This window comes from Leptodactylus fuscus, chromosome 1, assembly GCF_031893055.1.
Source record: "Leptodactylus fuscus isolate aLepFus1 chromosome 1, aLepFus1.hap2, whole genome shotgun sequence".
Lineage (NCBI taxonomy): Eukaryota > Metazoa > Chordata > Amphibia > Anura > Leptodactylidae > Leptodactylus > Leptodactylus fuscus.
In genome coordinates, this window is record NC_134265.1 from 1853719 (window position 1) to 1997897 (window position 144179).

General features: G+C 45.0%; 3 protein-coding genes across 3 annotated transcripts in view; 1 reads left to right on the top strand and 2 right to left on the bottom strand.

Moving 5' to 3' along the window:
* Nucleotides 1-44042: 44042 nt before the first annotated feature.
* LOC142191065 (uncharacterized) lies at nt 44043-76896 on the bottom strand. The gene is made up of 8 exons (XM_075262332.1): nt 76827-76896; nt 71477-71608; nt 55686-55775; nt 50777-50943; nt 50242-50401; nt 48063-48208; nt 45671-45744; nt 44043-44256 (listed from the first exon to the last, which is right to left on the bottom strand). The coding sequence occupies exons 1-8, from the start codon at nt 76894-76896 to the stop codon at nt 44043-44045; spliced, it is 1053 nt and encodes a 350-aa protein (XP_075118433.1).
* A 6609-nt stretch (nt 76897-83505) lies between these two features.
* Nucleotides 83506-104335, bottom strand: LOC142191420 (uncharacterized). The gene is made up of 7 exons (XM_075262348.1): nt 104257-104335; nt 96164-96286; nt 93471-93560; nt 91346-91645; nt 89725-89870; nt 87955-88052; nt 83506-84590 (listed from the first exon to the last, which is right to left on the bottom strand). Exons 1-7 carry the CDS (start codon nt 104327-104329, stop codon nt 84404-84406), a joined length of 1017 nt encoding a protein of 338 aa, XP_075118449.1. The 5' UTR covers nt 104330-104335; the 3' UTR covers nt 83506-84403.
* Nucleotides 104336-140363: 36028 nt separating this feature from the next.
* Nucleotides 140364-144179, top strand: part of LOC142191227 (tyrosinase-like) — a 23411-nt gene continuing 19595 nt past the window's right edge. The window contains exons 1-2 of the mRNA XM_075262338.1: nt 140364-141140; nt 141356-141566. Of these exons, the coding sequence (XP_075118439.1) occupies nt 140364-141140; nt 141356-141566 (988 nt within the window). The remainder of the gene's footprint in view (nt 141141-141355; nt 141567-144179) is intronic.

Consider the following 144179-nt stretch of genomic DNA (forward strand, 5'->3'; position numbering starts at 1 on the left):
TGTGGAGGCCATTGGAGTACAGTGAACTCATTGTCATGTTCAAGAAACCAGTCTGAGATGATTCCAGCTTTATGACATGGCATTGCATTATCCTGCTGAAAGTAGCCATCAGATGTTGGGGACATTGTGGTCATAAAGGGATGGACATGGTCAGCAACGATACTTAGGTAGGCTTTGGCGTTGCAACGATGCTCAATTGGTACCAAGGGGCCCAAAGAGTGCCAAGAAAATATTCCCCACACCATGACACCACCAGCCTGAACCGTTACCGATACAAGGCAGGATGGATCCATGCTTTCATGTTGTTGACGCCAAATTCTGACCCTACCATCCGAATGTCGCAGCAGAAATCGAGACTCATCAGACCAGGCAACGTTTTTCCAATCTTCAATTGTCCAATTTCGATGAGCTTGTGCAAATTGTAGCCTCAGTTTCCTGTTCTTAGCTGAAAGGAGTGGCACCCGGTGTGGTCTTCTGCTGCTGTAGCCCATCTGTAGCCTCAAAGTTGGACGTACTGTGCGGCGTTCAGAGATGCTCTTCTGGCTACCTTGGTTGTAACGGGTGGCTATTTGAGTCACTGTTGCCTTTCTATCAGCTGGAACCAGTCTGGCCATTCTCCTCTGACCTCTGGCATCAACAACGCATTTCCGCCCCCCACAGAACTGCCGCTCACTGGATGTTTTTTCTTTTTCGGACCATTCTCTGTAAACCCTAGAGATGGTTGTGCGTGAAAATCCCAGTAGATCAGCAGTTTCTGAAATACTCAGACCAGCCCTTCTGGCACCAACAACCATGCCACGTTCAAAGGCACTCAAATCACCTTTCTTCCCCCCCATACTGATGCTCGGTTTGAACTGCAGGAGATTGTCTTGACCATGTCTACATGCCGAAATGCACTGAGTTGCCGCCATGTGATTGGCTGATTAGAAATTAAGTGTTAACGAGTAGAGATGAGCGAACAGTGTTCTATCGAACACATGTTCGATCGGATATCAGGGTGTTCGCCATGTTCGAATCGAATCGAACACCACGTGGTAAAGTGCGCCAAAATTCGATTCCCCTCCCACCTTCCCATGCGCCTTTTTTGCACCAATAACAGCGCAGGGGAGGTGGGACAGGAACTACGACACTGGGGGCATTGAAAAAAATTGGAAAAAGTCATTGGCTGCCGAAATCAGGTGACCTCCATTTTAGACGAATAGTGGATTTCAAATCCGGGTCATATGAGAATGTGAACTTTGTGACTATGAGACAGGGATAGCTGTACAGGCAGGGATAGCTAGGGATAACCTTTATTTAGGGGGGAATGTTATTAAAAATAACTTTTTGGGGCTCTATCGGGTGTGTAATTGTGATTTTTGTGAGATAAACTTTTTCCCATAGGGATGCATTGGCCAGCGCTGATTGGCCGAATTCCGTACTCTGGCCAATCAGTGCTGGCCAATGCATTCTATTAGCTTGATGAAGCAGAGTGTGCACAAGGGTTCAAGCGCACCCTCGGCTCTGATGTAGCAGAGCCGAGGCTGCACAAGGGTTCAAGCGCACCCTCGGCTCTGATGTAGGAGAGCCGAGGGTGCACTTGAACCCTTGTGCACCCTCAGCTCTGCTACATCAGAGCCGAGGGTGCGCTTGAACCCTTGTGCACACTCTGCTTCATCAAGCTAATAGAATGCATTGGCCAGCGCTGATTGGCCAATGTATTCTATTAGCCTGATGAAGTAGAGCTGAATGTGTGTGCTAAGCACACACATTCAGCTCTACTTCATCGGGCTAATAGAATGCATTGGCCAGCGCTGATTGGCCAGAGTACGGAACTCGACCAATCAGCGCTGGCTCTGCTGGAGGAGGCGGAGTCTAAGATCGCTCCACACCAGTCTCCATTCAGGTCCGACCTTAGACTCCGCCTCCTCCAGCAGAGCCAGCGCTGATTGGCCGAATTCCGTACTCTGGCCAATCAGCACTGGCTAATGCATTGTATTGGCTTGATGAAGCAGTGCTGAATGTGTGTGCTTAGCACACACATTCAGCTCTACTTCATCGGGCTAATAGAATGCATTGGCCAATCAGCGCTGGCCAATGCATTCTATTAGCGTGAACTGAGTTTGCACAGGGGTTCTAGTGCACCCTCGGCTCTGCTACATCAGATTGCTACATCTGATGTAGCAGTGCCGAGTGTGCATCAGATGTGTAGTTGAGCAAAACTGACTCAGCACTGCTAAGTCTGCATTCGCATAGGAATGCATTGGCCAGCCTTCGGCCAATCAGCGCTGGCTCTGCCGGAGGAGGCGGAGTCTAAGGTCGGACCTGAATGGAGACTGGTGTGGAGCTATCTTAGACTCCGCCTCCTCCAGCAGAGCCAGCGCTGATTGGTCGAGTTCCGTACTCTGGCCAATCAGCACTGGCCAATGCATTTCTATGGGGAAAAGTTAGCTTGCGAAAATCGCAAACTGACAGGGATTTCCATGAAATAAAGTGACTTTTATGCCCCCAGACATGCTTCCGCTGCTGTCCCAGTGTCATTCCAGGGTGTTGGTATCATTTCCTGGGGTGTCATAGTGGACTTGGTGACCCTCCAGACACGAATTTGGGTTTCCCCCTTAACGAGTTTATGTTCCCCATAGACTATAATGGGGTTCGAAACCCATTCGAACACTCGAACAGTGAGCGGCTGTTCGAATCGAATTTCGAACCTCGAACATTTTAGTGTTCGCTCATCTCTATTAACGAGCAGTTGGACAGGTGTACCTAATAAAGTGGCCGGTGAGTGTATATAATACATAGTGTATGACACTGTCAGGGCTCCTAGGACTATATATATCTATAATACATAGTGTATGACACTGTCAGGGCTCCTAGGACTATATATATCTATAATACATAGTGTATGACACTGTCAGGACTCCTAGGACTATATATATCTATAATACATAGTGTATGGCACTGTCAGGGCTCCTAGGACTATATATATCTATAATACATAGTGTATGACACTGTCAGGTCTCCTAGGACTATATATATCTATAATACATAGTGTATGACACTGTCAGGACTCCTAGGACTATATATATCTATAATACATAGTGTATGACACTGTCAGGGCTCCTAGGACTATATATATCTATAATACATAGTGTATGACACTGTCAGGGCTCCTAGGACTATATATATCTATAATACATAGTGTATGACACTGTCAGGGCTCCTAGGACTATATATATCTATAATACATAGTGTATGGCACTGTCAGGGCTCCTAGGACTATATATATCTATAATACATAGTGTATGACACTGTCAGGGCTCCTAGGACTATATATATCTATAATACATAGTGTATGACACTGTCAGGTCTCCTAGGACTATATATATCTATAATACATAGTGTATGACACTGTCAGGGCTCCTAGGACTATATATATCTATAATACATAGTGTATGACACTGTCAGGTCTCCTAGGACTATATATATCTATAATACATAGTGTATGACACTGTCAGGGCTCCTAGGACTATATATATCTATAATACATAGTGTATGACACTGTCAGGGCTCCTAGGACTATATATATCTATAATACATAGTGTATGACACTGTGAGGGCTCCTAGGAGTATATAGTGAAACACATAAGGAGGAGTACAGGCAGAGTCTAGGGGGTAAGTATTTGATATCAGTCAGGGGTTGGGCTGAGTAGGTAGGGAGGCGCGGGATATCTAGAGAGACAAGGAGAGGGTAAATGGAAGGGAAAGAGTTATGTAGAAGGTGGGGAGTGAGGAATGAGGGGAGATTTAGGTGAGAGAGTTTAGTGAGGAAGTTTCAAAGTTGAGGCATATAAACTAATGCAGGATATACTCGATCTCCCAGACACACCCAGAAATCACTCAAAACATGAGTAAAGGTATACGGGTGAATTTATTAACCCATTATTAACACTAACAGACAGACACTAGCATTTGTTGCCAGAAAAACCCCTTTAAGAATCAGATTTTTGTCAGATTAGCGAGCTGTGTCCTAGTTTGTTGACTGGGTTAAAAAACACCTTATATAACAGGGTTTTTTAGATTAGTGCAGGCTGTAATATTGTGCAGCATCAACAACAACAAAAGAAGATGCTTGAGGCCGGGTTCACATCTGCGTTTGGTAATCCAGTGGATGAGACTCTATGGGAATCCCCCCAAACAAAGTACCAAACACATTGGCCAGCAGTGATATTATGAAAGCACAGAGACTCCAAAGACTATAACGGGGTCCATGTTCTTTCTGCGTGGTCTCTGCACAGAACATGCCAACAGAAAAGTACTTACTATGATATACTCTACTGTCCGCGTGACTTGTGCAGACGCTACGCGGAAAGCACATGGACGCCATTATAGTCTTTGGTATTCTTTTTGGGAGGTTTTTTGCTTTAGAAGAAAAATTTTTATTCAACGTTCAACACTTGGAAACAACAAGAAAATGCAGGCAGAGATGTAGCAGGGATGAGTGTGCACTGAACCCTGCTGCACACTCAGCTCTGCTGCATCTCAGCAGAACAATCTGAACAATCAAAACCAATGTGAAAGTAAACATACTCGTTCGTGCCCCTCCTCCGAATACTTCTTCCTCCTCCTCCTGGATGTTCCGCTGAGAAGAGCCTTCTAAAGTTTTATTAACCCAAGGGGGTTGACACTAGTCAGTCAGTCTATATAAAGATACAAGCTTATACAGTTACAGTAAGGTATGTTACAGTACAGTAAGATTAAAAAAAAGAATAAAAGATTAGAAACAGGGATATAATACCAGATTCCGTCTCTGGAATTCCACTCACAAAATCGGCTGTGCGGGGTGCGACGCTTGCTGTAGCTCCTACGACTGTGACATCTCCTCCAATCCTCCTGACATCTTGAAGACTCCCTGGGTCGCCCACTGCTGCGGCGGTACCTGCAGTCCTCCGATGAGGAAGACTCAGAAAAAGAAGAAAAATTAGTACGCCTGCCCGCAGAGCCAGTCCCCCTTCGTTTGCGCACCCCCGACGCAGACGCACCCCCATGCACCAGAGCTCAGACGCCAGACCCACTAGCAACAGGATGATCCCCAGCGGAGCACCCCCAGAACCGGGGACACAACGGACCCAGAAACCAAAGCCCCTTGACCCCCCCACCCCCAGGGCCAGCAAAAACAGCTGAAGCTCCCCCTACGCCCATTCCATCATGCCGACACTGGCAAGAACAAAAGACCCCGTACCTTAAGCCAGTGGTCCGGAGGAGCCATCCCTGGAAGTCGGAACCTCCACAGCCGAAACGAGGGGGAAAACAGGCAGGAGAAAGGATTCACCCTGCATGGAGAGAGCAGCATTAAACCTCGCTCCCCATGCTCAGAGCCGCCCTCCTCCTCAGCGGCCCGTACACTCACCTACCTTAACCGCATCCCCTGCTGCCAGCTTCCCAAGGCCATGCGTATCCCTCTGCTGTCTCCCTCCTCCAGCACCGCCGCGACTCAGCGGGCTGGGGCTAAGCTGCTATGGTGGGCGGGATACCCGCTTCCCACAGCCGTCGCCCCCGGGTGCCAAAAGCCCGACCGCCGCTCCACTGGGCTGCTGCTACAGGCTGAGCAGCCAGCCGGGGCCCTGGCTAGCCACACGTTCCCTCACCAGAATTTCCAAAGGGTCCGCCATAATGGGTACTGCCCCTCTCACCAGCGTTTTGGCAGAAGGTGAGCAGCCCGCCTACGTACCCTCTCTTTTATATGGACTTAACCAAAACGTCACCATATTTTGTAAATAAACTAAATCTCAGCCAATGAGCCCACAGCCTTTCCTTACAGTTCAGGGCTTTCAAGAAGGATAAGAGTCTAGAAATAGAGACGTCCACATGAACAATGACAAAAAGATGTGTAAGGGGAAGAAATGTACCGGTTGTGAAGGAGGGGGAAACAGTGGTAAGGAGCCTCTTGTGATGGATGGTCATGTGCATGCCGACTGTGATGGCTGTGATGATGATGACTAGGATGGTGACGGAGATGATGACGGTGATGGAGATGATGATGATGACTATGATGTGATGCTCATGATGATGATGACTATGATGGTGATGGAGATGATGGTGATGGTGATGGTGATTGTGATGGTGATGATGATGGTGATGATGATGATGATGACTATGATGGTGATGGAGATGATGATGATGATGACTATGATGGTGATGGTGATGATGATGGTGATGATGATGGTGGTGGTGATGATGACTAGGATGATGATGGTGATGATGATGATGATGACTATGATGGTGATGGAGATGATGACGGTGATGGAGATGATGATGATGACTATGATGTGATGCTCATGATGATGATGACTATGATGGTGATGGAGATGATGGTGATGGTGATGGTGATTGTGATGGTGATGATGATGGTGATGATGATGATGATGACTATGATGGTGACGGAGATGATGATGATGATGACTATGATGGTGATGGTGATGGTGATGATGATGGTGATGATGATGGTGGTGGTGATGATGACTAGGATGATGATGGTGATGATGATGATGATGACTATGATGGTGATGGAGATGATGATGATGACTATGATGGTGACGGAGATGATGATGATGATGACTATGATGGTGACGGATATGATGATGATGACTATGATGGTGACGGAGATGATGATGATGACTATGATGGTGACGAAGATGATGATGATGACTATGATGGTGACAGAGATGATGATGATGATGACTATGATGGTGACGGAGATGATGATCATGATGACTATGATGGTGACAGAGATGATGATGATGACTATGATGGTGACAGAGATGATGATGATGATGACTATGATGACCATCATCTCCTCCTCACTCTGCTCCGCTCAGTCGGCCTCATGGACACTGCGCAGCGAGGCCTCCGGTCTGTGTCGGTCACTACATTGGCTGCCTATTCATTATAGAATAAAATATAAAGTTCTCCCCCTCCCCCACAAGGCTCTCCATAATGCCGCACCTCCATACATTTCTTCCCTCATCTCTTTCTACCGCACAACCCGTGCTCTCCGCTCACTCAATGATCTAACACTTCCATCCTCTATTATCAGAACCTCCCCCGCTCGTATACAAGACTTCTCCCGAGCTGCACCACTTCTCTGGAATGCTCTACCCCGGACAATAAGATTAACCCCCAACTTCTACAGTTTCAAACGCAATCTAAAGATGCATCTTATCAGACAAGCCTATCACAATTCCTAATGCACAAAATTGTCTGACCCCTGTATAAGCAATGCCGCCCCTGCTACCTCTTGTGTCCCCCCCTCTACCTCATAGATTGTAAGCTCTTGTGTCACCCCCTCTACCTCATAGATTGTAAGCTCTTGTGAGCAGGGCCCTCAGTCCCATTGTGTGAAATGACGTTCTTTGTTAGGTATGTCTGTATCTGAACCCTATAAATTGTACAGCGCTGCGGAATATGTTGGCGCTATATAAATAAAATGTATTATGATTATTATTATTATTATTATTATTATTATTATTATTATTATGATGGTGACGGAGATGATGATGATGACTATGATGGTGACGGAGATGATGATGATGATGATGATGTGATTTTTTTTTATAATACAAAGGAAATAACCAAGAAGAAGATGATTCTAAAAGCAGAGATGAACGGAATAACAATGGCAGAAAGAAATGCAAAGGGAGTAAACGTACCAAATGTGAAGGAGGGGGAAACAGTGGTAATAAGCCGGGGTAAGTCCATGGTGTCCTGGTGACTTGGAGGATTTCTTGTGGTTTATACTCCCATTATATATAGGGATACTATGACTTACACCCCATTCCATATAGGGACAGCAGTGGTTACATCTCATCCCATATACGGGGATCCAGTGGTCACTCACATCTTCCTATACAATATATGGGATTCTTCTACAAGATCATCTGGTGGGAGTAGGTGGGGGATCATTACCAGTCTGCAGAAACACTTCAACACAGACCCCAGTTATCAAGATACAGGGAACCCCGAGATTCTGTAGCCTAAGGGTGCACCACCACGCGGAGCCAGCCCTAGATAGATAGTTACATGGCCTCCTGCTCTGTGCGGCTCGGTTGTTGCTGTTCCTTCCACTTTGGCTGAAGAAAACACTGGATTTCAAGAGATAAGAGCTGGAGAACAATACTCTAAGTTAGTGTTGGCTGAAGCTTGCAAGATTTGAGGGTGACTCCATTACTGGCCATCTATAGTTAGCTCAGAAACACATCTTGTGGCCACAGGTTAGTGGCTATTACATGTATAGACATGGTAGTCACTGACTCGGGTATTGGTGCAGGTGACTGACAGATGAGAAGGCCGAGACAGAAGAACATGTAAATGAAAGTACCACAAAAGTCACCAAAAAATATACTCAATAATAGTCTATATATGTATCTGTACAGAAAATATAATACAAGAACCCCAGAAAGTGTCTCAAGTACTCCAAGGAATCCTCCAAGTACCCCAACAAGTACCCCAACAAGTACCCCAATGGAAACTTCAACAAGACCTTCGACAGGAATCTCAGCTGGCAGTGATGTGTATGTATCTATGAATTATCTGTAATCTCTAGAACATTCCGTGGGGGGCGGAATACAACACCTGATACTACACAAATGGGGGCTCTTGGGGGTTGTACAATTGTCCAATGAGTGAACACCGCAACGAACCAACCTAGTCTTACACATTTTCCTCTATGTGTCCTGTGATGATATTTCAGATTGGCCGTACAGATCCACCGACAATTGTTAAAAGAATAACAAACATTCGGGTCGCAATGTTTTACTTTTTATGTGACTGGCGCAGGAAGAGTAGATAAGGTGCCCCGAATGTCAGGGATCCCAAAACACCCACGTCAGTCACACAAGCACATGTGACCCCAAAAGAGTGAAGTGAACCCAACATCCACCCCCATACCTACCCCCAGCCACCACTTACAGAAGATAAGACACCGCTATACCCAGACCACTCAGTACAGAGTACAGAGAAAGGAGAGTGCAGAGTACAGGGAACAGAGAGTGCAGAGTACAGAAAAAGGAGAGTACAGAGTACAGAGTGCAAGGAACAGAGTACAGAGTATAGAGTACAGAGTGCAGAGTGCAGAATGTGCAGAGAACAGAGTATAGAGTACAGGGAACAAAGAGTGCAAAGAACAGAGAGTACAGAGTATAGAGTACAGAGTGTAGAGAACAGAGTATAGAGTACAGAGTGCAGAGAACAGAGTACAGAGAACAGTACAGAATACAGGGAACAGAGAGTGCAGAGTACAGAGTGCAGAGTTAAGGGAACAGAGTATAGAGTACAGAGTGCAAAGAACAGAGAACAGAGTATCTAGTATAGAGTACAGAGTACAGGGGACAGAGAGGGCAGAGAACAGAGCACAGAGAGCAGTACGGAGTACAGGGAGCAGAGTGTGCAGAGAACAGAGTACAGGACCCCCCCCCCCCACACACACACACACACACACACTTTACTAGTTTTGGCAATGCCAAATATCTATTCGGACATGCCAATAAAGCTTGTTTGATTTGATTTGAGTGCAGAGTATAGAGTACAGCGCTTACATGAAAGAAGATGCAATAAAAACACAAGGATACAAACCAGTATACAGAATAAAAACACCAGAAGCCTGGCCGTGGAGCTTGGCAGGGAGATGGGCAGGCTACAATCTTGATTGCATCTTCAGATATCTCCTGCCCATGATCCGTATTTGACGGGATCTTAAACCAACCCCCTTTTGGGAGCCTGTAATTCTGCGGGCACAGAAGCCCTTCCTGTACATTACATACTGCTCAGGTGTGTTACACAGCAAAGGTCAGGACCAGCTGCGGGAATCGGAAGATGATCCAAATCTGAGGGATTAATGCCCCCCTTCACCCATCTGACCCTCCATGATAGAATTGCAGACTCAGGGATTGCCTTGGCAGCTATGTGCTAAGATGTTACCTGCCCTGTACCATGTGTGTTCTTCTCCCTCAGGGTCATCATCATCTTCATTCGGCTGTTTGTCTTCCTGGTCCTCCTGGTTCTTGTCACTGCTCTTATCCTGTGGAGACATTCTTACTGGTCCCACTGTAAGATTTCCCAAGTTCCCCTTGTATACAAATGACTAGTGACTGGATAACTTTTGTCTATAATATTTCAAGGGGTTTTCCAAGAAGGTTTCCGGGTGTACAAATAATAATAAAGCATATTCCTCTGTCCATAGCACTATTATCCTCCATTGTCTGTTCGAAGATACTACTGATGTGAGTGACATCACTGGTGGCTGCTGAGGACCCTGACTGGACTTATTGTTAGGCTGAGGACCCTGATTGGACTTATTGTTAGGCTGAGGACCCTGATTGGTCTTATTGTTAGGCTGAGGACCCTGATTGGACTTATTGTTAGGCTGAGGCCCCTGATTGGTCTTATTGTTAGGCTGAGGACCCTTATTGGACTTATTGTTAGGCTGAGGCCCCTGATTGGTCTTATTGTTAGGCTGAGGACCCTGATTGGTCTTATTGTTAGGCTGAGGACCCTTATTGGTCTTATTGTTAGGCTGAGGAACCTGATTGGTCTTATTGTTAGGCTGAGGACCGTTATTGGTCTTATTGTTAGGCTGAGGCCCCTGATTGGTCTTATTGTTAGGCTGAGGACCCTGATTGGTCTTATTGTTAGGCTGAGGCCCCTGATTGGTCTTTTTGTTTGGCTGAGGACCCTTATCGGTTTTATTGTTAGGCTGAGGACCCTTATTGGACTTATTGTTAGTCTGAGGACCCTTATCGGTTTTATTGTTAGGCTGAGGACCCTTATTGGACTTATTGTTAGGCTGAGGACCCTGATTGGTCTTATTGTTAGGCTGAGGACCCTTATTAGACTTATTGTTAGGCTGAGGACCCTTATCGGTTTTATTGTTAGGCTGAGGACCCTGATTGGTCTTATTGTTAGGCTGAGGACCCTTATTAGACTTATTGTTAGGCTGAGGACCCTTATCGGTTTTATTGTTAGGCTGAGGACCCTTATTGGACTTATTGTTAGGCTGAGGACCCTTATTGGACTTATTGTTAGGCTGAGGACCCTGATTGGTCTTATTGTTAGGCTGAGGACCCTTATTAGACTTATTGTTAGGCTGAGGACCCTTATCGGTCTTATTGTTTGGCTGAGGACCCTGATTGGTCTTATTGTTTGATAGGTGATTCCTCAGGCAAGCCCGACAGGAGTGGAGGGGTAGGGAGTAAGCGCGCACACCAAAGTATGATCTTGAACAGTTTATTTTTTTTTTTTGTTTCAATGATTTTTATTAACAAATTTTTCAACAGGAACAAAAAGAAGACAAAAACATAGACAATTATACATACATGTAGATGTCCGCACTTTTACATCGTCAGTACAATATGAATAGCAGGTACATGTACGTTAATTAAAGAACCAAAAAGAAACTAAAAAGAAAGAAGGTACAGGTCAAGCCTACCAGTACTACAACATAGTCCTACATATCAGGAAATATGTCACAAGAGCAATATGTTTTGAACAGATGATGTCTCAAGGTCATGCAAAAAATTTGGATTTAGACCATAATTCCCAAGTTTTCAAAAAGGAGTGATAAGAGTGATTTCCTATTGCAATCATCTTTTCATATTTGAACGTAATATTCACTATATCAATTAAAGCTGAGAGGGTTGGAATCAAGTTGGACTTCCATTTTTGAAATATCAAAATTTGTGCTATCGTCAAAATTTTACAAAAGAGACGTTTATATGGTTTAATAGTACTAGGCAATTGCAATAGTAATAACCCCAAAGACGGACTTGGGGTCAGTCTACAACAAAAAAGGTCAGAAAGTAGTGTGAATACCTCATGCCAATATGGAGCAACAAGTGGACATTGCCAAAGCATATGGAAAAAAGTCCCTACATCTCCACATGATCTCCAACATAACCCAGAAGTAGAAGGGTACATTTTTTGTAAAGTCGATGGGGAATAATACCAACGTAAACGTATTTTGATAGCAGTTTCAATATGTGAACTACACAATAGGGAAGAGTGTATCAATCGAAGAGATTGACACCAATCTTCCTCAGAAAAGGTTTTCTTAAGGTCCCGTTCCCAATATCTAAAAGGTGGTGATTTATAAAATTCCAAGACCTCTCCTAATAAATTATACAAAAAACGTAATCCCTTCATTTTTTTTGAGATATAAAGTATCACTCTGTTGCAATAAGGCACAGGTGGTACCGGATTCTTAGCTAAGAAATGGGAAATTTGTATATATTTATAGTAGTGATGTGAAGGTAGGCTAAATTTCTGTTGTAATATTGGGAATTGTAATAAATTGTGGCGTTCATCATACAGCTGAGAAAGGTAAACTATTCCCAGTTTTTCCCACGAAGATACCTCTAAATCGACAATCAACCATGCTAACGTTGATAAAGGAGTAGTAAATGGAGTCCAATGGGCATGAGAGGAGGCCTCCGCATGCATAAGAGACCAAGACCTGAGGGAGGCTGTCATAGTAGGAGAAAGTAATTTCTGTGGCAGAACATTCCAAAAAGTAAGCATAAGCAGATCTTTAAGTCTGCCAGGATAAATGTAAGCTTGTTCAATTTGAATCCAAGGAATAGTAATATCTGCATTCCACCATCCTGAACATTGGGCAGTCAACGTAGCTAAATAATAATTGCGAATATTAGGAACTCCCAATCCTCCAGCTAATTTGTGTTTAAATAAAAGACCTCTACATATTCGAGGCCTCCTCCCATTCCATATATAACAAGAGACCACTCTCTGAACAGATTCAAAATATGACTGCGGAATTGCTATCGGCAATGTGCGAAATAGATAAAGCAGCTTAGGAAGGAGAAGCATTTTAAAAGCGGCTACTCGCCCAATCCATGAAACATCAACCCGTGACATCTTATCGCAGCTGTCTTTCAATATCTTAAGCATAGGTATATAGTTACAATGAAATAATGAACTAACGGATGTTGTTATTTGAATACCTAAGTATTGAAGAGATTCCTGTCGCCAATCAAAACCATATTGTGTATGTAAAGCCCGTAATCGAACAGGAGAAACATTAAACGAAAGAGCTTGAGATTTAGAAAGATTCAATTTATAAAAGGACAACATCCCAAAATGGTCAATCAGCTGCATAAGGTGTGAAAGGGAATTTTGAGGATCTGTCAGAGTTAAAATAATATCATCTGCATAAAGAGAGATCAAATGAGGTCGTCCCTTCACTTCAATCCCCTTAATATTAGGGTCATCTCTTATAGCCTGAGCCAATGGTTCCATGGAGAGAACAAATATCAACGGTGATAGTGGACATCCTTGACGGGTTCCATTTGTTATATCAAAAGGGTCTGAAAGAGCGCCATTGGAAAAAATTTTTGCCGATGGGGCTGAATATAACGCTTCAATTGCTCTTAATATATTGCCAGAGAAGCCCATCTTACGCAACACCGAGAAGGCATAAGACCAACAAATACGGTCAAACGCCTTCTCGGCATCCAGAGCTAACATAACCATTTCCAATTTCTTCACTTCTGTGTAATGAACCAAATTTAAAATTCTACGGGTATTTTCATATGATTGCCTACCTTTCACAAAGCCAACTTGATCATGAGCAATCAAGTCAGGAAGATAAGTCGCTAGTCTAGTAGCTATCAATTTAGCATAGATTTTTAAATCTACATTTAGTAGAGATATAGGTCTAAAATTCTGAGGAACCGAAGGTTCCTTTCCCGGTTTGGGTAGAGTAACAATTAAAGCTTCTTGGTTCTCTCTAGGAAAATTAGCAGAAGTTATAGTATGAGACAAGAAGGCCCTCATAGGGGAATCCAAAATAGAGGAGAACGTTTTATAATATTCATTAGTAAGTCCATCCGGACCGGGTGATTTATGTGCAGGCAACGTCTTAAATATCATAGCCAACTCATCAGAAGTAATTGGGGCATTAAGGGACTCCAATTGTGCAGATGACAAGACAGGTAATTTAATGCTATCAAGAAATGTATCAATTGTATCCTGTGTTGGAGTGCAATGAGACGTTCCATTTGCCAAATTATATAACTCGTTATAAAAATCTTTAAAACGATTAGCAATCCCTTTAGGATCATATATTTTTTCAGAGTTATTCATAGAAAATAGAAAAGGGATCCTGGATTTATTGTGTTTAGCTTTAAGCCTAGAAGCTAACAATTTACCTGCTTTGTTAGATTGCGAATAATAAGTGGCTTTCATTTTACGTAGATTTTTCTCATATTGATATAGGAGACATTCCCTCAACTGTCTCCTAAGAGACAGTAATTCAGATGCTACTGTAGGTGATGGGGAGCGTTTATTAGTATCCTCACAATGTTTAATTTGTCGTATCAACCGGTCTATTTCTGCTAAACGAGTTTTCTTTTCAATATGTCCTAAACGTATTAAGGTACCTCGAATAAACGCCTTATGAGCATTCCAAATAATAGCAGGGTCAGATACAGAATGTACATTAATTTTAAAAAATTCTTCTAAATCCTGCACAATCAAGGCTTTAGTACGTGGATTTGATAATAAATAGTCGTTGCATCTCCAAACATAATCTCTGTATCCTCCATATTGTTCCGCTATAATGAGCGTAATAGCAGCATGGTCTGACCATGTAATCTGGGATATATCAGTCTTTTGTATCAAAGGAAGCGTGTTCTGATCAGTAAGAAATAGGTCTATACGAGAATAACTATTATGTACTGGGGAAAAGAAGGTGTAATCCCTCTCCGTAGTATGTAGTATACGCCACACATCATATAGGCCATGATGCCACAATGACTGAGTAAAGTCAGGGTGGCGAGTCCCTTTTTGGGAAGAAGTATCTACCATAGGGTCCGGAGCTAAATTAAAGTCTCCCATTAATAACACATTCCCTTGTTTCCTTTTCTCAATTTGTCTCATAAGTTTGTTAAAGAAAGCTCGTTGATGTTGGTTAGGAGCATAGACAGACACTAATGTATATGTAACATTGTTCAGTTGACATACTACAATAATAAATCGCCCCCTAGGGTCCGCATAGGTATTCAGGGATTGGAAAGCTACTGTGTCTCTAATACCCAACAATACACCTCTACTTTTTGAAGAATGATGAGCATGAAAAATATACGGAAATGCAGGGTTTTTAAGTCGCATAGCGTCTTTTTCGATTAAATGAGTTTCCTGGATTGCCATAATCTCGCATTGCTGGGTTCTGACTTCTCTCCATAAATAAGCTCTTTTTTGAGGAGAGTTTAACCCTCTGACATTCATAGAAAAAATCTTAAGACCCATCAGATAATAAAATACAAGCTATACCCAACTCCGCACATACTACCTTAAATGACAAGTATGACCGAGACATCATCCGCCATGCACTTTCATTATTATAAGCTGACCAGTACCTAAACAAGAAACGAAAACAGCAGAGAAAAAAAAAAAATAGACAAAATACAACCTCAGAACTGGTGAAAAAATACCAGATAATATAAAGCAGTGTTTTAACGCTAATTTCCAAAAATATGGCAAAATACAGCGGTCCAGCAGCTGTAGGACTCATCAGGGGGAAATAGTCCAACATAGGCCGCCAGTAGGAAGGACTCGCCATATTATGTTGAGAGTTAGCCCTTTATCCAATGGAATCCGCAGGTGGTTTCCTTTGTGACCTGCGCACAGCAGTCCATCCATCCGTGACTGGGTGAGCTCGAGATTTCTCAGGAGGAGTGATAATATCGATCTGCCAACGATTTAAAAGAGATTTCCCATCTTCTAAAGATTTAATCACATGAGTGATATTGTCCTTGACAATTACTAGACGAACCGGAAATCCCCATTTGTATAAAATGTTATGGTGGCGTAAAGTAGAAGAAATTGGAAGAAATTGACGTCTCAATTGTAAGGTAGAAGCAGAGAGATCTGAGTAAATAGATATATCTCCAAAAGGGTCAGGCAGAGATTTCAAATTACGAGTAGCTAAGAGAACTAGTTCTTTGGTGCGGTAAAAATGAATTCTGGCTAGTACATCTCTAGGGGTAGAGTCCGATATGTGCATTGGCCTAGGAATTCTATGCGCTCTGTCAATAGTAACATCCACAGGGTCTGGACCCAAAATAAGTGCACTCATTAATTTTTGCAAATAAGAAATCAATTCTGTAGGGGATACAGTCTCAGGAATGCCCCTGAATTTCAAGTTATTTCTGCGAGATCTGTCCTCTAAATCTGCCACTTTAGCCTTAAGGAAGGTTACCTCTTTCTCCAAACCATAGTGAGCGTCAATTAATTCGTTATGTGACGCCGCAAATTCAGCCATTTTAGATTCAACATGAGCAGTGCGTTGCTTCATTTCACCCATGTCTCGGTCTAATGGAGTAATCATTCGAGACATATCTGCCTTCAGAGATGTGTAAAATGCCGTAAGCATAGACTTCATAGAGGATTCAGTGAGTAGATTAGACGAAACCGGAAAGTCAGCCAATATCTCATCACGTATATCAACACCCGAAATGTCTTTTTCAAAACTAATAAATTGAGATTCAGTAATCTTTGGACGTTGTTTAAGAGGGCTAGTAGAGGGAGAAGTTGCTTGGCCTGCATTGCAGGAGGACAGGGAGCCGCCATCTTGTGGTGCCCTTTGCTTCCCATTACTATCCACATCAATATTGCAAAGCTGGTCTTCCGACCCGAACACCCCATGTATAGGAGCCGGTGACAGTGACGCATCTGCTACAGACAAGGTATTTTTTACAGAGCGTATCGCTTCTAACTGTTCCGGAGACCTACTTGCTGGTGAGGAGGCCTTAGAGCCTGAGCTGGAGTAAGACGCGGCGCCATCTTGACTCACCTCTCCGGTAGGTTTAAAATAAAAGTCCGTCAATTTGCGGGGTTTAGCTCCGGCAGTCTTCCGTTTCGGCATCCTGGTATACTAAGGGGGTATATCGGTCACTTTGAACGCTGATCCACCCGGGGAAAATTGCTGTGGAAGTCGCTATATTAGGCTAAGTCTGCAGAGCACAGAGCTCACACGTCCATTCCGCTCAGCCGCCAAGCTCCGCCCCCTTGAACAGTTTATTAAACACGACGCGTTTCGGGCACCTGCGTCATGTTTAATAAACTGTTCAAGATCATACTTTAGTGTGTGCGCTTACTCCCTCCCCCTCCACTCCTGTTGGGCTTGCCTGAGGAATCACCTATCATTGTATCACGCTGTTTCACAGCGTAAGGGAAAGAGCTGCTGCTTTAACACTTTTTATATGCTGATATGGAGTTGTGACTATTTCACAACACCAATAGGTAAGAGACTAATTATATATCATCACCAAGAGTGTTTATAATTACTACACTATATTGGCGCTCGGTGTCTCTCCCATTTTATCTTTTTATGGTCTTATTGTTTGGCTGATGTGAGACTGAATGATATATTTTTTATTTTACCCCCACGGCCTCTACATGGGTTGCTCCAATTACTTGACTATCCCTTTAAGGGTCTCCTAACTTTTCTCCCACTTTTTCCAGGTTGGAGGAAACTCAGAAGGGAAGATAGAGATGCATTGAAGGTGAGTTACCTACATAAGACAATGGGGACCTTCTTCATGTGCATCCCCAGGACCAACCATGTACAAGGGAGGTCTAAGCAATGTGACAGCTGAGGTAGACAATTCAGACCATTATATGGGGGAAGAAGAGGAGACCCTACCATTACTAGCCCTATAGAAACATCATGGTCTACTGTCGTGTAAGGGGTCAGACCTGTTGCGAACTTAAATAGGACGGGTAATATTTAGTGATTCCAAAATACCATGGTATTGGGGACCCTCCCCACTAAATCCTTAATATAACAGTCACTTCCTTATCTCTGTGGTCTTGTGACATATAATTACACAGTATTTGAAGATTGTGTATGGTCTGGGCCGGATTAAAGGAGGGTGGAACGGCCAACTGCTCGGGGCTTCTATCACCCAGTGGCTTCTTCCACCACCTCCCATACAATACTCCATGTGGCCAAATACGGAGGTACAATTTGTTCAAGAGGCCCCACTGCCCAGGCCCCTCGGGCCTCGGGAGTCTTCATTATCGAAGACCATCCAGCACCCATGATCTGGCCTTGTGTGTTACTATCTAGACCACTTAGAAATTAGATCTGTGTTACTGTTTTCCAAAAGTTCTTCATTGTTATTTTTGTGTTTACATTTGGAAGATGAAGTCTCAGAGTAATGTGGCCAAGGCCGAGGCCAGTCATCCACGAAGAAGTGAAAATCCAGCGCAGCTTCCTCAGTCTGGTGCGATCTACCAGAATATATCTGATGTCCATGTGGGGGTAAGATCTCAGTGACTTGGGAATATGAGAACATTGTAACGTGCTTGGTGATTGGTCATGTACTTGTCAATCTTTCCTTCATCAGTCAACCTTGCTAAAGAGGGTTGTGCCTAAACAAGACAAGAGATTGCACAGCTGTAACATGCCGCAGGTGTATACTCATGGTGTCACCTAAATGGATTGGCTTCAGACTACTCAAGAACGTATTTTTACAATGATTCTTTGGTATTCACCCTTTAACATCTTTACAGGAACCTACTCACCAAGTTAGCACTAGAGATGAGCAAACGTCTCAGGATTTGTTTAGTTTCAGACTCAGATAGTAAGGCAAGGTCCACTCCATACATTGGGCTAAACCATAGTGTATGACACTGTCAGGGCTCCTAGGACTATATATATATATATATATATATATATATATATATATATATATATATATATATATATATAATACATAGTGTATGACACTGTCAGGACTCCTAGGACTATATATATCTATAATACATAGTGTATGACACTGTCAGGGCTCCTAGGACTATATATATCTATAATACATAGTGTATGACACTGTCAGGGCTCCTAGGACTATATATATCTATAATACATAGTGTATGACACTGTCAGGACTCCTAGGACTATATATATCTATAATACATAGTGTATGACACTGTCAGGACTCCTAGGACTATATATATATCTATAATACATAGTGTATGACACTGTCAGGACTCCTAGGACTATATATATCTATAATACATAGTGTATGACACTGTCAGGGCTCCTAGGACTATATATATCTATAATACATAGTGTATGACACTGTCAGGACTCCTAGGACTATATATATATCTATAATACATAGTGTATGACACTGTCAGGGCTCCTAGGACTATATATATCTATAATACATAGTGTATGACACTGTCAGGACTCCTAGGACTATATATATCTATAATACATAGTGTATGACACTGTCAGGACTCCTAGGACTATATATATATATATATATATATATATATATATATATATATATATATATATATATATATTACATAGTGTATGACACTGTCAGGGCTCCTAGGACTATATACAGTATATATTTATAATACATAGTGTATGACACTGTCAGGGCTCCTAGGACTATATATATCTATAATACATAGTGTATGACACTGTCAGGGCTCCCCCACCGAGAAAGACCTCCAAGAAAGCCTGTCAGTGCTGGAAAAATTCAGCACCACATGGGCCCTACCCATCAACCAGAAGAAGACCAAAGTCATGGTATTTCAGAAGAAGGGCCACAATAAAGCCTCCACCCCACAATTCACACTGAACGGCTCCACACTGGAGAAAACCAACAGCTATACCTACCTGGGGCTGGAGCTCAGCCAATCAGGAAGCTTCAAAGCAGCAATAGAAACCCTGAAAGCAAAAGCCTGCAGAACCTTCTACGCCATCAGAAGACAACTGTACCACCTCAAACCACCGGTGAGGGTCTGGTTGAAGATATTTGACGCAGTCATCTCCCCGATCCTTCTCTATGGCAGTGAGGTTTGGGGCCCAGCCACCTACCCAGACCAGTTAAAGTGGGATTCCAGCCCAACAGAGAACTTCCACCTGGAGTTCTGCAAATACCTGCTCCATGTCCATCGCAACACCTCCAACATGGTCTGCAGGGCAGAGCTAGGCAGACTCCCCCTATGGCTCACCATACAGAAGAGGGCGCTAGCTTTCCAGGCACACATCCAGGGGAGCGACTCCTACCACCACCAAGCCTGGCTAAGCCACCTGAGCAAACCAGACACTCACCAACCAAACAGCAGCCAACCACCAAACCAAAAACACCAACAGATGATAACCAAGGCCGAAATAAAGGCGACCACAGAGGCAAACAGAGAGCGGTACATTGAAGAATGGAGAAACCAAATAAATAACTCCAAGAAACTCACCAATGTGTACCAATCCCTACAAAGGGACTACACCATGGCCACCTACCTGGAGAGAATACGCCACCCCAAGCACAGACAGACCCTGAGCCGGTACAGACTGAGCGCCCACAACCTAGAGATAGAGACGGGGCGATACAGGCAGACGTACAAGCCACGGGAGAAGAGACTGTGCCAGCACTGTGACCAGGGGGTCCTAGAAGACCAGACCCACTTCCTGCTACACTGCACCAAATACTCAGCTGTGAGGGCCGTCTACTACCAAAGACTCTCTGCCCACATCCCAGACTGGGAGAAGAGGAAACTCTACATCCTACTGGGAGAAGAAGAAGCCACTGTGGAGATCGCTGCCCAATACGTGTCCAGCTGTCACCAAACCAGAGGAAGATGAGACTCCACGGACTGTTATATTTATCCCAAAACACCCACCCCACCCCCACCCCCCCATATAGCAGTCACCAACGAAGAGGAAGACGAGACTCCACGGACTGTTATATTTATCCCAATACACCCGCCCCGCCCCCACCTCCCCATATAGCAGTCACCAACGAAGAGGAAGACGAGACTCCACGGACTGTTATACCCCAAACCAACCGCCCCGCCCCACCCCACCTCCAACCCCCCCCATATAGCAGCCACCAACGAAGAGGCAGATGAGACTCCATGGACTGTTATAACCCAACCCCCCCCCCATACCCACCACCCACCCAACCCAACGCCCCCCCCCCCCCCCCCCCGCCCACTTTACTAGCTTTGGCAATGCCAAATAACTATTCGGACGTGCCAATAAAGCATTTTTTGATTTGATTTGATTTTGTGTATGACACTGTCAGGGCTCCTAGGAATATATATATATCTATAATACATAGTGTATGACACTGTCAGGGCTCCTAGGACTATATATATCTATAATACATAGTGTATGACACTGTCAGGGCTCCTAGGACTATATATATCTATAATACATAGTGTATGATACTGTCAGGGCTCCTAGGACTATATATATCTATAATACATAGTGTATGACACTGTCAGGGCTCCTAGGACTATATATATCTATAATACATAGTGTATGACACTGTCAGGGCTCCTAGGACTATATATATATCTATAATACATAGTGTATGACACTGTCAGGGCTCCTAGGACTATATATATCTATAATACATAGTGTATGACACTGTCAGGGCTCCTAGGACTATATATCTATAATACATAGTGTATGACACTGTCAGGGCTCCTAGGACTATATATATCTATAATACATAGTGTATGACACTGTCAGGGCTCCTAGGACTATATATATCTATAATACATAGTGTATGACACTGTCAGGGCTCCTAGGACTATATATATCTATAATACATAGTGTATGACACTGTCAGGGCTCCTAGGACTATATATATATCTATAATACATAGTGTATGACACTGTCAGGGCTCCTAGGACTATATATATATCTATAATACATAGTGTATGACACTGTCAGGGCTCCTAGGACTATATATATATCTATAATACATAGTGTATGACACTGTCAGGGCTCCTAGGACTATATATATCTATAATACATAGTGTATGACACTGTCAGGGCTCCTAGGACTATATATATCTATAATACATAGTGTATGACACTGTCAGGGCTCCTAGGACTATATATATCTATAATACATAGTGTATGACACTGTCAGGGCTCCTAGGACTATATATCTATAATACATAGTGTATGACACTGTCAGGGCTCCTAGGACTATATATATATCTATAATACATAGTGTATGACACTGTCAGGGCTCCTAGGACTATATATATCTATAATACATAGTGTATGACACTGTCAGGGCTCCTAGGACTATATATATCTATAATACATAGTGTATGACACTGTCAGGGCTCCTAGGACTATATATATCTATAATACATAGTGTATGACACTGTCAGGGCTCCTAGGACTATATATCTATAATACATAGTGTATGACACTGTCAGGGCTCCTAGGACTATATATATATCTATAATACATAGTGTATGACACTGTCAGGGCTCCTAGGACTATATATATATCTATAATACATAGTGTATGACACTGTCAGGGCTCCTAGGACTATATATATATCTATAATACATAGTGTATGACACTGTCAGGGCTCCTAGGACTATATATATCTATAATACATAGTGTATGACACTGTCAGGGCTCCTAGGACTATATATATCTATAATACATAGTGTATGACACTGTCAGGGCTCCTAGGACTATATATATATATCTATAATACATAGTGTATGACACTGTCAGGGCTCCTAGGACTATATATATATCTATAATACATAGTGTATGACACTGTCAGGACTCCTAGTACTATATATATCTATAATGCATAGTGTATGACACTGTCAGGGCTCCTAGGACTATATATATATATCTATAATACATAGTGTATGACACTGTCAGGACTCCTAAGACTATATATATCTATAATACATAGTGTATGACACTGTCAGGGCTCCTAGGACTATATATATCTATAATACATAGTGTATGACACTGTCAGGGCTCCTAGGACTATATATATCTATAATACATAGTGTATGACACTGTCAGGGCTCCTAGGACTATATATATATCTATAATACATAGTGTATGACACTGTCAGGACTCCTAGGACTATATATATCTATAATACATAGTGTATGACACTGTCAGGGCTCCTAGGACAATATATATATATAATACATAGTGTATGACACTGTCAGGGCTCCTAGGACTATATATATCTATAATGCATAGTGTATGACACTGTCAGGACTCCTAGTACTATATATATCTATAATACATAGTGTATGACACTGTCAGGGCTCCTAGGACTATATATATCTATAATACATAGTGTATGACACTGTCAGGACTCCTAGGACTATATATATATCTATAATACATAGTGTATGACACTGTCAGGGCTCCTAGGACTATATATATCTATAATACATAGTGTATGACACTGTCAGGGCTCCTAGGACTATATATATCTATAATACATAGTGTATGACACTGTCAGGGCTCCTAGGACTATATATATCTATAATACATAGTGTATGACACTGTCAGGACTCCTAGGACTATATATATCTATAATACATAGTGTCTGACACCGTCAGGACTCCTAGGACTATATATATCTATAATACATAGTGTATGACACTGTCAGGGCTCCTAGGACTATATATATCTATAATACATAGTGTCTGACACTGTGAGGGCTGCTGCCTCTTCTGTATGCTGGCAGTAATAGGGCAGGAAGTCTATGGCTTTCATCTCCTCCAGCCTCAGGTCAGGGTTAGGGTTCCTCTTCTCCCCTGTTCTGTAATCTCGCTCCTTTATTACCACCTGGATCAGCAGAACCAGTGAGATCTGTCTATATACCACGCCTGGCCACAGATGTGACCCCTCATCTAGGTCATCTCCCCATCCTGCCACTAGACACTAAGGAGCTGAGGATCATCTTCATCTTCATAAAACCTTCTTGACCCTGTGCAGAGCAGACCCCGGTCCCTCCTGTGCACCAGTATAATACGGGGATGGAGACGCTGAGGATTTTGTAGGAATTGTTGCCTGACCATAGACAAAGCAACGCCGCTTTACCGAATGTCTGATGATATCTGATGGAGTTCTCTGCCCAGCACAGTCCTCATCCTCAGAAGGCCGCAGTCTGTCATGTCTTAGCCGTACTTCATTACTCCGGGGGCCCCGGCTGGTCAATTATCTCTTCTGGAGGAGCTTTACTGCTCTTCACACTTAATGGAAACTTCCAGCAGTGTTTGGCCCTCTGATCTGCTGAAGGAACCCAAATAATCTGCGGGTTATGTATCCAAGAAGCCGCCATCGCTGTTCTAGGGTGCACGGCCCAGTGGTCTTGGTTGTAACCAGGCCCTAAATCCCAGGGCTCGTAGGGAACAGCAAGTTCTTCTTCAGACTCCGAAAGTGAACAGAAGCCAAGAGCAAAGTATCAGGAGTAACGTAGAAGATCTGTCCTGGGCGGAGTTCTGGCGTCTCTGCTGGTGCCTGAATTAGGTTATTAATGGTCTACTTTAGGACCCTCAAATAATCTGGGGTCTACTTTAGGACCTGAGTCATTTTCTTTTTCTGGTCTGATTTAAGGTCTGGATTCATTTTGAGGCTTAGACTAAGGCCTATATTAAGTCATGGGTGGGGTTCTGAATATAGTCTCCAGTTTGGGGTGACAGCAGACATTGTATATCTTGATGTGCACAGTCAGGTCCACTTTTGGTATAAGGCACTTGCATTGAGCCCTATGGGGGCCCCCTTGGGACCATCCACCATTTAGAGGAATGTCCCAGTGATAAAGCCACTGGATCTGGGCCATGTTGGTTCTTCTCACCACCAACACCTGTGTATCAGTAGCTACATCTATCTGTATAGGTAGATCCAGGTAACGGTCCGCTCCCTGCTCCACCGTTCGGCCTGTCTATAGTTATGGTGTCGGGAGCAGTAGGTATGACGTGGTGATGGCAATGACATCATGTCTGCTGCTTCCGAAGTCTCCAGGAACAGAGACAGAAGTTACCTGCCGGGGGATGGGGAAAGCTGAGTATTGGGCACTGTCTTTACTTGGTCCATTGATCTGTGGGGACTTATAATGTAATATCTAAGGGGGACAGGAGGGGACACGTTAATGTCTGAGGGGCCATTGGGAGGGATAGGTTAATGTATGATGTCACTGCAAGGGCATTATAGTGTATGGGGCCACCAAGGGGCATTATAGTATATGGGGCCACCAAGGGGCATTATAGTGTATAGGGCCACCGAGGGGCATTATATTGTATGGGGCCACCAAGGGGCATTATAGTGTATGGGGCCACCGAGGGGCATTATAGTGTACGGGGCCACCAGGGCATTATAGTGTACGGGGCCACCAGGGCATTATATTGTATGTGGCCACCAAGGGGCATTATAGTGTATGGAGCCACCAAGGGGCATTATAGTGTATGGAGCCACCAAGGGGCATTATAGTGTATGGGGCCACCAATGCGGGTCAGGTACGTCTAAGTGTTGGTGAAGGTTGGGCTAAAGCGGCCCTGCACACCGCAGTGTAGTGTACGGCACCTCATGTTTCTAGGACTCCCATTATACTCTGACCATTTGTTGGGGGTTGTAGTTTGGAAGGAGTTCTGCTCAGTAATGGACAATTGCGAGGGATTTGACCTCTCACAGATGTTGTGCCCTCTGTATTGTGTATAACCCCTCTATACATGGGCTGATCAATGTGGATACAAACTGTCTACAAGGAGTAATGGGGGAGGGGCAGTAAGTCTTCTGAATTGTATCCTAAGCCTGGGTGTAAATGTAGTCGGAGCAGTCGCCGCCTACTGGAGATGAATGACCTGTGACATGTTTGGTTTTAGGCATCTGACCCGGAATCATAATGCTCCACCATTGGACGACCATATCAGGACCAGAAGCCATCAGGAGGACAATATAGACCACTAGGACTACTGCACAGTGATGGCCAGAGAATGAGCTCCCTGTATATAGTGAGACCTCCCTGCTGTATACTCTATATACCACAGACAGCTTTGCTGGATTGACTGCAGTTCACATTTATGACACAAGATGTCGCGCTCACCGAATATTTATCTGTAGTCGCTCTATAGTCAGAGTATTATTGTTTGCACTTCCTGTACATTGTGCGGTAATATACTGTATATATATATAATGTATCCACCGTGTGATGATACGTCACTGACCACCCCCATGTTCCAGCACAGTCACTTCTATTATATTATATTATATTATATGTTATCTGTCGTCTCTCTATATATTCTCTGTTGTTGCATCCTCAAATCTTTTGAAGAACAGAAAGAGGGATACAATTAGCCCCTCCCACTTTTATGTTGACTCCGCCCATTCTCATTAATTTTCCGTGTGCCCCCACACAGTATAATCCTCCTACAGTCACCTGTAAATTATATGTCCCCCCCAGTTTCATGTCCCCCATCTCTGCCCCCAGATTCATGTCCCCTACATCTCTGCCCCCAGATTCATATCCTCTCCATCTCTGCCCCCAGATTCATGTCCCTTCATCTCTGCCCCCAGATTCATGTCCCCCCCATCTCTGCCCCCAGATTCATGTCCCTCCATCTCTGCCCCCAGATTCATGTCCCCTCCATCTCTGCCCCCATATTCATGTCCCCCCCATCTCTGCCCCCAGATTCATGTCCCTCCATCTCTGCCCCCAGATTCATGTCCCCTCCATCTCTGCCCCCATATTCATGTCCCTCCATCTCTGCCCCCAGATTCATGTCCCCTCCATCTCTGCCCCCAGATTCATGTCCCCTCCATCTCTGCCCCCAGATTCATGTCCTCTCCATCTCTGCCCCCAGATTCATGTCCCCCCATCTCTGCCCCCAGATTCATGTCCCCCCATCTCTGCCCCCAGATTCATGTCCCCTCCATCTCTGCCCCCAGATTCATGTCCTCTCCATCTCTGCCCTCATATTCATGTCCCCCCCATCTCTGCCCCCAGATTCATGTCCCTCCATCTCTGCCCCCAGATTCATGTCCCCTCCATCTCTGCCCCCATATTCATGTCCCCCCCATCTCTGCCCCCAGATTCATGTCCCTCCATCTCTGCCCCCAGATTCATGTCCCCTCCATCTCTGCCCCCAGATTCATGTCCCTCCATCTCTGCCCCCAGATTCATGTCCCCTCCATCTCTGCCCCCAGATTCATGTCCCTCCATCTCTGCCCCCAGATTCATGTCCCTCCATCTCTGCCCCCAGATTCATGTCCCCCCATCTCTGCCCCCAGATTCATGTCCCCCATCTCTGCCCCCAGTTTCATGTCCCCTCCATCTCTGCCCCCAGATTCATATCCTCTCCATCTCTGCCCTCATATTCATGTCCCCTACATCTCTGCCCCCAGATTCATGTCCCTCCATCTCTGCCCCCAGATTCATGTCCCTCCATCTCTGTCCCCAGATTCATGTCCCCACATCTCTGCCCCCAGATTCATATCCTCTCCATCTCTGCCCCCAGATTCATGTCCCTCCATCTCTGCCCCCAGATTCATGTCCTCTCCATCTCTGCCCCCAGATTCATGTCCCCTCCATCTCTGCCCCCAGGTTCATGTCCCCCCATCTCTGCCCCCAGATTCATGTCCACCCATCTCTGCCCCCAGATTCATGTCCCCTCCATCTCTGCCCCCAGATTCATGTCCCCTCCATCTCTGCCCCCATATTCATGTCCCCCCATCTCTGCCCCCAGATTCATGTCCCTCCATCTCTGCCCCCAGATTCATGTCCCCTCCATCTCTGCCCCCAGATTCATGTCCCCTCCATCTCTGCCTCCAGATTCATGTCCCCCCATCTCTGCCCCCAGATTCATGTCCCCCCATCTCTGCCCCCAGATTCATGTCCCCTACATCTCTGCCCCCAGATTCATGTCCCCTCCATCTCTGCCCCCAGATTCATGTCCCCCCATCTCTGCCCCCAGATTCATGTCCCTCCATCTCTGCCCCCAGATTCATGTCCCCTCCATCTCTGCCCCCAGATTCATGTCCCCTCCATCTCTGCCCCCAGAGTCATGTCCCCTCCATCTCTGCCCGCAGTTTCATGTCCCCTCCATCTCTGCCCCCAGATTCATGTCCCCTCCATCTCTGCCCCCAGAGTCATGTCCCTCCATCTCTGCCCCCAGAGTCATGTCCCCTCATCTCTGCCCACAGTTTCATGTCCCTCCATCTCTGCCCCCAGATTCATGTCCCCTCCATCTCTGCCCCCAGATTCATGTCCCCTCCATCTCTGCCCCCAGAGTCATGTCCCTCCATCTCTGCCCCCAGAGTCATGTCCCCTCATCTCTGCCCACAGTTTCATGTCCCTCCATCTCTGCCCCCAGATTCATGTCCCCTCCATCTCTGCCCCCAGATTCATGTTCCTCCATCTCTGCCCCAGATTCATGTCCCCTCCATCTCTGCCCCAGATTCATGTCCCCTCCATCTCTGCCCCCATATTCATGTCCCCTCCATCTCTGCCCCCAGATTCATGTCCCCTCCATCTCTGCCTCCAGAGTCATGTCCCCTCCATCTCTGCCCCCAGTTTCATGTCCCCCATCTCTGCCCCCAGATTCATGTCCCCTACATCTCTGCCCCCAGATTCATGTCCCTCCATCTCTGCCCCCAGATTCATGTCCCTCCATCTCTGCCCCCAGATTCATATCCTCTCCATCTCTGCCCCCAGATTCATGTCCCCCCCATCTCTGCCCCCAGATTCATGTCCCTCCATCTCTGCCCCCAGATTCATGTCCCCTCCATCTCTGCCCCCATATTCATGTCCCCCCCATCTCTGCCCCCAGATTCATGTCCCTCCATCTCTGCCCCCAGATTCATGTCCCCTCCATCTCTGCCCCCATATTCATGTCCCTCCATCTCTGCCCCCAGATTCATGTCCCCTCCATCTCTGCCCCAAGATTCATGTCCCCTCCATCTCTGCCCCCAGATTCATGTCCTCTCCATCTCTGCCCCCAGATTCATGTCCCCCCATCTCTGCCCCCAGATTCATGTCCCCCCATCTCTGCCCCCAGATTCATGTCCCCTCCATCTCTGCCCCCAGATTCATGTCCTCTCCATCTCTGCCCTCATATTCATGTCCCCCCCATCTCTGCCCCCAGATTCATGTCCCTCCATCTCTGCCCCCAGATTCATGTCCCCTCCATCTCTGCCCCCATATTCATGTCCCCCCCATCTCTGCCCCCAGATTCATGTCCCTCCATCTCTGCCCCCAGATTCATGTCCCCTCCATCTCTGCCCCCAGATTCATGTCCCCTCCATCTCTGCCCCCAGATTCATGTCCCCCCATCTCTGCCCCCAGATTCATGTCCCCTCCATCTCTGCCCCCAGTTTCATGTCCCCTCCATCTCTGCCCCCAGATTCATATCCTCTCCATCTCTGCCCTCATATTCATGTCCCCTACATCTCTGCCCCCAGATTCATGTCCCTCCATCTCTGCCCCCAGATTCATGTCCCTCCATCTCTGTCCCCAGATTCATGTCCCCACATCTCTGCCCCCAGATTCATATCCTCTCCATCTCTGCCCCCAGATTCATGTCCCTCCATCTCTGCCCCCAGATTCATGTCCTCTCCATCTCTGCCCCCAGATTCATGTCCCCTCCATCTCTGCCCCCAGGTTCATGTCCCCCCATCTCTGCCCCCAGATTCATGTCCACCCATCTCTGCCCCCAGATTCATGTCCCCTCCATCTCTGCCCCCAGATTCATGTCCCCTCCATCTCTGCCCCCATATTCATGTCCCCCCATCTCTGCCCCAGATTCATGTCCCTCCATCTCTGCCCCCAGATTCATGTCCCCTCCATCTCTGCCCCCAGATTCATGTCCCCTCCATCTCTGCCTCCAGATTCATGTCCCCCCATCTCTGCCCCCAGATTCATGTCCCCCCATCTCTGCCCCCAGATTCATGTCCCCTCCATCTCTGCCCCCAGATTCATGTCCCCTCCATCTCTGCCCCCAGATTCATGTCCCCCCATCTCTGCCCCCAGATTCATGTCCCTCCATCTCTGCCCCCAGATTCATGTCCCCTCCATCTCTGCCCCCAGATTCATGTCCCCTCCATCTCTGCCCCCAGAGTCATGTCCCCTCCATCTCTGCCCGCAGTTTCATGTCCCCTCATCTCTGCCCACAGTTTCATGTCCCTCCATCTCTGCCCCCAGATTCATGTCCCCACCATCTCTGCCCCCAGATTCATGTTCCTCCATCTCTGCCCCGATTCATGTCCCCTCCATCTCTGCCCCCAGATTCATGTCCCCTCCAGCTCTGCCCGCAGTTTCATGTCCCCTCATCTCTGCCCACAGTTTCATGTCCCTCCATCTCTGCCCCCAGATTCATGTCCCCTCCATCTCTGCCCCCAGATTCATGTCCCCTCCATCTCTTCCCCCAGATTCATGTTCCTCCATCTCTGCCCCCAGATTCATGTCCCCCATCTCTGCCCCCAGTTGTGTGGCCCCCTTCATTATGCTTCCCTCAATGTTTAACACAAAAAAAACCGCTCTCTCTGCAGTTTCACTAACAGAGTTGTAGGTGCGATGTGAAAGCTTCTGCTTTAATCGGCTATATATCCGGAGGATGCCGATGAGTTAAAACCGAGACATACCTCCCGCCAACTGGGACCGCGGGACAGGCACCGAATCCGTGAATGTCCTGCGGAATCCGGGACGCTTGGGAGGTAAGGTTGTTGTTGCACTTCCATACATCCCAAACGTCCCGGATCATTGAGACACTGCACACACACTTTATGAAGATCCCACAATTTGTCCTGTCCTCTAAGTTTCGTGTCAAATCACACAATATAACGTTGTCTTACATAGTCTGTAATGCTCCTTATGCATTCTTTAATAACACTATATTCGCCACTTATGCACCAAAGTCATCTGGCAAATTATCACAACGTCTCGAATTCGAAGCCATGTTTCACAAAACGCACAGAGAAAAGCAATCGTTAAAATTGCTTCTGTGGTGAAGTTTCCAAGAGCGATCCTGCGAGATCAGAGAACCAAGATAAGGACCAGAGATGAGAATTCGCACGACATGCGACTATTGCTAGAGAGAAATTGCGACGGGGAGTTGTCACAGAGAGGTCGGACAGGGAGGGAAGAAATTCAATGCCAAAAACTATTTGCACTATTGGGGTGAAAGTAGCACTTGGCCTTGCTGCATTTCTGGATTGTGCCCGCTGCCACTTAAGACATTGACCCAATGGACCATGAGAGCCATGTATTGTCCTTGTCCATTATTGTGCAATATCCTCCAGTGACTGAGGTGAGACAGCTAAATCATTGAATAACTTCATCTTCATTCTCTAGAAGAACAAAAACCCTGCGGCTACCGGCAGTGCCACCAAAACCAAAGGCAGTGTTGCTGTTACCACCAACATTCTTTATGTTAATAGTAGTACTTGCACTAACGTTTCTTCCTCTTCCTCCTCCTCCTCCTTTTATCTATTACCTGCCCTGTTTTTTTCCAGTCATGAACACGGACAGAGATTAATTAGTAACCAAAAAAATAAATCAATTGCAGAGTTTCCTTTTCACATCAGAGGAGGATACACTGATATCAGCACTGCTACTATACAGTGTGTAACGTGTGTATATATACAATTATATACTGCTCACAATAATAACAAGGCTCCATCACACTGTGACCAGGAAATACATGAAACTACCAGAGGCTAGACTGTATATTGGGGGAACAAGAATCCACTTGTATATCACGGAATGATTTTTTTTTCCCAAAGATTCCCTCACACAGTCTCTGTCTCTTCTTTTTTGGGGGGAATCATTGTCTTCTCCAGTCAGTCCTCATGTGGCAGGTTCTGCTCGGTCTTAGCGAGACGCCAGGTGCTGGCAGATGGCGGTTAGGAGACCCGGCGGTCTATGTCATCTGTTGTCTGCACCCACCAATTACACAAGCTGGTTTCCTGAGAAGTTCCTGAGCCATAAACCCGTGTGAGATACAAAACATCTAACGTGATTTTATATCTACCTGATATTTATAGATTTACAGAACTGACTGTCTCAGCCATGGAAATGTTCAGTTATTAATTCTGCAGAACTGAGAGACTTATCAGTCGTGTGGAAGAGAGGTTTTATGGGTTACGCAAATATTACCAAAGGGAAGGATTACCTATTCATTCCACCGTCAATGCTACAGTGCTGCTCTAGTCCATGACTCTGCACCTGTGCCGCTGCTCTAGTCCTCCCCATCACACCTGTGCTGCTGCTCTAGTCCTCCCCACCGCTCCCGTGCCGCTGCTCTAGTCCTCCCCACCGCTCCCCTAGTCCTCCCCACTGCTCCTGTGCTGCTGCTCTAGTCCTCCCCACCGCTCCCGTGCCGCTGCTCTAGTCCTCCCCACCGCTCCCGTGCCGCTGCTCTAGTCCTCCCCACCGCTCCCGTGCCGCTGCTCTAGTCCTCCCCACCGCTCCCCTGCCGCTGCTCTAGTCCTCCCCACTGCTCCCGTGCTGCTGTTCTAGTCCTCCCCACCGCTCCCCTGCCGCTGCTCTAGTCCTCCCCACCGCTCCCCTGCCGCTGCTCTAGTCCTCCCCACCGCTCCCCTAGTCCTCCCCACCGCTCCCATGCCGCTGCTCTAGTCCTCCCCACTGCTCCCGTGCCGCTGCTCTAGTCCTCCCCACTGCTCCCGTGCCGCTGCTCTAGTCCTCCCCACCGCTCCCCTGCCGCTGCTCTAGTCCCCCCCACTGCACCTCTGCCACTGCTTTAGTCCTCCCCACTGCTCCCCTGCCGCTGCTCTAGTCCTCCCCACCGCTCTTGTGCTACTGCTCTAGTCCCCCCCACTGCACCTCTGCCGCTGCTTTAGTCCTCCCCACCACTCCTGTGCTGCTGCTCTAGTCCTCCCCACCGCTCCCCTAGTCCTCCCCACTGCTCCTGTGCTGCTGCTCTAGTCCTCCCCACTGCTCCCGTGCCGCTGCTCTAGTCCTCCCCACCGCTCCCGTGCCGCTGCTCTAGTCCTCCCCACCGCTCCCGTGCCGCTGCTCTAGTCCTCCCCACCGCTCCCCTGCCGCTGCTCTAGTCCTCCCCACTGCTCCCGTGCCGCTGCTCTAGTCCTCCCCACCGCTCCTGTGCCTCTGCTCTAGTCCTCCCCACCGCTCCCCTGCCGCTGCTCTAGTCCTCCCCACCGCTCTTGTGCTGCTGCTCTAGTCCTCCCCACCGCTCCCCTGCCGCTGCTCTAGTCCTCCCCACTGCTCCCGTGCCGCTGCTCTAGTCCTCCCCACCGCTCTTGTGCTGCTGCTCTAGTCCTCCCCACCGCTCCCCTGCCGCTGCTCTAGTCCTCCCCACTGCTCCCGTGCCGCTGCTCTAGTCCTCCCCACCGCTCCCCTGCCGCTGCTCTAGTCCTCCCCACCGCTCTTGTGCTGCTGCTCTAGTCCCCCCCACTGCACCTCTGCCACTGCTTTAGTCCTCCCCACTGCTCCCCTGCCGCTGCTCTAGTCCTCCCCACCGCTCTTGTGCTGCTGCTCTAGTCCTCCCCACCGCTCTTGTGCTGCTGCTCTAGTCCCCCCCACTGCACCTCTGCCGCTGCTCTAGTCCTCCCCACCACTCCTGTGCTGCTGCTCTAGTCCTCCCCACCGCTCCCCTAGTCCTCCCCACTGCGCCTCTGCCGCTGCTCTAGTCCTCCCCACTGCTCCTGTTCCTCTGCTCTGGTCCTCCCCACTGCTGCTGTGCCACCACTCTAATCCTTCCCACCGCTCCCACCTCATGGCCTAATGTATAAGGGCCTTTATGTTGAGGTGCACAAGTGCCGAGTGAAATCAAAATACTTCTGTCCACACCTGTTATCAGCAGCTCATTACACAGTGCGATGTGCTGCAGACAATCAGAAGCTTTAAAGGGAGTTCGTAAGGAAACCAACAGATCCTCTGCCATCTCCTCCAGATAGGTTACTGTCACCAGAACCAGCATATCCCCCCAGCCCTGCAGATAGATAGGTTACTGTCACCAGAACCAGCATATCACCCCAGCCCTGCAGATAGATAGGTTACTGTCACCAGAACCAGCATATCACCCCAGCCCTGCAGATAGATAGGTTACTGTCACCAGAACCAGCATATCACCCCAGCCCTGCAGATAGATAGGTTACTGTCACCAGACCCAGCATATCACCCCAGCCCTGCAGATAGATAGGTTACTGTCACCAGACCCAGCATATCACCCCAGCCCTGCAGATAGATAGGTTACTGTCACCAGAACCAGTATATCACCCCAGCCCTGCAGATAGATAGGTTACTGTCACCAGAACCAGCATATCACCCCAGTCCTGCAGATAGATAGGTTACTGTCACCAGAACCAGCATATCACCCCAGTCCTGCAGATAGATAGGTTACTGTCACCAGAACCAGCATATTACCCCAGTCCTGCAGATAGATAGGTTACTGTCACCAGACCCAGCATATCACCCCAGCCCTGCAGATAGATAGGTTACTGTCACCAGAACCAGCATATCACCCCAGTCCTGCAGATAGATAGGTTACTGTCACCAGAACCAGCATATCACCCCAGTCCTGCAGATAGATAGGTTACTGTCACCAGACCCAGCATATCACCCCAGCCCTGCAGATAGATAGGTTACTGTCACCAGAACCAGCATATCACCCCAGCCCTGCAGATAGATAGGTTACTGTCACCAGACCCAGCATATCACCCCAGCCCTGCAGATAGAGAGGTTACTGTCACCAGAACCAGCATATCACCCCAGCCCTGCAGATAGATAGGTTACTGTCACCAGACCCAGCATATCACCCCAGTCCTGCAGATAGATAGGTTACTGTTACCAGACCCAGCATATCACTCCAGCCCTGCAGATACATAGGTTACTGTCACCAGGACCAGCATATCACCCCAGCCCTGCAGATAGATAGGTTACTGTCACCAGAACCAGCATATCACCCCAGCCCTGCAGATAGATAGGTTACTGTCACCAGACCCAGCATATCACCCCAGTCCTGCAGATAGATAGGTTACTGTCACCAGAACCAGCATATCACTCCAGTCCTGCAGATAGATAGGTTACTGTCACCAGAACCAGCATATCACCCCAGCCCTGCAGATAGATAGGTTACTGTCACCAGAACCAGCATATCACCCCAGTCCTGCAGATAGATAGGTTACTGTCACCAGAACCAGTATATCACCCCAACCCTGCACATAGATAGGTTACCGTCACCAGTACCAGCATATCACCCCAGCCCTGCACATAGATAGGTTACCGTCACCAGTACCAGCATATCACCCCAACCCTGCAGATAGATAGGTTACTGTCACCAGAACCAGCATATCACCTCAGCCCTGCAGATAGATAGGTTACTGTCACCAGAACCAGCATATCACCCCAGCCCTGCAGATAGATAGGTTACTGTCATCAGACCCAGCATATCACCCCAGCCGTGCAGATAGATAGGTTACTGTCACCAGAACCAGCATATCACCCCAGCCCTGCAGATAGATAGGTTACTGTCACCCCAGCCCTGCAGATAGATAGGTTACTGTCACCAGAACCAGCATATCACCCCAGCCCTGCAGATAGATAGGTTACTGTAACCAGAACCAGCATATCACCCCAGCCCTGCAGATAGATAGGTTACTGTCACCAGAACCAGTATATCACCCCAGCCCTGCAGATAGATAGGTTACTGTCACCAGTACCAGCATATCACCCCAGCCCTGCAGATAGATAGGTTACCGTCACCAGTACCAGCATATCACCCCAGCCCTGCACATAGATAGGTTACCGTCACCAGTACCAGCATATCACCCCAACCCTGCAGATAGATAGGTTACTGTCACCAGAACCAGCATATCACCTCAGCCCTGCAGATAGGTAGGTTACTGTCACCAGAACCAGCATATCACCCCAGCCCTGCAGATAGATAGGTTACTGTCATCAGACCCAGCATATCACCCCAGCCGTGCAGATAGATAGGTTACTGTCACCAGAACCAGCATATCACCCCAGCCCTGCAGATAGATAGGTTACTGTCACCCCAGCCCTGCAGATAGATAGGTTACTGTCACCAGAACCAGCATATCACCCCAGCCCTGCAGATAGATAGGTTACTGTAACCAGAACCAGCATATCACCCCAGCCCTGCAGATAGATAGGTTACTGTCACCAGAACCAGCATATCACCCCAGCCCTGCAGATAGATAGGTTACTGTCATCAGACCCAGCATATCACCCCAGCCGTGCAGATAGATAGGTTACTGTCACCAGAACCAGCATATCACCCCAGCCCTGCAGATAGATAGGTTACTGTCACCCCAGCCCTGCAGATAGATAGGTTACTGTCACCAGAACCAGCATATCACCCCAGCCCTGCAGATAGATAGGTTACTGTAACCAGAACCAGCATATCACCCCAGCCCTGCAGATAGATAGGTTACTGTCACCAGAACCAGTATATCACCCCAGCCCTGCAGATAGATAGGTTACCGTCACCAGAACCAGTATATCACCCCAGCCCTGCAGATAGATAGGTTGCTGTCACCAGAACCAGTATATCACCCCAGCCCTGCAGATAGATAGGTTACTGTCACCAGTACCAGCATATCACCCCAGTCCTGCAGTCAGTAATGCTTACTTAATTATTTTGTCATGTTTCCTTCAATTTTTTTGTTCCTTTTGGAACATTGTTTAAAATGACAATCTTACACGTTGGTGATATTGTTGCACTATAATAAATACATTTGTTTCACCTCCTGGACTTGTTCTATACATTTCTTCATTACTTCACCTTATGACATCCGTACGTCTACTCCGTTACTGCGCTCTTATTCTGTACACGTGGTTTGATCACAGTATCACAGATTGTTTATTGAATAAAAGTAAAACATGAAATCTACAATTAATCCTTTCTTTGGCGGCTGTAATAACACAACAGTAAAAATACTTTGCAATGAGAAGAAGAATCTAAGTCTGCATCACGTCATTCCATAACTGAATGTTACAGGACTCTGCACCCAGATAAGAGTCCTCCATGTGCCCTTATTAGAGATGAGCGAACACTATTTGGAACAGCCGTTCCGAATAGCACACTCCCATAGAAATGAATGGACGTAGCCAGCACTCGGGGGGTTAAGCAACCGGTGTGTGTGCCGGCCGCTTCCATTCATTTCTATGGGAGTGTGCTATTCGGAACGGATGTTCCAAATAGTGTTCGCTCATCTCTAGCCCTTACGTGTCGCTCGCCTCTCCTGTCTGCAGAAAGTGATTAAATGAGGCGCAGACTGGACGTACAACAAATATCCTTTACATGTTAGTCCAACCTCGAGGGTCCTCAAACCCACCCCCATCCCACTTGTAAAGGAGTCATAGAGGACACTTGTACACACGGACACTTCTCCATTTAGCAGCCAACTGGATGCAGCGTCCGGCAGACGTACTGAAGGGGTTAAGCTGATCCCTCTATGGCTGTATGTGGAGGAGCTGTATTTTCAGCGTCTCCCACTCGCACACCACCTCCTCACCTCGCCCTCTCTCTGTAGGTGTCCCCCAAGGATCCGTCCTAGGACCCCTCCTGTTCTCCATCTACACCCTCGGCCTGGGCCAACTCAAAAAATCTCATGGTTTCCAGTACCATTGCTATGCCGATGACACCCAAATCTACATCTCTGGACCAGACATGACCTCCCTGCTGGCCAGAGTTCCAGATTGTTTAGCGGCCGTAGCCTCCTTCCTCTCCTCCCGCTTTCTCAAACTCAACATGGAGAAAACAGAGTTCATCATCTTCAGCCCATCCTGTATGGCCCCTCCACCTGACCCATCTATCAAAGTTAATAGAACCCCACTTTCCCCTGTCCCACAGGCCCAATGTCTTGGGGTAACCCTGGACTCCGACCTATCCTTCAAACCACATATTCAAGCCCTCAACACCTCCTGCCGCCTCCAGCTCAAGAACATCCACCGAATCCGCTCCTTCCTCACCCCTGAAACTACTAAGATGCTCATCCAGGCCCTCATAATCTCCCGCTTAGACTACTGCAACACCCTTCTGCATGGACTCCCAGCAAACACCCTCACCCCCCTCCAGTACGCCTTAAACTGTGCTGCCCGCTTAATTCACCTCACCCCCCGATCTTCATCGGCTGCTCCCCTCTGCCAGTCCCTCCACTGGCTACTAGAGATGAGCGAACACTAAAATGTTCGAGGTTCGAAATTCGATTCAAACAGCCGCTCACTGTTCGAGTGTTCGAATGGGTTTCGAACCCCATTATAGTCTATGGGGAACATAAACTCGTTAAGGGGGAAACCCAAATTCGTGTCTGGAGGGTCACCAAGTCCACTATGACACCCCAGGAAATGATACCAACACCCTGGAATGACACTGGGACAGCAGGGGAAGCATGTCTGGGGGCATAAAAGTCACTTTATTTCATGGAAATCCCTGTCAGTTTGCGATTTTCGCAAGCTAACTTTTCCCCATAGAAATGCATTGGCCAGTGCTGATTGGCCAGAGTACGGAACTCGACCAATCAGCGCTGGCTCTGCTGGAGGAGGCGGAGTCTAAGATCGCTCCACACCAGTCTCCATTCAGGTCCGACCTTAGACTCCGCCTCCTCCCGCAGAGCCAGCGCTGATTGGCCGAAGGCTGGCCTATGCATTCCTATGCGAATGCAGAGACTTAGCAGTGCTGAGTCAGTTTTGCTCAACTACACATCTGATGCACACTCGGCACTGCTACATCAGATGTAGCAATCTGATGTAGCAGAGCCGAGGGTGCACTAGAACCCCTGTGCAAACTCAGTTCACGCTAATAGAATGCATTGGCCAGCGCTGATTGGCCAATGCATTCTATTAGCCCGATGAAGTAGAGCTGAATGTGTGTGCTAAGCACACACATTCAGCACTGCTTCATCACGCCAATACAATGCATTAGCCAGTGCTGATTGGCCAGAGTACGGAATTCGGCCAATCAGCGCTGGCTCTGCTGGAGGAGGCGGAGTCTAAGGTCGGACCTGAATGGAGACTGGTGTGGAGCGATCTTAGACTCCGCCTCCTCCAGCAGAGCCAGCGCTGATTGGCCGAATTCCGTACTCTGGCCAATCAGCGCTGGCCAATGCACTCTATTAGCTTGATGAAGCAGAGTGTGCACAAGGGTTCAAGCGCACCCTCGGCTCTGATGTAGCAGAGCCGAGGGTGCACAAGGGTTCAAGTGCACCCTCGGCTCTCCTACATCAGAGCCGAGGGTGCGCTTGAACCCTTGTGCAGCCTCAGCTCTGCTACATCAGAGCCGAGGGTGCGCTTGAACCCTTGTGCACACTCTGCTTCATCAAGCTAATAGAGTGCATTGGCCAGCGCTGATTGGCCAGAGTACGGAATTCGGCCAATCAGCGCTGGCCAATGCATCCCTATGGAAAAAAGTTTATCTCACAAAAATCATAATTACACACCCGATAGAGCCCCAAAAATCCCTGCCTGTACAGCTATCCCTGTCTCATAGTCACAAAGTTCACATTCTCATATGACCCGGATTTGAAATCCACTATTCGTCTAAAATGGAGGTCACCTGATTTCGGCAGCCAATGACTTTTTCCAATTTTTTTCAATGCCCCCGGTGTCGTAGTTCCTGTCCCACCTCCCCTGCGCTGTTATTGGTGCAAAAAAGGCGCCAGGGAAGGTGGGAGGGGAATCGAATTTTGGCGCACTTTACCACGCGGTGTTCGATTCGATTCGAACATGGCGAACACCCTGATATCCGATCGAACATGTGTTCGATAGAACACTGTTCGCTCATCTCTACTGGCTACCTATAGCCCAGCGAATTGAGTTCAAGCTACTAACGCTAACATACAAAGCCACCCACAACCTGTCCCCTCCATATATCTCTGACCTCACCTGTCCCCTCCATATATCTCTGACCTCATCCTCACCTGTCCCCTCCATACATCTCTGACCTCATCCACACCTGTCTCCTCCATACATCTCTGACCTCATCCACACCTGTCCCATCCATATATCTCTGACCTCATCCTCACCTGTCCCCTCCATACATCTCTGACCTCATCCACACCTGTCTCCTCCATACATCTCTGACCTCATCCACACCTGTCCTCTCCATATATCTCTGACCTCACCTGTCTCCTCCATACATCTCTGACCTCATCCACACCTGTCCCATCCATATATCTCTGACCTCATCCACACCTGTCCCCTCCATATATCTCTGACCTCATCCTCACCTGTCCCATCCATATATCTCTGACCTCATCCACACCTGTCCCCTCCATATATCTCTGACCTCATCCTCACCTGTCCCCTCCATATATCTCTGACCTCATCCTCACCTGTCCCCTCCATATATCTCTGACCTTATCCTCACCTGTCCCCTCCATATATCTCTGACCTCATCCTCACCTGTCACCTCCATATATCTCTGACCTCATCCTCACCTGTCCTCTACATATATCTCTGACCTCATCCTCACCTGTCCCCTCCTTATATCTCTGACCTCATCCTCACCTGTCCCCTCCATATATCTCTGACCTCATCTGTCCCCTCCATATATCTCTGACCTCATCCTCACCTGTCCCCTCCATATATCTCTGACCTCATCCTCACCTGTCCCCTCCATATATCTCTGACCTCACCTGTCCCCTCCATATATCTCTGACCTCACCTGTCCCCTCCATATATCTCTGACCTCATCCTCACCTGTCCCCTCCATATATCTCTGACCTCATCCACACCTGTCTCCTCCATACATCTCTGACCTCATCCTCACCTGTCCCCTCCATATATCTCTGACCTCATCCTCACCTGTCCCCTCCATATATCTCTGACCTCACCTGTCCCCTCCATATATCTCTGACCTCATCCACACCTGTCTCCTCCATACATCTCTGACCTCATCCTCACCTGTCCCCTCCATATATCTCTGACCTCATCCTCACCTGTCCCCTCCATATATCTCTGACCTCATCCTCACCTGTCCCCTCCATATATCTCTGACCTCATCCTCACCTGTCCCCTCCATGTATCTCTGACCTCATCCTCACCTGTCACCTCCATATATCTCTGACCTCATCCTCACCTGTCCCCTCCATATATCTCTGACCTCATCCTCACCTGTCCCCTCCATATATCTCTGACCTCATCCTCACCTGTCCCCTCCATATATCTCTGACCTCATCCTCACCTGTCCCCTCCATATATCTCTGACCTCATCCTCACCTGTCCCCTCCATATATCTCTGACCTCATCTTCACCTGTCCCCTCCATATATCTCTGACCTTATCCTCACCTGTCCCCTCCATATATCTCTGACCTCATCCTCACCTGTCACCTCCATATATCTCTGACCTCATCCTCACCTGTCCTCTACATATATCTCTGACCTCATCCTCACCTGTCCCCTCCTTATATCTCTGACCTCATCCTCACCTGTCCCCTCCATATATCTCTGACCTCATCTGTCCCCTCCATATATCTCTGACCTCATCCTCACCTGTCCCCTCCATATATCTCTGACCTCATCCTCACCTGTCCCCTCCATATATCTCTGACCTCATCCTCACCTGTCCCCTCCATATATATCTCTGACCTCATCCTCACCTGTCTCCTCCATATATCTCTGACCTCACCTGTCCCCTCCATATATCTCTGACCTCACCTGTCCCCTCCATATATCTCTGATCTCACCTGTCCCCTCCATATATCTCTGACCTCATCCTCACCTGTCCCCTCCATATATCTCTGACCTCATCCTCACCTGTCCCCTCCATATATATCTCTGACCTCATCCACACCTGTCCTCTCCATATAACTCTGACCTCATCCTCACCTGTCCCCTCCATATATCTCTGACCTCATCCTCACCTGTCCCCTCCATATATCTCTGACCTCATCCTCACCTGTCTCCTCCATATATCTCTGACCTCACCTGTCCCCTCCATATATCTCTGACCTCACCTGTCCTCCCCATATATCTCTGACCTCATCCTCACCTGTCCCCTTCATATATCTCTGACCTCATCCTCACCTGTCCTCTCCATATATCTCTGACCTCACCTGTCCCCTCCATATATCTCTGATCTCATCTCCCACTACCTGCCCACATGTAACCTCAGATCCTCCAATGACCTCCTACTCCGCTCTGCACTCATCCGCTCCTCACACAACCGTCTCCAAGATTTCTCCCGTGCATCCCCCATACTCTTGAACTCCTTACCAAGACACATAAGACTGACCCCCACAATCACAAGAAGGCCCTGAAGACTCCCCTATTCAGGAAGGCCTACACCCCCAATAACACTATCACCACCCCCCCATCTGTACAGTCTCCCCCTCTCCTTCTGTCTCTACCCCCTTCCCTCATAGATTGTAAGCCCTCGCGGGCAGGGCCCTCTACCCCACTGTGCCAGCCGATCACGGTTAGTATGATATCTACCTGTATATTCTGTGTATTGTATGTAACCCCCAAATGTACAGCATCATGGGATTAATACAGGGCCGGCTCCAGGTTTTTATGGGCCCTTGGGCGACAGAGCCTCAGTGGGCCCCCTTGTAAAGGAGGTGGGGGAGTCGAGACACTGTGCGTTGCAGATGAAGCGAGTGACGTCATGCAGGAGTGTGGCGTCACCAACGCCATACCTCCCAATCTTTTGCGCCGCTGCAAATTTAGCTCCACCCACTTTTATGTTGATTCCACCCATTCTCATTCATTTATCATGTGCTCCCACACAGTATAATCCTCCTACAGTCACCTGTAAATTATATGCCCCCCCTCCATCTCTCCCCCAGTTTCATATACACCCTTCCTCTGCCCTCAGTTTCATGTCCCCCCTCCATCTCTGTCCCCAGTTTCATCACGTTCTCCCCCTTCATCTGCCCACAGTTTAATGTCCCCCGTCTCTGCCCCAGTGTCATGCCGTCCCCCCCCCCTTCATTTGCCCCCTCAGTTTCATTGGGCCCCCTCCATCTCTGTCCCCAGTTTCATGCCGTTCTCTCCCCACCCCCTTCATCTTCCCCAGTGTCATGCCGTTCCCCCCCTCCCCTTCATTTGCCCCCTCAGTTTCATTGGGCCCCCTCCATCTCTGTCCCCAGTTCCATGCCGTTCTCTCCCCACCCCCTCCATCTGCCCCAGTGTCATGCTGTTCTCCCCCCCTCCATCTGCCCCAGTGTCATGCCGTTCCCCCCCTCCCCTTCATTTGCCCCCCAGTTTCATTGGGCCCCCTCCATCTCTGTCCCCAGTTCCATGCCGTTCTCTCCCGACCCCCTCCATCTGCCCCAGTGTCATGCTGTTCTCCCCCCCTCCATCTGCCCCAGTGTCATGCCGTCCCCCCCCTCCCCTTCATTTGCCCCCCAGTTTCATTGGGCCCCCTCCATCTTTGTCCCCAGTTTCATGCCGTTCTCTCCCCACCCCTTCATCTTCCCCAGTGTCATGCCGTTCCCCCCCTCCCCTTCATTTGCCCCCCAGGCCCCCTTCATTATGTTTCACCTTAATATGTAATACAAAACAAACACTTACACTCACCTTCTATCACTCACCTTCCCTCGTTCCCCCGACGCTCCTCTCTCTCTCTCCAGTCACATACGCGATGCAGGAGCTGTGAGATCAGCTCCTGCTTAGCTCCGGACCGGCTTGCGTGTGTAAGCGTGATGTAATGACGTCATCGCGCCTACACACGCAAGCCGGGGCCGGAGCCTTAAAGCAGGAGCTGATCTCACAGCTCCTGCATCGCGTATGTATTCAGCTCATCGGCGGATGGACGCCAATGAGCTGAAATTGTGACAGGCAAGTGCCGGAGGGCCCCCAGAGGCTCTGTGGGCCCCGGCACTTGCCCGACTATGCCGTGCGCTGACGCCGGCCCTGGATTAATATAATAATGTACAGCACCATGGGATTAATGGTGCTATATAAATAACCAGTAACACTAGTATATAGGTATACAGAGAGAACTCTAGTAATAGCTTCATTCTCATGATCTACATGTCTGACATGTCCCTCCTTCTGTCTGCAGTATTCAGTATTCGGAGGACGTGGGGGATCGTTGCGGATGTTTCATGTTATAACAAGTCATTCTGGATTATTGAATTCTTTGGTGTCTTATAGAGTCTAGAATTCGCGTCGCCATCCCTGCGTTATCCTGGAATAGATTTCCGTGGTAGATTTATTAGGATTATTATTTGATGATGATAAATAGGAGGAGAGATCTCAGGTCAGTGCCGAGGCCGGGGGTCCAGCGGGGGATGGTCCTATCTGGAGTAGGAATAGTCTGGGTAACATCTATAATCCTTGTCCCATAACGAAAAACTGAAATATTTATAACTGTTAGAGCTGTATGTGTTAGTCTTCATGGATACTAATAAGAGATTCTTCTCACAGACGACTTTATACCGGGAAGAACAGGAGGTGGACTCTAACTCTCCGTTCTGGTATCTCCAGCAGTCATTGTTGTTGTTCCATGTTCTAGAAGAAATAAGAGCAAAATGTAAGAAGGAGAACACAAAGAATAAGAAGGAAGAACCCCCCCCCCCCCCCCCCCTTAATAATGCCAGACCAGGGAAGGTGAGTAACAGTAACAAATACTCACCTCTCCTGGGCATCCTCTTCAGGGCCCTTCCAGCCTGTGACTGAGGTCTTGCACCCCAGGGGTCGCTGCTGGGCTCTGTAATTGGTCCTCAGTGATCATATGGGGTGCATGGTAATAATGTGAATGGGCCCATGCGCCGGCTTAAGCCCAATCACAGGTCCTAGCAGTAACTTCTGGCGCACATGACCACAGTCCCAGGAAGGTGAGGACCAAAGAAGATGCTGGAGAGAGTCGGATGGATCAAGGATTTCACCCCCAAAGACATGGAAAATTCACCCCAAATCTGCCTCCCATTAACAAAATGGAAAAATCTGCCTCCTGCTCAGTCTAGCTGCAGACTCTACAGTAGATTTAGCCGCAGAGTCAGCGTTTCGGGTATCCCAGCCAATTATGGCCATTCATCTGGACCTACTCAGCAGAGGAAAGCTGCATCGGAATGGCGAATCCTATGGCCAAAAACAGAGAGTTTCTCCTCACTTTCTGCTGTGTGAACATAGCCTAAGTGTTTTTCATTTTCTATCACTCCCGTGAGCCATTAGTTGCTATACGCTGCGGTCTAAGGAGACCCCGATGTATAATAATAATGTATAATAATAGCACTAACACCAAAATGAACAAATATTCAGCAAAACTAATTTTGTGGGTTTCTCCTTAAGCCGCTCGAGGGGGATTTTGGGAGCATTTTACACTGTGTGGAGCTACTGTAAGGAGCATATTATACTGTGTGTGTAGACACTGTGGAGTATAATATACTGTGTGTGGGCCACAGTGGAGTATTTTGTACTGTGTAAAGAAACTGTGGAGTATATTATACTGTATGGGGTGACTGTGGAGCATATTATACTGTGTGGAGATACTGTGGAGTATATTATACTGTATGGGGTGACTGTGGAGCATATTATACTGTGTGGAGATACTGTGGAGTATATTATACTGCGTGAAGATACTGTGGAGCATATTATACTGTGTGGAGATACTGTGGAGTATATTATACTGTATGGGGTTAATGTGGAGCATATTATACTGGTCCAAGAGGGGTCTGGAGGGCCATGAAGTGGACCACTGTGGAGTAGGAGCTGTGGCAATAACAGATATGACTAAGGGGTGTGAGTTTGTTTCTCGCAAAAGCCTGAAACGCTTTATCTTACCCAACAAAGTACGTCTCTTCTTACATTGTGCTGAGTATAAGAACATGTGAAGGATATCACTGTATGTGTTGGTCAGTTCAAGCTCAATGATATAAAAGGAGCGGTGTATATCATGTGCAGATCAGGAGAACAGAAGACTTACGGTTCATAGGATTGTTTCCCTCTTAGTTGTTTACCGACCCAGAAACTGTCTTTCTTTATATCAGATAAAAACCTCTAAAAATGACAATAATAGAGAAAATCAGAAGATAGAAACAGATAATTGCAGAGACATAAATCCGAGCTGATCCTGTATGTGATGTGTGCTGGAGGAGAACGATGCACTAGACTGTCCGGGGTCGGTACATGCGGCTCATACAGCTGACTTGTCCACACCTAGACTAGAACTTTCCAGAGGCTTCTGTGCGGTCAATATATGTAGAAAAACACAGAAGTCCCATCAGACCTGTTATAAGAGCAGCGGGGAGAATTGTAGAAAACTGTAACCGCTTAGTCTGTATTCACACTGATCCTGATACTGTAGCCTTTCATATGGCCCCAGTGGGTAGGCCAGTTTACATCAGAACATCAGTCTTCAGTGTCAGGTTAGGTTACAGTCAGTGTCAGGCTGTAGTCAATGTCCAGTTAGGTTACAGTCAGTGTCAGGCTGTAGTCAGTCTCAGGTTAGGTTACAGTAAGTATAAGGCTGTAGTCAGTCTCAGGTTAGGTTACAGTCAGTGTCAGGCTGTAGTCAGTGTCAGGTTAGGTTACAGTCAGTGTCAGGCTGTAGTCAGTCTCAGGTTAGGTTATAGTCAGTGTCAGGTTGTAGTCAGTGTCAGGTTAGGTTACAGTCAGTGTCAGGCTGTAGTCAATGTCCAGTTAGGTTACAGTCAGTGTCAGGCTGTAGTCAGTCTCAGGTTAAGTTACAGTAAGTATAAGGCTGTAGTCAGTCTCAGGTTAGGTTACAGTCAGTGTCAGGCTGTAGTCAGTGTCAGTTTAGGTTACAGTCAGTGTCAGGCTGTACTCAGTCTCAGGTTTGGTTACAGTCAGTGTCAGGCTGTAGTCAGTCTCAGGTTAGGTTACAGTCAGTGTCAGGCTGTAGTCAGTGTCAGGTTAGGTTACAGTCAGTGTCAGGCTGTAGTCAGTCTCAGGTTAGGTTATAGTCAGTGTCAGGTTGTAGTCAGTGTCAGGTTAGGTTACAGTCAGTGTCAGCCTGTAGTCAATGTCCAGTTAGGTTAAAGTCAGTGTCAGGCTGTACTCAGTCTCAGGTTAAGTTACAGTAAGTATAAGGCTGTAGTCAGTCTCAGGTTAGGTTACAGTCAGTGTCAGGCTGTAGTCAGTGTCAGTTTAGGTTACAGTCAGTGTCAGGCTGTACTCAGTCTCAGGTTAGGTTACAGTCAGTGTCAGGCTGTAGTCAGTCTCAGGTTAGGTTACAGTCAGTGTCAGGCTGTAGTCAGTGTCAGTTTAGGTTACAGTCAGTGTCAGGCTGTACTCAGTCTCAGGTTAGGTTACAGTCAGTGTCAGGCTGTAGTCAGTCTCAGGTTAGGTTACAGTCAGTATCAAGCTGTAGTAAGTGTCAGATTAGGTTACAGTCAGTGTCAGGCTGTACTCAGTCTCAGGTTAGGTTACAGTCAGTATCAGGCTGTAGTCAGTCTTAGGTTAGGTTACAGTTAGTGTTAGGCTATAGTCAGTGTCAGATTAGGTTACAGTCAGTGTCAGGCTGTAGTCAGTGTCAGATTAGGTTACAGTCAGTATCAGGCTGTAGTCAGTGTCAGGTTAGGTTACAGTCAGTGTCAGGCTGTAGTCAGTGTCAGGTTAGGTTACAGTCAGTGTCAGGCGGTAGTCAGTGTCAGATTAGGTTACAGTCAGTGTCAGGCGGTAGTCAGTGTCAGGCTAGGTTACAGTCAGTGTCAGGCTGTAGTCAGTGTCAGGTTAGGTTACAGTCAGTATCAGACTGTAGTCAGTGTCAGATTAGGTCACAGTCAGCATTGCAGTTATTATGTATATTATCTGTCCACTTACACTCAGTTTTCAGTATAGCAGGGTGCAGGGAATAGTGTAAGAACATTTCTTTATTTCATATTCATCTGCGATTTCAGCTTCATTTCACCATAGTTATACAGTTTATTCAGTTCATAGAGATTTTCCAGCATGTTTTATACTAATGAACTACCCACAGGATAAGTCTTCAGTATATGATGTGTGGTGATCCAACACTCGGACCTGCACAGATCAGCTGTGCCCACATCGGACACAACTTCAGTGGACGAGGAGTGTGTGCAGTCTACCAGTCACCTGACATTTGATTCTGGGCAGAGTCACCTCCACTCCCCATTCACTACAGCAGCTTCCCTGCATCTGAAGATTTAAAAAACAGCTGATCAGCGTGGGGTCCGGGTATTGGACCACGACAGATCATATACTGAGGACCTATACTGTGGGTAGTTCATCAGTATCAAACATGTGTCGTGGGCTGGAAAACCCCAATAATCACTTTCATAACTAGAAATCCAATTGCACAAGACACCAGGGATCAGACATCCCATGGACCTTACCTTCAGAGCATCGTCCTCTGATTGTACAACCATCAGATGAGATTCTTTCTCTTCACAATATTTTCGACTTTGTTGCCAAGATTTTTTTTCTTCAGAGAAGAATAAACATTTATTGCCAAACTGTTTCCAATCGTCAGAGCAAAAACCTGAAACAAAGTGTGAGAATGATTATTACACCTGCAGATTATTCACCCAGAGATCCATCCAATCTGACAACCAAATCCTCCTGTCTGTATACACAGTATACAGCAACTCTATATACAATATACAGAATAGAGAGGATTCTATTGGTCTAAGGAGTGTGAGACATCGGTGCATATAGTGTCACTATATAGTGAGTGCAGGACATAGGGATTATAGATTCAGTTTCTATTGGTGCTACAGATGACTCCTCCTATCAGTATACTTTAGTTACCCCCTCCCCTTCTCCCCATTTCCCCCGGGCTGAGCTACGCCTCTGGATGGGGTTATCTCTATAATAAATGGCTGTTAGGCAAGTGAGATGAGACAACCTGTAATATCCATGACTAAATATACACTATGCCCATAAACATGTAGAGGGTGAGAGAGATCCGGGCGGCGCCTATGCAAAAAAGTGGTGCAAAAAGCATCCAATATTAAGGATTCATTATGACCCCTGCAGGGCAACTAAATGCATCAAACAAACTTTCCAAACTAGAATGTTCTATGACTGAAAAGTGATGAAGAACAGAGTTTTCCAAGAAAAAAAAATCACAAATTATCCCTTTGTGGGAGAAAATGCAGCAATGAGCAAAGGTTTTTTGATTCTTTGCACCAACGGTGAGGCCTTGGCAAGTGGCAACGGCAGAATTTGTAGAATAACTTTGCAGACTGTCAGCGAGCCGGGATTGCCTGAAAAGTGATAAAGATTTGACTTTATAAAAAGCACCAAAAATGATCCCTTACTAGGAAAACATGTGGAATTGAGGAGCAAGAAGGACTGAGATCCCAAATAATTCCAGCTGCAGTTGTCTCTGTCTGTTTGGTGGCTTCAGAAGGTGACACACTCATGAGACCAATGGAGGAATTAAATATAACATGTGGCCCCTTGGTTTGCTGCGTTCCGTAATCCATGACTTCTCAAACTACTTGTGTCAGCGTGCTCATTGGGTGCTTCACCTTACAGCCATAAAATGGGGGAGGGGCAGTGTAAGTAATGGCTTGCCCTGGTGAAGATGAAGGCACGAAATCATCCAGTGAGGGGGAACTGGTGGAAGCAGATGGGTCGCGTCCATGGATGATGACTGACCGTGGCGTGGTACTAGCCCCTGGCCTTAATGCTTTTGTGGACTGTGGCTGAGACTGAATAGGACGGTCTCTCTCACTTGGGGCTAATTCCATTTTGCCAGATTTTCTGGTGACGCCATTTCATGTGAGTTTCTAGACCTATCCCCTACACCTGGGCCTGCACGACCATGGACTATTCTGTTTGCAGATCTTGCGGATCATTTGACAATGTGCAAGAAAATTCCCATGAAGCTCCACCTTAACAGGAGCACAAGAGTTTCCTCCTACTTTCGCCTGTCCCCTGTCCTGGATTTTTCCTCTCACTTATATAATAGTGACTGGCGTCAAGTATAACACCGCAGGGAATTCTTTGTTTGTATGAGAAGAAGCCTTGAAGGGGCTAGCAGGCTGTTATTAACCTATAAGATGCAGCTTCAGCCATCTTGGATTCTGTACTGATAAATAACGGGGGGGGGGGGGGGGTACACTCTGGGATCTCTTCACACCCCAGTGGGTAATATTATGACGCCCATCCCACTCTTATACTCAGCTTTCCTGGGCTCCTCGGCAGGGTCAGGTCCTCGTTCCCGGTTGTCCGCAGCTTCTTTTGGCCTTCTGGGTCTGTTGCTCTGGGTCATTTGGGGGCATTAATGTAATTATGATTTAATGCAGGCGTCATGATGTTGATGCTCCGCCCAAATGACCATTGAGGTCCAATCACAGGCCTTGGCATTGACCTGATGCCAGAAGACCCTGGTGATGCTCAGGATGGTGAGGGGAGGATGAAGGTTTTATTTCTCCGCACCTTCCCTGGACCTTCACTTATTATACAAACCTCAGAGCATAACAATGATTGTTGGGTACAAAACCCCAAAATGTCAGGTTTGGTGCACACACATAAGATGTAATGTCTGATGGGTATATGCCGTACCTCTCTCCTTCTGAGACATGACTTCTTCCAGATGTTTCTCCGCTGCTTTCTTCTCGTCTGTAGATTTATTGACCGTCTCCTGACACTCACCTAAAGATTTCTCATGGTCCAGAACCAACTTCTTCTTCTCCTCACCGCAGGTCTCGGAGGTCTTCTGACACTGTAATAAAGAGGTATCGAGGTCTGTGAAGAAGCAGAAACAAAATAACACCCCCCCCCCCCCCAAAAGGGTAAAAACTGAGATGTTACTGATAGTAACTGAGGCCAACGCCAACGAGTATACAGTCCATAAGTCAGTATATGATGGCTCTATACTCCTATATGGTCCTATACACTAGACTAGAGCTGTGAGGTGGACGGATAGAGTGAGGCAGAAAAGAAACGACACTGTACAGGTGCGGCCACCACCGCCAGAACACAGAGGTGGCCATAACCACTGAAAACAGAGAGAAGAGACAGGGCAATAAATACAAGTATGTGTGAGACACTGTCTATTAATATTCTATAGTATAAGACATTACTAGGATGGTCATACCCCTTTAAGGTTCAGATCCAAGTCTTCCTTCTCCTTCTGACAGGTCTCCAGGCTGCTCTCAGTGTCAGATGAATCCTTCTCCATCCTCTGAAGCCTCCAGGACAGACTGCTGCTCAGCTCCTTGTGCGTTACAGAAAGGTGATGGAACTGACGGGACAAGTCCATGTCTGGAAGGGAAGAAATCCCGGACATGTGAGTGACATAAGGCCGGAGAGGAGAGGGTTAATGTAAGTCTGTCAGTGACCCCTGACCATAATATGGTGGATCAGATGGCAGAACCTGTCTGGTGAGTGGTGGGCAATATATATATATATATATATATATATATATATATATATATATATGGGGCAAAAAAGTATTTAGTCAGTCACCAATAGTGCAAGTTCCACCACTTACAAAGATGAGAGGCATCTGTAATTTACATCATGGGTAGACCTCAACTATGAGAGACAAAATGAGAAAACAAATCCAGAAAATCACATTGTCTGATTTTGTAAGAATTTATTTGCAAATTATGGTGGAATATAAGTATTTGGTCACCTACAAACAATCCAGATTTCTGGCTCTCACAGACCTGTAACTTCTTCTTTAAGAGTCTCCTCTTTCCTCCACTCATTACCTGTAGTAATGGCACCTGTTTAAACTTGTTATCAGTATAAAAAGACACCTGTGCACACCCTCAAACAGTCAGACTCCAAACTCCACTATGGTGAAGACCAAAGAGCTGTCAAAGGACACCAGAAACAAAATGGTAGCCCTGCACCAGGCTGGGAAGACTGAATCTGCAATAAGCAACCAGCTTGGATTGAAGAAATCAACTGTGGGAGCAATAATTAGAAAATGGAAGACATACAAGACCACTGATAATCTCCCTTGATCTGGGGCTCCACGCAAATTCTCACCCTGTGGGGTCAAAATGATCACAAGAACGGTGAGCAAAAATCCCAGAACCACGCGGGGGGGACCTAGTGAATGAACTGCAGAGAGCTGGGACCAATGTAACAAAGCCTACCATCAGTAACACACTACGCCACCAGGGACTCAGATCCTGCAGTGCCAGACGTGTCCCACTGCTTAAGCCAGTACATGGCCGGGCCCCTCTGAAGTTTGCTAGAGAGCATTTGGATGATCCAGAAGAGTATTGGGAGAATGTCCTATGGTCTGATGAAACCAAACTGGAACTGTTTGGTAGAAACACAACTTTTCGTGTTTGGAGGAAAAAGAATACTGAGTTGCATCCATCAAACTCCATACTTACTGTAAAGCATGGGGGTGGAAACATCATGCTTTGGGGCTGTTTCTCTGCAAAGGGGCCAGGATGACTGATCCGGGTACATGAAAGAATGAATGGGGCCATGTATCGTGAGATTTTGAGTGCAAACCTCCTTCCATCAGCAAGGGCATTGAAGATGAAACGTGGCTGGGTCTTTCAACATGACAATGATCCAAAGCACACCGCCAGGGCAACGAAGGAGTGGCTTTGTAAGAAGCATTTCAAGGTCCTGGAGTGGCCTAGCCAGTCTCCAGATCTCACCCCTATAGAAAACCTTTGGAGGGAGTTGAAAGTCCGTGTTGCCAAGCGACAGCCCCAAAACATCACTGCTCTAGAGGAAATCTGCATGGAGGAATGGGCCAACATACCAACAACAGTGTGTGCCAACCTTGTGAAGACTTACAGGAAACGTTTGACCTCTGTCATTGCCAACAAAGGAGAGAGAACAAAGTATTGAGATGAAATTTTGTTACTGACCAAATACTTATTTTCCACCATAATTTGCAAATAAATTCTTACAAAATCAGACAATGTGATTTTCTGGATTTGTTTTCTCATTTTGTCTCTCATAGTTGAGGTCACCTATGATGTCAATTACAGACGCCTCTCATCTTTGTAAGTGGTGGAACTTGCACTATTGGGGACTGACTAAATACTTTTTTGCCCCACTGTGTATATATATATATATATATATATATATATATATATATATATATATATATATATACACACACACACATATACTGAAATGATGATACAGATAGACAGTGACATCATTATTTAGTGACCCCTCCTGGAGGTGTGTGACAATCCTCACGGATCCATGTCTGAGTATTAGGAGTCGGGTCGGAGCCTTCGCCGTGGTGTGCTGAGGTTACCGGCCCTCTCCTCTTTTGCTTTTCCGGCCCTCTTCTTCTTCTGGTTCTCAGGGGGCAGACCAGAACCTCTGTGGCAGTGTATTGGGGGTTGCCAGTCCCCTCCTAAGCAGGACCGTGGACTTCCAGGGCAGGGGGTCAGGTGGTGGGCTGGAGCCTACAGAAGATGTTCTCTCTCCGTCTATTCAGTGTCACTGCTAGTTAGCTCCCTCTTTTGTCCTGTGTCTCTGCCCTTGACCTTCTGATTTGGTTTCCTGGACTCGGCCTTGCCTCTTGATTTTGTACTGTGCCATCTCCTGTTGACAACCCCGGCTTGCCTTTTGACCTCTGCTCCCTGAGCCTGACTTTGGATCACTCTGCTCTTCTGTTACTGACCCGGCCTGTTTGACTTCCCCTCTGGATTACCCTTCTGTACTGCGCTGCCCTCACGTTAATGAACCAGATTGGACAACTAGTCTTTGGTGCACTGCTGCCATCTACTGGCTACCGCCAACTGCTGCCTTCTGGTTCTTCAGACCTTCATCTCAACTCTGAAAACCTGCTTGTAAGTGATTCTAGTTTCTGGTTCTGCTGTGCATCCAGCTTTCCCTGGCCTATACCGCCCTGCCTGACAGTAGCCTCCAAGTCCATCCCCACCATCAGGGTCTCTGGTGAATATCTCTGAAGATTTGGGGTTGGTGCGACCCAGTGTGCGCTGGACGCTCAGTGCTGTGTTTTGTCATGCTGATCAGTGTGTGTGGTACTGGTACTCACTATGTGCTCGGTGCTGCATCACTAACACCGAGTCAGTGTGATAATAGTCATATATTCCGCACTACCTGTGGACAGATTTGTCATTTTTGAGGTTCCACCAATGGCAGCTCCGAACATGATCTTAGCCATTATGCTTCTCTCTGACATTGGTCTGACCTATTGACCCAGAATTCCAGAGTGAGGAGCTGGGAGAGGCACTTGTGATGCTTTCTCTAACCGCTGCACTAAGCTGGGTATACGGCCTATCCTTATAATAGTCTAATTTTTCTTCCCCCATGTTATCTTTATAGTAAGGAAGGAGACAGGAGACACGGCTGACAGTCCAGAAAGGCCCTGGTGTGAATTACATGCTACAACATTAGGGAGAAGAGGAGGAACACACAGAAGCCTGACTCACGATCGCATCACTCCTGGATATAACATCTTCTGGTGACTGAGATGGGTGAGCTAACAAATCACAAACGCCATTTTCAATTTTAGGAAGTACAACAATCCTGTAGCTACTAGTGCTGCAACCAAAACTAGAAGCAGTGTTGCTGTTACCACCCACATTCTCACTGTTAGAACTCGCACAAGTGTTTCCTCCTCTCTGCACCTTTTTCCTGTCCTTCCCTGTTTTCTTTCTAGTCCAGTTTTATTGCACACTGTTTAATTATGGAAGTTGACAACAATTCTGACATTGTGACCTAGTCAGTGACTATTGGATTAGTATTGTGTCGATGAGCTTGTGTTTTTTTGCTGTTACAATTATAATCAGGGGTCAGAAGACAACTGAGAGAATAATAATTTACTACAATGCATCTCATGGCGGCCATTTTACTTTGTCTGAGACAAATCTCCATTTGTTGCTGGGCCCAAGACTATAACTTGAGTGTCAAATACAGCAAAACACCTCAATATTCTGAGTCATGTTTTTTTTTTTTTTTTATCGAAGGTCTCCGTCTGTGCCAATCAAAAACACCAAGTGCACGAAAAAAGTGTGGGTGCCACACTAAAAAAAACATGCCCAGGATGCTTGCCAAAAAACGAACCCTTCCCCTAAAGGGGAGAGAGGTTCCTGACTCAAACTCTTCCCCACAAGGACCAAAAGGTGACCGAGTGGGGTCGAGTATCCGAAAGGGCCATCTGCCGGAGCAGGATGGCCCTACCCAACATCCGTTTTCCCCTCGGGCTGCCACCACCAAGAGTACTCAGGATTACCAGTCGCCAAGTTTCTCTCCGGGCTGCCACCACCAGAGATACTCCTTGGCTCAGGCAAGAAGTCTGCGCCTGCCCTGGTTCCCCAGGACAGGTCAGCTGAAAGAGGGGAGAGACCCATTACAGGCCTCATCCCCAGACACCATCAGGAAGCGTCCCAAAAGGGTACAGCATCCCTTCGTCGACACACAAAAAGGTGACAGAGTGAAAATAAAAAACGTGAGAAAAACACTTAATAAGTGGTAAAGTGCCCTTTCAGAGCCCGGTTTACCGCCAGATCTATAAAAATTACTCCAATGCTGGTAAACCAGGCATTAAGGAGTGGGGTGCTCAAATGGTGTAATCCAGTGCCACGCAATAGTGCCCAAATCAGTGGGTTTCCCAAGCCCAGTGACTTAAGGCACCCTGGGGGCCACTCAACCCCCAGGGCACGACACCAGAGACCTTCGAGCCCTTCACCGACCCATGGTAAGATCCCCAAGGGAGCATCCTGTCCCCCTTGGTGGTCGTGTTGACAGCGTCAGTGGCGTTCTGCCAGCTCCCTACAGTGGTCCGCTGCTAAAACCACTGGCGGAGCCGGCGTACTAACCACGTCCCCCATCAACAACGCCTCAAGTGGTTCTCCGTTCAGATCTCCATAGCTTTCGGCCTACTCCTGCTGTGACTGGTCGCGGTCCCGGCTCACCAGCAGTTTCGCCTACTAACTACTTCTGATAAGAACAGATACTACACTTGATCTTGAGTCATGTTCTCTAAGTGCTCAGCCCTAAGTCTGCCGAATATCTGATATCACATTCAGAATGTCACTTACACTTTACTGTTAGTCCAATGGTGGAAGCCAATAACATGAGGGATAACAGTAAGAGGAGAAGAGACAGGAGGGGAGCCCAGGCCCGAAATCCTAAAGGAAACAGAGAATAGTCATATTATATTAATCCCATGGTGCTCTGTACATTATTATATTAATTCCATGGTGCTCTGTACATTATTATATTAATCCCATGGTGCTCTGTACATTATTATATTAATCCCATGGTGCTCTGTACATTATTATATTAATCCCATGGTGCTCTGTACATTATTATATTATTCCCATGGTGCTCTGTACGTTATTATATTAATCCCATGGTGCTCTGTGCATTATTATATTAATCCCATGGTGCTCTGTACATTATTATATTATTCCCATAGTGCTCTGTACATTATTATATTAATCCCATGGTGCTGTACATTATTATATTAATCCCCATGGTGCTCTGTACATTATTATATTAATCCCATGGTGCTCTGTACATTATTATATTAATCCCATGGTGCTGTACACTATTATATTAATCCCATGGTGCTCTGTACATTATTATATTAATCCCATGGTGCTCTGTACATTATTATATTAATCCCATGGTGCTCTATACATTATTATATTAATCCCATGGTGCTCTGTACATTATTATATTAATCCTATGGTGCTCTGTACATGATTATATTAATCCCATGGTGCTGTACATTATTATATTAATCCTATGGTGCTCTGTACATTATTACATTAATCCCATGGTGCTCTGTACATTATTATATTAATCCCATGGTGCTGTACATTATTATATTAATCCCATGGTGCTGTACATTATTATATTAATCCCATGGTGCTCTGTACATTATTATATTAATTCCATGGTGCTCTGTACATTATTATATTAATCCCATGGTGCTCTGTACATTATTATATTAATCCTATGGTGCTCTGTACATTATTACATTAATCCCATGGTGCTCTGTACATTATAATATTAATCCCATGGTGCTGTACATTATTATATTAATCCCATGGTGCTTTGTGCATTATTATATTAATCCCATGGTGCTCTGTACATTATTATATTATTCCCATGGTGCTCTGTACATTATTATATTAATCCCATGGTGCTGTACATTATTATATTAATCCCATGGTGCTCTGTACATTATTATATTATTCCCATGGTGCTCTGTACATTATTATATTAATCCCATGGTGCTGTACATTATTATATTAATCCCCATGGTGCTCTGTACATTATTATATTAATCCCATGCTGCTCTGTACATTATTATATTAATCCCATGGTGCTGTACACTATTATATTAATCCCATGGTGCTGTACACTATTATATTAATCCCATGCTGCTCTGTACATTATTATATTAATCCCATGGTGCTGTACACTATTATATTAATCCCATGGTGCTCTGTACATTATTATATTAATCCCATGGTGCTCTGTACATTATTATATTAATCCCATGGTGCTCTGTACATTATTATATTAATCCCATGGTGCTCTGTACATTATTATATTAATCCCATGGTGCTGTACACTATTATATTAATCCCATGCTGCTCTGTACATTATTATATTAATCCCATGGTGCTGTACACTATTATATTAATCCCATGGTGCTCTGTACATTATTATATTAATCCCATGGTGCTCTGTACATTATTATATTAATCCCATGGTGCTCTGTACATTATTATATTAATCCCATGGTGCTCTGTACATTATTATATTAATCCCATGGTGCTGTACATTATTATATTAATCCCATGGTGCTGTACATTATTATATTAATCCCATGGTGCTCTGTACATTATTATATTAATTCCATGGTGCTCTGTACATTATTCTATTAATCCCACGGTGCTGTACATTATTATATTAATCCCATGGTGCATTGTACATTATTATATTAATCCCATGGTGCTCTGTACATTATTATATTAATTCCATGGTGCTCTGTACATTATTATATTAATCCCATGGTGCTGTACATTATTATATTAATCCCATGGTGCTTTGTACATTATTATATTAATCCCATGATGCTCTGTACATTATTATATTAATCCCATGGTGCTGTACATTATTATATTAATCCCATGGTGCTTTGTACATTATTATATTAATCCCATGGTGCTCTGTACATTATTATATTATTCCCATGGTGCTCTGTACACTATTATATTAATCCCATGGTGCTGTACAGTATTATATTAATCCCATGGTGCTTTGTACATTATTATATTAATCCCATGATGCTCTGTACATTATTATATTAATCCCATGGTGCTGTACATTATTATATTAATCCCATGGTGCTTTGTACATTATTATATTAATCCCATGGTGCTCTGTACATTATTATATTATTCCCATGGTGCTCTGTACACTATTATATTAATCCCATGGTGCTTTGTACATTATTATATTAATCCTATGGTGCTCTGTACATTATTACATTAATCCCATGGTGCTCTGTACATTATAATATTAATCCCATGGTGCTGTACATTATTATATTAATCCCATGGTGCTTTGTGCATTATTATATTAATCCCATGGTGCTCTGTACATTATTATATTATTCCCATGGTGCTCTGTACATTATTATATTAATCCCATGGTGCTGTACATTATTATATTAATCCCATGGTGCTCTGTACATTATTATATTATTCCCATGGTGCTCTGTACATTATTATATTAATCCCATGGTGCTGTACATTATTATATTAATCCCCATGGTGCTCTGTACATTATTATATTAATCCCATGGTGCTGTACATTATTATATTAATCCCCATGGTGCTCTGTACATTATTATATTAATCCCATGCTGCTCTGTACATTATTATATTAATCCCATGGTGCTGTACACTATTATATTAATCCCATGGTGCTGTACACTATTATATTAATCCCATGCTGCTCTGTACATTATTATATTAATCCCATGGTGCTGTACACTATTATATTAATCCCATGGTGCTCTGTACATTATTATATTAATCCCATGGTGCTCTGTACATTATTATATTAATCCCATGGTGCTCTGTACATTATTATATTAATCCCATGGTGCTCTGTACATTATTATATTAATCCCATGGTGCTGTACACTATTATATTAATCCCATGCTGCTCTGTACATTATTATATTAATCCCATGGTGCTGTACACTATTATATTAATCCCATGGTGCTCTGTACATTATTATATTAATCCCATGGTGCTCTGTACATTATTATATTAATCCCATGGTGCTCTGTACATTATTATATTAATCCCATGGTGCTCTGTACATTATTATATTAATCCCATGGTGCTGTACATTATTATATTAATCCCATGGTGCTGTACATTATTATATTAATCCCATGGTGCTCTGTACATTATTATATTAATTCCATGGTGCTCTGTACATTATTCTATTAATCCCACGGTGCTGTACATTATTATATTAATCCCATGGTGCATTGTACATTATTATATTAATCCCATGGTGCTCTGTACATTATTATATTAATTCCATGGTGCTCTGTACATTATTATATTAATCCCATGGTGCTGTACATTATTATATTAATCCCATGGTGCTTTGTACATTATTATATTAATCCCATGATGCTCTGTACATTATTATATTAATCCCATGGTGCTGTACATTATTATATTAATCCCATGGTGCTTTGTACATTATTATATTAATCCCATGGTGCTCTGTACATTATTATATTATTCCCATGGTGCTCTGTACACTATTATATTAATCCCATGGTGCTGTACAGTATTATATTAATCCCATGGTGCTTTGTACATTATTATATTAATCCCATGATGCTCTGTACATTATTATATTAATCCCATGGTGCTGTACATTATTATATTAATCCCATGGTGCTTTGTACATTATTATATTAATCCCATGGTGCTCTGTACATTATTATATTATTCCCATGGTGCTCTGTACACTATTATATTAATCCCATGGTGCTTTGTACATTATTATATTAATCCCATGGTGCTCTGTACATTATTATATTAATCCCATGGTGCTCTGTACATTATTATATTAATTCCATGGTGCTCTGTACATTATTATATTAATCCCATGATGCTCTGTACATTATTATATTAATATCATGGTGCTGTACATTATATTAATCCCATGGTGCTCTGTATATTATTATATTACTCCCATGGTGCTCTGTGCATTATTATATTAATCCCATGATGCTCTGTACATTATTATATTAATCCCATGGTGCTCTGTACATTATTATATTAATCCCATGGTGCTCTGTACATTATTATATTAATCCCATGGTGCTCTGTACATTATTATATTAATCCCATGGTGCTCTGTACATTATTATATTAATCCCATGGTGCTCTGTACATTATTATATTAATCCCATGGTGCTCTGTACATTATTATATTAATCCCATGGTGCTCTGTGCATTATTATATTAATCCCATGGTGCTGTATATTATTATATTAATCCCATGGTGCTTTGTACATTATTATATTAATCCCATGGTGCTCTGTACATTATAATATTAATCCCGTGGTGCTGTACATTATTATATTAATCCCATGGTGCTCTGTACATTATTACATTAATCCCATGGTGCTCTGTACATTATTATATTAATCCTATGGTGCTCTGTACATTATAATATTAATCCCATGGTGCTGTACATTATTATATTAATCCTATGGTGCTCTGTACATTATTAAATTAATCCCATGGTGCTCTGTGCATTATTATATTAATCCCATGGTGCTCTGTACATTATTATATTAATCCCATGCTGCTGTACATTATTATATTAATCCCATGGTGTTCTGTACATTATTATATTAATCCCATGGTGCTCTGTGCATTATTATATTAATCCCATGGTGCTCTGTGCATTATTATATTAATCCTATGGTGCTCTGTGCATTATTATATTAATCCCATGGTGCTCTGTACATTATTATATTAATCCTATGGTGCTCTGTACATTATAATATTAATCCCATGGTGCTGTACATTATTATATTAATCCTATGGTGCTCTGTACATTATTATATTAATCCCATGGTGCTCTGTGCATTATTATATTAATCCCATGGTGCTCTGTGCATTATTATATTAATCCCATGGTGCTCTGTGCATTATTATATTAATCCCATGCTGCTGTACATTATTATATTATTCCCATGGTGCTCTGTACATTATTATATTAATCGTATGGTGCTCTGTGCATTATTATATTAATCCCATGGTGCTGTACATTATTATATTAATCCCATGCTGATGTACATTATTATATTAATCCCATGGTGTTCCGTACATTATTATATTAATCCCATGGTGCTCTGTGCATTATTATATTAATCTCATGGTGCTGTACATTATTATATTAATCCCATGGTGCTCTGTACATTATTATATTACTCCCATGGTGCTCTGTACATTATTATATTAATCCCATGGTGCTCTGTACATTATTATATTAATCCCATGGTGCTCTGTACATTATTATATTAATCCCATGGTGCTCTGTACATTATTATATTAATCCCATGGTGCTCTGTGCATTATTATATTAATCCTATGGTGCTCTGTACATTATTATGTTAATCCCATGGTGCTCTGTGCATTATTATATTAATCCCATGGTGCTCTGTGCATTATTATATTAATCCCATGCTGCTGTACATTATTATATTATTCCCATGGTGCTCTGTACATTATTATATTAATCGTATGGTGCTCTGTGCATTATTATATTAATCTCATGCTGCTCTGTACATTATTATATTAATCCCATGGTGCTCTGTACATTATTATATTACTCCCAAGGTGCTCTGTACATTATTATATTAATCCCATGGTGCTGTACATTATTATATTAATCCCATGCTGATGTACATTATTATATTAATCCCATGGTGTTCCGTACATTATTATATTAATCCCATGGTGCTCTGTGCATTATTATATTAATCTCATGGTGCTGTACATTATTATATTAATCCCATGGTGCTCTGTACATTATTATATTAATCCCATGGTGCTCTGTACATTATTATATTAATCCCATGGTGCTGTACATTATTATATTAATCCCATGGTGCTGTACATTATTATATTAATCCCATGGTGTTCTGTACATTATTATATTAATCCCATGGTGCTGTACATTATTATATTAATCCCATGGTGCTCTGTACATTATTATATTAATCCCATGGTGCTCTGTACATTATTATATTAATCCCATAGTGCTCTGTACATTATTATATTAATCCCATGGTGCTCTGTACATTATTATATTAATCCCATGGTGCTCTGTACATTATTATATTAATCCCATAGTGCTCTGTACATTATTATATTAATCCCATGGTGCTGTACATTATTATATTAATCCCATGGTGCTCTGTACATTATTATATTAATCCCATGGTGCTCTGTACATTATTATATTAATCCCATGGTGCTGTGCATTATTATATTAATCCCATGGTGTTCTGTACATTATTATATTAATCCCATGGTGCTCTGTGCATTATTATATTAATCTCATGGTGCTGTACATTATTATATTAATCCCATGGTGCTCTGTACATTATTATATTAATCCCATGGTGCTCTGTACATTATTATATTAATCCCATGGTGCTGTACATTATTATATTAATCCCATGGTGCTGTACATTATTATATTAATCCCATGGTGTTCTGTACATTATTATATTAATCCCATGGTGCTGTACATTATTATATTAATCCCATGGTGCTCTGTACATTATTATATTAATCCCATGGTGCTCTGTACATTATTATATTAATCCCATAGTGCTCTGTACATTATTATATTAATCCCATGGTGCTCTGTACATTATTATATTAATCCCATGGTGCTCTGTACATTATTATATTAATCCCATAGTGCTCTGTACATTATTATATTAATCCCATGGTGCTGTACATTATTATATTAATCCCATGGTGCTCTGTACATTATTATATTAATCCCATGGTGCTCTGTACATTATTATATTAATCCCATGGTGCTGTGCATTATTATATTAATCCCATGGTGTTCTGTACATTATTATATTAATCCCATGGTGCTGTGCATTATTATATTACTCCCATGGTGCTCTGTACATTATTATATTAATCCCATGGTGCTGTGTATTATTATATTAATCCCATGGTGTTCTGTACATTATTATATTAATCCCATGGTGCTGTGCATTATTATATTAATCCCATGGTGCTGTACACTATTATATTAATCCCATGGTGCTCTGTACATTATTATATTAATCCCATGGTGCTCTGTACATTATTATATTAATCCCATGGTGCTCTGTACATTATTATATTAATCCCATGGTGCTCTGTACATTATTATATTAATCCCATGGTGCTGTACATTATTATATTAATCCCATGGTGCTGTACATTATTATATTAATCCCATGGTGCTCTGTACATTATTATATTAATTCCATGGTGCTCTGTACATTATTCTATTAATCCCACGGTGCTGTACATTATTATATTAATCCCATGGTGCATTGTACATTATTATATTAATCCCATGGTGCTCTGTACATTATTATATTAATTCCATGGTGCTCTGTACATTATTATATTAATCCCATGGTGCTGTACATTATTATATTAATCCCATGGTGCTTTGTACATTATTATATTAATCCCATGATGCTCTGTACATTATTATATTAATCCCATGGTGCTGTACATTATTATATTAATCCCATGGTGCTTTGTACATTATTATATTAATCCCATGGTGCTCTGTACATTATTATATTATTCCCATGGTGCTCTGTACACTATTATATTAATCCCATGGTGCTGTACAGTATTATATTAATCCCATGGTGCTTTGTACATTATTATATTAATCCCATGATGCTCTGTACATTATTATATTAATCCCATGGTGCTGTACATTATTATATTAATCCCATGGTGCTTTGTACATTATTATATTAATCCCATGGTGCTCTGTACATTATTATATTATTCCCATGGTGCTCTGTACACTATTATATTAATCCCATGGTGCTTTGTACATTATTATATTAATCCCATGGTGCTCTGTACATTATTATATTAATCCCATGGTGCTCTGTACATTATTATATTAATTCCATGGTGCTCTGTACATTATTATATTAATCCCATGATGCTCTGTACATTATTATATTAATATCATGGTGCTGTACATTATATTAATCCCATGGTGCTCTGTATATTATTATATTACTCCCATGGTGCTCTGTGCATTATTATATTAATCCCATGATGCTCTGTACATTATTATATTAATCCCATGGTGCTCTGTACATTATTATATTAATCCCATGGTGCTCTGTACATTATTATATTAATCCCATGGTGCTCTGTACATTATTATATTAATCCCATGGTGCTCTGTACATTATTATATTAATCCCATGGTGCTCTGTACATTATTATATTAATCCCATGGTGCTCTGTACATTATTATATTAATCCCATGGTGCTCTGTGCATTATTATATTAATCCCATGGTGCTGTATATTATTATATTAATCCCATGGTGCTTTGTACATTATTATATTAATCCCATGGTGCTCTGTACATTATAATATTAATCCCGTGGTGCTGTACATTATTATATTAATCCCATGGTGCTCTGTACATTATTACATTAATCCCATGGTGCTCTGTACATTATTATATTAATCCTATGGTGCTCTGTACATTATAATAGTAATCCCATGGTGCTGTACATTATTATATTAATCCTATGGTGCTCTGTACATTATTAAATTAATCCCATGGTGCTCTGTGCATTATTATATTAATCCCATGGTGCTCTGTACATTATTATATTAATCCCATGCTGCTGTACATTATTATATTAATCCCATGGTGTTCTGTACATTATTATATTAATCCCATGGTGCTCTGTGCATTATTATATTAATCCCATGGTGCTCTGTGCATTATTATATTAATCCTATGGTGCTCTGTGCATTATTATATTAATCCCATGGTGCTCTGTACATTATTATATTAATCCTATGGTGCTCTGTACATTATAATATTAATCCCATGGTGCTGTACATTATTATATTAATCCTATGGTGCTCTGTACATTATTATATTAATCCCATGGTGCTCTGTGCATTATTATATTAATCCCATGGTGCTCTGTGCATTATTATATTAATCCCATGGTGCTCTGTGCATTATTATATTAATCCCATGCTGCTGTACATTATTATATTATTCCCATGGTGCTCTGTACATTATTATATTAATCGTATGGTGCTCTGTGCATTATTATATTAATCCCATGGTGCTGTACATTATTATATTAATCCCATGCTGATGTACATTATTATATTAATCCCATGGTGTTCCGTACATTATTATATTAATCCCATGGTGCTCTGTGCATTATTATATTAATCTCATGGTGCTGTACATTATTATATTAATCCCATGGTGCTCTGTACATTATTATATTACTCCCATGGTGCTCTGTACATTATTATATTAATCCCATGGTGCTCTGTACATTATTATATTAATCCCATGGTGCTCTGTACATTATTATATTAATCCCATGGTGCTCTGTACATTATTATATTAATCCCATGGTGCTCTGTGCATTATTATATTAATCCTATGGTGCTCTGTACATTATTATGTTAATCCCATGGTGCTCTGTGCATTATTATATTAATCCCATGGTGCTCTGTGCATTATTATATTAATCCCATGCTGCTGTACATTATTATATTATTCCCATGGTGCTCTGTACATTATTATATTAATCGTATGGTGCTCTGTGCATTATTATATTAATCTCATGCTGCTCTGTACATTATTATATTAATCCCATGGTGCTCTGTACATTATTATATTACTCCCAAGGTGCTCTGTACATTATTATATTAATCCCATGGTGCTGTACATTATTATATTAATCCCATGCTGATGTACATTATTATATTAATCCCATGGTGTTCCGTACATTATTATATTAATCCCATGGTGCTCTGTGCATTATTATATTAATCTCATGGTGCTGTACATTATTATATTAATCCCATGGTGCTCTGTACATTATTATATTAATCCCATGGTGCTCTGTACATTATTATATTAATCCCATGGTGCTGTACATTATTATATTAATCCCATGGTGCTGTACATTATTATATTAATCCCATGGTGTTCTGTACATTATTATATTAATCCCATGGTGCTGTACATTATTATATTAATCCCATGGTGCTCTGTACATTATTATATTAATCCCATGGTGCTCTGTACATTATTATATTAATCCCATAGTGCTCTGTACATTATTATATTAATCCCATGGTGCTCTGTACATTATTATATTAATCCCATGGTGCTCTGTACATTATTATATTAATCCCATAGTGCTCTGTACATTATTATATTAATCCCATGGTGCTGTACATTATTATATTAATCCCATGGTGCTCTGTACATTATTATATTAATCCCATGGTGCTCTGTACATTATTATATTAATCCCAAGGTGCTCTGTACATTATTATATTAATCCCATGGTGCTGTACATTATTATATTAATCCCATGCTGATGTACATTATTATATTAATCCCATGGTGTTCCGTACATTATTATATTAATCCCATGGTGCTCTGTGCATTATTATATTAATCTCATGGTGCTGTACATTATTATATTAATCCCATGGTGCTCTGTACATTATTATATTAATCCCATGGTGCTCTGTACATTATTATATTAATCCCATGGTGCTGTACATTATTATATTAATCCCATGGTGCTGTACATTATTATATTAATCCCATGGTGTTCTGTACATTATTATATTAATCCCATGGTGCTGTACATTATTATATTAATCCCATGGTGCTCTGTACATTATTATATTAATCCCATGGTGCTCTGTACATTATTATATTAATCCCATAGTGCTCTGTACATTATTATATTAATCCCATGGTGCTCTGTACATTATTATATTAATCCCATGGTGCTCTGTACATTATTATATTAATCCCATAGTGCTCTGTACATTATTATATTAATCCCATGGTGCTGTACATTATTATATTAATCCCATGGTGCTCTGTACATTATTATATTAATCCCATGGTGCTCTGTACATTATTATATTAATCCCATGGTGCTGTGCATTATTATATTAATCCCATGGTGTTCTGTACATTATTATATTAATCCCATGGTGCTCTGTGCATTATTATATTAATCTCATGGTGCTGTACATTATTATATTAATCCCATGGTGCTCTGTACATTATTATATTAATCCCATGGTGCTCTGTACATTATTATATTAATCCCATGGTGCTGTACATTATTATATTAATCCCATGGTGCTGTACATTATTATATTAATCCCATGGTGTTCTGTACATTATTATATTAATCCCATGGTGCTGTACATTATTATATTAATCCCATGGTGCTCTGTACATTATTATATTAATCCCATGGTGCTCTGTACATTATTATATTAATCCCATAGTGCTCTGTACATTATTATATTAATCCCATGGTGCTCTGTACATTATTATATTAATCCCATGGTGCTCTGTACATTATTATATTAATCCCATAGTGCTCTGTACATTATTATATTAATCCCATGGTGCTGTACATTATTATATTAATCCCATGGTGCTCTGTACATTATTATATTAATCCCATGGTGCTCTGTACATTATTATATTAATCCCATGGTGCTGTGCATTATTATATTAATCCCATGGTGTTCTGTACATTATTATATTAATCCCATGGTGCTGTGCATTATTATATTACTCCCATGGTGCTCTGTACATTATTATATTAATCCCATGGTGCTGTGTATTATTATATTAATCCCATGGTGTTCTGTACATTATTATATTAATCCCATGGTGCTGTGCATTATTATATTACTCCCATGGTGCTCTGTACATTATTATATTAATCCCATGGTGCTCTGTACATTATTATATTAATCCCATGGTGCTCTGTATATTATTATATTACTCCCATGGTGCTGTACATTATTATATTAATCCCATGGTGCTGTACATTATTATATTAATCCCATGGTGCTGTGCATTATTATATTACTCCCATGGTGCTCTGTACATTATTATATTAATCCCATGGTGCTGTGCATTATTATATTAATCCCATGGTGTTCTGTACATTATTATATTAATCCCATGGTGCTGTGCATTATTATATTACTCCCATGGTGCTCTGTACATTATTATATTAATCCCATGGTGCTCTGTACATTATTATATTAATCCCATGGAGCTCTGTACATTATTATATTACTCCCATGGTGCTGTACATTATTATATTAATCCCATGGTGCTGTACATTATTATATTAATCCCATGCTGATGTACATTATTATATTAATTCCATGGTGTTCCGTACATTATTATATTACTCCCATGGTGCTCTGTACATTATTATATTAATCCCATGGTGCTCTGTACATTATTATATTAATCCCATGGTGTTCTGTACATTATTATATTAATCCCATGGTGCTGTACATTATTATATTAATCCCATGGTGCTCTGTACATTATTATATTAATCCCATAGTGCTCTGTACATTATTATATTAATCCCATGGTGCTGTACATTATTATATTAATCCCATGGTGCTCTGTACATTATTATATTAATCCCATGGTGCTCTGTACATTATTATATTAATCCCATGGTGCTCTGTACATTATTATATTAATCCCATGGTGCTGTGCATTATTATATTACTCCCATGGTGCTCTGTACATTATTATATTAATCCCATGGTGCTCTGTACATTATTATATTAATCCCATGGTGCTCTGTACATTATTATATTACTCCCATGGTGCTGTACATTATTATATTAATCCCATGATGCTGTACATTATTATATTAATCCCATGGTGCTGTGCATTATTATATTACTCCCATGGTGCTCTGTACATTATTATATTAATCCCATGGTGCTGTGCATTATTATATTAATCCCATGGTGTTCTGTACATTATTATATTAATCCCATGGTGCTGTGCATTATTATATTACTCCCATGGTGCTCTGTACATTATTATATTAATCCCATGGTGCTCTGTACATTATTATATTAATCCCATGGTGCTCTGTACATTATTATATTAATCCCATGGTGCTCTGTACATTATTATATTACTCCCATGGTGCTGTACATTATTATATTAATCCCATGGTGCTGTACATTATTATATTAATCCCATGCTGATGTACATTATTATATTAATTCCATGGTGTTCCGTACATTATTATATTACTCCCATGGTGCTCTGTACATTATTATATTAATCCCATGGTGCTCTGTACATTATTATATTAATCCCATGGTGTTCTGTACATTATTATATTAATCCCATGGTGCTGTACATTATTATATTAATCCCATGGTGCTCTGTACATTATTATATTAATCCCATAGTGCTCTGTACATTATTATATTAATTCCATGGTGCTGTACATTATTATATTAATCCCATGGTGCTCTGTACATTATTATATTAATCCCATGGTGCTCTGTACATTATTATATTAATCCCATGGTGCTCTGTACATTATTATATTAATCCCATGGTGCTGTGCATTATTATATTACTCCCATGGTGCTCTGTACATTATTATATTAATCCCATGGTGCTGTGCATTATTATATTAATCCCATGGTGTTCTGTACATTATTATATTAATCCCATGGTGCTGTGCATTATTATATTACTCCCATGGTGCTCTGTACATTATTATATTAATCCCATGGTGCTCTGTACATTATTATATTAATCCCATGGTGCTGTATATTATTATATTAATCCCATGGTGCTCTGTACATTATTATATTACTCCCATGGTGCTGTACATTATTATATTAATCCCATGGCCATCAGTTGGTGAAACTAAGTGGATTCCATTAAGGGGAACAGCAGAGACAGCACCACCAGTAACATGACCCAAGTAAGGGTAAATCTGTCAGACCTCCTGGATGACTGGGGGCAGATTGTGTGGAGGAGAAGATTGAGATGATGATGAATGATAATTTGGCAACAACCCCCATCTTGGGGAGAAGGAATAGGACGGTTTCACTCACTTGGTGCTAATTCTACTTCTACACATATTCTAGTGACACCATTACATGCGAGTCCGGAGAGACCTGGTTCCTACACATCGGCCTACACGACATCGATTTGTCATTTGGTAATGTACAAAAAAAAATCCCATACAGGAAGAGACCACTTAGTTGGTGCTGCCAAAACCAAAAATATGTCTGCCAATACCTGAGCTTGCCTTAGATCTACCCCAGGTAGATATTTTGGATGTTGGTGCTGCACATTAGGTGGAACCAATGTGGCTTCAATGTTTTCAAAAATGTCTTTATTCTTTTGGAACTACAAGAAGACTGTATATACTGGCAGGGCTGTGAAGACCAGGAGTAGTGTTGCTGTTGCCATCCACATTCCTATTCTTAGTAGTGGTACTTGCTAGGTGTTTTACATTGACAATGCTTCGTCACACTGTACATTTGGTTACCACAGTGAAAACAACCCATAAAACTATAAGATTTTTTTTTCAGATTAGGACAGGCTAGACTGTGTATCGGGTGAAACCACTTGTATGTAACAAATATATTTTTTTTTTTAGATTTGCACAGGTAAAATCAGTGTTTTGCTGCAAGAACAGGAATCAATGTCAGTAAAAAAGTAAGTTAATACAATGTCTATATAGATGACACTGCTCTATTGCCAAACAGACAATGAAAGGTTAACTGTGTGTGTAGGTATTGCAGCAGATGAAGCCCTGATTCGTCTGGCCACTGTCTCTGAATTCTGGCACTGATCTGCCCCCGTCATTTCTGGATTCTCTAAGTCCTCCATATTCTAGAACTATTGCTGGAATTCCTGTTGCTTTCCCTGTCCGGTATCCTGTGATGTAGTGAGATGGATCACAGATCTGTCCGCATGTCCACCATGTCCACCAACTAAAGGCTGGTCACAAGTGTCCAACCTTTTATACCCCATATGACATCACATTGTAAGCTCCGCCCACCACTGTCTATTGGCTGAGAGATTGGCAGATGTTGCTACAACATTACAGTCAGACTGGTAACGCACAATACAAAATGTATAATATAATACAATATGTATAATATAAATACAAAATTTTTGCACAAATAAGCTCAAAAAGTTCCTAAACGCCACTTTTGCAACTTAACTCCAAAATTCTGGAGCACAGAAAGGTTTATTATCACTGGAACATTGTATGTCTGATCTGTAGTGTCCTCTGTACCGATGGACACTTGGTAGCTGTTCAGATGGTGCATGTGCGTATAGCTTAGGTCAGTGGACTACTGGGGTTAAGCCAATCTTGAGATTTCAGGAAGGATTTTAAAATCCGATTTCCGATAATTTTCCCCCAGATCCAGATCGAGAAAATTGCTCAATCATCGATCGGGATCCTTTCTTTCCCGATCCTGATCACTCAACCCTAGTTTCTACTTGCACTGAGTATACAATGGAGTTGCAGAACTTTACTAGGTAGCCGTATACCTGTGTATCCATGTGTGGGCCCTCGCTATGGACAGACATAACACCGCCATCACAGAACACACAAGTAACACACAGAATGACACCGCAGGGCTAATACCGGTCTTGAGTTGGTCCACTGGTCCAGTTGGTGGCACAGCTGCTGCTTCTCTTCTTAGTCTTGGTGGTTGCGGACCAGTAACGTTCTCATACATAACATCCCCGTCCTCTGCATCAGCCTCCTCCAAGTCATCTGTAATATAGCGGAAGAATCAGCAGGAAGAAGAGACATGGAAGAGACTTACTCCGACAGTGGTGACCTCGGTATAACAGGAAGAAGAGAAGGGAATGACTCCGATAGTGGTGACCTCGGTATAACAGGAAGAAGAGAAGGGAATGACTCCGATAGTGGTGACCTCGATATAACGGGAAGAAGAGAAGGGAATGACTCCGATAGTGGTGACCTCGGTATAACAGGAAGAAGAGAAGGGAATGACTCCGATAGTGGTGACCTCGGTATAACAGGAAGAAGAGAAGGGAATGACTCGGATAGTGGTGACCTCGGTATAACGGGAAGAAGAGAAGGGAATGACTCCGATAGTGGTGACCTCGGTATAACGGGAAGAAGAGAAGGGAATGACTCCGATAGTGGTGACCTCGGTATAACGGGAAGAAGAGAAGGGAATGACTCCGATAGTGGTGACCTCGGTATAACAGGAAGAAGAGAAGGGAATGACTCCGACAGTGGTGACCTCGGTATAACGGGAAGAAGAGAAGGGAATGACTCCGATAGTGGTGACCTCGATATAACAGGAAGAAGAGAAGGGAATGACTCAGATAGTGGTCACCTCGGTATAACGGGAAGAAGAGAAGGGAATGACTCCGATAGTGGTCACCTCGGTATAACGGGAAGAAGAGAAGGGAATGACTCCGATAGTGGTGACCTCGGTATAACAGGAAGAAGAGAAGGGAATGACTCCGATAGTGGTGACCTCGGTATAACAGGAAGAAGAGAAGGGAATGACTCCGATAGTGGTCACCTCGGTATAACAGGAAGAAGAGAAGGGAATGACTCCGATAGTGGTGACCTCGGTATAACAGGAAGAAGAGAAGGGAATGACTCAGATAGTGGTCACCTCGGTATAACGGGAAGAAGAGAAGGGAATGACTCCGATAGTGGTGACCTCAGTATAACAGGAAGAAGAGAAGGGAATGACTCCGATAGTGGTGACCTCGGTATAACAGTAAGAAGAGAAGGGAGTGACTCCGATAGTGGTGACCTCGGTATAACAGGAAGAAGAGAAGGGAGTGACTCCGATAGTGGTGACCTCGGTATAACAGTAAGAAGAGAAGGGAGTGACTCCGATAGTGGTGACCTCGGTATAACAGGAAGAAGAGAAGGGAGTGACTCCGATAGTGGTGACCTCGGTATAACGGGAAGAAGAGAAGGGAATGACTCCGATAGTGGTGACCTCGGTATAACAGGAAGAAGAGAAGGGAATGACTCCGATAGTGGTCACCTCGGTATAACGGGAAGAAGAGAAGGGAATGACTCCGATAGTGGTGACCTCGGTATAACGGGAAGAAGAGAAGGGAATGACTCGGATAGTGGTGACCTCGGTATAACAGGAAGAAGAGAAGGGAGTGACTCCGATAGTGGTGACCTCGGTATAACGGGAAGAAGAGAAGGGAATGACTCCGATAGTGGTCACCTCGGTATAACAGGAAGAAGAGAAGGGAATGACTCCGATAGTGATCACCTCGGTATAACAGGAAGAAGAGAAGGGAATGACTCCGATAGTGGTGACCTCGGTATAACGGGAAGAAGAGAAGGGAATGACTCCGATAGTGGTGACCTCAGTATAACAGGAAGAAGAGAAGGGAATGACTCGGATAGTGGTGACCTCGGTATAACAGGAAGAAGAGAAGGGAATGACTCCGATAGTGGTGACCTCGGTATAACAGGAAGAAGAGAAGGGAATGACTCCGATAGTGGTGACCTCGGTATAACGGGAAGAAGAGAAGGGAATGACTCCGATAGTGGTGACCTCGGTATAACATGAAGAAGAGAAGGGAATGACTCCGACAGTGGTGACCTCGGTATAACGGGAAGAAGAGAAGGGAATGACTCCGATAGTGGTGACCTCGATATAACAGGAAGAAGAGAAGGGAATGACTCAGATAGTGGTCACCTCGGTATAACGGGAAGAAGAGAAGGGAATGACTCCGATAGTGGTCACCTCGGTATAACGGGAAGAAGAGAAGGGAATGACTCCGATAGTGGTCACCTCGGTATAACAGGAAGAAGAGAAGGGAATGACTCCGATAGTGGTGACCTCGGTATAACAGGAAGAAGAGAAGGGAATGACTCAGATAGTGGTCACCTCGGTATAACGGGAAGAAGAGAAGGGAATGACTCCGATAGTGGTGACCTCAGTATAACAGGAAGAAGAGAAGGGAATGACTCCGATAGTGGTGACCTCGGTATAACAGTAAGAAGAGAAGGGAGTGACTCCGATAGTGGTGACCTCGGTATAACAGGAAGAAGAGAAGGGAGTGACTCCGATAGTGGTGACCTCGGTATAACGGGAAGAAGAGAAGGGAATGACTCCGATAGTGGTGACCTCGGTATAACAGGAAGAAGAGAAGGGAATGACTCCGATAGTGGTCACCTCGGTATAACGGGAAGAAGAGAAGGGAATGACTCCGATAGTGGTGACCTCGGTATAACGGGAAGAAGAGAAGGGAATGACTCGGATAGTGGTGACCTCGGTATAACAGGAAGAAGAGAAGGGAGTGACTCCGATAGTGGTGACCTCGGTATAACGGGAAGAAGAGAAGGGAATGACTCCGATAGTGGTCACCTCGGTATAACAGGAAGAAGAGAAGGGAATGACTCCGATAGTGATCACCTCGGTATAACAGGAAGAAGAGAAGGGAATGACTCCGATAGTGGTGACCTCGGTATAACGGGAAGAAGAGAAGGGAATGACTCCGATAGTGGTCACCTCGGTATAACGGGAAGAAGAGAAGGGAATGACTCGGATAGTGGTGACCTCGGTATAACAGGAAGAAGAGAAGGGAATGACTCCGATAGTGGTGACCTCGGTATAACAGGAAGAAGAGAAGGGAATGACTCCGATAGTGGTGACCTCGGTATAACAGGAAGAAGAGAAGGGAATGACTCCGATAGTGGTGACCTCGGTATAACAGGAAGAAGAGAAGGGAATGACTCCGATAGTGGTGACCTCGGTATAACAGGAAGAAGAGAAGGGAATGACTCCGATAGTGGTGACCTCGGTATAACAGGAAGAAGAGAAGGGAATGACTCCGATAGTGGTGACCTCGGTATAACAGGAAGAAGAGAAGGGAATGACTCAGATAGTGGTCACCTCGGTATAACAGGAAGAAGAGAAGGGAATGACTCAGATAGTGGTCACCTCGGTATAACAGGAAGAAGAGAAGGGAATGACTCCGATAGTGGTGACCTCGGTATAACAGGAAGAAGAGAAGGGAATGACTCAGATAGTGGTCACCTCGGTATAACAGGAAGAAGAGTAGGGAATGACTCCGATAGTGGTGACCTCGGTATAACAGGAAGAAGAGAAGGGAATGACTCAGATAGTGGTCACCTCGGTATAACGGGAAGAAGAGTAGGGAATGACTCCGATAGTGGTGACCTCAGTATAACAGGAAGAAGAGTAGGGAATGACTCCGATAGTGGTGACCTCGGTATAACAGGAAGAAGAGAAGGGAATGACTCAGATAGTGGTCACCTCGGTATAACGGGAAGAAGAGTAGGGAATGACTCCGATAGTGGTGACCTCAGTATAACAGGAAGAAGAGTAGGGAATGACTCTGATAGTGGTCACCTCGGTATAACAGGAAGAAGAGAAGGGAATGACTCCGATAGTGGTGACCTCGGTATAACAGGAAGAAGAGAAGGGAATGACTCTGATAGTGGTCACCTCGGTATAACAGGAAGAAGAGAAGGGAATGACTCCGATAGTGGTGACCTCGGTATAACAGGAAGAAGAGAAGGGAATGACTCAGATAGTGGTCACCTCGGTATAACAGGAAGAAGAGTAGGGAATGACTCCGATAGTGGTGACCTCGGTATAACAGGAAGAAGAGAAGGGAATGACTCAGATAGTGGTCACCTCGGTATAACGGGAAGAAGAGTAGGGAATGACTCCGATAGTGGTGACCTCAGTATAACAGGAAGAAGAGTAGGGAATGACTCCGATAGTGGTGACCTCGGTATAACAGGAAGAAGAGAAGGGAATGACTCAGATAGTGGTCACCTCGGTATAACGGGAAGAAGAGTAGGGAATGACTCCGATAGTGGTGACCTCAGTATAACAGGAAGAAGAGTAGGGAATGACTCCGATAGTGGTGACCTCGGTATAACAGGAAGAAGAGAAGGGAATGACTCAGATAGTGGTCACCTCGGTATAACGGGAAGAAGAGTAGGGAATGACTCCGATAGTGGTGACCTCAGTATAACAGGAAGAAGAGTAGGGAATGACTCCGATAGTGGTGACCTCGGTATAACAGGAAGAAGAGAAGGGAATGACTCAGATAGTGGTCACCTCGGTATAACGGGAAGAAGAGAAGGGAATGACTCCGATAGTGGTCACCTCGGTATAACAGTCCAATAATAATGAGCTCCGCAGATACTAAACACATTGAGTAAGACTTGTGTATTGTACAGTATGTCAGTCTTAACAAAGGCTCCAGCAGGAACAAGGAATGGGAGAATTATTTCTTTATCAGTATTTTGGACGTTCCTGCGCCAAGGTATAAATCTACGACAGGTAGCAACTGACAGATCTCTATTATAGCCCAAGCCAGAAAGCATAGATGGGTTCTAATAAATCTGGTGTTTCAAGGCGTTCTGGCAATGTGGTGAGTGAAGATCAGATCAGGGTTTATGGAGCTAGAAAAGGGTCTGGTGCCACCATTGTGGGAGGAACGAATTCCAGTCCTCAAGTGAAGGCCGCGGCCATTAGACCTGACGTCCAGCATAGAGGACGCTGCAAACTGCAACTCAATGGTCAGAGGAAGAAGGAAGAAGAGAAGATCATAGCCGGGGACTAATATCACTGACCAGTACTGAGAGTACGGAGGATATCAGGAATCTGGGAAAGAGCTGTGAATCAGTCCTGCCAAGCGAAGACCCCAAGACACCCCCCTCCCCCCCCCCCCAAGTTACTTCTGACAAAAAATCTATTTATATGAAAATGCGACTCTGACGCTGAATAACTCAGGAATATGTAGAAGCTATAGAAAGTCCTCTATAATGTACTGGGGTTACATTTATAACCAATTTACTGCTGACACCCCTATAATAGAATATACAGGGAGCAGAGAGACCCCAAAATAACCAGTGTGAGCCCTCCCTTACACATAATATCTGACTCTGCAGAAATCGCCCAAATCCCAAATAATAGAATAAGAGAAATCATTACCGGATATCGTCATCTCCTGTTGTGAAATGTCACCAAATTTCAGGTCTGCGTAAGTGACAGCGCCAGCCATGTCTGATCCGATCAGAGGAGAACAATAAATGTACGAGAAAGAGAAGAGGAGACGTAGAGAAGAAAAGAGGAAGGAAGCTGAGCAAGAATAAAACTAATAATATATAGCAGACACAATACAGGACACAGAGATAGTATACATCTCCACCTATAGACTGAGAATAACACTGTACTGCCCACACAGTAATCATACAGGACACAGAGATACTATACAGAGCAACAAAGTATTGGCCCCCCTGCAATTCTGTCAGATAATACAATGAGTTTCTTACAAAGTTTCTTACAAGGCTCTGCTGGAATCTTAGACCCTTCTTCTTTGGCAAACTGCTCGCGGTCCCCCCTGAGATGTGAAGGGGGCCTTCTCCAAACTGCCACCAAGAGATCTCTCCCCCTCCCCCACAGGTGTTCTATGGGATTCAGGGCTGGACTCATTGCTGCCACTTTACAAGTCTCCAGGGCTTTCTCTCACCACCATTTTCTAGTGCTGACCTGAAGTGTGTTTTGGGTCCTTGTCCTGCTGGAAGAGCCCTGACCTCTGAGGGAGACCCGGCTTTCTCACACTGGGCCCTACATGATGCTGCACAATGTGTTGGTCGTCTTCAGACTTCATAATGCCATGCACACGGTCAAGCAGTCCAGTGCCAGAGGCAGCAAAGCAACCCCAAACCATCAGGGACCTCCGCCATGTCTGACTGTAGGGGGCGTCTTCTTCTCTTTTCCCTGTAATCTCTATGTTGAGGCCTTCTCCTACTTTTGTCTCCTCTGACCAGAGAACATTCTTCCAGAACGGTTTTGGCTTTCTCAGGTAAGTTTTGGCAAACTCCAGCCTGGCTTCTGTCTGTGGGTAAGAAGTGGGGTCTTCCGGGGTCTCCTACCATACAGTCCCTTCTCATTCAGACGCTGACACTGGATAGTACGGGGTGACACTGTTGTACCCTCGGACTGCAGGGCAGCTTGGACTTGTTTGGATGTTAGTCGAGGTTCTTTATCCGCCATCCGCACAATCTTGCGGTGAAATCTCTGGTCAATGTTTCTTTTGCGTCCACATCACGGGAGGTTAGCCACAGGGCCATGGGCTTTACACTTCTTACTGACACTGCGCACGGTAGACACAGGAACATTCAGGTCTTTGGAGATGGACTTGTAGCCTTGAGATTGCTCAGGCTTCCTCACAATTTTGCTTCTCAAGTCCTCAGACAGTTCTTTGGTCTTCTTTCTTTTCTCCATGCTCAATGTGGTCACACAAGGACACAGGACAGAGGTGGAGTCAACTTTAATCCATTTCACCTGGCTGCAAGTGTGATTTAGTTATTGCCACCACCTGTTAGGTGCCTCAGGTAAGTAACAGGTGCTGGTAATTACACAAATTACAGAAGCATCACATGATTCTTCAAACAGTGCCAATACTTTTGTCCACCCCCTTTTTTATGTTTGCTGTGGAATTATATCCAATTTGGCTTTTTGACAATTCTTTTTGTGACTGCAGCAGCAGAATAGTGAGCACAGCTCTGGGGTATAATACAGGATAAGTAACGTAATGTATGTACACAGTGACTGCACCAGCAGAATAGTGAGCGCAGCTCTGGAGTATAATACAAATCAAATCAAATCAAATAAAAAAAGCTTTATTGGCACGTCCGAATAGATATTTGGCATTGCCAAAGCTAGTAAAGTGTGTGTGTGGGGGGGGGGGGGGAGTTGGACTCGGGTGGGTGAGTGGTGGGGGTGGGGTGGGTGGTTTGGGGTATAACAGTCCATGGAGTCTCATCTTCCTCTTCGTTGGTGACCGTTATATGGGGAGGTGGGGTGGGGCGGGGCGGTTGGTTTAGGGTATAACAGTCCATGGAGTCTCATCTTCCTCTTCGTTGGTGACTGCTATATGGGGAGGTGGGGGTGGGTGGGGTGGGGGTGGGGCGGGTGTATTGGGATAAATATAACAGTCCGTGGAGTCTCATCTTCCTCTTATTTGGAGACAGCTGGACACGTATTGGGCAGCGATCTCCACAGTGGCCTCTTCTTCTCCCAGTAGGATGTAGAGTTTCCTCTTCTCCCAGTCTGGGATGTGGGCAGAGAGTCTTTGGTAGTAGACGGCCCTCACAGCTGAGTATTTGGTGCAGTGTAGCAGGAAGTGGGTCTGGTCTTCTAGGGCCCCCTGGTCACAGTGCTGGCACAGTCTCTTCTCCCATGGCTTGTACGTCTGCCTGTATCGCCCCGTCTCTATCTCTAGGTTGTGGGCGCTCAGTCTGTACCGGCTCAGGGTCTGTCTGTGCTTGGGGTGGCGTATTCTCTCCAGGTAGGTGGCCATGGTGTAGTCCCTTTGTAGGGATTGGTACACATTGGTGAGTTTCTTGGAGTTATTTATTTGGTTTCTCCATTCTTCAATGTACCGCTCTCTGTTTGCCTCTGTGGTCGCCTTTATTTCGGCCTTGGTTATCATCTGTTGGTGTTTTTGGTTTGGTGGTTGGCTGTTGTTTGGTTGGTGAGTGTCTGGTTTGCTCAGGTGGCTTAGCCATGCTTGGTGGTGGTAGGAGTCGGGCTTGCTCATCTGGATGTGTGCCTGGAAAGCTAGCGCCCTCTTCTGTATGGTGAGCCATAGGGGGAGTCTGCCTAGCTCTGCCCTGCAGGCCATGTTGGTGGTGTTGCGATGGACATGGAGCAGGTATTTGCAGAACTCCAGGTGGAAGTTCTCTGTTGGGCTGGAATCCCACCTTGACTGGTCTGGGTAGGTGGCTGGGCCCCAAACCTCACTGCCATATAGAAGGATCGGGGAGATGACAGCGTCAAATATCTTCAGCCAGACCCTCACCGGTGGTTTGAGGTGGTACAGTTGTCTTCTGATGGCGTAGAAGGTTCTGCAGGCTTTTGCTTTCAGGGTTTCTATTGCTGCTTTGAAGCTTCCTGATTGGCTGAGCTCCAGCCCCAGGTAGGTGTAGCTGTTGGTTTTCTCCAGTGTGGAGCCGTTCAGTGTGAATTGTGGGGTGGTGGAGGCTTTATTGTGGCCCTTCTTCTGAAATACCATGACTTTGGTCTTCTTCTGGTTGATGGGTAGGGCCCATGTGGTGCTGAATTTTTCCAGCACTGACAGGCTTTCTTGGAGGTCTTTCTCGGTGGGGGCCAGGAGTAGGAGGTCATCGGCATACAGCAGGAACTTCACCTCTCGATTGTTCAGGGTGAGGCCTGGGGTTGGTGAGGCCTCCAGGGCTGTAGCCAGTTCATTGATATAGATGTTGAAGAGCGTTGGGCTCAGGCTACAGCCTTGTCTGACCCCTCGGGCCTGTTGGAAGTATGCTGTCCTTTTCCCATTCACCTTCACACTGCACTGGTTTCCGGTGTAGGAGCTCTTGATGACGTCGTACGTTCTTCCTCCTATTCCACTCTCTAGGAGTTTGAGGAGTAGGCCTGGGTGCCATACTGAGTCGAACGCCTTCTACAGGAGAAGTAATGTAATGTATGTACACAGTGACTGTACCAGCAGAATAGTGAGCGCAGCTCTGGAGTATAATACAGGATAAGTAATGTAATGTATGTACACAGTGACTGTACCAGCAGAATAGTGAGCGCAGCTCTGGAGTATAATACAGGTTAAGTAATGTAATGTATGTACACAGTGACCAGCAGAATAGTGAGCGCAGCTCTGGAGTATAATACAGATCAGGTAGGTATATACTGTATAGTATTTGTTCAGTTTCTTTATGGTGTAGTTAGTATCTCACTATATACAATGTAAATATTTCTGAGGTCTTTGTAGATAACTGTACATGTAACTATTTGTGTCCCTCTTTGTTCATGTGATGACATTACCCCCGGCTCGGTCACATTTCTCCGCACACGGCTGCTTCTTACATGAGAATTTTTCATTGTTTCCGTAGCCCCGTTATTTGCATGGACTTCCTCCCAAGGTAATTGACATAAGACAGAAGCTCCTTCTCATGTTTGTTATCACGCTGAGCTGTAACATTGGAGGATTTGGGGCTATCACTTTTGTCTTTTGTCCTCCTGAGTTTGCTCTGTGACTATAGATGAACACATTAGAGCTCGGCCATTACTATCTGACATGAGATTTACCCCGGTCATTGCATTGCCATACACATCATATAGATCTTATCTTCACAATACTATCTGGATCATTCTAGAATTACTTAGCATACAGTCACTCCGCCAGTTTCCTGCACCGTCAGCAGGTTGTGATTTTCCGGGTCATCGCCCCTGCCTGACATTAACAAACAGGAAAGAATTACATTAGCAAATGTTACAGGTAATAAGGGGAAAACCCAAATCCAGTCTGAGAGACGAGAGCCAAAGCAAAGCTAAAGATGTGACGTGGAAATGTGACCAAGACCGGGCACAAGGATAAGATAAGACTGCGAGGAGATTATCGTAAGACATTTCTATAAGATGAGGCCACTCTTCTCTGTCTTGGCCCCACCAGCTGCTGATCCGTCCTTAGTAACAGTGCCATCAGGACAATCCCCTCACTAATGTCCATGCCGTCTGTCATTGTGGTCTCGATCATCACCCGGTGGTCACTAGATGGGATATAAAGAGTGGCTAGAAAGAAGAGAGTCATAGGGGAGGGGCATATAGGGGTGGAAGTGCATACTTGGCCCTGGGCACTGATGGGGCCACTAAGGTCCTTCGGCCAAGTAAAACATACCACTATTCTAAATGAAACCACGTAGAGAGGGGCCCCGGCACCCATTTCAGGTTTTGCATTAGGGTCCCGGAGCTTCAAGTTATTCCACTGCTTCACCCTAAAGTGGAGTGGCGTGAGAAGTGCCTGACGTCATACGAGGCTCTGACATGGACTTTTGTGATGGAGGTGACATGGACCTGTATGTATCTTTGCTGTGTGATGTCATTTGTTTCAGGCCATACCCATTTTGGGACACCCTTTGGGACACAATGGCCTCAGCGCTCCCCTATCATATTTTTTAGCTGGTGCCAGCACAAGCTCTAGTTTTTTTCATTGCTATCTTTTGGGACACATCCAACGTTTTCCATCTTTTCTTCCACTTTTGCGCAGCCGAGGTCATAGTTTTATAGTGAGAGGGCAATACCAAAGGGTCACACTGATCAGGACCAAGCGTCGCCCCCAAGTCCCAGAGGAGAGGAAACAGATGCGCGCTTACCAAGATGCCTTCAAAAAGATCCTTTATTCAAAACCAAACCACAATGCGTTTCGGGGCTGCAGGTTTCCCCTTTCTCAAGGGAATATTGGTCCTTTTGTGTTGACATTGGCAGACGTGTTTCCAGCGCTGCTGATGCCAGTGGCCACTATTTGCAGAGCCCTGAATCAGGGGAGCCACACAGCTGCGTTACTGTGTCCTGTAGCAAGTATCCCACTGGATGGCTCCTCACTAACTACAACTGGGCAGCATTACTAGTGACAAGGGCGCCCGCTTTGGGTAGAATAGCACATTGTTCCTGTATAGCACATGTACTGACTCTGGGGGCTCACTGCTTTATTAACTTGTATCGTGGCCTAAGTGCTCAGTAACTTTCACTATGTCGTCTCTAGCACCAGGTCAGATGTTGTATAATTACTAATCATTGTATTATCCCCAAAGTCCAGTCTTCAGGGCACTGCTATCTTTGCAATTTGCTGCCCGCTGCTTGTTACTAAGAGCTTTCTCTTCCCTTGCAGCTTAGGATGCTGAGACGTAATTGCTAGACGTCTCCTTTCTCAGGCGCGTTCCCAGCCCCTTCCTCCCTGACAGCAGCAGAGCATGTGTGTGAGCAGCAGATGGCACTGAGCCAGTATTGCAGGCAGCAAACCACAGGTACAATATGGTATTTTGAGACCCACCATTGGAGGCTCATGACTTGTGCCGCCTTCTGGAGCCCTTTGAGGAGGCCACCAAATTCGTCCATAGGAACAACTACAGCAATGTGATTCCTTTGTCATATATCTTACAGGAAACGCTCATGCAGAGGTGAACAGAAGAGGAGGATTAGCTTCTGCCTCTTGGTCATTACCCTGTGACTACCGGGGATCTGCACAAACAACGGCATAAACAATTGGCTCTGGATTGTTGGGGTGGAGGACTGTTAGACTCGAGGAGGAGGAGGAGGAGGAGGAGGAGGAGGAAGACGTTCTTGTGTAGGTGGGTGTTGATATTCCACAGACTATAGAGTGATACAGTGCAGAGCATGACATAGCTGACAGGAGGTGTAACTGAGGAGAGGAGTATTGAGATTTTTCCAACACAGTGGACATTGATCTTATTTGTGTGGACATGATGGGAGATGACCACGCCAGCCAAGACAAACCACGACAGGCCCCTGGGTCCATGAGTCCATGCACATACTTGTAAGCGTTCAACCCCAGATTATTATTATTTTTTTGTAGAGTTTTGCCCATCACTGGGTTGGAACACCAAAATCCTCCTCCCCTCAATTGCACCTCCTGTCAGTTATTTCATGCTGAGGTCAGTCTTGCTCTATATTCGGCTCGCTACCCAGATGGGAATCAGACATCTATTTAGCTCCACCCACTGTCAGACATGTGACTTAATGGCTCTACCCTGAAAATCCTGTAAGCATTATCTAGACTCCCATAATGCATTGCTTATATGTCCTATAAATGGATGTCCGGGGGTCACAAACTTACTCAGGCTTCTCTGGGAGTCCCAGTGTATTTATTAGTTGTTGAGTTGTGGCTCATACAATAATCTGACATATTATACAGCACATACATGAGGAGTGTTAGCACCACATGTTCCATCACATCAATACATAATGTCTAAAAATGGCTAAAATGTTGCGGACCCATCCTAAGAATGTATCAGTATCGGAGTGTTGGGGCTGACAGCTGCACAGAGAATGGGCCAGGGCGCAGACAGCACTGTTCTCTGTGTAGTGGCCAGACAAGGTACTGCAGATCAACTTGCATTCACTTGAATATGAGCTAAGAGACAAGGATCATCCACCACACAGAGAACAGCGCTCTCTGCTACCTGCTCCATTCTCTGTGTATCAGAAGACTGAAAAGATTGGCTCAATGGGGTGCCAGCTGTAAACCCTCAACAATCAGATATTGGTGACCAATTTTTAGGATAGGTCATTACATTTTTTAGTCCTGACAACCCCTTCAAAGTGAATCATATGAGTCCTTCGATGACATCATGGAGACCTGCAGAGGTAGATGGCGAACCCAGCAGGCCGGTGACACAGGAAAAGCCTGAAATCATTGAGGACTTTATTACGGGTGTGCACTGGGGTGCAGAGGACTTGGTGCAGATTTTGGCTTGTGGGGGTTCAATCTTTTATATAGTGAGGGATCTTCCCATCTTACTCAGTGGTGACACATCACATATATGATGGTGAGAATTGTTGGGCCCCAGCACTGACTCAGTTCTCCGTCTTTCCCTCAGAGTGACGCGTCCGACCAGCACTGCTGCAATTCCCTTCACAACCAGATGGGGGCGATGTCAGGACTGCCCAGTAATCCTATAGCCATGGTATTATATCTAAGCAATCCTCCATCACTTTCTGCTGTGACCATCACTTCATTGCCTTCCATAGCAATAATATCCCGTGTCCCACAACCTGAACTGTGGATATTCAGTGTCACGGTACACTTTCTTTATAGTTATAGAGACGAGATTCCTTTCACAGACGCACGTCTTCCTTTCTGAGCATCTCTCGGACATCAGATTGCCATTTCTGATTTGCCAGCAGGTTCCCCTTCCAGTCCTAAAAAGATTGTTACAATTACAAATGATAATAAAGTTATGTCCAGATATCTTAGGCTGTGTCTGTATCAGTATCTCATCATACAGCAACTATCTGGTGACCCAGAACCCGCCCACCCTAGTGGTACAGCCACCGATACATGGAGGTCGGGAAGCTTCATGGGTGCTGGCCCATTATCTCATATATACAGTGCCTACAAGTAGTATTCAACCCCCTGCAGATTTAGCAGGTTTACACATTCTGCAGTAACTTGGCATTGTGACATTTGGACTGTAGTTCAGCCTGGAAGTGTGAAATGCTCTGCAGCAGAATGTTATTTCTTTGTTTATTTTTTTTTTAAATTGTGAAAAGTTTCTTCCGAGGGTCATTTATTATTCAACCCCTCAAACCACCAGAATTCTGTTTGGTTCTCCTAAAGTATTAAGAAGTAGTTCAGGCACAAAGAACAATGAGCTTCACATGTTTGGATTAATTCTCTCTTTTTCCAGCCTTTTCTGACTATTTAAGACCCTCCCCAAACTTGTGAGCAGCACTCATACATGGTCAACATGGGAAAGACAAAGGAGCATTCCAAGGCCATCAGAGACAAGATGGTGGAGGGTCACAAGGCTGGCAAGGGGTACAAAACCCTTTCCAAGGAGTTGGGCCTACCTGTCTCCACTGTTGGGAGCATCATCCGGAAGTGGAAGGCTTATGGGACTACTGTTAGCCTTCCACGGCCTGGACAGCCTTTGAAAGTTTCCTCCCGTGCCGAGGCCAGGCTTGTCCGAAGAGTCAAGGCTAACCCAAGGACAACAAGGAAGGAGCTCTGGGAAGATCTCATGGCAGTGGGGTCATTGGTTTCAGTCAATACCATAAGTAACGTACTCCACCACAATGGCCTCCGTTCCAGACGAGCCCATAAGGTACCTTTACTTTCAAAGCGTCATGTCAAGGCTCATCTACAGTTTGCTCATGATCACTTGGAGGACTCTGAGACAGACTGGTTCAAGGTTCTCTGGTCTGATGAGACCAAGATCGAGATCTTTGGTACCAACCACACACGTGACGTTTGGAGACTGGATGGCACTACATACGACCCCAAGAATACCATCCCTACAGTCAAGCATGGTGGTGGCAGCATCATGCTGTGGGGCTGCTTCTCAGCCAAGGGGCCTGGCCATCTGGTCCGCATCCATGGGAAGATGGATAGCACGGCCTACCTGGAGATTTTGGCCAAGAACCTCCGCTCCTCCATCAAGGATCTTAAGATGGGTCGTCATTTCATCTTCCAACAAGACGACGACCCAAAGCACACAGCCAAGAAAACCAAGGCCTGGTTCAAGAGGGAAAAAATCAAGGTGTTGCAGTGGCCTAGTCAGTCTCCTGTCCTTAACCCAATTGAAAACTTGTGGAAGGAGCTCAAGATTAAAGTCCACATGAGACACCCAAAGAACCTAGATAACCTGGAGAAGATCTGCATGGAGGAGTGGGCCAAGATAACTCCAGAGACCTGTGCCGGCCTGATCAGCTCTTATAAAAGACGATTATTAGCTGTAATTGCAAACAAGGGTTATTCCACAAAATATTACACCTAGGGGTTGAATAATAATTGACCCACACTTTTATGTTTAAAATTTATTAAAATTTAACTGAGCAACATAACTTTTTGGTTTGTAAGATTTATGCATCTGTTACTAAATCCTGCTCTTGTTTGAAGTTTGAAGGCTCTAACTTATTTATATCTTATCAAACCTGCTAAATCTACAGGGGGTTGAATACTACTTGTAGGCACTGTATATATATATATATATATATATATATATATATATATCTTTTTCTATCTCTCTCTCTCGTTCTTCTCCTGTCTCATCTCCCCTCTTCCCTCTCTTATTTTCTCCTTCTCTCCTCTTTCCTCCTCATCTATACTTCTCTCCCACTCTCCTCCTTCCTTCTTTCCTATTCCTCTCCTCTAATTCTTTACTCTTCTATCATCCCTTCCTCATGTCTTTCCTCCGCTCTCCTTCCTCTCTTCTGTCTTTTCTTTCTTTCTTTCTTTCTTTCTTTCTTTCTTTCTTTCTTTCTTTCTTTCTTTCTTTCTTTCTTTCTTTCTTTCTTTCTTTCTTTCTTTCTTTCTTTCTTCTCTCTCCTCTTTCCTCCTGCTCAGCCTTCCTTATTCTCTCCTCTCTCCTCTTTCTTCCTTCTCTTCTCTTTTCTCCCCCTTATCCCTCCTTCTTCTCTCCTCTCTCCTCTTTCTTACTTTTCTCCTCTTTCCTCCTCCTCAGCCCTCCTTCTTCTCTCCTTTCCTCTCTTTTTTCCATCTCTCCTCTTTCCTCCTCCTCAGCCCTCCTTCGTCTCTCCTCTTTCCTCCTCCTCAGCCCTCCTTCTTCTCTCCTGTTTCCTCCCCCTCAGCCCTCCTTCGTCTCTCCTCTTTCCTCCTCCTCAGCCCTCCTTCTTCTCTCCTGTTTCCTCCCCCTCAGCCCTCCTTCGTCTCTCCTCTTTCCTCCTCCTCAGCCCTCCTTCGTCTCTCCTGTTTTCTCCTCAAACCTCCTTCATCTCTCCTCTTTCCTCCTCCTCCTCCGCCCTCCTTCGTCTCTCCTGTTTTCTCCTCCTCAAACCTCCTTCATCTCTCCTCTTTCCTCCTCCTCCTCAGCCCTCCTTCTTCTCTCCTCTTTCATCTCTCTCCTCTTTCCTCCTCCTCCTCCACCCTCCTTCATCTCTCTCCTCTTTCCTCCTCCTCCCCCTCAGCCCTCCTTCATCTCTCTCCTCTTTCCTCCTCCTCCCCCTCAGCCCTCCTTCTTCTCTCCTCTTTCCTCCTCCTCCTCAGCCCTCCTTCTTCTCTCCTCTTTCCTCCTCCTCCTCCACCCTCCTTCATCTCTCTCCTCTTTCCTCCTCCTCCTCCTCAGCCCTCCTTCTTCACTCCTCTTTCCTCCTCCTCCTCCACCCTCCTTCATCTCTCTCCTCTTTCCTCCTCCTCCTCCTCAGCCCTCCTTCTTCACTCCTCTTTCCTCCTCCTCCTCCACCCTCCTTCATCTCTCTCCTCTTTCCTCCTCCTCCTCCTCAGCCCTCCTTCTTCTCTCCTCTTTCCTCCTCCTCCTCAGCCCTCCTTCGTCTCTCCTGTTTTCTCTTCCTCAGTCCTCCTTACTCCTCTCTCTTCTCTTTAAGGTGTCTTCTATAGAAGATATTTAGTACCCTTGGTCTAATATGTAATATACTGTCCTTGCATACAAGGTAATAATCTGGAGACAGATCTGCTTGGTGTGACCTCTGACTGCCTTATTACTGAATGAAGCAAATACAGGCAGAGAACATGGGGCCAATATAAAATACCCCAGAAATGTGTGTAGAAGTGAAGCTGCTTTTAGTAGAACATTGTTAGACTCACCACTGGTACTGATTCGGCCATTCCCAGGATGATTGGTAATTGTTCCATCTTAGTTCCTTCCCTACCCAGCATTCTCCCATTTTATTAGACAGAGAAGCCTAGAAACAATGACACATTATAATCAAGATGGGTTCTACTAATACTGGACAGAGAGCAGGGACACCGGGGACAAAGAGTAGAGACATCCGGGACAGAGAGCAGGGACACCGGGGACAGGGAGCAGAGACATCCGGGACAGAGAGCAGAGACACTGGGACAGAGAGCAGGGACACTGGGACAGAGAGCAGGGACACTGGGGACAGAGAGCAGAGACACCAGGGACAGAGAGCAGAGACATCCGGGACAGAGAGCAGGGACATCTGGGACAGAGAGCAGGGACACCCGGGACAGAGAGCAGAGACACTGGGACAGAGAGCAGGGACACCCGGGACAGAGAGCAGAGACACTGGGACAGAGAGCAGGGACACTGGGGACAGAGAGCAGAGACACCAGGGACAAAGAGCAGGGACACTGGAGACAGAGACAAGGGACACTGAGGACAGAGAGCAGGGACACTGGGGACAGAGACAAGGGACACCAGGGACAGAAAGCAGAGACACCGGGGACAGAGACAAGGGACACCGGGGACAGAGAGCAGGGACACTGGGGACAGAGAGTAGTGACACCGGGGACAGAGACAAGGGACACCGGGGACAGAGAGAAGGGACACTGAGGACAGAGAGCAGTGACACCGGGGACAGAAAGCAGTGACACCGGGGACAGAGACAAGGGACACCGGGGACAGAGAGAAGGGACACTGGGGACAGAGAGCAGTGACACTGGGGACAGAAAGCAGTGACACCCAGGATAGAGAGCAGGGACACCTGGGATAGAGAGCAGGGACACTGAGGACAGAGAGCAGGGACATCGGGGATAGAGAGCAGGGACACTGGGGACAGAGAGCAGGGACACCGGGGACAGAAAGCAGTGACACAGGAGACAGAGGCAAGGGACACCGGGGACAGAGAGCAGGGACACTAGGGACAGAGAGCAGTGACACCCAGGATAGAGAGCAGGGACACTGAGGACAGAGAGCAGGGACACCCAGGATAGAGAGCAGGGACACTGAGGACAGAGAGCAGGGACACCTGGGATAGAGAGAAGGGACACTGAGGACAGAGAGCAGGGACATCGGGGATAGAGAGCAGGGACACTGGGGACAGAGAGCAGGGACACCGGGGACAGAGAGCAGGGACACCGGGGACAGAAAGCAGTGACACCGGAGACAGAGGCAAGGGACACCGGGGACAGAGAGCAGGGACACCGGGGACAGAGAGCAGGGACACTAGGGACAGAGAGCAGTGACACCCAGGATAGAGAGCAGGGACACTGAGGACAGAGAGCAGGGACACCTGGGATAGAGAGAAGGGACACTGAGGACAGAGAGCAGGGACACTGGGGACAGAGACAAGGGACACCAGGGACAGAAAGCAGAGACACCGGGGACAGAGAGCAGGGACATCTGGGACAGAGAGCAGGGACACCCTAATTTGTTATCTAATAAGACGGATTCGGGGATCGGTGTAACCGTTTGGAATCTATTTGATCCCAAATGTTTTTTATTGTTAAACGGTTTGTAGCTCGGCAGATCCCGGGCGCAGATGTGACCCGAGCGTTACTATGTTCTATGAAGGCCATGCAATAACATGGATCACTTAGAATGTGTAAGCTATAGAGAGAGAGCAGTCACATGGCTGAGCAGTAAAACTCTCATTGGATCGCTGGTTGTACCTGAAGTACGGGGTCACTCCACTGCACAACGACAAGGTTAGCCTCCTTCTTTTTACAAAACTCATCACATTGTGACCAACTTCCCTCTTCATCTGTGATGAGTAAACATTTTCTACCAACCAGAATCCAATTTACAGGGCAAATATCTGCAAAATAGCGAAATATAAGAGTTATTTCCTGACGCCGAGGTGGAAGTGTAGAATACTGAGTGTATATATCACAAGACCATGCACCGTGTATAATATGACCATGGACCGTATATCACATGACTATGAACCATATATCACAAGACCATGGATCATATATCACATGACTATGAACCGTATATCACATGACCGTGCACCGTATAGTATATGCATCATATATCAGATGGTCATGGACTGTACGTCACATGACCATGCACCATATCATATGACGATGGACCAGGGCTGTACCTCTAATGAGGCGGCGTGACTCCATGAGGATAGTATGGCGTCCACAGATGGGGGTTGTGCTCACAGCCCAACACCGTGCAGGACTGGTACGAATGCTCTATATTATACCATTACCATCCCCCCAGCTAGGACAGCATGGCTCAACATGCGGCATGGAAGAGAAACCTACATGGAAATGCGGACTTCTTCGTTCAAGGAGATGATTTCTGGCGTCAATTGCTGATGTGTGAAGATGCTACAGCTGACTGGTATTTCTCTCTATTACTGTGGACACGTGGGACACTGTTACAGCCTGGGAACCATCACCCACCTACCCCAGGAGTTATGGAAGCTTGGCAAGAGAGCAGCACCATGTATACCTGGATGGTCTCTGACTTCCTTGGGGCAGTAGAACACAGTGGTAAGGAGGAGGAGGAGGACGGCTTGTGATGAAGGACATTTGGGGCATTTTTTGTGGTTAAAAGGACAATAGTGCTGATGCAAGATACCGAACTATCAGCTGTGAGCAGGAGATCTCACCACCTACCAAGAACTACCACATGTTATCATGATAGTTGCATATGTCCCCCACCTCTGCAAAAAAATTCTGCTTGTTATATCCACATGCTGTGACCCCCCTCCTCGTGTCCTACAACCAAGTCGGCTGTATTATTATTATTATTATTATTATTATTATTATTATTATTATTATTAATAACATCACTCCGCACAGAAAACTAAATGATCCTGCAGTATGTCTGTGTTTCTTTTTTTTTTAGTTGCTCTGATTCCTAGCATTTCTCTATCTGCCATGAGCTTCTATGTGTTTCTCTCTTGTTATATACTACTGTACCATCTATGAAACTGTATCACTGACATTTCCCCATTGTGGGACTATTAAAGTGTTAGACGGCAGGTCTGTAGCTCATCGTTTAGATTTATGGACGGGTCATTTAGAGCCCAGACGTTGCGGCCCAGGTGAGGGGATTTACAGGTGGTGTCGCCCCCGGCAGGAGGATTATGGGATAAATTGTTCTATCCACATAGGACTCATCTCTTCTAGTCCTGATGAAGGTCCATGTAGGACGGCCCAGGGAACGATAGCAGTTCTATAACATCTGAGAAGCCTCAATGTTCTGAGTGGTCAGACTAGTGTGTATGATGGCCTAGTAATCGGTCCTGTCTCTCCCACCCACCCCACCACTTACCTTCCCACTGACTTAGCTGTGACTTGGCTTCTCTCAGCATCTTCTCGGCACTTTCCAGCTCCTTCTGGACATTGCTTGAGATGTTGGTTTGTTCCTGGAGCTGGTCTTTGGTTTGTCGTAGTGAGGAGGCGAGCCGCTCTGTGTCCTCGGTCATCTGCTCCACTCTCCGCTGAGTCTCTTGTAGGTCTCTCCGCAGGGTGCTCAGGACCTTCTCCTTACTCTGCAGGTTCTCCATTAGACTTTCATTCATTGCTTGGTGATCTGCCATGAGGTCCTGAAGTTCACTGGACACATGAAGATCTGGAGGAGCAAAACCCAATATTGTCCCGATAAATTCTTCACCACAATCGCCAAAACAACAAACTTTCTAATTGTTATTATTTTTTTGTGAGCGTGAAAGTGGTGACGGCTTCTACATGTCCTCAATTCCCACCCCAGACCCAGAGAGACATCTCCGCAGTCCTGGACCCTGAAGACTCCGTAGCTTCATTGCTATTAGAGGAGCTATCGAAGGTGAAGTTTCCCTGTCAGAGATCAGAAATATATTAATGTATACTTGGCAACTCCCCCAAAGTGTCCAGGAGACTCTACCAATAGTGAAGATGTCCTGCACACCCGGGAGAGTTACCCATATCCTCTGTCCTGCTCAACCATCCCTAAGATATCCCATGTCAAAGTGTCATGACATTGGGGCACCCTATGTGACAGCTGAGCCCCAATCTCAGGCCTCAGTGTCCCCCGGGGCCAGTGACATCACCAGGAGGTAGGAAGAGGCTGGAGGACAGTCCGATAGTGGTCCGGAGGTCACATCAGAGCCCTGGAGAGGGCACTCTATAGGGGCTCCGCCACCCGAGAAGTTCACCAATCATAAGACTGAAGAGTATCTCTAACGTCATCTGCACATACAGTCACAGCTACAGTCGAGCTTCTGCCTGGGTGAGGGCCCTGACCACCACTGGCCACAGACTCCATATTGTTAGGTCTGGCAGATGTAATATAGAGTAGGGGGTGTTACTAGTAGTCAGGGGATCTCATGGGGAAATATGAAGCACAAAAGACTCCTAAGAGGCCGGCGGGAGGTGACGGTGGCCGGGGTCATTCACAACTGAAGGAAGGAGGAGGAACTAGGAACCATCTCACCCCGATCTACCCCTACTGCTTAGTCATGGCCAAAGCATTGCCTCATGGGACGGTGCCCTGGAGCCACATTCACTAGTCACTAAGCTGTGCCACTAAAACACTAAAGGGTCCTCGATGAATGTATCCAAGCTCAGATTAAGACCTCAATGAATGTATCCAAGGTCAGATTGGCACCTCGATGAATGTATCCAAGGTCAGATTGGCACCTCGATGAATGTATCCAAGCTCATATTGGGACCTCTATGAATGTATCCAAGCTCAGATTGAGACCTCGATGAATGTATCCAAGCTCATATTGGGACCTCTATGAATATATCCAAGTTCAGATTAAGACCTCAATGAATGTATCCAAGCTCAGATTGAGACCTCGATGAATGTATCCAAGCTCAAATTGGGACCTCTATGAATGTATCCAAGCTCAGATCGGGACCTCGCTGAATGTATCAAAGCTCAGATTGAGACCTTAATGAATGTATCCAAGGTCAGATCGGGACCTCTATGAATGGGACCTCTATGAATGTATCCAAGCTCAGCTTGAGACCTCGATGAATGTATCCAAGCTCAAATTGGGACCTCTATGAATGTATCCAAGCTCAGATCGGGACTTCTATGAATGTATCCAAGCTCAGATTGAGACCTCGATGAATGTATCCAAGCTCAAATTGGGACCTCTATGAATGTATCCAAGCTCAGATCGGGACCTCTATGAATGTATCCAAGCTCAGATTGGGACCTCTATGAATGTATCCAAGCTCAGATCGGGACCTCGCTGAATGTATCAAAGCTCAGATTTAGACCTCGATGAATGTATCCAAGCTCAGCTCTATGAATGTATCCAAGTTCAGATTGGGACCTATATGAATATATCCAAGGTCAGATTGGATACCTCCTACTGCTCATGCACTCATTTGCTCTGATTAAAGAGTTTAATGCATACTTTTGCTTTTTTGGGGCAGAGGTTTAACATTTTGGGGATTTTACTTACATTTCATTGTCCTTTCAATGGTGACTGCAGAAAGTAATAGACAAAGCAGCAGGAAGAGAAGAGCCAAGTGCGGAGCCCAATGTCCAAGCCCTAAAACAGAGAACATTAGTGAGGACAAGTATCAGGGCAATATGGGGTTAGGTCAGGAGCAGAGGGGGCGATGGAGAGAGTCCAGGGGGTATTCAGTATAGGAGAGAGTCCTCTAGTCAGGGGGTATTCAGTATAGATCGGGGGCGATGGAGAGAGTCGCCTAGTCAGGGGGTATTCAGTATAGAACAGAGGGGGCGATGGAGAGAGTCCTCTAGTCAGGGAGTATTCAGTATAGAACAGAGGGGGCGATGGAGAGAGTCGCCTAGTCAGGGAGTATTCAGTATAGAACAGAGGGGGCGATGGAGAGAGTCGCCTAGTCAGGGAGTATTCAGTATAGAACAGAGGGGGCGATGGAGAGAGTCGCCTAGTCAGGGGGTATTCAGTATAGAACAGAGGGGGCGATGGAGAGAGTCCTCTAGTCAGGGAGTATTCAGTATAGAACAGAGGGGGCGATGGAGAGAGTCCTCTAGTCAGGGGGTATTCAGTATAGAACAGAGGGGGCGATGGAGAGAGTCGCCTAGTCAGGGGGTATTCAGTGTAGAACAGAGGGGGCGATGGAGAGAGTCGCCTAGTCAGGGGGTATTCAGTATAGAACAGAGGGGGCGATGGAGAGAGTCGCCTAGTCAGGGGGTATTCAGTATAGAACAGAGGGGGCGATGGAGAGAGTCCTCTAGTCAGGGGGTATTCAGTATAGAACAGAGGGGGCGATGGAGAGAGTCCTCTAGTCAGGGAGTATTCAGTATAGAACAGAGGGGGCGATGGAGAGAGTCCTCTAGTCAGGGAGTATTCAGTGTAGAACAGAGGGGACGATGGAGAGAGTCCTCTAGTCAGGGAGTATTCAGTATAGAACAGAGGGGGCGATGGAGAGAGTCCTCTAGTCAGGGAGTATTCAGTATAGAACAGAGGGGGCGATGGAGAGAGTCCTCTAGTCAGGGAGTATTCAGTATAGAACAGAGGGGGCGATGGAGAGAGTCGCCTAGTCAGGGGGTATTCAGTATAGAACAGAGGGGGCGATGGAGAGAGTCGCCTAGTCAGGGGGTATTCAGTATAGAACAGAGGGGGCGATGGAGAGAGTCGCCTAGTCAGGGGGTATTCAGTATAGAACAGAGGGGGCGATGGAGAGAGTCGCCTAGTCAGGGGGTATTCAGTATAGAACAGAGGGGGCGATGGAGAGAGTCGCCTAGACAGGGGGTATTCAGTGTAGAACAGAGGGGGCGATGGAGAGAGTCCTCTAGTCAGGGAGTATTCAGTATAGAACAGAGGGGGCGATGGAGAGAGTCCTCTAGTCAGGGAGTATTCAGTATAGAACAGAGGGGGCGATGGAGAGAGTCGCCTAGTCAGGGGGTATTCAGTATAGAACAGAGGGGGCGATGGAGAGAGTCGCCTAGTCAGGGGGTATTCAGTATAGAACAGAGGGGGCGATGGAGAGAGTCCTCTAGTCAGGGAGTATTCAGTATAGAACAGAGGGGGCGATGGAGAGAGTCGCCTAGTCAGGGGGTATTCAGTATAGAACAGAGGGGGCGATGGAGAGAGTCGCCTAGTCAGGGGGTATTCAGTATAGAACAGAGGGGGCGATGGAGAGAGTCGCCTAGTCAGGGAGTATTCAGTATAGAACAGAGGGGGCGATGGAGAGAGTCGCCTAGTCAGGGGGTATTCAGTATAGAACAGAGGGGGCGATGGAGAGAGTCCTCTAGTCAGGGGGTATTCAGTATAGAACAGAGGGGGCGATGGAGAGAGTCCTCTAGTCAGGGGGTATTCAGTATAGAACAGAGGGGGCGATGGAGAGAGTCCTCTAGTCAGGGAGTATTCAGTATAGAACAGAGGGGGCGATGGAGAGAGTCCTCTAGTCAGGGGGTATTCAGTGTAGAACAGAGGGGACGATGGAGAGAGTCGCCTAGTCAGGGGGTATTCAGTACAGAGCAGGGGTGATGCTCCAACAAGCCATTGGGCCACAGCTCCGTCCTCTCCTTCCTGCACTCTCCATAGACATCAGTTAAGTCTTGTAAGACACCGGTGAGTGCTGGAGGACCCGGGTGATAAATCTGTTGTACCTGCGCCCTGTCTAGTCCAGGATTACGCCCTCACTTTGTTGGATTAGTTTATTCTCTCGTCAGAGAAGGTGCAGAAATGAATGATTGTGAGGTAAGACCTGTAAACCATTTTTTTAAATGTAAATTACCCAGAATTCAGGTGCATTTTCAATACTAAATCTGCCTTCCTCTCTACAAAGCGGAGGGATCAGGAGACATGACCCCCGTCCCCCTGTCCGCCTGACTCCCTGACCCATGTTACTTGTCTCTACATTTACCTAGCAGACAATTATTGTCAGCTCAGGTTCTCATCTCAATGATCCTTCACATACAAGAGGACGGCTGCCACCGACAGAACTAACCACTGAGTCACAAACAGTGCAAACCACTGAGCCATCCACAGCATTAACCACTGAGCCACCAACAACGGTAACCACTGTGCCGCCATTCTAACTGAGGCAAACACATTGTATCACTGATATGTTGCACATTTACTCAGTAGTGATAGATTTCCCCATCTGCCTGGTTGTACATGATTCTGTGCTGCTGCTATAGTTTAGTTTTCTGTCCTACCTGTTAGCAGTAGACGACATCTCCCACCAGGGGGCGCCTCAGGTTCCTTTTTCTCTGCAGCTGGTTTAGCAACATTTTCATAGGTGACATCTAAGTAGTCATTGTCTCCCTCGGCTGAGGCCTCTGTAACACATGAGGGGGAATCTAATCACACCACATATATACCGACATAATATGGCATACAGGAACAGACAAAAAAAACCTCAAAATAATGTGCACAGTGGCAGTATACAGAAGTGTGAGGCTGTGTGTGATTGTATACAATGGTGTGAGGCTGTGTGTGACTGTATACAGAAGTGTGAGGCTGTGTGTGACTGTATACAGAAGTGTGAGGCTGTGTGTGACTGTATACAATGGTGTGAGGCTGTGTGTGACAGTATACAATGGTGTGAGGCTGTGTGTGATAGTATACAATGCTGTGAGGCTGTGTGTGACAGTATATAATGGTGTGAGGCTGTGTGTGACAGTATACAATGGTGTGAGGCTGTGTATGATAGTATACAATGGTGTGAGGCTGTGTGACAATATACAATGGTGTGAGGCTGTGTGTGACAGTATACAGAAGTGTGAGGCTGTATGTGACAGTATTCAATGGTGTGAGGCTGTGTGTGACTGTATACAGAAGTGTGAGGCTGTGTGTGACAGTATTCAATGGTGTGAGGCTGTGTGTGACAGTATACAATGGTGTGATGCTGTGTATGATAGTATACAATGGTGTGAGGCTGTGTGTGACAGTATTCAATGGTGTGAGGCTGTGTGTGACTGTATACAGAAGTGTGAGGCTGTGTGTGACAGTATTCAATGGTGTGAGGCTGTGTGTGACAGTATACAATGGTGTGAGGCTGTGTGTGACAGTATACAATGGTGTGAGGCTGTGTATGATAGTATACAATGGTGTGAGGCTGTGTGTGACAGTATTCAATGGTGTGAGGCTGTGTGTGACAGTATACAATGGTGTGAGGCTGTGTGTGACAGTATACAATGGTGTGAGGCTGTGTATGATAGTATACAATGGTGTGAGGCTGTGTGTGACAGTATACAATGGTGTGAGGCTGTGTGACAGTATACAATGGTGTGAGGCTGTGTGTGACAGTATACAGAAGTGTGAGGCTGTGTGTGACAGTATACAATGGTGTGAGGCTGTGTGTGACTGTATACAGAAGTGTGAGGCTGTGTGTGACAGTATTCAATGGTGTGAGGCTGTGTGTGACAGTATACAGTGGTGTGATGCTGTGTATGATAGTATACAATGGTGTGAGGCTGTGTGTGACAGTATACAATGGTGTGAGGCTGTGTGTGACAGTATACAATGGTGTGAGGCTGTGTGTGACAGTATACAATGGTGTGAGGCTGTGTGTGACAGTATACAATGGTGTGAGACTGTTTGTGACAGTATATAATGGTGTGAGGCTGTGTATGATAGTATACAATGGTGTGAGGCTGTGTGTGACTGTATACAATGGTGTGAGGCTGTTTGTGACAGTAAACAATGGTGTGAGGCTGTGTGTGACAGTATACAATGGTGTGATGCTGTGTATGATAGTATACAATGGTGTGAGGCTGTGTGTGACAGTATACAATGGTGTGAGGCTGTGTGTGACAGTATACAATGGTGTGAGGCTGTGTATGATAGTATACAATGGTGTGAGGCTGTGTGTGACAGTATACAATGGTGTGAGGCTGTGTGTGACAGTATACAATGGTGTGAGGCTGTGTGTGACTGTATACAATGGTGTGAGGCTGTGTGTGACTGTATACAATGGTGTGAGGCTGTGTATGATAGTATACAATGGTGTGAGGCTGTGTGTGACAGTATACAATGGTGTGAGGCTGTGTGTGACTGTATACAATGGTGTGAGGCTGTGTGTGACTGTATACAATGGTGTGAGGCTGTGTGTGACTGTATACAGAAGTGTGAGGCTGTGTGTGACAGTATACAATGGTGTGAGGCTGTGTATGATAGTATACAATGGTGTGAGGCTGTGTGTGACTGTATACAATGGTGTGAGGCTGTGTGTGACTGTATACAGAAGTGTGAGGCTGTGTGTGACAGTATACAATGGTGTGAGGCTGTGTGTGACTGTATACAATGCTGTGAGGCTGTTTGTGACTGTATACAATGGTGTGAGGCTGTGTATGATAGTATACAATGGTGTGAGGCTGTGTGTGACTGTATACAATGCTGTGAGGCTGTGTGTGACTGTATACAATGGTGTGAGGCTGTGTGTGACTGTATATAATGGTGTGAGGCTGTGTGTGACTGTATACAATGGTGTGAGGCTGTGTGTGACAGTATACAATGGTGTGAGGCTGTGTGTGACAGTATACAATGGTGTGAGGCTGTGTGTGACAGTATACAATGGTGTGAGGCTGCGTGTGACTGTATACAATGGTGTGAGGCTGTGTGTGACAGTATACAGAAGTGTGAGGCTGTGTGTGACAGTATACAATGGTGTGAGGCTGTGTGTGACAATATACAATGGTGTGAGGCTGTGTGTGACAGTATACAATGGTGTGAGGCTGCGTGTGACTGTATACAATGGTGTGAGGCTGTGTGTGACAGTATACAATGGTGTGAGGCTATGTGTGACAGTATACAATGGTGTGAGGCTGTGTATGATAGTATACAATGGTGTGAGGCTATGTGTGTGACAGTATACAATGGTGTGAGGCTGCGTGTGACTGTATACAATGGTGTGAGGCTGTGTGTGACAGTATACAATGGTGTGAGGCTGTGTGTGACAGTATACAAATCAAATCAAATCAAAAAATGCTTTATTGGCACGTCCGAATAGGTATTTGGCATTGCCAAAGCTAGTAAAGTGGGCGGGGGGGGGGGGAGTTGGGTTGGGTGAGTGGCGGGGGTGGGGTGGGTGGTTTGGGGTATAACAGTCCGTGGAGTCTCATCTTCCTCTTCGTTGGAGACTGCTATATGGGGAGGTGGGGGTGGGGCGGGTGTTTTGGGATAAATATAACAGTCCGTGGAGTCTCATCTTCCTCTGGTTTGGTGACAGCTGGACACGTATTGGGCAGCGATCTCCACAGTGGCCTCTTCTTCTCCCAGTAGGATGTAGAGTTTCCTCTTCTCGTCTGCAGATATGAAGTCTGGGATGTGGGCAGACAGTCTTTGGTAGTAGACGGCCCTCATAGCTGAGTATTTGGTGCAGTGTAGCAGGAAGTGGGTCTGGTCTTCTAGGGCCCCCTGGTCACAGTGCTGGCACAGTCTCTTCTCCCGTGGCTTGTACGTCTGCCTGTATCGCCCCGTCTCTATCTCTAGGTTGTGGGCGCTCAGTCTGTACCGGCTCAGGGTCTGTCTGTGCTTGGGGTGGCGTATTCTCTCCAGGTAGGTGGCCATGGTGTAGTCCCTTTGTAGGGATTGGTACACATTGGTGAGTTTCTTGGAGTTATTTATTTCGTTTCTCCATTCTTCAATGTACCGCTCTCTGTTTGCCTCTGTGGTCGCCTTTATTTCGGCCTTGGTTATCATCTGTTGGTGTTTTTGGTTTGGTGGTTGGCTGTTGTTTGGTTGGTGAATGTCTGGTTTGCTCAGGTGGCTTAGCCATGCTTGCTGGTGGTAGGAGTCGCTCCCCTGGATGTGTGCCTGGAAAGCTAGCGCCCTCTTCTGTATGGTGAGCCATAGGGGGAGTCTGCCTAGCTCTGCCCTGCAGGCCATGTTGGTGGTGTTGCGATGGACATGGAGCAGGTATTTGCAGAACTCCAGGTGGAAGTTCTCTGTTGGGCTGGAATCCCACTGTGACTGGTCTGGGTAGGTGGCTGGGCCCCAAACCTCACTGCCATAGAGAAGGATCGGGGAGATGACTGCGTCAAATCTCTTCAGCCAGACCCTCACCGGTGGTTTGAGGTGGTACAGTTGTCTTCTGATGGCGTAGAAGGTTCTGCAGGCTTTTGCTTTCAGGGTTTCTATTGCTGCTTTGAAGCTTCCTGATTGGCTGAGCTCCAGCCCCAGGTAGGTGTAGCTGTTGGTTTTCTCCAGTGTGGAGCCGTTCAGTGTGAATTGTGGGGTGGTGGAGGCTTTATTGTGGCCCTTCTTCTGGAATACCATGACTTTGGTCTTCTTCTGGTTGATGGGTAGGGCCCATGTGGTGCTGAATTTTTCCAGCACTGACAGGCTTTCTTGGAGGTCTTTCTCGGTGGGGGCCAGGAGTAGGAGGTCATCGGCATACAGCAGGAACTTCACCTCTCGATTGTTCAGGGTGAGGCCTGGGGTTGGTGAGGCCTCCAGGGCTGTAGCCAGTTCATTGATATAGATGTTGAAGAGCGTTGGGCTCAGGCTACAGCCTTGTCTGACCCCTCGGGCCCGTTGGAAGTATGCGGTCCTTTTCCCATTCACCTTCACACTGCACTGGTTTCCGGTGTAGGAGCTCTTGATGACGTCGTACGTTCTTCCTCCTATTCCACTCTCTAGGAGTTTTAGAAGTAGGCCTGGGTGCCATACTGAATCAAACGCCTTCTTAAAGTCCACGAAGCAGGCGAATATCTTGCCTCTTCTGGTGTTGTGGACGTGCGTCTTGATGAGGCTGTGCAGGGTGTAGATATGGTCTGTGGTGCGATGGTGTGAGGCTGTGTGTGACAGTATATAATAGTGTGAGGCTGTGTGTGACTGTATACAATGGTGTGAGGCTGTGTGTGTGACAGTATATAATAGTGTGAGGCTGTGTGTGACTGTATACAATGGTGTGAGGCTGTGTGTGACTGTATACAATGGTGTGAGGCTGTGTGTGACAGTATAAAATGGAGTGAGGCTGTGTGTGACTGTATACAGAAGTGTGAGGCTGTGTGTGACTGTATACAATGGTGTGAGGCTGTGTGTGACTGTATACAATGGTGTGAGGCTGTGTGTGACTGTATACAATGGTGTGAGGCTGTGTGTGACAGTATACAATGGTGTGAGGCTGTGTGTGACAGTATACAATGGTGTGAGGCTGTGTGTGACTGTATACAATGGTGTGAGGCTGTGTGTGACAGTATACAATGGTGTGAGGCTGTGTGTGACTGTATACAATGGTGTGAGGCTGTGTGTGACAGTATACAATGGTGTGAGGCTGTGTGTGTGACAGTATATAATAGTGTGAGGCTGTGTGTGACAGTATACAATGGTGTGAGGCTGTGTGTGACTGTATACAGAAGTGTGAGGCTGTGTGTGACTGTATACAATGGTGTGAGGCTGTGTGTGACAGTATATAATGGTGTGAGGCTGTTTGTGACAGTATACAATGGTGTGAGGCTGTGTGTGACAGTATAAAATGGAGTGAGGCTGTGTGTGACTGTATACAGAAGTGTGAGGCTGTGTGTGACTGTATACAATGGTGTGAGGCTGTGTGTGACTGTATACAATGGTGTGAGGCTGTTTGTGACAGTATACAATGGTGTGAGGCTGTGTGTGACAGTATAAAATGGTGTGAGGCTGTGTGTGACAGTATATAATGGTGTGAGGCTGTGTATGATAGTATACAATGGTGTGAGGCTGTGTGACAGTATACAATGGTGTGAGGCTTTGTGTGACAGTATACAGAAGTGTGAGGCTGTGTGTGACAGTATACAATGGTGTGAGGCTGTTTGTGACAGTATACAATGGTGTGAGGCTGTGTGTGACTGTATACAGAAGTGTGAGGCTGTGTGTGACAGTATACAATGGTGTGAGGCTGTGTGTGACAGTATACAATGGTGTGAGGCTGTGTGTGACAGTATACAATGGTGTGAGGCTGTGTGTGACAGTATACAATGGTGTGAGGCTGTGTATGATAGTATACAATGGTGTGAGGCTGTGTGTGACAGTATACAATGGTGTGAGGCTGTGTGTGACAGTATACAATGGTGTGAGGCTGTGTGTGACAGTATACAATGGTGTGAGGCTGTGTGTGACTGTATACAATGGTGTGAGGCTGTGTGTGACAGTATACAATGGTGTGAGGCTGTGTGTGACAGTATAAAATGGTGTGAGGCTGTGTGTGACTGTATACAGAAGTGTGAGGCTGTGTTTGACAGTATACAATGGTGTGAGGCTGTGTGTGACAGTATAAAATGGTGTGAGGCTGTGTGTGACTGTATACAGAAGTGTGAGGCTGTGTGTGACAGTATACAATGGTGTGAGGCTGTGTGTGACTGTATACAATGGTGTGAGGCTGTGTGTGACTGTATACAATGATGTGAGACTATGTGTGTGACAGTATACAATGGTGTGAGGCTGTGTGTGACTGTATACAATGGTGTGAGGCTGTGTGTGACTGTATACAATGGTGTGAGGCTGAGTGTGACTGTATATAATGGTGTGAGGCTGTGTGTGACAGTATACAATGGTGTGAGGCTGTGTGTGACAGTATACAATGGTGTGAGGCTGTGTGTGACTGTATACAATGGTGTGAGGCTGTGTGTGACTGTATACAATGATGTGAGACTATGTGTGTGACAGTATACAATGGTGTGAGGCTGTGTGTGACAGTATACAATGGTGTGAGGCTGTGTGTGACTGTATACAATGGTGTGAGGCTGAGTGCGACAGTATACAATGGTGTGAGGCTGTGTGTAACTGTATACAATGATGTGAGACTATGTGTGTGACAGTATATAATGGTGTGAGGCTGTGTGTGACAGTATACAATGGTGTGAGGCTGTGTGTGACTGTATACAATGGTGTGAGACTATGTGTGTGACAGTATACAATGGTGTGAGGCTGTGTGTGACTGTATACAATGGTGTGAGGCTGTGTGTGACTGTATACAATGGTGTGAGACTATGTGTGTGACAGTATACAATGGTGTGAGGCTGTGTGTGACAGTATACAATGGTGTGAGGCTGTTTGTGACTGTATACAGAAGTGTGAGGCTGTTTGTGACTGTATACAGAAGTGTGAGACTATGTGTGTGACAGTATACAATGGTGTGAGGCTGTGTGTGACAGTATACAATGGTGTGAGGCTGTGTGTGACTGTATACAATGGTGTGAGGCTGAGTGCGACAGTATACAATGGTGTGAGGCTGTGTGTAACTGTATACAATGATGTGAGACTATGTGTGTGACAGTATACAATGGTGTGAGGCTGTGTATGATAGTATACAATGGTGTGAGGCTGTGTGTGACTGTATACAATGGTGTGAGGCTGTGTATGATAGTATATAATGGTGTGAGGCTGTGTGTGACAGTATACAGAAGTGTGAGGCTGTGTGTGACAGTATACAATGGTGTGAGGCTGTGTGTGACAGTATATAATGGCGTGAGGCTGTTTGTGACAGTATACAATGGTGTGAGGCTGTGTGTGACTGTATACAGAAGTTTGAGGCTGTGTGTGACTGTATACAATGGTGTGAGGCTGTGTGTGACTGTATACAGAAGTTTGAGGCTGTGTGTGACAGTATATAATGGCGTGAGGCTGTTTGTGACAGTATACAATGGTGTGAGGCTGTGTGTGACAGTATACAATGGTGTGAGGCTGTTTGTGACACTATACAATGGAGTGAGGCTGTGTGTGACTGTATACAGAAGTTTGAGGCTGTGTGTGACTGTATACAATGGTGTGAGGCTGTGTGTGACAGTATATAATGGCGTGAGGCTGTTTGTGACAGTATACAATGGTGTGAGGCTGTGTGTGACAGTATACAATGGTGTGAGGCTGTGTGTGACAGTATACAATGGTGTGAGGCTGTGTGTGACAGTATACAATGATGTGAGACTATGTGTGTGACAGTATACAATGGTGTGAGGCTGTGTGTGACAGTATATAATGGCGTGAGGCTGTTTGTGACAGTATACAATGGTGTGAGGCTGTGTGTGACAGTATACAATGGTGTGAGGCTGTGTGTGACAGTATACAATGATGTGAGACTATGTGTGTGACTGTATACAATGATGTGAGACTATGTGTGTGACAGTATATAATGGTGTGAGGCTGTATACACATACACATATATTCACATGCCTATACACATATACAATCATATACACATAGTAACAAACCCTCAGCTGTGATATAAGGTCTCTATACTGAACCTGTCCCCACACTCCTCTCCTTATCTCCATCACCCCCAGACCAGTCCCGATGAGACAATCCCACCATGCACTGACAGATCAGACATTACCGGCCGAGCTCATCACCCATCGTGAGATCTCAGCAAACCTCAGGTCGGCGTAAGTCACAGCAGCCTCCGCCATGTCTGTCCGGATCACCAGCCGAGAACGGAGAAAGAGGAAACAAAATCACAATAACCCAGAATAAATAATCCCGATAGAGAAGAGAAAGTGAGAGTGACGCTACAGGAAACACCCGGCGGACCACAAGAGCCAGCCAGAGAGACGAGAAGAACTTCTCACTATGACTAATGTCAGCGCTGCGGGGGCAACGGACTGAAGAGGTGACAAGTCCTAGTACAATAACAATAGTATGTACTATATATATATATATATATATATATATATATAATGTCCTGTATGAGAGAGTACTGAATACAATAACATGCACTGTATATACAGTATATATAATGGTATTCCAGAAGAAGGGCCACAATAAAGCCTCCACCACCCCACAATTCACACTGAACGGCTCCACACTGGAGAAAACCAACAGCTACACCTACCTGGGGCTGGAGCTCAGCCAATCAGGAAGCTTCAAAGCAGCAATAGAAACCCTGAAAGCAAAAGCCTGCAGAACCTTCTACGCCATCAGAAGACAACTGTACCACCTCAAACCACCGGTGAGGGTCTGGATGAAGATATTTGACGCTGTCATCTCCCCGATCCTTCTCTATGGCAGTGAAGTTTGGGGCCCAGCCACCTACCCAGACCAGTCAAAGTGGGACTCCAGCCCAACAGAGAACTTCCACCTGGAGTTCTGCAAGTACCTGCTCCATGTCCATCGCAACACCACCAACATAGCCTGCAGGGCAGAGCTAGGCAGACTCCCCCTATGGCTCACCATACAGAAGAGGGCGCTAGCTTTCCAGGCACACATCCAGGGGAGCGACTCCTACCACCACCAAGCCTGGCTAAGCCACCTGAGCAAACCAGACACTCACCAACCAAACAGCAGCCAACCACCAAACCAAAAACACAACAGATGATAACCCCACAACCTGCAGTAGTGACCCCTTCCCCTCACACCTTCTCCAATCTCTGTCCCCTGCTGTCACTACTTACCTTACTAAAATATTTAACCTCTCTCTCTCTTCTGGAATCTTCCCATCCTCCTTCATGCTGTTATAATCCCGCTACTGAAAAAACCCTCCCTGGACCCATCCTGTGCTGCTAACTATCGACCCGTCTCTAACCTCCCCTTCATCTCTAAACTTTTGGAACGCCTGGTTTATTCTCGGTTAATCCGTTATCTCTCTGCTAACTCTCTGCTTGACCCCTTACAATCTGGTTTCCGCGCTCTGCACTCTACTGAAACAGCTCTCACAAAAGTCTCTAATGATCTACTAAAGGCTAAATCCAATGGTGACTTCTCTCTTCTTATTCTTCTGGACCTCTCTGCAGCTTTTGACACTGTTGACCATCAACTTCTCCTCACTATGCTCCGCTCAGTTGGCCTCAATGACACTGCGCTCTCCTGGTTCTCCTCTTATCTCTCAGGCCGCACTTTCAGTCTATCATTTGCGGGCTCTGTTTCCTCCCCTCTTTCCCTTGCTGTTGGGGTTCCTCAGGGCTCGGTCCTCGGCCCCCTGCTCTTTTCTCTCTACACAGCCCCCATTGGACAAACCATCGCCAGATTTGGCTTCAGGTACCATCTTTATGCTGATGACACCCAATTATACACATCTTCCCGTGACATCACCCCTGCACTCATTCAGAACACCAGTGACTGTCTCTCTGCTGTCTCTAATATCATGTCCTCGCTCTATCTGACACTAAATCTCTCTAAGACTGAACTACTACTGTTTCCACCATCTAACAGATCTGTCCCTGATATATCCATTGCAGTCTCAGGCCTTACTATAACTCCTAGTCAGCATGCCCGCTGCCTTGGGGTCATATTTGACGCAGACCTTTCCTTCACCCCTCATATTGAATCACTCGCACGTTCATGTCACCTCCACCTCAAAAACATCTCCAGAATACGCCCTTTCCTTACCAGAGATACACTAAAGACACTTATTGTCTCTCTGATTCATTCTCGCCTTGACTACTGTAATTCCTTACTAATCGGTCTTCCCCTCACTAAACTCTCTCCTCTACAATCTATTCTGAATGCAGCGGCCAGGCTCATCTATCAGGCTAGACGCTACAGCGATGCCTCCGGTCTGTGCCAGTCGCTACATTGGCTGCCTATTCATTATAGAATAAAATATAAAGTTATTACTCTCATCCACAAGGCTCTCCAATAATGCCGCACCTCCCTACATTTCTTCCCTCATCTCTGTCTACCGCCCAACCCGTGCTCTCCGCTCACTCAATGACCTAACACTTCCATCCTCTATTATCAGAACCTCCCCCGCTCGTATACAAGACTTCTCCCGAGCTGCACCACTTCTCTGGAATGCTCTACCCCGGACAATCAGATTAACTCCCAACTTCTACAGTTTCAAACGCAAACTAAAGACGCATCTTTTCAGACAAGCCTATCACAATTCCTAATGCACAAAATTGTCTGAACACTGTATAAGCAATGCCGCCCCTGCTACCTCTTGTGTCACCCTCTCTACCTCATAGATTGTAAGCTCTTGTGAGCAGGGCCCTCAGTCCCATTGTGTGAAATGACGTTCTTTGTTATGTATGTCTGTATCTGAACCCTATAAATTGTACAGCGCTGTGGAATATGTTGGCGCTATATAAATAAAATGTATTATTATTATTATATTAACCAAGGCCGAAATAAAGGCGACCACAGAGGCAAACAGAGAGCGGTACATTGAAGAATGGAGAAACCAAATAAATAACTCCAAGAAACTCACCAATGTGTACCAATCCCTACAAAGGGACTACACCATGGCCACCTACCTGGAGAGAATACGCCACCCCAAGCACAGACAGACCCTGAGCCGGTACAGACTGAGCGCCCACAACCTAGAGATAGAGACGGGGCGATACAGGCAGACGTACAAGCCACGGGAGAAGAGACTGTGCCAGCACTGTGACCAGGGGGTCCTAGAAGACGAGACCCACTTCCTGCTACACTGCACCAAATACTCAGCTGTGAGGGCCGTCTACTACCAAAGACTCTCTGCCCACATCCCAGACTGGGAGAAGAGGAAACTCTACATCCTACTGGGAGAAGAAGAGGCCACTGTGGAGATCGCTGCCCAATACGTGTCCAGCTGTCACCAAACAAGAGGAAGATGAGACTCCATGGACTGTTATATTTATCGCAATACACCCGCCCCACCCCCACCTCTCCATATAGCAGTCACCAACGAAGAGGAAGATGAGACTCCATGGACTGTTATACTCCAAACCACCACCCCCACCCCCACCATACCCACCACTCACCCACCCGAGTCCAACTCCCCCCCCCCCCTGCACTTTGCTAGCTTTGGCAATGCAAAATATCTATTCGGACGTGCCAATAAAGCTTTTTTGATTTGATTTGATTTGATGTCCTATAGAGAGAGGAACCAAATACAATAACATGCACTGTATATACAGTATATAATGTCCTATAGAAGGGGGCACCGAATACAATAATAATAACATGCACTGTATATACAGTATATATAATGTCCTATAGAAGGGGGCGCCGGATACAATAACATGCACTGTATATACAGTATATATAATGTCCTATAGAAGGGGGCGCCGGATACAATAACATGCACTGTATATACAGTATATATAATGTCTAGGGTTGCGCCAATCTTGATATTTCAGGATCAATTTTTAAATCCAATTCGACCATTTGCTTGCTACCTACTTGCTACATAGGATGTCTCTATAGTAGTTCAGTTTTTTCCTCCCTCTCAGACAGTATAAGGCTCCCATTTTTGAGCGGAGCAGGAACGTGGTGCAGAGCCCGTAGTCAACTCTTTGCTGAATGGTGACAATTCAGCTGTCACTACGCAAACAATTGAGCTTGTATCAGGCCATTTGCAGAAGTGACTCGGAGGGACTCCCTGCATCCATCTCCACTGCATACTGCCACCATGTGTCTGGCTCATCTGCTTCATCTCCCTCTTGCTGTTCCGCTTGCTCCTGCTCCTCCTCTCCACCCATTTGGCTAGATATTTCTTGTGCTCCAATGTCCTCCTAATCCTCCTGTTCAGCCCCTACAGGGCTCATGTGGCTGATAGATGGTGACGCCACATCTCCAGTCCCCTGACCAGCCAGATTTAAAAGCAACTTTTCAAGGAAATGAATCAGTGGCATGACATTGTTCATTTGGTAGTCCTGGTAACTGACTAATAAAGTGGCCTCCTCAAAGGGAACGAGCAGATGGCATGTGTCACGCATAAGCTGCCACTGGCTAACATTGTTACACAGGAGAGTTCCCCTGTCCTCTTGTATCATCAACAAATCCTTTATGGCTTTTCTCTGTTCATATAATCGATCCAACATATGGAGGATTGAATTCCAATGGGTGGAAACATCACATATCAGCCTATGTTGTGGGAGGCCTTTCTGCCACTGCAGCTCAGGGAGGGTGTGCTTGGCTGTGTATGAGTGGCTGAAGTGCATGCAAAGTTTTCTTGACATTTTTAGGATGTCTTGCAGATGGGTGGAACACTTAAGGAACCGCTTGACAACCAGAGTGAACACATGTTCCATGCAGAGCGCATGACTCAGCCCTCCTTGGAGCAGCACCAACACCATGTCTTTTCCCTTTGTCAGTCACCACGGTTCCAATTTTAAGTTGTCTTGGAGAAAGTTAGGATTCGATTTCTTGATTGAAACGATTCGATGCCTTGTTATCCCAGTCAGACGAGGTGTAGAACAGTGTGACACTGCTGAGCCCTGCACATGTGGTATACTGGAGGAGCACTGGGAGTTGTCCCTGCAGTGGAGGCTGAGGACACAGTGGAGGATGAGGTGGACATTGCAGGACCAACGTTATGAGAAGCTGCGTCACCTGTCCACGTTGCTGGTGTGTCACATTAACCCAGTGGGCCGTAAATGACATATATTGGAATAGACCGTAGTTACAGCTCTACACGTGGCGCTGCCGTGCACTTTGACAGGCTCAAGGACTGGCCCACCTTCTGTTCTACATATTTGTGCAGGGCTGGTACTGCCTTTTTTGCAAAGTAATGATGGCTTGAGACTTTCCACAACAGCTTCTGGAAGAATGATTGTCCATTCATGTGTGGGGTGGCTCATTATACATGTAGTGGACTTTTGCTGAGAACGCTAATAAAGAATGAGTCTAAACATCCTACAAGAGCCGCTTCTCCTCACCATCCAGAAGTAATGTCTCCCAATCATCCAGAAGTAACTTCTCCCCATCATCCAGAAGTAATGTCTCCCAATCATCCAGAAGTAATATCTCCCAATCATCCAGAAGTAATGTCTCCCAATCATCCAGAAGTAACTTCTCCTCACCATCCAGAAGTAACTTCTCCTCACCATCCAGAAGTAATGTCTCCCAATCATCTAGAAGTAACTTCTCCCAACCATCCAGAAGTAATGTCTCCCAATCATCCAGAAGTAACTTCTCCTCACCATCCAGAAGTAACTTCTCCTCACCATCCAGAAGTAATGTCTCCCAATCATCCAGAAGTAACTTCTCCCAACCATCCAGAAGTAATGTCTCCCAATCATAAAGAAGTAATGTCTCCCAATTATCCAGAAGTAACTTCTCCCAATCATCCAGAAGTAATGTCTCCCAACAATCCAGAAGTAACCTCTCCTCACCATCCAGAAGTAATGTCTCCCAATCATCCAGAAGTAACTTCTCCCAACCATCCAGAAGTAATGTCTCCCAATCATAAAGAAGTAATGTCTCCCAATTATCCAGAAGTAACTTCTCCCAACCATGCAGAAGTAATGTCTCCCAACAATCCAGAAGTAACCTCTCCTCACCATCCAGAAGTAATGTCTCCCAACAATCCAGAAGTAACCTCTCCTCACTAGGGTTGAGCCGATCTTGATATTTCAGGATCCTTTTTAAAATCTGATTTCCAATCATTTTCCATTTGATCCCGATCCCAATTCCGATCCCAATGCAAGTCAATGGGATTTTTTTTATAATCGAAGATCGGATTTTAAAAACGATCCTTTTCACTACACAGCATGGAGTCTAAAAATTAAACGCTTTAATTGTTAGACTCCATGCTGTGTAGTGATTAAAAAAAAAAAATCCTCTAGCTACTTGCCCCCCCCCCCCAAGTCCACTTACCTGCACAGAAGCGCTGCCGCTGGTCCGATCCTCACTGTTCTGGCTCCTCTTCTCGCTTTGCTACCCCCGCCTCCCAGGTTAGTGTTACAGACCTAGGAAGAAGGCGGAGCTTGTGGCTTAGGAGAGTGTGGGCGAGTACAGGGTGGGGAGTACCCCTCGCAGTACCCACCCATAGTCTCCTAAGGTACAAGCCCTGCCTTCTTCCTAGGTATGTAATACTAACCTGGGAGTCGGGGGCAGCAAAGCGAGAAGAGTAGCTAGAACAGCAAGGACCGGACCAGCGATCTCTGCAGGTAAGTGTTGAATGAATGGACGCAGCTGGCGCACAGGGGATTAAGCTGTGTGCCGGCTACATCCATTCATTCTTATGGGACCTAGATAACATTGTTAGCTTTCCCACAATGCTTGGCCAGTAGCAAAGCATTGTGGGAAATAACCTTCAAACACGATCCTGCCTAAAAAGATCGGGATCGGAATTCCGATTGCGATTGTGAAATTTACTCGATCGCCGAATCCGATCTTTCCCGATCCCGATCGCTCAACCCTACTCCTCACCAACCAGAAGTAACATCTCCCAACCATCCAGGAGACATCTGAACATCTGCATGAAGGAGCATCGTGTCACAAGGCTCGAGTCTGAAAAAATAAGGGCCAGCACTGGGAATATCGAGTAGTTACAGAAATGTGAGGTATTTCTCAGTAAAAGTGTAAAAACTTAAGACCCCAACCATAGAAACATCCGACTAAAAGATCCAAGAACTAAATCAGCCCATTTGTGTCTGTCTGGAGACTTGTGGCCACAAGTGTAGATTTAATGACTAAACCAGAGAAAATAAGGGAAACTCTTAGGATGAAACTTTTAGATAAATCTTTGTGTCGCTCAGAGCTTCTCCCCTGCTTTCCAGTAACTGTCCTCTCCATTAAACATTTCAGGGTCAGAAAACAAACCAATCCATTGATGGCCAACTTCAGGAAGTGTTATTGAGTCCGGGGTCAGAGAACATGAAGCTGATGAACCTTCACAATATATCAGATCAGCACAATAGGACCAGAAGTATTCCAACTCCAATAAGGAGAGGTATGAGAACACTCCGTGCTCAATAACACATTTTGGGACCAATACTATCCCTTCTTCAGGTGCACAATAGGCAGGTATAGTCAGACAGTGACCTTTACCAAGTTTATATAGCATATACCATTGTTGTAAACCTGATGCAATAATAATGTAAGTCTTGGGTAACTAGAATCTCCAGTCACTGAGGTAAAACCAGACCTGAGTGCACCATACCCTCCTAACTGGAGCAGAACCAGGCCCAGAGTTCTTCACCAGAGCTCCTGATGGTGGTTGGCCTTGGTAAAATCTGGGACCCGAAACCGCTGCTGCCCAGAGAGCACCACACACTTAGCGAACTCCAAGTCCGGAGGACCCAGAAAAACCCAGATACTAACCTTCAGTGAAAGAAATTCAGGAAAGCAGGTCAGCCCGGAGAAAGGTCGGGAGGTAATCCAGTCTAGGAGGCAAAGCAGGAACGAGGGGAAGCCAAAACATAGTCAATCAATTTGAGTCGGTTCACAGGAGGCCACGTGGTAGCAGGAGAGAGAGGCAGAAGTGTAGTCAGGAGCGCTGGGTCATACACAGGAGGTAGCGGAGTAGCCAAAACAGGAGTCAGACAGGAGAGGTCAGGAAAAGCCCAAGGTCATGCGCAGGAGGTCAGGGAAATGCCAAATCAGGGGATTCAAGAGGAGGCCGTCTGTAAAGCAAGCCGGGGTCATACACATACAAGGAGGCAATCAGGAATACAGGGGCAGGTAGTTAATAGAACGATGTGGAGCTGATTTGTGCAAGAAAACCAAATAATAAATGGTGGCCCTAAATAGCCTCTGGCCCGCCACTGACCACCAGATCCCGGAAGCAGAGATCCCGTCACTAGAGGGAGATTGGAACCCCCGCAGAGTGAAGCAGAGATTGCGGCCCATTAATGTGACTGCCTGCCAAAATCCAGAATAACCACCTTTGGCAGAGCGGACCGCTGCGAGACCTGCAGGGAGAGAGGGGATGTTGTGATGATGTCACTGGGATGTTGTGATGATGTCACTGGGATGTTGTGATGATGTCACTGGGATGTTGAGCCGACTCCAGTGTCATGACTAGCAGCGCTAGGTTACGCAGTTGAGCATCCATGGCTCCAACAACCCGATCGAGGTGGTCGCAAAGATTCTCGATTGGGTCAAGTCCGGGGAATTTGCTGGCCAAGGGAGTACAGTAACCTCATCCTGGTGCTCCTAGACCCATGCACATACACTGTGAACTTTATGACACACGGCATTGTCCTGCTGGTAGACGCCATCATCCTGAGGAAAAACATTTGACATGTAGGGGTGAACATGGTCCGCAAGGATAGATGCATACTTGGGCTGATCCATCGTGCCTTCCACAATGATGAGTGCACCCAGATGGCTGATGGGGGGCGGAGTCTGACCGCACACACGGATGGAAGCCTAACCAGAGCGCTCCGTCTATTATAGCTGATATCCCGCTTCTTTACTCGAGCTATCTATTCCATGATGGGAAAAACTGGCAAGGAAAGGGGTCAGGATCTACCGGAGACCCCGAAAATGCAAAAACAACAGGGGGATCTCCAGAAATTTTTGAGGAGAAAGTCCGTGCATTCACCTGCTCGCTTCTCTAAGATGGCGCCCGCGGCAAAACAGGCGCTGGACCTGGAGGAAGACTCAGACCTGGACAGCGTGAGAGGTGAGGAACAGTCTGAAATGGCCCCCGCTACACTCTCAAGGTCCTTCCTGCAAAAGGCCCTTACTAAAGCCCTCTCCCTCCCCGGTATTAACTGAACTAGCGGACATTAAAGCAGGCATACAAGATATGGGGCAGAGAGTTCACCAGCTAGAGTCGAGCTATGACGCACTTAGAAATCACTCAACATCAGTGGCGGCGGCCCTAAGATTCCACAAAGAATATATAGATAGGTCCCTAACTCTTGTGGAGGACCAAGAAAACAGGAGCAGGAGAAAAAACATAAGAATCAAAGGCTTACCTGAGGCGTCTTCGGAAGATCTTCCAAAGATGGCGGCCTCCCTTTTTTCAGACCTTCTGGGTCCAGAGCGCTCCAATTCTATTATAATTGAAAGAATCCATAGAGCGGTTAGGCAAAAACCACAGCAAGGTGAGCCGCCACGTGACATTATCTGTGGCCTGCTTTCTTACCAAGACACGGCAGCCATCTTATCGGCAGCGAGAAACCAGCAGCACATCACAGTAGGAGATGACGAAATTACTCTCTTTCAAGATGTTGCACCCTCCATACTCGCTAAACGGCGTATCCTGCGTCCTCTACTAGATTTACTAAGACAAAAAGAAGTTAAATACGCCTGGCTATATCCCTTCGGTCTATCCATGACAATTAGAGGGAGAAGATTCACGGTACATACTCCAGACGACCTCTCTCCTACCTGGGCTGCGCTAGACGTCCCACACTTGGATATACAATCTTGGCTACCGATGCCGCCTCTCCCCGATTTGCCAGAGCTGCAGGATCCAGAAGAAGACCGCTCATCTTCTAGATACAAATCGCCAAAATCAAGGAAATTCGCCTCCAGAGTGAGACAGCTGTGAACAAAATGGCGTTTTCAAGATACCTAAAGCAGGCACCCTTGACTCTTTCAACGGAACTTTCCTCATTTGACCTTCTAACCGAGATCCTTGAAGTCAGGCGCCCTCATCCTTTTATATTCTTTATATTCTTTATTCTTATGGTAGAGTTGGAAGGGACCTCAAGGGCCATCGGGTCCAACCCCCTGCGAGTGCAGGTTTTCCTAAATCATCCCAGCTATATGTTTCTCCAGATTCCGCTTGAAGATTTCCATTGATGGAGCGCCCACCACCTCCCGTGGCAGCCTATTCCACTCTCTCACTCCCCTCACGGTCAGAAAGTTTTTCCTAATGTCTAATCTGTATCTCTTTCCCTTTCGTTTCATCCCATTGCTTCTTGTACTTCCTTGTGCTAATGAGAATAGGGGAGATCCCTCTGCACTGTGACTACCTTTCAGATATTTGTAGACTGCTATTAAATCTCCCCTCAGCCTTCTCTTCTGCAAACTAAACAATCCCAGTTCTTTTAGCCGCTCCTCATAGGACATGGTTTGCAGACCTTCCACCATTTTGGTTGCTCTTCTCTGGACTTGCTCCAATATATCGATGTCTTTCTTGAATTGAGGCACCCAGAACTGTACACAGTATTCCAGGTGTGGTCTGACCAGGGAAGAGGACAGCGGAATAATGACCTCTCTTCATCTAGATTCAATGCTTGTCTTAATACATCCCAGAATTGTATTCGCCTTTTTTGCAGCAGCACCGCACTGTTGGCTCATGTTGAATTTGTGATCTACTATTATGCCCAAGTCCTTTTCCCCTGTTATCCCAGGTTCTATATATGTTGGTTATCTGATTTTCGTTTTGTTACGGCTTTTTTATACAGGTCTTGATTTTTTGCCATGAACTTATATCTTCCATATGAGTACTAGTTTTTTCTAGCAAAGAATCGTTCTCTAACTGATGTTTCATGTCATAGCTGATGCGCAATTTCATGCACTAGATTTATTTCACATTAGCTCTTTCCTTTGGTAAGGTTTAAGCATATATATACATAAGCCTTCCCTCACCAAAACGCCAAGACTTATTAACAGGTTTACATTTGTATTTTTTTGTCTCAACACTAGATGCTTACTCGGTTTCAAGCTACCCTGTTAGATGTAGAATGTTAGCCACATTTTTAGTTCTGGATCATATTGTCTCAAGGGCTACGAAATGTAACTGTCCTCACTCTTTGCATTCCCTGGCCAGTTGCCCATTGTATTTCCCCTAGATTGAAGCGGGATGAAGCTGATTGACGATCAGACCCTTATTTTTACCCGCTCCGTTGGTTACTGATAAGATTCATATACTTAATTGGTTATCAGATTTAAAGTACATACCTCATTTCTCTTGCACTTTCGTCAGACAAGGATAGCTATTATATTACGGTTGTCTGAAGTAGCAATTTTTCTCAATACTCTAACCTTACCTATCCCTCCCTTTCTTTTTTTTTACTCTTCCCTCAACCCTTGCTTACCTCCCTTCCTTTTCCCTTACCCTGTTCCTTTACTGCTTAGCTTATACTTAGACTAAGAGACATAATGTCTTCGGTAACAGTGACTTCCTTTAATGTCAATGGCCTCAATTCACCCCATAAATGACATGGAGTTCTGAGGTTGATGAAAAAGCTTAACGCTGATATTGTCTTTTTCCAAGAGACGCATATCAAGGCAAACAAGATACCCTCCTTCCCAACTCGCGTTTATGACCAATGGTTCTTTTCGTCCCATCCGGTATCCGCGAGTAAAGGAGTAGCGATAGAGATTAAGCGTTCCATCCCATTTGAATGCCAAGGTACACTGCTAGATGTGGAGGGCCGCTACCTTTTCCTTAAAGGATTAATAGCTTCTAGGAAAATAACCCTGGCCTGCTTATACGCCCCAAACCATGAGCAAGGACCCTGGATTAAAAGTGCTCTACAGGACTTACAACAATTTTCCCAGGGTGACATCATACTAGGAGGTGACTTAAACGTCACATTAAATCCATACTTGGACTCATCCTCTGGGAAATCGGCCTTGTCGCAAAAAACAATAGGCTCTCTGAACAACTCTCTTTCAGAGATGAACTTAATAGACACATGGAGAACATTATACCCAACCACTAGAGACTTTTCACACTACTCAGCAAAATATAATCCACACCAAAGGCTAGATTACGTTTTTTGTTCTTCATGCATACTGAACTGTTTGTCTTCAGCTAGAATTGACAATATCTCTATTTCAGATCATGCACAGATTGTTGCCACGTTTGTCTTCCCCGATCTCACTCCTAGAGAATGGAATTGGAGATTGAATGACAACATATTAAATGACGCTTCTGTAGCGCCCCACAGAGTGTGTCACTACAAATGTCATCTTATGTGATCTATACTGTGTACTGTGAAGGTATAGTGAGATCCAGTCAACCTGTTAGCACACACAAAGTTCCACAGACACTGTCCCTTTAGGAAAAGGGGTGGAGCTACAGACTGGAAGAGGGTCTCTCTCTTTTCAGTTCCTGGGCAGGAGTGTGCAAGAGAGAGGAGCAGGTGTGTGGAGGTGGAGTGTGTGCTGCAGCCTCATGGTGTGATAGAACAGCACAGGAGGCCGGAGACCTGCAGAGGTGAGATGAGACCTCACAGGCACGGAGCTGCAGTTATAGGACCATCAATTCCTAACTAGTGTGAGAAACACTAAGAACATTGAGAGACTCACTGGACCCAGGCCTAGTGATTGCAAGATTCCTGGAGGCTCAGTAACATACAGAGTTGGGGTGTCTGCAAGCAGCATCCCAAAGAACTCGCGTTACCTGCTGTCCAGAAGGGGGATCTACCCAGTTGTAATTAACCTTTGAGCTCCTGGAACCCAGGACCAGAGGAAACCTATTAGAGAGTTTGAGCAGCAATGGAAGGCTGAATCATACTGGTGGTAAAAGGGAAGACTGGCATCTCGCTATACTGGAGCAAGGTGACTCCTCCTGTAACATCTGTTATCTCCTGCTGACTACAGAAGTAAACTGTAAGTGTTTGGTTAACCCCTGTCTGGACTGTATTCTTTCATCAATCCTCTGTTACTCCTCCTGGAAATCTCCCCTTCTTCACCTATATCATATATCATCTGGCCCTGGGACCTGCCCTGGTTGGGGAGGGTGTAACATCTGGCACTGCATCACCACCTATTCCCAGTGGCCCTATCTACAGTGCCCGGCTTAACCTCAAGCCGAAACCCCATCTGGCGTCACGACAAACTTTTATTTTTCTTTATTTTTCTTTAATCCATTTTTGCTTAAAACTCCCCTTTTTCAAGGCGCTGCCGCCCCCGGTGTCGGGCCTGCTCACACTGTGAAGCTACATAGGCCGAGCCGGGGCGATTCACTTCCATAGTCTACTCCATTACAAAAGATTTGGATGATTTTTTTCTCCTTAATTCTACCCCAGAATTGTCTATGGGTATGGTCTGGGAGGCTCATAAAGCCTTTGTAAGAGGATTGCTGATTTCTAAAGCAACACAAGCTAAAAAACAGAAACAAAAAGAAGTAGACCTGCTTTTAGCTCAAATATCTGCAATTGAGAGACTACATAAAACTAGTAGACTCACCTCTTTGTTGCCTGATTTGCTAGCCTTAAGAGAAAAACTCAAAAGGCTATTCCAACACCAACATCAATTTTTCTACAAGCTCAAACTTTACGAACATGGGGACAAAGCAGGCAAATTAATGACTAATTACATTAAAAAGAAAAAATCACAATCCTTTATTAAGGAGATAAAGGACTCATCCAATAATTTACATTCCGACACGCCAAATATAGCGTCTGCCTTTCAGACTTTTTATGAAAGTCTCTACAACATTAACAGTGATGAACAAAGTACAGCAAAAACAGAAAGGTTGAGACAGACAAAATTGTTCTTGACCTCACTAGGACTCCCTCAAATTTCTGATGTAGCGGCCACGAGTTTAACTAGACCAATAGACCTCGAGGAAATACAAGAAGTTATAAAGACCTTCCCCTCTGGGAAAAGCCCAGGACCAGATGGCCTGACACTTCTATACTATAAAAAATTTAGCCAGATATTACTTCCCAGACTTTTTCAATTATGCAATGATTTAATGTCCGGTGGCTCCCTCCCATGACAATCCCAAGAAGCGTTTGTCACTCTAATACACAAGGACGGGAAAGACCCAGCTCTTTGCGGCAGCTACCGTCCAATATCGTTGCTAAATTTGGATTTGAAAATATGGGCGAAGCTGTTAGCCCTAAGGCTCCAGCCTCTTCTCCCTACTTTACTGAATGAGGAGCAGTCAGGGTTCGTGAAGTCCAGGGAAGGCAAGGACAACACGCATAGACTTTTGCACGCAATGTCCTTAGCACGCAAAAATGATATCCCTTTGGTCCTTCTCGGTGTAGACGCCGAGAAGGCCTTTGATAGGGTAGACTGGGACTTCATTAGGCTGTCCCTTGAAACATTTGGCCTTCCGGTCTCCTTTATTAATGCTATTTTCACCCTTTACTCTAGCCCACACGCCCGCCTGAAAGTAAACAGCACTTTATCACTCTATTTTGACATCTCAAATGGAACCCCGACAGGGCTGCCCCCTTTCACCCTCCCTATTCATACTGTCATTAGAGTCATTATTGCATTCAGTTCGCATCCACCCGAAATTACAAGGCCTCTCCCTGGGCTCGCGTTCCCTGTATGCCACTGCTTTCGCAGACGACATTTTGTTCCTCATCTCAAACCCTAGAGAAGATCTGCCAATCATAACTGACCTAATGATCACTTACGGTAAGCTTTCCAATTTCAAACCTAATTTAACAAAATCTGAGATTCTGGTAGTTAATTTACCTTCAGAGGAACGGAGAAGCCTAGAATTATCATCCCCATATGTGTGGAGAACCCGAAGCATTAAATACCTTGGTATTAATCTAACCAGTGACCCTAGAGATATATACCAGGATAACCATATGCCACTTCTTAAAGATGTCCAACAGACCCTACGCAACTATGACCAACCTTTTCTCTCTTGGATGGGACGAAAGAACTTGCTTAAATCTTACGTAGTTCCTATGATTCTTTATAGATTTCAAATGCTACCGATACACCTCCCCAAAAGCTACTTTACTTCAATACGTTCTCTGTTCTCAAAATTTGTTTGGAGAGGGAAGCCGCCTAGATTAGCCCACTCTCTTCTTACCAGGCCGAAACATAAAGGTGGAATTGCTCTCCCTGATATGTTCACTTACTATCAGGCAAGCTTATTGCACAGATGGCTCTCGCTGAGCGCCCCTTTTCAAAATTCCTTAGTGAGGCTAATGGCCGAGGTTGAATTTGGCTCAAACTTAAATGACATACTGTGGAACTCCACTTCTACAGCAATTAAAAATGAAAGCTTTCCTTTTTTACTAAAAGGTCCATGCCAAGCTTGGTGCGCTAACAAAAGACACCTAGCGCCTTCTCCATCTAAAGTCTATCCAGCTGATTTATTACCATCATTACTCCCAAAAAATAGGCGAGCTATGAAGGACTTCTGGTCCCAACTCTCAGGCTATTCTTTAGGTGAATTGCTTCACCAAAAAGAACCCCTCTCACTCATGTCCCTTAAATTCTTGCTTCCTAATACCATCGTCACAACTCTTCACTATGACCACTTCAAATGGGCGCTCTCAACTTTGTTTCCGCACGACCATTCTTCTAGGAGACTGACACAGTTTGAGAAACTGATCATCTCAAATGTTCCAAGCTTGCGTAAATTGACTCATTGTAAAAAAGCCTTAAGCTCTTTCAACTTGGACAGTAAACCTAAATTTCTGACAAGCTGGGAAAAAGACTTAAACATAACGCTCACACCAGCTGAAACAGATATTATTCTATCCAACTCTCATGGTTTCACAACCTGTGTCAGATTAATGGAGTCACATTATAAAACATTAACTAGGTGGCACAGGACCCCCTCCTGGCTTAAAGCTCGGAACCTAACAAACTCAGATTCATGCTGGAGGTGTAAGGCTGAACAAGGCACCCCCCTGCACATTTGGTGGACGTGTCCAGGTATAGCGTCTTTTTGGTCAAATATACAGCAGGAAATAAGAAATATCACCTCCACCTCCATCACCTTGACACCTGAATTGGTCATACTCTCTCGCCCTCAGTCTGACCGCTCTCCAGGACGTTTGAACTTGGTCACACACTTGATTGAAGCAGCAAAATCTTTGATCCCGATTTACTGGCTGCAGAATGTAGGCCCTCCCATCTCCTCATGGTATAGTAAAGTTGCAACCATTGCTAGATTCGAAGAGCTGATTTATAGGTCAAAAGGAAGACATGATAAATTTTGACGTGTTTGGTCACCCTGGCTGGATTATCGTGGACTAACCCTGGCCTGCGACTCTTAAATTTGTCATTCACTACCCCTTGTACTGTTACCTACATGCAATAAGTTTTGTTTCCCCCCATTCCTCCCCTTTGCCTACAAGTACCTTACAAACCTAACATCTTTTGTTTCTTATTTGTAAAAGACTCAACCGTACTGTGACTGAAGCCATTTTTTGATGTCTACTACACTTGACATATTTTCTCCATTGTTCATTCTCACTTATAGAAAATTTGATATGTACTTTATCCAAAGTTTATCTTTTATCGTTGATTTTGTAATTGTTAAAATACCTGCTTCTCTTGCTCTTACTATGCATTTGTTTTGTTTTTGTAAAAATGTTAAAAAAACCAATAAAATAAGAATTAAAAAAAAAAAAAAAGATGGCTGATGACACGCGCCTTCTGCCATTGGTTATTTAACGTTGACGTCAAAAGTAGGCGGTGCTCACATTAATAAGACTGGGCTGTATAGTTGCCCAGGGCTTACTGTCTATTATCGTTGCTTCAGGTTCCTAACAATATGCCCTGACCACTGTGCTCCTGACCACTGTGCCGCTGAGCCGGTCACGCCTTCATCCGGGAGTGGTGTCAGTGGGAAGAATCAAAGCCTTTTATAGGATGTAATAATGTAATTAAAATAGTGCAGGTGTATACCCTCCGATAAAAATAATGAAAAGCGCCCATCCAAATACCTGTATAACCGTGCATGCTGCTGCGTCACCAACCGCCAGTCACATGGGTCCGCCCACAGCATGACTCACAACACGATCACATCAATGTGGCCTCGTGGGATGTGCAGACCGAAAGCATGCGAACAATGACGGGAGGAACGTGGGCATGTGCAATAAATGAATAATAAGTGGAGGATATACACAATAATGATGTATCAAGTGCAGGACTCAGCACCAAAGAGCAAAAATACAACAAAAACCACTGGTGAAGAGGGAAAGTGAAGAATGCAACAATAATTATGTGATACAATGTACAATACAGCCTGTTAGCCTCTCGCTGCACTGCATTGGCCTCTGCATGTCTCTGCTGCTGCTGATTAGCCAGTATCAGCTGTTTCACAACCTCCTCCACAGCTGTGGCTTTATATTTCAGCTTGTGTATGTCTCACTGCACTTATGCCCACATCCGAGTTCAGGCTTTATTCACTTGTAGTGTGTACACTGCCTTATTAAAGGCACAAATAACCCAAACAAAAACCTTCTCGGCTGAGAACTCATTAAACATAGGAAAACTTTTCCCTGACTATACAGGAGACTGGCTACCAGACTCCCACCTTGGCAAAAAACAATGAGTGGCACAGTACCTGCTCTGTAGATTCAGTTTGGATAGGTCAGCTCTGTCAGTGTGGTGCCACACTCCTAGTCCTCACACACAGACTATTATCAGGCCTTGATTACCCCGCTGACCTCCCTGGTGTGAGTCTTTACTAAACACCCTTTAGCTGCCTGGCTGGGACATACCTGTCTTCCCAGACCACCACCCTCTCTCTCACACGCTGTATTTTGATTTATACTATGTTTTGTTATTGTTTCTCACTAGTTTTGCTAATCTTTACTGTGTATACTTGTAAAATTGAAAATGAAAAATAAAGTATATATCTCTCTATATTATAAAAGTGAATTCTTGTCCGTCTGTTCTCCATGCGCGACCAAACGACTGGCCCGATCTTCACCAAATTTGGCACACAGATGGAAACTAAGTCAGCAAAATTTGTTATCAGTCTGGAAACTTTTGGCTACAATTGTAGATTTAATCATTGAAAGCAGAGAAAAAAAAAAAATCTTTGCAGGTGCACAAAGGTTCCTGTCCAGTGTTTGTCCTCAGTGTCGCTCAGACTTTGTCCTGGCATTAATGTCGCTCAATGTTTGCCTCCTGATTTTGGGTGAATGTCCTTTCCTTTAAACATCCCTGGGTCAAAAAACAAACCATCCCATTGATGTCCAATATTGGGAAGTGTTATTGAGTCCGGGGTCAGAGAAGGTGGAGCTGATGAACCTTCACAGTATATCAGGCCGGGGACTTTCCAGAGACAGACGCAGCTTCACCTTCATCCTGACGTCTCCAGGTAATAATGCTGGATCTATAGGGGACCTCCTATCTGTAGGTGAAGATACAGTAGGAAGAAATACATAAGAAGGTCAATAGTCACTGACTACTACTAATAATTACCGCCCATCCTACAAGCCAGTACAGCTCCTTATTATAATGTGGTTTCATTCTTTATCAGCCTTGTCTGAATTCATTTTGGGATCTGATGTAATTTTGGGGTCTGATGTAAATTTGGGGATTGATGAGTCTACTCAGGTTATGGCTGAGGTTATAGATGGGCAGAGCTTGGAAGATTCATTTCATGTATAATCAGGTATTTCAGTCTAAACCAAAGGTTCTATTTTCTCACTTTGGGGTCTCTTCATACTTCAAATATAAAAAGCAGAGTCCCAGGACTGGTGCGGAAACTAAATAAACACTGACCCTCTCCTTCCTTCCTTCCCTCTCCTCCGCACCATCATAATCTTCTTTGATCTTCCGCCCTTCAGAAAACTTTTTGCACCTCACTGCTCAACCCTCCAACTTCCACAAAATTTGTATAGTGCACTTCGTGCTACCTATAACAGGCCTCGATGGTGCCAGTGATGTCACCAAGGAGGCCAAAATAGGCTGAAATATGCCCAAGAGAGATCATTGGGTAGGAGCCAATGGGAGGTGATATATTAATGATTTGTGTGTTCCACTTTAACCAAACTCGAGATTTTTGAATTTTTTTTACTAGACCAGACTCATTAAAAACTACTACTTCACTAATAATCAGTCACTGTGATAAATCTATACAGAAAAAAAAACTACCTAATCTAAGGTTATATTGTCTAAGGTTACATTATCACACAGGATTAGTAATCTATATAATGTATCATCCAGTATCAGTCACTGTGATAAAACTGTACAGTATAAAACTGTCTAGTATGAGGTTATACGGTCTAATATTACACAGGATTAGTAATCTGTACAATGTTATCATCCAGTATCAGTCACTGTGATAAATCTGTACAGGATAAGACTGTCTAGTCTAAGGTTACACTGTCTAATATTACACAGGATTAGTAATCTGTACAATGTATCATCCAGTATCAGTCACTGTGATAAATCTGTACAGTATAAGACTGTCTAGTCTAAGGTTACACTGTCTAATATTACACAGGATTAGTAATCTGTACAATGTATCATCCAGTATCGGTCACTGTGATAAATCTGTACAGTATAGTACTGCTAATCTAAGGTTACACTGTCTAATATTACACAGGATTAGTAATCTGTACAATGTATCATCCAGTATCAGTCACTGTGATAAATCTGTACAGTATAAGACTGTCTAGCCTGAAGTTATACTACCTAATATTACACACGATCAGTAATCTGTACAATGTATCATCCAGTATCAGTCACTTTGATAAATCTGTACTATATAAGACTGTCTAGTCTAAGGTTACACTGTCTAATATTACACAGGATTAGTAATCTGTACAATGTATCATCCAGTATCAGTCACTGTGATAAATCTGTACAGTATAAGACTGTCTAGTCTGAGGTTACACTGTCTAATATTACACAGGATTAGTAATCTGTACAATGTATCATCCAGTATCAGTCACTGTGATAAATCTGTACAGTATAAGACTGTCTAGTCTGAGGTTACACTGTCTAATATTACAGAGGATTAGTAATCTGCACAATGTATCATCCAGTATCAGTCACTGTGATAAATCTGTACAGTATAAGATAGTCTAGAGTAAGGTTACACTTTCTAATATTACACAGGATTAGTAATCTGTTCAATGTATCATCCAGTATCAGTCAATGTGATAAATCTGGTGTAGTATAAGACTGTCTAGTCTAAGGTTACACTGTCTAATATTACACAGGATTAGTAATCTGTACAATGTATCATTCAGTATCAGTCACTGTGATAAATCTGGTGTAGTATAAGACTGTCTAGTTTAAGGTTACACTGTCTAATATTACACAGGATTAGTAATCTGTACAATGTATCATCCAGTATCAGTCACTGTGATAAATCTGTACAGTATAAGGCTGTCTAGTCTAAGGTTACACTGTCTAATATTACACAGGATTAGTAATCTGTACAATGTATCATCCAGTATCAGTCACTGTGATAAATCTGTACAGTATAAGACTGTCTAGTCTGAGGTTACACTGTCTAATATTACAGAGGATTAGTAATCTGCACAATGTATCATCCAGTATCAGTCACTGTGATAAATCTGTACAGTATAAGATAGTCTAGAGTAAGGTTACACTTTCTAATATTACACAGGATTAGTAATCTGTTCAATGTATCATCCAGTATCAGTCAATGTGATAAATCTGGTGTAGTATAAGACTGTCTAGTCTAAGGTTACACTGTCTAATATTACACAGGATTAGTAATCTGTACAATGTATCATTCAGTATCAGTCACTGTGATAAATCTGGTGTAGTATAAGACTGTCTAGTTTAAGGTTACACTGTCTAATATTACACAGGATTAGTAATCTGTACAATGTATCATCCAGTATCAGTCACTGTGATAAATCTGTACAGTATAAGGCTGTCTAGTCTAAGGTTACACTGTCTAATATTACACAGGATTAGTAATCTGTACAATGTATCATCCAGTATCAGTCACTGTGATAAATCTGTACAGTATAAGACTGTCTAGTATAAGGTTACACTGTCTAATATTACACAGGATTAGTAATCTGTATAATGTATCATCCAGTATTAGTCACTGTGATAAATCTGTACAGTATAAGTATTTATTGTTTATTCTTTATATAATGAGAGGTTTGGATCTATTAGCTATGTATTATGCTCTGGTGGTTTTCTTTGTGGATATGATTCTGTGGTCTTGTGTTCCTCTGTTGTGCGTTTCTTGTGGGTCATGTTATACTTGTGTTACACATCAGGCTGCATGTTTATGACATGGGCATGTCGGTACTTTACGGTGCTATATGTTGTAGATTAGATGACATCTTTATTGTTACATGGTGACATTTCTGGATTCAGTACCTATGTGGTCTGCGCTCGTGGTTTTGTTTGCAGATAGGACTCTGCTCTGGTTTCTCGCGGCTCATGTTCTATTATCTGCCATCTTTATTCCCTTTTCTTAATATTCTGGGGATCACTTGATGGAAGTGTTAGGGACATCAAGGGGTCCTCATAATAGAGTATGTTGCAGAGTTCCAAATCAAATAACAGGCCTGGATAGGCTACACCCATCCTTTACGCCTGGAGAATCACAAAGACACAGCTGGTGGTGTATCAAAATGAATTCTGATTTTAATGGTGCGAAAAGATAGTTTAAATACAATACAGACATGCATGTTGGACTATAACATAACGTTACAGGATTGGATGTGGAGTGGTAACATTATTAATTATTATTATTATTATTATTATTATTATTATTATTATTTTACTTATATAGCACCATTAATCCCATGGTGCTATACATTTGGGGGTTACATACAGTACACAAAATATACAGGTAGATATAATACTAACAGTGACTGACTGGCACAGTGGGGTAGAGGGCCCTGCCTGCGAGGGCTTACAATCTATGAGGGAAGGGGGTAGAGACAGAAGGAGAGGGGGAGACTGTTCAGATGGCAGTGTGGTGATAGTGTTATTGGGGGGTGTAGGCCTTCCTGAATAGGGGAGTCTTCAGGGCCTTCTTGAATCCTGTGATTGTGGGGCTCAGTCTTACGTGTCTTGGTAAGGAGCTCCAGAGTATGGGGGATGCACGGGAGAAATCTTGGAGACGGTTGTGTGAGGAGCGGATGAGAGCAGAGCGGAGTAGGAGTTTATTGGAGGATCTGAGGTTACGTGTGGGCAGGTAGCGGGAGATGAGATCAGAGATATATGGAGGGGACAGGTGAGGATGAGGTCAGAGATATATGGAGGGGACAGGTGAGGATGAGGTCAGAGATATATGGAGGGGACATGTGAGGTCAGAGATATATGGAGGGGACAGGTGAGGTCAGAGATATATGGAGGGGACAGGTGAGGATGAGGTCAGGGATATATGGAGGGGACAGGTGTGGCTGAGGTCAGAGATATATGGAGGGGACAGGTGAGGATGAGGTCAGAGATATATGGAGGGGACAGGTGAGGATGAGGTCAGAGTTATATGGAGAGGACAGGTGTGGATGGCTTTGTGTGTTAGCGTTAGTAGATTGAACACAATTCGCTGGGATATAGGTAGCCAGTGGAGGGACTGGCAGAGGGGAGCAGCCGATGATGATCGGGGGTTCAGGTGGATTAAGCAAGCAGCGCAGTTTAAGGTGGACTGGAGGGGGCAAGGGTGTTTGCTGGGAGTCCATGCAGAAGGGTGTTGCAGTAGTCTAGGTGGGAGATTATGAGGGCCTGGACGAGCATCTTGGTAGTTTCCTGGGTGAGGAAGGAGCGGATTCGGTGGATGTTCTTGAGCTGGAGGCGGCAGGAGGTGTTGAGGGCTTGAATATGTGGCTTGAAGGATGTCAGAGTCCACGGTTACCCCAAGGCATCAGGCCTGTGGGACAGGGGTAATTCCATTAACTTTGATAGATGGGTCAGGTGGAGGGGCCATACAGGATGGGCTGAAGATGATAAACTCTGTTTTCTCCATGTTGAGTTTGAGAAAGCGGGAGGAGAGGAAGGAGGCTATGGCCGCTAAACAATCTGGAATTCTGGCCAGCAGGGAGGTAATGTCTGGTCCAGAGATGTAGATTTGGGTGTCATCGGCATAGCAGTGGTACTGAAAGCCATGAGATTCTATGAGTTGGCCCAGGCTAAGGGTGTAGATGGAGAACAGGAGGGGTCCCAGGACGGAGCCCTGGGGGACACCTACAGAGAGAAAGCGAGGTGAGGAGGTGGTGTGCGAGTGGGAGACGTTGAATGTGCGGTCCTCACAAACCTGCAGGCTTTCCGCCCCAGACACATACAATCCCCCCGCAGCCTCTCCTACCTACACCTGCTGTCACTCTCCCTACTCCTCCTTACTTCTGGCGACATATCTCCTAATCCTGGACCTACACTTAGATGCACACTTGGATTGCACGCTGGGTTGTCAAATGACCTGACCTATTACATTTATACAAGCCAGAGTTTGTAACATAATCCTAGTCTGTGACCATTGGCTAAAGCCTACTGTAATCTCCATGTGTATCTCAAGGCTCAGAAGATAATTAGAGACCAAAAGGCTTGGTGCCAGTCTCAGAGCTAACATTCAATGGACTATAGACATCCTGTGTTTACACACTCTACATTGACACAAAGTTGCAGCCCTGAAGTCGATCAGATAGATAAGGATTCATTAACATTCCATTTCCTTATCACCTCAGAGAAGGGTTTCTCTTCTTTGATCTTTTGTTTAAAATCTCAATAGTACACAGCCCATAGCTCTCCATGTTAATTCGCCTAACCAATTCCTTGTTGAGACAAAACTACTTATCTTTGATAGGGACAAGATGGCTGACAAAATACAAGATGGAGGATGTGATCCTAACAATTCCCCCATTTTGAGATATTTGAATACAGGAATTCCTATTTAGGTACTTCAGTGACTTAACGTCTACTGCTGGACTTTTCCAGATTCCCCTCATATGTTCCTGTATTCCAACCTAATCTCAATCATAGTTCTGGCCTGTTATTTTCGGTCTGCTTTGTAATTTTCAAACAAAATAAACATCAGATTATTACTGCAACTTTACTGACATTCACTTGCTTATACTATGTATCACTACTTCAAACATTTCCTGTTGTGTTATGAAAACAGCTATATATGACATGACTGAGGCTAATATGGAGCTATGAGTACATATCCTACAATCTGGCACATTCAGATCTTCATTCAAGATCATATGATGTTCAAGAAACTTGTTGTCCAACTCATTGTCATATATTCTATGCGGGCTTATCGCCAGGACCATCTGTAACAGCATTTTCAGGAGAATCTTCATCACTTTTCGTGTAGAGACTTCTTTGCCATGTGAAGCATGGATACAGTTACTCTTTCCTTCAAGTTTCATAGAAGTATTAGTAGTTAGCAGCACTTGGAAGGGACCATCAAATCTTGGTTCAAGAGGTTTTCTGACATGTCTTTTCACGATCGCCCAATCACCACCTGCAAGCTATGTGCTCCTGAAAAATCAAACAGGGTCTGGAATACAAGAGAACATCGGTTCATGTGTTACTTTCAGTCTTTGTCACAATTTCTGGACACATCTGGCAGTACTTATCATCACCCTTCCATAAAGCACCTTTCTACTTTGCCTGAACTCTGCTCAATCCCCAATACAGACATGTACCTCTATCAGACTCTCTCATCTCAGGTACCCCCAATCTACACACAAGCTCAGATATCAATTTCTTGGCACTTACCTGCGTCGTTGCTCGGCTGATCCAACCTGAGAACAAATCCACACAGACCAACACATATTTGTACGTTCCAGATTCAGGCAATTGTATGTAAACTACTCGTATTCTCAAGAATGGATACAGGGATTTTGGTGTGCATGCGGTGTGTCTTAACTACCTGCCCTGGATTGTGTAGAGCACATATGTGACATGCTTTTACGTGATTCCCTGCAGCCCTTCCAAAACTTGAGGCGACCCATAATTTACCCACTAGTGACTCCATGGCATTTCGAGAGGCATGCACCTTACCGTGGGCCAAACCAGCCATTTGGGGGTATGCTGCTGCGGGCAGACACAATCTATCCCCCATTTTCCACATTCCTTCACATTCTCTGGCACCAGCCTTGTCCATTTTTCGATTTCTTCACCAGTCACCTTAGAGTACAGCCCCTTGGGGTCTGCTAGGTCAATGTCTATTTTGCTCACCTGGTTGAGACCCTTCCATGGCAGTAGTGCCGCTGCTCAATCAGCCTTTTCATTTCCAATACTCTCATGGTCTCTTCCCTTTGTGTGAGCTCTGACTTTCACAATTGCCAACTTCTTAGGGAGCAATATGGCCTCCAACAACTGACTTACTAAGTTTCCATTCTTAATTGGTTTGCCCTGTGCCATCAGGAAGTTCCTGGACCTCCACATTGGACCATAACCATGTGCAATGCCATACACATACCTGGAGTCAGTGTAAATGTTTGCTGTGCTATCAGGCTTCTATAAGGTCAGCCTCTTATACTGACATGTGTGGTAGAAGGGCTTCTTATACTATGGTGTCATGTATAATGACTACAGCATACCCTGTAACAAATTTGCCTTTTTCGGTTAGGTACCTGGAACCATCCACAAACATCTCATAGTCAGGATTCTCCAATGGGGCATCAGTAACATGACTGAAACTGACTCTTCTGAGAGGGAGTTCAAAAATATCTCATCATCTACTCCCCCTTTGAATCGTAATATTCAATGGTATATAATCTGCTATTGAACCCACCTCTGCTTGCTGTCTGAATTCTCCCTTCGATCATCTGCTGTAATATTCAATGGTATATAATCTGCTATTGAACCCACCTCTGCTTGCTGTCTGAATTCTCCCTTCGATCATCTGCTGTAATATTCAATGGTATATAATCTGCTATTGAACCCACCTCTGCTTGCTGTCTGAATTCTCCCTTCGATCATCTGCTGTAATATTCAATGGTATATAATCCTGTATTTCACCTCTGCCTGATTACTGAACTATATCCTAGCATTTCATCCAGGCTGTATATTTTTTGCACTTCCATGTCTTCTTATCTGCACTAGTGTCAGTCTTTTGATCTTCACTGATTTTATTGGTGTTTCTGGCCAAGTGTTTACTTGGATCCACACTGCCAGTCTCCTCATGTGTCACAGTTTGTAGATTAATTAGTTAACGACTTAAATTAGTGCTAGTCTGAAGCTGTGCTTTCCTATATAAGTAGATATAGCTTATGGGGTGCATCTCATATGCGGGGGCATCTCATCTGCAGCATGCATCTTAACCAAATTGCATCTTAACCGAAGTGCAGATTAACCAAAGTGCACTTATACATGGCACAAGTGCAGATTAACCAAAGTGCACTTATACATGGCACAAGTGCAGATTAACCAAAGTGCACTTATACATGGCACAAGTGCAGATTAACCAAAGTGCACTTATACATGGCACTTAAACAGGGCACGAAACAGGCTAACCATGGCAGAACACCAGGTAAATTTCAACCTAAAACAACAAGTTTTACCTCATGGTATCCTGTAGCTGCACTGTCTCTTACTATCTTAGCCATTGTCTTCCTGCAGATCTCTCCTCCATCTCTACCACCAGTATACACCATCCATATCAGTCCCTCTTTTCTTCCTTCTCCCATGTACAGCTCTCACACACTTTTCACACTCTTTAATCATCCCTTTATTTCTTTTAGCAGTGACACCAAACAGAAGCGCCCACATAAATCACTGAACCACCTTCTGTCTCTGTCCATGTTACTCCTCCTCGCTGCTGGGGACATCTCTCCTAACCCCGGCCCTCCTTCCTTCACTAACTCTTCTTCCTGCACACATAGAAGGCCTACAAACCTCATCAATATTTACCGTGTTCCTTCCCCTCATCTCTCCCCTGTCTCCTTTAACTGCTCTCTCTGGAACGCCCGCTCAGTGTGTAACAAACTAGAATATATTAATGACTTATTCCTTAGTAAATCCCTCGGCCTGCTCGCCTTTACTGAAACTTGGATCCAGCAGGCAGACACTGCCTCCCCTGCTGCTCTGTGTCATGGTGGCCTACAATTCTCACATACCTCTAGGCCTGACAACAGGCAGGGTGGTGGGGTAGGCTTACTCCTGTCCCCACAGTGCATTTTTCAGTCCATTCCCCCGGTCCCCTCACTCACATTCTCCTCATTTGAAGTCCATGCTATCAGACTTTTCCGGCCACTCTCCTTACGTGTAGCTGTGATCTACCGCCCACCTGGCTCACCCTACCAATTTTTGGACCACTTTGCTTCTTGGCTTCCCCACTTTTTATCCAGTGACATTCCTACCCTCATCATGGGTGACTTTAACATCCCTATTGCCCCCCCTCACTCCCCGGCTGCCTCACAGTTTCTCTCATTAACCACTTCTCTTGGTCTCTCACAATGTTCTTCTTCCGCCACACATATAGACGGTAACACGATTGATCTAGTCTTCCATCGACTCCTCACAGTCTCTAAATTTTCTAACTCTTCTCTGCCGCTTTCTGACCACAATCTTCTATCTCTCACCATCAGTGCTCTCTCCCCTTCACAAGACGCCCCTATCCATCACACATATAGGAACTTGCGTGCTATTGACACCCAGCACCTCTCAGATACTCTACAGTCCTCCCTGTCCCCCATCTCTTCAATCTCCTGTCCCAATCTGGCCACCAGTCACTATAATGATACCCTCAAAAATGCATTGGATGAGGTTGCTCCCCCCTCCACTCGTAAAGTCCCACATAGGAGGCATCAGCCCTGGCACACGCCACAGACACGATTTCTTCAGCGCTGCTCTAGGTGTGCCGAACGTCTATGGAGAAAATCACGCTCACCTGCAGATTTCCTCCACTTCAAGTTTATGCTTAAAACATATAGCTCTGCCCTTTACCTTGCCAAACAAGACTATTTCACCGCCCTCATCTCTTCTCTCTCAAGCAACCCTAAAAGGCTTTTTGAAACCTTTCACTCCTTACTCACACCCAAGGTGCAGACGCCATTCACAGACCTTAGTGCTGATGACCTGGCCATGTATTTCCATGATAAAATTGATAAGATCCATCAGGAAATTACTGCCCAAGCCCCAGGTGGCATTGACTCCCACACCTACGATAGTACTGATCCCCTCACCAGCCGCACTTATGACTGTCCATTCTCATCTTTTGAACCTGTCACAGAAGAGGAAGTTTCCCAGCTACTTTCTTCATCTCGCCCCACAACCTGCAGTAGTGACCCCTTCCCCTCACACCTTCTCCAATCTCTGTCCCCTGCTGTCACTACTTACCTTACTAAAATATTTAACCTCTCTCTCTCTTCTGGAATCTTCCCATCCTCCTTCAAGCATGCTGTTATAATCCCGCTACTGAAAAAACCCTCCCTGGACCCATCCTGTGCTGCTAACTATCGACCCGTCTCTAACCTCCCCTTCATCTCTAAACTTTTGGAACGCCTGGTTTATTCTCGGTTAATCCGTTATCTCTCTGCTAACTCTCTGCTTGACCCCTTACAATCTGGTTTCCGCGCTCTGCACTCTACTGAAACGGCTCTCACAAAAGTCTCTAATGATCTACTAAAGGCTAAATCCAATGGTGACTTCTCTCTTCTTATTCTTCTGGACCTCTCTGCAGCTTTTGACACTGTTGACCATCAACTTCTCCTCACTATGCTCCGCTCAGTTGGCCTCAATGACACTGCGCTCTCCTGGTTCTCCTCTTATCTCTCAGGCCGCACTTTCAGTGTATCATTTGCGGGCTCTGTTTCTTCCCCTCTTTCCCTTGCTGTTGGGGTTCCTCAGGGCTCGGTCCTCGGCCCCCTGCTCTTTTCTCTCTACACAGCCCCCATTGGACAAACCATCGCCAGATTTGGCTTCAGGTACCATCTTTATGCTGATGACACCCAATTATACACATCTTCCCGTGACATCACCCCTGCACTCATTCAGAACACCAGTGACTGTCTCTCTGCTGTCTCTAATATCATGTCCTCGCTCTATCTGAAACTAAATCTCTCTAAGACTGAACTACTACTGTTTCCACCATCTAACAGATCTGTCCCTGATATATCCATTGCAGTCTCAGGCCTTACTATAACTCCTAGGCAGCATGCCCGCTGCCTTGGGGTCATATTTGACGCAGACCTTTCCTTCACCCCTCATATTGAATCACTCGCACGTTCATGTCACCTCCACCTCAAAAACATCTCCAGAATACGCCCTTTCCTTACCAGAGATACACTAAAGACACTTATTGTCTCTCTGATTCATTCTCGCCTTGACTACTGTAACTCCTTACTAATCCGTCTTCCCCTCACTAAACTCTCTCCTCTACAATCTATTCTGAATGCAGCGGCCAGGCTCATCTATCAGGCTAGACGCTACAGCGATGCCTCCGGTCTGTGCCAGTCGCTACATTGGCTGCCTATTCATTATAGAATAAAATATAAAGTTATTACTCTCATCCACAAGGCTCTCCATAATGCCGCACCTCCCTACATTTCTTCCCTCATCTCTGTCTACCGCCCAACCCGTGCTCTCCGCTCACTCAATGACCTAACACTTACATCCTCTATTATCAGAACCTCCCCCGCTCGTATACAAGACTTCTCCCGAGCTGCACCACTTCTCTGGAATGCTCTACCCCGGACAATCAGATTAACTCCCAACTTCTACAGTTTCAAACGCAAACTAAAGACGCATCTTTTCAGACAAGCCTATCACAATTCCTAATGCACAAAATTGTCTGACCCCTGTATAAGCAATGCCGCCCCTGCTACCTCTTGTGTCACCCCCTCTACCTCATAGATTGTAAGCTCTTTTGAGCAGGGCCCTCAGTCCCATTGTGTGAAATGACGTTCTTTGTTATGTATGTCTGTATCTGAACCCTATAAATTGTACAGCGCTGCGGAATATGTTGGCGCTATATAAATAAAATGTATTATTATTATTATTATTATTATGAACTCCTACTGGTAAAAGAGTTGCAGGATTCAAAAGTCAAATAACGCTGAAATGAGATGTTTGAGGAGGATTGTAGAGCAAATTCCATCTTGCTCTATCTTGCCAAAGAAATATGACATCTGTCTATTTGTGTGAGGATTGCCTTACCACCGTTCTGATAGAGGAAAACACATCAGGTTCATGTCTGTCTATCTGTGGCACAAAAAAAAAAATTATCAACATATCACAATAATCTTCACTTAATTTCCCATAAAACATTTTTCATACTCTGGCTGTTTCTGGCAGTGTCACATCCACTATCACTTCTTGTGACTCTTTTAGTTAAGGTGACAATAACAGACACTTCTAATTAGTATGCTTATCAGCAGTTATACAATAGGGCTTTTTAGAGACACTCTGTAGTCTGAGGGTCCAGTCATTGTTCTCTTTGCTTCCACTACAAAACTAATTAACCCCTTGTAAACAATGTTTTATCATAGAAGCAGCTGGCTCTTTCCAAACTTTTCAAACCTGTATTCAGACATATTTATACAATCCTAAGTAGAGATGAGCGAACACTGTTCGGATCAGCCGATCCAAACAGCACGCTCCCATAGAAATGAATGGAAGCACCTGGCACATACACTTTGCCGGCGGCCGAGCGGCGTCACAGGTGCTTCCATTCATTTCTATGGGTGTGTGCTGTTCGGATTGGCTGATCCGAACAGTGTTCGCTCATCTCTAATCCTAAGTAATTTCAATTATTTTCTACAATTTCTAAACACTCCAGAATTGCAAACAATTAAATATATATATATATATATATATATATATATATATATATCAGCAGAGAAGGCAGAAGCCTTAAATAAGGGATCAAATCTATCCCCTGATCACCATAACCAGTATTTATATTACAAGTATAAAGCCCATGTGATATACTTGATACACACAAGCACCAATAAACACTGAGTACATAGTATATGTATATGTTATATCAAGTACATCTCATATTCACCAGAACACACTGTTATGGTTTGGGGATCCCTGACCACGGACTGGCCCCGGACTGATAACTCCTCAGTACGGTACAGGAAAAACATATATAAAAACCAGCAATAATAAGTACGAGCAGTTTGGACTTCTAGTGTGGATCCTCCTACACCCTGCCTCGCACAACTAGAAGTAGCCGTGGGCCCGACTAACTTGCCTGAAGGGGCACGAGCACAGCCGGAGAAGTAGCTAACCTGCAAAGGGAAATAGAGCCCCTGCCTAGCTTCACGTTTACGAAGGAGAGGCAGATACAGAACAAGCCCCCCACGGATGTCCAGACTTGGACTAACGGTGAACGTGAGTACACAAAAGCATAGGAAGAGAATAAACGTGAAACACAGAATAACTGAACTAAGCAAGGGATAGGGAAAAACAGAACTTAGGATCACACACAAAAAACCCCTACCAAAACTCCAAACTTCCAAACAGAAAAATACCTAGGGCTCGCTGCGCCCGGAACACTATGTCTGGATACAAGCTCAATACTTAGCGAACAGTCCTGTGTGAACAGGAGCAAGAAACTGGATGGGCCAGGATGCAGATGGTAGCAGCTTTCAGACAACAGACATTCACTAGGAACAGACGTTTAAGACCGGCATCAGATAGCATGTGCAACAACCTTTTATAGTAAGGAGAAGGCCTCGCCCATGGCCTGTAAAGTATTCAGCACTGCAGAGAACTTAACCCCTTCAGAGGCCAAGACACACCAGGCACTGATCCACCAGGCCACTCACCACGTGATCCATGCCCAAGTGCCAGAGCAGAAATTGCATGTCTGGTGTGAACACTCCCCTGCCGTGCATCAGGTGGTTCACGCGCTGAATGCCGTCCGGACACTCTGCGCCTGAACCTAACAGGCCGAGACTGCTGAGACCGGGTCATAACACGCACATATATATATTCAACGATGGAGAGAACGTATGCCTCCCTTTCATATCTACTTATCACCACCCTCTGTGGGGTTATCAGCAGTCAATATCTTCATCTGCTCCCTGTGGAGACTAAAAATGTAACAATACATACATGGACAAACAGAGCATGTGCATATTTTTTTTTAAGTTGAAAACACCACAAGGGTGTTGAACAGAGCATGTGCATATAGCAAATACATGTAACACATATGGGCCCATTCGCCTTTCATACATACATGCAAACGTCACACTGGAGCTCCAGACAACACACATCCATTAAATCATAGAGAACTTGTCAAGTTTTCCTATATTTTGTACAGTAATATATCACTTATTGTCTCAGGATGGCCAAATCTTAGTCTTTTCCTACAAATAATCACAGGGTTAGTTATAATTTCTGCACAGCTAAATATTGAGGAAAAATAAATAAAACAAGTAATTAGATGGTTTCGTCTTCTCATCAATGTGTATCACTGAAAAATAAACATAATAATGATTATCTAAAATTTATGCCATTAATCCAATTCTAAAGACATTAAATATTATTTAAACAGCCAATACTGATACCAACATTACATATTAATATTTCTGTGCAATTTGAATATTTCCATGGCAGACTCCACTCATCTAATTACCACAGATGTTCAGAACTTCTTACACTATATTTGAGGTTTCCCTTGAGGGCCGACTGCCTGACTTTTTTCTTTACAAGATTCCAATCAAAGTTGTTACCACTGTAACACATCACAATAATCTTACACAAAATCAAATACTGGCATTGACTGAAAACAGCTTACCCTATACAGTTACAAATTATTAAACCATATATTCATAATTGTCCATACATTATACCAGTGGTGTTACAATCTATCACTTATAGCTGACAACTTAGCCACCTGCTCTATTTCCCCCTCCTCTCCCCCGCCACCTTCTTGCTGACTTCTACCAAAGCATGTATACTGTATACCATACCTCTGCTGTGGATATACAGAGGTCAATAGGAGGTGGGGGAGGGGCCTGACCTTCATTGTGAATTATCCTGATCTCAATCAGGGACAGGCAGGAGCTTCTGATCTTTTCGGCCATTTTTGGTATTATTCCTTGCATAAACGCTTCAGCAATCATGGTGTTTTTCAAAGCATTATAGACCCGATTTTACCCAGAGTCTACTACCTTGGTGAGTGGTCTGCCATAATATACTTCAGCAGACTGTCCCTTCTGTGCTCTGTTACTACCTTCCATCAGAGCATATATTCCTCTTTGTAACTTATAGCAAATCTCTTACACATTTTATATCCAATCAGTTCTCCCAGTCCTTCTCCCTATATCTTTATCTAGTTACCGCTCATATATAGCTGCTAACAACACAATGCTACGTGCAGACCACATTAACCCTTTAGCTGGACTGTGAGTGGGGGCTCACTATACATTTCCTTACATTAAAGAAGATATACAAACACTTAATACCTTATTTCTGTAACCATTCTTTTCTATACTCTTACTTATTGTTATCCAACTATTCAACATCTTACTTAATTTGTGATCCTGAGCCCAGCCTCTATATTGAGAGGCAAATCCTTCCCAATGACTGCAGATTAGCAGTCTATTTGTACTACATTTTGCTTTCTTCAACAGTTTATTGCATCCTTTTCCAACTGTTCTCTTCCCTGCTCTTTCTTTTAAAACTATCTCTTGAGCTGATTTCCATACCAGCTGACTCTGCACTCCTCCCATTCTGTTCTGTGTGCTCTCCTCCTTTCCACTGTCTCTTCCTGCCCCAAATTCCTATAAGACTTCCTCAGTATAACATATACTGGAGACTTTTAAGATCAGTTTAGAGGATATCCTCCTTCCCTCTGCCTTTTTCTTGTCCTTTTTTCCACAAGATACAACACACTATATATACTGTATCTAACTCAAAAGTGACTTTCAAGGTCAGTTAGAGGATCTCAGGGATCACTATGTCCCTTTTGTCACGTAACTACTTACTTTCCACAGAACCCAAATGAGAAATACAACAAATGCACAACCACAACAGATCAGCTAACAATTCCAGCCCAAGTTTCCATCTAGAAACACCCATACAACATACTGCTCTTAGGTTCTTTGCAAAAAGCTTGAGATATCTATATAAGGAACATATGTGTTTGCCTCACACTCAGACAGGAAAACAAAAGTACTTAGAAACACAGATCAGATTGGTAAGAAAAAAGTTCTTACCTGCAGCGTTGACTTTGTTGGATCTGTGGTTCCAGGAACTTCTGTAATCACTGGTCTTCCGGGGGATAAGTAAACCATCTCCTTATCTCTCAAGCCGCACGTTGGAAGCGAAATTTGTTAGGGACATCAAGGGGTCCTCATAATAGAGTATGTTGCAGAGTTCCAAATCAAATAACAGGCCTGGATAGGCTACACCTATCCTTGAAGCCTGGAGAATCACAAAGACACAGCTGGTGGTGTATCAAAATGAATTCTGATTTTAATGGTGCAAAAAGGTAGTTTAAATAAAATACAGACAAAAGCAGGTTTGACTATAACATAACATAACAGGATTGGATGTGGAGTGGTAACATAATCCTAGCCTTTGACCATTGGCTAAAGCCTACTGTAATCTCCATCTAATTATTACATTCCAACAGGAAACTGCCCCCCCCCCCACAGTCACTCACAGTCACTCACAGTCACTGTAGATGTACATTTCAAGGCTCAGAAGATAATTAGAGATCAAAAGGCTTGGTGCCAGTCTCAGAGCTAATATTCAATGGACTATAGACATCCTGTGTTTACACATTCTCTACATTGACACAAAGGTGCAGCCCTGAAGTCGATCAGATAGATAAGGATTCATTAGCATTACATTTCCTTATCACCTAAAGAAGGGTTTCTCTTCTTTGATCTTTTGTTTAAAATCTCAATAGTGCGCAGCCCATAGCTCTCCATGTTAATTAGTCCAACCAATTCCTTGTTGAGACAAAACTACTTATCTTTGATAGGGACAAGATGGCTGACAAAATACAAGATGGAGGATGTGATCCTAACAGAAGATTTGTTGACATTATCGACCAGGATCGAATAGGAATAGGAATAGGAAACTTTAGAATTGCGCAGCTTGCGTTTTATATACTGCAGGTTTATATATATATATATATATATATATATATATATATATATTAATTGTAAGTTTGTATTTTTTGATAAAAGTTGGCCATGACGATAGCAATGGAATCACTATATGTGTGTCTTGTAGAATAATGTTTGTATTTGCATCAATCAATGGGGATAATGTGATGTGTTAGGATATATGGTGGGTCATGTTATATATTACTAGCTATAACTCACGACTTCATCGGCAGCTCCCTGACGCTTGCACAAACCATCTGCAGCGCGGCCCGTTGGCCCCAACGCCCCTCTACTTGCGGCCAGCGCGGGCTCCTCTCACAGCATGTTGGGCCGGGACCCTCTCCTTTTCCCCCACCCGTGCCCCCGGACCTCCCCTTACCCCCATCTGCGTCCCCAGCCCCTTTCTCCCCCTTACCCACCTGTGACCCCCGGTTACCTTCTCCCCCCCATCCGTATGTTCAATCCCCCCCCCCCCTACTTACCTTCTGCTCTCTGGTCCTAATCCCCCCCAACCCCCAACACCTCCTTCATCTTATTCATGATTTTCAAATAATGTGTATATATGTATATAATCAATGGGTGGATTTTTTTCCTGAATACCATCAGTCCCATATAGGGTTGAATTTATTCAAGGTGGAGTCTCATTGACCAGGTGTTTTTAGGAGCTCCATGAGGAAGGGGCAAGGCTCCCTGAAACGCGTAGCTTCGATGTGTTTTTTGAGACTTTTTCTTCCCATCAAGTTACATTGTAACTTTTTTATTTATGGAATAAAGGATACATTTTATACAAATATCTTCATTGTTGGGCTTCAGTTGATGCTGGATATTTTTACTACTTACTTCAACAAGTTTCCTATAATATTTTTGTATAATAAGCAAAAACTGAGCCTTCCAATCTCATCTACAGTGTAAAGATAAAGAAAGACCTGGACCCGGTACAGTGAGATCTACTGCGGCCACTATAGGTCCTTGTCTATAGGGGATGAGCAGAATGTTTATTAGCTTATTAACAGTGGAGGCCGAACATGAATTAATAATGGTTCTACTTCTTCTCTTGTAGACTAATCCACGTCAGACACATCCACAGGAGACACATCTACAGGAGACACATCCACAGGAGACACATCCACAGGAGACACCCATAGGAAACATACCCACAGAAGACACATCCATAGGAGACACATCCACAGCAGACATGCTTCTCCTACTTCTATCACTGACCCTGGCCATCGGAAGTTCACATGGTCAGTTTCCCCGTGTCTGTATGACAGAGGACGCTCAACTTAATAAAACATGTTGTCCTTTGTGGAATGGAAGTCCCTGTGGCAGAGATGCAGATCGTGGAGTTTGCATTGATTGGGAGAAGAAAAATCAGGGTATCCAGCACTATGATGACCGTCTGAACTGGCCACAAGGCTACTTTCTCTTCAGTTGTGAGTGTTTAGGTAACTATGGTGGATTTAACTGCGGGAGGTGCAAACCTGGATATTCTGGTGACAAATGTGATAAACCAAAAACTGTGGTGAGGAAAGAGATCCGGGAGTTGTCCGTGTTAGAAAGAAGGAGGTTCTTCAGTTACCTCAACCTGGCCAAATACACCATCAGTAAGAACTATGTCATACTGGTCACTGGTGACAGACACCACCGCAGCACGTATAAATTTATCAATGCCACCATTTATGATATTTTTGCTTGGATACATTATTACTCCATGAAGCCAATACTGATGAACAGCACCTTCACCTCAAAAACCAACTATGCCCACCAGGGTCCAGCCTTCCCAGGGTGGCATCGTAGGCTGCTCCTCTTCCTGGAGAGCGAGATCCAGGAGCTGATGGGAGACGAGGACTTTGGACTTCCATATTATAACTGGAGTCATGAGAAAAACTGCTCCATCTGTACTGAAGACTTCCTGGGCAGTAATGACCTACAAGGCAATATCATCGCATCATCATACTTTGCTTCCTGGGGGGTGAGTGACACATTTTACTACTTCCTGTAAGTTTTGTTTGTTATTCCTACACAGAACAATAACTTGGGGGGTTGAAGGATCTTACCTCACCAAAGCCACTTTGGCACACCTGCGATCACCTTTCTTACCTTCAACTAATGTCCCGTGACTGTACCTGGTTCCATTACTGTATCTTATCAGCAGCTGCCTATGTCATCTCTTCTATAATCCTGCAGGCCATCTGTAGCGGCTACAATTACGTTGATGCCTACTGTCGGAGTGCTGAGAGGAGATTCCCTGTAGAAAATGTGCTCAGAAAACCAGATAGGGACCCAACCACGCGTATCCCCACATATCTAGATGTCCAGCACACACTGAAATGGAAGACGTTTGACACTGAACCATTCGACAGAACATCAAAATACAGTTTCCGGAATTGTCTGGAAGGTAAAAGTCAAAAATGAATCAAGTGATCATCCTCTGTTCTGTAGGTCATGGCACACGGCTGCAGGTGATTTGTTATAATAGCGAGGCACAAGCTGATTCCGAGCAGCCTATGGTCTGCACCTTGTTATCTATCGTAGAGATGGGAGAACCTTGTGAGATTTGTTTCCCAAATACCTGTGAGGTTTATCCATCTGTCTCATGTCATTCTGGAATGGAAATGATATAATAACACTCTATGGTAGAGATGGGAGAACCGATCCGTTCCCAGCCGGGTTCGGCCTGAATATTTCAATCTGCTAGATATTAACAAAACTGAATAAATGGAGATTTGTCTTAGACTAAACACAATGTCACCTGACAGCCGCAGTATTTGTGTCATTTGTGGTGAGAAATAGGGAGAGAGAGATCTGCTGAGGGCTAGATAGCTTTTAGTAGGCGGGAAAAACGGAAGAACAACAACAGCTCTTTTCAGAGCTATACTGCAGAGAGAGGAGTTGAGATTTCAATGGGGTGTCTCCCCAAATCAGGGATACAGAGCAAATCAGTCCAGCCAGATACACTGAACACAGCTTTTGTCGGTGTACAGACCATAAAAAGGGCATTACTATACATCTAAAAATTCGTAAGGCTAGCACAAGGGGACGGGGGCGAGGAAGGAGGCGTGGAAATGCAGATAAGGAGCAAGGTTGCGCTCAACCAACGGCGTCTACTGCGCCTACTGCTCTGCGGCAACAAGCATTGCGCTTCCCCACAGTCCCTGACTTGATGGCCACATTAAGTAGGGTGCAGGGCACAACACTAACCAGGCCCGAGCACCAGGAAGAGGTGTTACAATGGCTGGTGGACAATGCTTCCAGCACATTCTCCACCAGCCATTCAGCCTCTACCTCAACTCCTCCTCCTACCCAACAGTCTGGTCCTCCTTCCTCACAACATGCCCAATCTTCCCAGCAACCTAATCCCACCTTTCCCGCCTCCCAGGAGCTGTTTTCGGCTCCATTCACTGTCCCTCTCTCTGTCCCACCACGTCCTGAATCACCAGAGGTAACAGATGACTTCCCTGATGCACAAACACTGGAGCATCCGTTATCTCCTGTTGTTGTTGTTGACCAGCAATCGGCCCTCAGTGACAAAGATGATGAGATACAGTTGCCATCAGGGCAGCTTGTTGCCGTCGTCGTTGCGCAAGATGAGGAGGAGGAACCGTTGGAAGATTTGGAAGAGGAGGTGGTGGACGACAAGGACACTGACCCGACCTGGACAGGGCGGATGTCAAGCGGGGAGAGCAGTGGAGATGTGGAGGGAAGTGCAGCACCAAAGAGGATGGCTAAAGGCAGAGGCATGTGCAGAGGCACAGGACAGCTGCTTCACCGAAACCAGGCCACAGCCAGCAGGGCCCAAAATGTTCCCTCTTGTAGCCAGCCTATAAAAACTCCCCCATCGAGGCCACGGTCTTTGGTGGTGTGGAAATTTTTTAATGTATGTGCGGCGGACAAATATAGTGCCGTTTGCACACTCTGCAACTCAAAACTGAGTAGGGGCTCTGAAAAAACCTCACAACCACTACCATGCGCCGTCATTTGGAAGGCAAGCACTGGGCTCAGTGGCAGAGAGCAAACACAGGACAATCATCGTCCGGTGTTGCCGCCACTACCTCTCCCACTGTTGCCAGTGCTGGCGCTGCAGTCCAGACCAGCAGCCAGGAAACCTCCACATCTTCCTCCACCACTTTGGGGACTTCTCCCACATCCTCCCCTTTTCCTGAATCGGCTCCTTCTCCTGTCTTACGTCCTTCTCCTGTCTTAGCTCCTTCTCCTGTACCATCATGCACCTCCTCAAAACAACCCACCATCTCCCAGACTTTTGAGCGCAGGCAAAAATACAGCACTACCCACCCCCATGCACAAGCCTTAAATGCGCACATCTCCAAACTCCTGGCCCAGGAGATGTTGCCTTTCCGGCTTGTGGAATCTCAGGCCTTCCATGACCTGATGGCAAGTGCGGCAGCTCGCTATGCAGTCTCTAGCTGTCACTACTTCTCCAGGTGTGCCGTCCCCACCTTGCACTAGCACGTCTCACGCAACATCCTGCGGGCCCTAAGTACCGCGATTTGCACAAAGGTCCACTTGACCACCGATGCGTGGACAAGTGCATGCAGACAGGGACGCTACATTTCACTGACGGCACACTGGCTGAATGTAGTTGAGGCTGGGACCGGGTCACAATCTGAGGCGGTCTACCTCATTTACCCGTCCAACATTCCTAGCAGGGGTTTTGAACCACCACCCTCCTCCTCCTCCTCCACCTCCTCCGCCATCACATTGACCCCAGCTACCAGCTGGAAACGCTGCAGCACTGGAGTGGGGAGACATCAGCAGGCCTTGCTGAAGCTCATCAACTTGGGTGCACAAAAACACACTGTCCCCAAGGTGAGGGATGCCATCCTCGATGAGCCGTCAACATGGTTTTCGCTGCTGCACCTGGGCCCAGGCATGGTCGTGTGTGATAACGGCCGCAACCTGGTAGCGGCTCTAGAGCTTGCCAACCTCCAACACGTTCCATGCCTGGTCCACGTGTTCAATTTAGTGGTGCAATGGTTTTTAAAAACGTACC

Coding starts and splice junctions, on each gene's coding strand:
- LOC142191065 (XM_075262332.1), bottom strand. CDS start 76,896: ATGGCTGGCGCTGTCACTTACGCAGACCTGAAATTTGGTGACATTTCA. Junction 50,402..50,776: donor TGGATCTGAACCTTAAAGGG/GTATGACCATCC, acceptor TCTTTATTACAG/TGTCAGAAGACCTCCGAGAC. Junction 44,257..45,670: donor GGGAAACAATCCTATGAACC/GTAAGTCTTCTG, acceptor TATTTCTTCTAG/AACATGGAACAACAACAATG.
- LOC142191420 (XM_075262348.1), bottom strand. CDS start 104,329: ATGGCGGAGGCTGCTGTGACTTACGCCGACCTGAGGTTTGCTGAGATC. Junction 96,287..104,256: donor ATGGGTGATGAGCTCGGCCG/GTAATGTCTGAT, acceptor CATGTGTTACAG/AGGCCTCAGCCGAGGGAGAC. Junction 91,646..93,470: donor CATTGAAAGGACAATGAAAT/GTAAGTAAAATC, acceptor TTGCTCCTCCAG/ATCTTCATGTGTCCAGTGAA.